The 141,961-nt window shown below is 39.9% G+C and overlaps 1 protein-coding gene, 1 long non-coding RNA gene and 1 pseudogene across 4 annotated transcripts; 1 reads left to right on the plus strand and 2 right to left on the minus strand.

Annotated features, from left to right (window-relative positions):
- Positions 1–14,183: 14,183 nt before the first annotated feature.
- LOC309871325 lies at positions 14,184–71,068 on the minus strand. The gene is made up of 3 exons (XR_014315209.1): positions 71,009–71,068; positions 14,840–15,018; positions 14,184–14,539 (listed from the first exon to the last, which is right to left on the minus strand). It is a non-coding gene; the product is annotated as an uncharacterized lncRNA (long non-coding RNA).
- On the minus strand, positions 67,929–70,024 carry LOC309870799 (rab11 family-interacting protein 2 pseudogene; annotated as a pseudogene). The gene has a single exon. The product of its transcript is annotated as a rab11 family-interacting protein 2 pseudogene (transcript).
- Positions 71,069–85,611: 14,543 nt separating the features above from the next.
- Positions 85,612–133,967, plus strand: SULT1C3 (sulfotransferase family 1C member 3). 2 transcript variants are annotated; one of them, XM_082744223.1, is made up of 9 exons: positions 85,612–85,808; positions 103,953–104,135; positions 106,369–106,497; positions 123,094–123,191; positions 128,978–129,104; positions 130,035–130,129; positions 132,082–132,262; positions 132,496–132,642; positions 133,144–133,967. In XM_082744223.1, the coding sequence occupies exons 2-8, from the start codon at positions 103,964–103,966 to the stop codon at positions 132,606–132,608; spliced, it is 915 nt and encodes a 304-aa protein (XP_082600349.1). In that variant the 5' UTR covers positions 85,612–85,808; positions 103,953–103,963; the 3' UTR covers positions 132,609–132,642; positions 133,144–133,967. The 2 variants fall into 2 exon arrangements, with proteins under 2 accessions (XP_082600349.1, XP_082600348.1); XM_082744222.1 differs by having other exon boundaries at positions 132,496–133,967.
- The last annotated feature ends 7,994 nt before the right edge of the window (positions 133,968–141,961 follow it).

Below are 141,961 nucleotides of genomic sequence, written 5' to 3' on the forward strand. Positions count from 1 at the left end.
TTTTGCAGATATGAAAAGCATGCTAACCCTTCCCTATTATGAATGCACTACCAACACTACCATCTGCAAAATAAACTGCACAGATGGAGCATGGTCAAACTAAAAATCCCTTTCATGAAATGAGGAGTAAAGAATAGCAGATCACCTTCATATAAAATGACTGCAGTGTGTCAGAAAATGAAAGGAAATAAATATGTTCATAAATAGGAAATCTTTTCTACTGATGAAAACACTTGACTGGCAAACTAAACATTACATTGAAGAAAACTATAGTAGAAAGCTTCAAACTATATCAAATATCCTCAATCAGGAAGGTGAGGATATGGCAAAATACCCTGAATCAGAAATATGAAAGCAAAGAACAAAAAATGTATATAAAGCAGAAAGAAATGAAACAGAAATGAATTTGAATTCAGGAAAGAAATAGAAGATAAAACAAAATCATCTAAAATTAAGATTAAATGTCAAGATACCCAGTGGAGACCAGAATCAAATAAAAACTTAATAGCATTAAGAAATTTTTTTGAAGAACAGAAGAAATATGAGGTAAAGAAGGGAATAAAAGTATCAGAAAGAAAGTGAATAGAAATGGAAGATAGACTTAAGAAGTATTATCAAGACAATCAAACAGAACTAATATTTAAACTATAAATTCAAGAAAATCTTCAAGAAAAAAAGAAGTGCCCCAACACAAATTCTAGTAAAACTATTACTTTAGTGGGGCACCTGGGTGGCTCAGTGGGTTAAGGCCTCTGCCTTCAGCTCAGGTCATGATCCCAGAGTCCTGGGATCGAGCTCCGCATCGGGCTCTCTGCTCAACAAGGAGCCTGCTTCCTCCTCTCTCTCTGCCTGCCTCTCTGCCTACTTGTGATCTCTCTCTGTCAAATAAATAAATAAAATCTTTAAAAAATAAAAACTATTACTTTAGAGATAAAGAAAAAGAAAATTTCCATCATCTGCAGACAAAGAAGGAGGAGGAGGAAGGAAGAAAGGAAAGAAAAAATTTAAAAGGCAAAGGAATCAGACTGAGATATTTCAAAATAACATACAAAGAAAAGCAACAGAGGACTATAATTTTCAAAAAACTTAAGGAATTTAAAAATTTTAATATTTATCCAGCAAAATTTCCTAAAAGTAGTAAGGCCATAGACAGAGTTTATCATATTCCAAAATAAGGGAATACATGAGCACTTCCATAGGAATCTAACAGAGAAAAGCTTTCATCCAGCCAAAGGATGGCCTCAAAACTACACAAAAGGACTTTCAGTGAGTATTTCACATTTTTTTTTAAAGATTCCATTTATTTATTTGACAGAGAGATATCACAAGTAGGCAGAGAGGCAGGCAGAGAGAGAGGAGGAAGCAGGCACCCTGCTGAGCAGAGACCCTGATGTGGGACTCTATCCCAGGACCCTGAGACCATGACCTGAGCCGAAGGCAGTGGCTTAACCCACTGAGCCATCCAGGCGCCCCGAGTATTTCACATTTTTAATTGAAGAACTAAGAACAATAAAAGAACATGGTCATGAATTAAAGATAATATGTAAACATTATGTTCAAGCAAAGTAAGAAAAAGCAACTAAAACCAAGAAAGAGAAAAAAGAAAAAGTAAGTTGTCGTGGAAGAGTACCATTTCAAGCTGGCAGATGGTGAAAAGTAAGAAAAAAAACTAGTCACTATAAGAAATATTAACCCAAAGGTAACCCTTACAATATTATTACCTTCTTAAAAACCAAAAGAAAATTTTTAAGAAGCAAATGACCACACCAAATACATAGAAATGGTATATATAATAAAATATGTAAATAAATGTCTGCATAAGATAATAGACAAAATTGACACCATATATATTAATCATATCAATAAATATAAACAAGATTAATGTTCTTATGAAAACAAAAGATTTTCAAAATGGGCCACAAACAAAAATACAACTTTTTACTATGTACAAGACACATTTAACATGTAGTGATTCAAGTAGGCTAAAAATAAAGAGATTAATGAATATGTACAAGGCAAATAGAAGCAATAAGAAACCAAGGGCTGCAATCCTAATTCCAGACAAAGTAGACTTCAAGGCAAAAAGCATTAAATTAGACAAAGGACACTTTATAATATTAAAAGACACATTCTACATAAAGATGTGATGTTCATGAATAACTATGCACTAAATAACACAACAAACTAAGTGATGCAAAAAGAAATACAAACACAGTAATAATAAAGATTTTAACATACCACTGTCAGTAGGAGACAAATCAAGTAGATAAAAAAAAAGTAAGGATATAAAATATTTATATAAAATAATCAATAAGACTGACTTTTTGATTATACACCAAACATAATTTACTAATAATAAAGCATATTATTTCTTTTCAAGTGCATATAGAATGTTCACAAAAATTGAAAATATACTAGCGCACTAGTGGGAACACTTAAGGAAGCCTTTTTTTTAAGATTTTATTTATTTATTTGTCAGAGATCACAAGTAGACAGAGAGGCAAGCAGAGAGAGAAGGGGAAGCAGGGTCCCCGCTGAGCAGAGAGCCAGATGCAGGGCTGGATCCCAGGACCCTGAGATCATGAACCAAGCCAAAGGCAGAGGCTTTAACCCACTGAGCCACCCAGGCTCCCCTAAGGAAGCCTTTCTAAGAAAAAAAAAAAAAAAGAAGAAAGAAAGAAAACCTTCATAACTATGACAAATATTCCAGAGTTATTATACACAAATATTCCAGGCTATTATACACAACTAATGAATCATTGAGCACTATAAAAAAAAAACTCATGATGTACTATATGCTGACTAACTGAACATAATAAAAAAAAGAAAAAGAAAACATTAATAACTTTTACTACATGAGTGAAAAAAAATTGCATAGTAAAAATACACCATAACAATATGCAAAAGACATGACACACCAAGAGATAATATTAGCAGAATATTACAAATAAGAGAATAAAGTTCCTAATTTACAAAGAAGTTTAAAAAGAATATCACTCCTAGACAATATAGAGTAGCAGAGGATGAATTTATCTTCCCCTGAAACAACTTTTAAAAAGCATAAAAAAATATGTGAGAGAAAAAATGGAGGTTTTCAAGACATGGTCATCAAGCAACAAAGTGCAGTGTTTCTTAATATATGAGGAACAAATAAGGTAAGCCATATGACAGTCCCAGTCACAGCTTGCATTAAGTTTTCAGAAATTGGCACAAGGAGGGGAAACACATATGGAGCTGGTGGACTCCCAGAATGGAGGATATGGAGCTGTGAATTAGGAACCAAGATATCAACAGTTTGTAAGACAGAGCACTGGGACCACAGAGGTGCACCAAGACAGCTACAAAGATGTGCAAAAGTTTCCCCTTAAGTGTTCAGCAATAGTGACCAATGTATGTCTGCCAGAGAACTATCTAAGGCCAAGAATCACTAAAAGGACTAGAAGGAGTAGTATCTGCATTCACAGAGGGCCAAAAATAGTCCTCCTCCCACCAGCTGGACTATATAATCTTATCATCTACAGAGCTTTGAGTAAAGTACTCAAGAAGGTCTTGCCTCAGTAGTGGGAGAATAATAAGCACTAGAATGAGCACTGCACCAGACCTACCTAATAAATCATACAAGCAAGAGCAAAAAGATCAAAGTGTTTCTAAGTAACTTCACTGTATCCCTGGATCATGAAAGAAAAAAACTCAAGATTTACTGAAAAACAAACATATCCAGTATCCTACCAGATTAAACAACCAGGTAAAATGTACAATGTTTGGAGCCCAAAGATTATCAAACATGCAAAAATCAGGAGAAGATGACCCATATGGGGAAAATAATCAATTGATTGAAATCAAGCCAGAAGTGTTATAGATGTTAGAATTAGCAAATTGGACATTAAAACAGTTTTAGTAGCTGTATCACATATGTTCAAAATGTTGAGTACAGACATGGAAGTTAGAGAAAAGACCCCCCCCTCCCCAAAACTTTCAGAGATGAAAACCCTAAATTCTAAGATGAAAACTGTTCTGGATATAATTAACAGCCACTTAGATTTCAGGGAGGTAGAGTGGAATGATCAATGATAGTAAAGAAACACTTCAAAATAATAAAGGCCACATATGACAATGCATAGCTAACATTAGCCCAACAGTGGAAGGTTGAAAGCTTTCTCTCTAAGATCAAGAATATAACAAGGGTGCCTATCTTCACCACTCCTACTCAACATGGTGCTAGAAGTCCAAGTCAGAACAATCGGGCAAGAAAAAAATCTATAAAAGGCATCCAAATCTAAAAGGAAGAAGTAAAATTGTGTCTGTTTGCCTAGAACACCCTAAAGAGGCCACCAAAAAGTGTTATAATTAATCTATAAATTTCTATTAAAGTTGCAGAATATAAAATCAACATACAAAAATCAGTTATATTTCTATATACTGACAATGAAATATCTGAAAAAGTGAAAAAGAACAAACCCATTTATAATAGTATCAAAATAATAAAATACTTAGGAATAAATTTAATCAAGGCAGTGAAAGATCTTTACACTGAAAGCTATAAGACACTAATGAAAAAAAAAATCAAAGACACAAATAAATGGAAAGATACCCATTTTCATAAATCAAAAGATTTAATATTGTTAAAATATTCATTACCCAAAGCCTTGGGTTCATGTAATTTCTACCAAAATGCCAAAATTCCAATGATATTGTTCACAAAAAATAGAAAAAGTAATCCTAAAAGGAAATGAAATCACTGTCTGGAAGAGGGATCTGCAACCCCATGTTCATTGCAGCATGATTCACACTAGTCAAGTCATGAAACAACCTAAGTGCTTGTTGACAAATGAATAGATTATGAAGATACAGCATATCTAGACAGGATATTCACCCATAAAAAAGGAAATCCTGCCATTTTCAGCAAGATAAATGAGCTCTGAGGACATTATGCAAAATGAAATAAGTCAGACAGAGAAAGAGAATTACCATATGATCTCACTATATGTGGTGGAACAAAACAGCTGGTGAAAACAGAGTAGATGGTGGTTGCCAGAGGTGAGAGGTGAGAGTAAGGAAAAGAAGTGAAGGTGGTCAAAGAGTACAAACTTCCAGTTATAAGATGAATAAGTTCAGGGATCTAATGCATGCATCAGTGACCATAGTTAACAATATTGGATTGTATACTTGAAAGTTACTAAGAGAGTAGATCTTAAAATTTCTCACCACGTAGGGTACCTGCGTGGCTCAATGGGCTAAGCCTCTGCCTTCACCTCGGGTCATGATCTCAGGGTCCTAGGATTGAGCCCCACATCGGGCTCCCTGCCCAGCAGGAAGCCTGCTTCCCTCTCTCTCTCTCTCTGCCTGCCTCTCTGACTACTTGTGATCTCTCTCTCAGTCGAATAAATAAATATATATATTTATTATATTTATTATAAAAAATATATATTTTAAAGTATATATATTTTTAAAGTATTTTTTAAAGTATATATATTTTTAAAGTATTTTTTAAAGTATATATATTTTTTAAAGTTTTCAACACACACACACGAAATGCTATGTGAGGTGGTAGATGTTTTAACTAACATTATTGTGATAATTATTAAACAATTTATATGTATATCAAATCAATACTTTGTACATCTTAGACTTGCAAAATGTTATATGTCAATTATATCTCAATAAAGCTAGGGAAAAAATAAAACACTCAAAAAACATTTTTTTAAATAAGGCCACTCATTGGTCATAGATGAGGGAGAAAAATTGAACACACCCTGAAATACAATGTCAGTCAGCAGGAACCCTGGAATTACTCATACCCAGATAGGTAGATATCTAAAATGCTTATAGTAAGTAAGAATTTCAACATCTTTTATTCAATAAAGTTTTAAATTTATAATGGGACTAATGTATGTTTTTTCCTGAGGTCTGAGAGCCAGATTCTTAAATCCAGTTAAAGTACTTTTAAGTCTCCAGAGTACGCTTACTATGCAAGCACAAATGTTTTTTTTCCCTAAGTGGTAACATCTGCTCAGAAACACAGATAAATCATCTCATGTATAAGTCCTATAAATGAGTAGAAACTGATATAAACAGTTATCATTGTAAAAACATAGGGCCTTGCCATAGTGTCACAATTTATTAAAATATCTTTTATGATTTCTTCTTGAGATGCCTAAATTATAACCATTACCGCTATTTCTGCTTCTGTACCTTCACTTGCTAACCCATGAGGAGATGGAAAAATACCAGCAGACTTTCTATAGGCACTCTTTAACCACACAACCCCCGCCCAGAATTGAACCTGGCAATGGCCGCTCCTGGACCCCCACCCGGCTCTGGGCCGAGAGATAACAGTCATCTGGTGCCAGAGAAACCCCCACCCAGAATTGGACGTGACAAAATGACTGCTCCCGGACCCCCCACCCAGCTCTGGGTGCAAGAGATAATAACCATCTGGCACCCTGTGGCTTGACAGGGAGACCCCCGGCCAATCCTGAGGTGACACATACCCTAGCGGTGCCAACCAAGCAGTTTGAAGAATGACAGCCCTTTGACCTAACCAATAATCTGTTCCCAGCCTTTTCCCTCTCTGTAGCACACCAGTCATATTATAGAGTTCCTTTTTTATTTTCCCACGGTATATGGTGATTTGTTACAAGATACTATGATGTATGCTAAGTCCCTGCCTCCCCAAAAATAGTGTATAAAAAGTGTTGCGATCCTGAGCTGGGGACCTCTTAGCGTCACCGGCAATGAGTGCGTGGAGGTCCGGGTTCGAACTCGTAATAAACGACCCTTGCTGTTTGGCTTTGACTCTGGACTCTAGTGGTCCTCTTTGGGGGGGGTCTCAGAATTTGGGCATTCTCATAAAATTAGAATTCTCATCGGAATTGGAACATTCTCATAAAAACAATTAAAAACTTAAGAAAGATGTTAAGGAACATGACAGATTTAAATACATGCTAGATACCTAGATTAGAAAAAATATGGAAATCTGAGAAACTGCTTGTGATTGAATTATTTGATTGATTTGATTAAAGTATTAGAACATGAAGTTTGCGGCAGGTGGCTTTAACCAGCAGAATCTTTCTCTCTAGGACTAATGTGTCAACAGTTCACTTACTTTTAGTCATTTTATTTTTGTTTTGATTTTTTGTTTTTCTATTTTGTTTTGACTTTATTTTTCTTTTTCAGTACCTGGAAAATCTCAGGAACACATGCATGCAACTGTGCAATGGGAACTCGAATATATAATTGACTCAAAATGTAAAGAGGAAAAAGCATAGATCTTATCTAGCTCCAAAATGTTCTCACACATTTCAAAATACTAAATCCAGCTAAGTGGAAGCCATTATCTTCCTGCTAACTATATTTTTTTAGTTAAAAACAATAAGGAAAGAAAATATGGTTAGATAACAGATCATATGGAATAGTGCCCAAGACTCTCTTTGTAGTTTATTCTAAATAACAATGGAGACAGTATCAGGAGCCTGGGAATTATTTTGCCATCACTAGTACATCATCACACCATCTGTAACTGGAAAATACTAACAATTTCAATGTGAGAACATGTGCAATTGTGCTTTGAGGCTTCTTTCTTTTTTTTTTTTTTTTTTTGTTTTATTTTTGTTTTTGTTTTTTGTAAGAATCCTTAATGTAAGATCTACTTTCTTAACAGATGTTTAAGTATACATTATTGTTATCTCTAGGCACAGTACTATATATCAAATCTCTAGAACTCGTTCATCTTTCATAACTAGATTTTACATGCAATGATTAACAAACTCATTTACTCCTTACCCAGCCCTTGGGTATCACCAAGTTCTATTCTTTGCTTTTATGAGTTTGACTATTTTAGATATATCATAAAGTAGAATCAGAAGTTGGAAGAACCCTTGTAGACTGTTGGTGGAAGTGCAAAATAGCACAGCTGCCATGGAAAACAGTATGGGTTCCTTGGAAAAACAAAAATAGAACTAACATATGACCCAAGAATCCCACTTCTAGGAATTTCTCCAAAAGAATTAAAATCAGGATCTCAAAGAGGTATTAACACTCCCATGTTCATTGCAGCATTGCTTACAACAACCAAGATGTGGGAACAACCTAAATACCCATCAGCAGATGAATGGATAAAGGAAATGTGGTATATACATAAAATGTAATATTATTCAACCTTAAAACAGAGGAAAATCCTCTACTGTATGACAACATGGGTGAACCTTCAAGATATTATGCTAAATGAAATAAGCCAGTCACAGACTTGCTTTTTTTTTACAGAACTTTCCCATCCCTTTCTCCTTCTCCCTACCTCTACTCCTTCCTTTTATCTTTCTCTCTTTATCCCCAAGTCCTTTTCTTACAGGGCAATTACGGATTTGCTTGCAGGGCAAGTCCAACAGATGTCCAAGTGTTAACACTTGAATTACCTGCCACAATTCCATTAAAGCTCTCTTAAAGGCAGCACAGTTGAGCAGAGGAGCAGTGCCTGGGAGTCAAGAGAACTTCTTTTCAGCCCATTACTACTGTTTGTTCCCTGAGTGACTTTAGTCATTTGAATACCAATGAGATTCAATAGGAGAATCTCAAGCACATCTTGGAGTTGTTAACATCTCAAAGCCTGGTGCTTCTAACATCAACAAAGACTTCACAATGCAAAAACCTAAAGTTCTATGTTGGAGCACCTAGGGCTTAGTAAGATCTGGGACTTCATCATCCTATTGAGGAAGGAAGAGCTAGAAATGGAGGCAGGGAAGGGTGGTGTGGGACCTAAGTCACAGCTAGCCTAACTACTTTGAATGAAGGAGGTGTCATGAGGGCAGGGGTAGAGAAGACCAAGAGAGAAAGCAGGCAGTTGGAGACAGCTTGTCTTCCTTCCAGTTTCAGGAACATGGCTAAGGTTCATAAAGTGTTTATAAACAAAAATATGAGATATAGAAAAAAAGAGAAGAACTGTGTGGAAAGGGTCTGACACCCAGCCTGGAGAAAATACTTGTAGTGCAAAGGGGGACAAGTGTTGAGATGTCACCAATTTAGTTCAAGTCATGGCATGGAATTTTAAGTGTCTTGAACTCGTTTATTCATTTAAAAATGATATCATTATTCAGTGGTCACTCTGTGTCCAGCATTGTACATGGTCGAGTAAAATGATGGTGGAGTCACATGCACTTACCATGAGAATGTTCCCTAATAATGTCTCCCCACTTCTGTAAGGACCTCAACAAATTGCTAAAGATTGCATAACACAGGTGGCCTTTACTGGCTAAAATCTATGCAAACAGAAGGACATTATTACAACTAATAGGAACAATGAATAGAAAGGCACTTTCTTCCCCACTTTGAGCCTTGTACTTGGTGACGCTCTGTGGGGCAGAAAGGTGAAAATTATCACTGCAGTGTAATGAGTTGTAACTAGACTGAATTCATTTGTGAGTATGCCCAGCAGGCTTTACCACAAAAAACAAGCTTCCCTAACTCCGTAAGCTTAGCTTTCTAGCATTAGAATCTTCCAGTGGCTCAAACTGCCCTTAGAGTACAATCACAGATGCTTGTGATTCTCTTATTATTTTCAGAACTCCATAAAGGCCACTTGACTAAATGTTAAAGAGAAGAAAGGAAGTGCTCATGGCCCCTTGACATCTATAAATTCAACACAGGAAATTTTAATAATTTAAGGTATTTATTTGCAGAACTCTCAAATTTGGCAACTTTAATTTCCTTTCCAAAATAAAAGGGAAACATTTTTCCTGTGGCCTACTGCAGTGAAAACAGAAAACGAAAAAACGCACTACTCCCAAATTCCCCATCCCCATTACCTATCATCCACGTTAGCTGTTGGAAGAGACACAAATGTTCAATGATTTTTGTCACCCATACCCATCTCTTGAGATGATCATGGACATAATTCTCTTAAACCAATTTCTTTTATATTTCAGGGAGTGTGTATCTTGGCACTGTACAACTATGGCAGTCTCCTAAGCAGCCTTATCACTAATCCCTCTGGCCACCTCTATCATAATATACTTACTAAACCCAATAAGTAAAAAACAACTTCTACTACATCTCTACCTTAACATATGTGCACACCGGGTAACCATATTGATTTATGGTTATGTGCTTACGCTTCAGACAAATAGTGCAGCTGTGTCTTTCCATAACAAACATCCAGGAATACAGAGGGAATTTCATTTCAGTTGGTGTTGCCTTGAAACTCTCCAAAAGAGATTGATAACTTGTAACTCTGGATGTTAAATTATTAATGGTCAACACAGGCTAAAGTAAAATAAATGTGAGATCACGGTGAAAGTCTACGGTGAAGTCAAGTTTACAGGAAGTATTACAAAATTAAGGAAAAAAGCACAGCATCAATAATTCAACACCTTGTAGATTAAATGAGCAACCCATACCTGCAAGAAAAATTATACATGGTTTCTGGCTTTTAGGATGTCACAAAAATAATTTTTTTTTTTATTGGAAAAGGCTGCAGGGATACGTCTGTCTTAATCTTTTTCCTTCTGCTCTGGAATTAAAGAGAACAAGAAGGGAGAAGTGGTGAATTTCAGAGACATCAAGGTCATTTTCTCTTTCAAGAGAGCACAAGCTTTGTTAAAAGTCAGACAGAAAGATTAAAATGTACAAAAAATTCTGACTTTGTACCCTAAAATAGAAATAATTATTTTGTTAGAAAGAGTACAATTATTTTAGATCTTTAAAGAAGAGTAAGATCTGAAAGGAAAACATGAGACTTGGTCAGCATGGACCCCAGAGGTATTAATATTAAATATAAATATTACAATATTTTTGAAGAATTCTTTCCTAGACATCTAAGTCCAGTATATACTACACCCTTCTCCCTATTCTGGTTACACTGAGGCTGGGACCTGACAATGTACAAAAATGAAGTCAGAACTGGGCAGGTTGGGCCTACTGCATGGGCTGCCCCCTTATTGAGTCTTCACAGAAGATTTTCCCCAGAAATGAAAGTCACTTTCTATATCCTTTTGTGGACAGGGCCATGACAGCAAGTGGCTTAGGGCCTTGGTGAAAGAGCTTTTTCCATTCTCCAGCCAGTAAAAACTGAAGTGTAAATACCTGAGCACCAGTTTCCTATCAACATGCAGCGTAGTTGAGCTCTGGGCCTGTCTAAGCTAACGGGTCAGTGATATGCACTGTCTTCCTTCAGCTCTGATCAGGGTCAGCAGCTTCATGCCCCTCTGGAATTAAGAATTCTGTTCCAGCCTCCTCTTGCTTTGTATTTGCCTAAGTCATGTCCCATATCACCTCCAAGACTCTAAACTCCAATATCAGAGCTGTTGAGATTATATCCTTATTAAAATAAATGCTGAATAAATGACCATATTCTTTTCAGCAAGCCTGAGACTTATATCTGCAATATTTAGCTGTCACTTGAAGGACTAAACTAAGAGAGGCTCTTGGTATCTATTTGCCCTCTCTGGATTTCAGTTTCTTTGCCTTAACAGGAAAGAGGTTGAATTAGACACTTTAATGATCTGAGCATGGCTACTTCTTTCTACTTGGTACTCTACTGATGAAGTTTTGGGATATAAGTGAGGTTCGGTGGGGTGAGGTGCAGAGCCAACAACCAAGAAAGAATTCTTGAGATATCTTTGGTGCAAAATGGTAGTTTATTAAAGCACAGGGACAGGACCCATGGGCAGGAAGAGCTACTGCTCTGGGGTTGTGAGGTGGCAGGTTATGTACCATGTGGGTGGGGGAAGGAGAAGGGAGGTTTCAATAGAACTTTTATATGCTAAAGAGGACCTACAAGATACTAGAGGACTTGAGGCCTTGCTATTGTCAAGGTCATTTTTCCCTCTAGCAAGGTATTAACATTAAGATAGTTGGGAGATTCCTAAAGAATGTCATAATATGTCCCACCCAGGAGTGGGGGTGGGGGAAGGTTGGAAGGTGTCAGCTTTTGCTTTGTCCTCAGCCAGCCTTCTGTTCTTCATCATTACCTCTAACCCTGTACACCAGGAAGCCTCACCTACTTGGAGCTCCCCAACCACATGGCAATGTCCGGTGCTTCCCAGCAAACGCTGGTGCTGCTCCCTGCCAGATGCATCTTCAGCCCACTGAAGATGCCATCCTCCACTTCTTCTAGCTCTGCCCATACTTCTGTGAATCAGCTCAGATATCAAACCCTTTCAGAAACTTCACCTCTTCCCCTCTTCCACCATTAGTGACCCCTGTCTAGATTTGGGCTTCTCTTCCAAACTCTCCTGAGCATGATATAATCATAACATTTGCCATCCTATGTATTGTCTGTTTTCTTGTCCACCTCTACTAGACCTTGATCTTCTGGGAAGCAACTTTCATGAGAGCAGGCATGGCACCCAGCAAACTTTCTGGAGGAAGTTAGTAACTAATGTTAATTGGAGGAACTTACAGGAGAGCAAAGATGAGAAAAGGTACAAGTTACATTGTGTCTATTCAAATGCTTTACTTAATGCTGGTCTCAGACTTTGAGGATGATTCTCACTTGTCAGAGCAGTGCCTGTTACATCATAGGACTTCAATAGATATTTGTTTAGTGGATGACAAAGAACTTTCTAACAGTTATCCTGGATGCTGACATTGTCCTCTTCTTAGAAGGAGGAAAAACTGGTATTTATATACACACACACACACACACATACACACATCTTCTGCATCAATGAAGACTTTACTTAAGCAAGGATCAAAACACTAAAATTTACCCTAAACAAAGTGAGGAAACCTTTACAGCCAATTGCTCTGGAAAATCACACCTGTTTCTGGAGGAACAGAAGGGGAAACACAGCCTTTAGTTACAGGTTATTGAGGAATTGAAATATTGCTCATCTAAATGCAAAACACCTATGAAAAAATATTTATGGTTATTGCATTCTGATATTTTAATATATTGTATCAATTGGGTTAAATAAAATATTTTATTAAAGTAAATTTCACTTATTTTCCTTTTTTTATTAGAAACTTCAGAAACATCTGTGACTCACATTATATTTCCATGGGATAATGCTGATCTAGGACCTGGTAAACATTCTCTAGTCTTTATTCTCTTATACTATTTCATCTTTAGTAACAAAGCTTTGGAATTCATGACAACGAAATCCTCATTTAAAGAACTGCTCTATTCCACTTTTCCAAACTCAACCAAATCCTAATCATTCAAAACAGTGCCATCTGCTGAGAGAAAATAGTAACAGCTCTGGAAGTAATTTCACTTTGTGAGCCCTGGTACAGGTAGTTTCCCTCTGGCTCATATTTACAGAGAAATAAGAATATAGTGAGCCCAGAGTAAGAGCAGGGTAGGAACTACCGCATTTTAACCTCTGATGCTCTGTATATACAACTGGCTTCTTTACCCTCTCCTTATGCAGACAGCTCTGCCCATCTGGCCAGCGGAGTGTCCCTTGAAGGTGAGGGGGCAGATGGTGGTAGCAGAGCATTTCCTGTTGGCAGCGGCATTCTTTATTGTGGGATCTTCCCTGTCCTCACAGATGCTCCTTTGGGCCATTACAGTGCTCAGAGCCTGCCATTGTGCCTGAAGACATTTTAAATGCTTCCAAGTGAAGTTTCTGAATCAATGTGTATGCTTAAACACATTTTAAACATCCTCAACTCTAACCCCACGTTTCTCAATTGCCCTATTGGAACATTTTCCACAGCTAGAGACACCTGCCCACTGCAGGATGGAGGGAACAGAGGAGAAGGAACATCAAAGATGACACAAAACAATCCTTTGATGGAGAAATGTTGACTACCTACCCATTCACCCCCCTCTCAAAATGTGAAGGAGACTATGTCACTCTATGGAAATATATTTTCAGAAAAGCCATTTTTATAAATGACACTAGCATTTCCCATTGGCTCTATCTTGAACTATAAGTTAAGAATAACCTACTTCTTTTTTCTTAAGACACCAAAAGTTAATGCTGGCCATTTGGGCTAATTGTGTATTCATACATATGTGTGTGTGTAGTTGTATGTGTCCACACATGACTCTGCATACACCCATATACCCACACTCATTTTCACTCCAAATATAAAGCATTCTTTCTATGAAATATGATTCCAGATGCTTTTGATAATATCCATCTTTATGGCTTTCTATATTTTCCAAATTTCAAGTAGAATAGGAAAAGGAAAGGAAGAAGTAGAGAGAGGATATTGGGGAGGGGGGACAGGGGAAGGGAGGGAGGAAGGGCGAGAGAACTTCTGTCTCAGAGCTACTTCTTTTAGAAAAGAAATGTCAGTCAGAATAAAAGCGCTTCTGTCAGACAGCTTGGAGGAAACATCTAGGAAAGTTCAGTAAGGCACTTATAGGATCATGCATGCCCTCTCCTATACCACTTACTAAAGACATTTTCTCCCAGAAGGAATGGGTAGTATTGCATGCGGGAAAGGTCATGTTTTCCTTTACATTCGTCCAAGATGAAAGCTGCTTAAGAGTCTTCCAAATTGCTTAAACTTAAGTCCAGCTGGAGACTCTTTTTTGGCACTGATTTTAAAGCTGATTCTTCAGGTCAGTCTTCAGATGTTCAAACGTAATAATCTAAAAAACAACAACAGAATTAATAACCGAGTTCTGCTTCATTTCTTCCTACCAGGAGGCACACAGAGATTGGTCTATGGCCATTGAAAACCAATGCTTTCAAGAACGATATTGACCTACTAATTAATGAACAGCCTTGCTAGGAAGAAACAGAATGCTCTGAAAATTCAATTTGCATACATGTATTTCAGGTTTTAAAAAACGCACTTGATGTCAGAGACCCCATTATGCATGATGACCTGCTATTTCTGGATTAACCATCTCAATGCAAAAGACAGATTTACATTCTGAGGACCTCACCAATCCAAGACCAGACCAGACCAAATGTGGGCTGAGAATCTATTTATGTTGATTGATGGCCTTTTGTCACTCTGTCTTGTAGGCTGTGACCATTTGAAACTTCAAAAGGGATGCAGTCAAACATAACAGGCTTTTCCATTCAATGAAGCAGAGAGACAGGCTTGAGAAGTCAACCACACCTGTCAAAAAAAGAAAAAGAAAATGTTCTGTCCAGACTAATCCTTCAGATTTTCAAACCTTCTGACATGATGCATGTCCAGTGCATAAAAAAGTATCCGTGATGAATGCAGAGAAAACAACCAATGACGTTTCTTTTATATCTAAAATATACAACTTAAAAAAAATAATCCAAACAATCCTTTTAACTCAGTAAATACTCAGTAATGAATTATTCCAAATACATAGAATTGTATTCTAAAATTCAGGAATTTGTTGTAATATTATTTACAATCTTAAAAAAAAAGAATTGATTAGCAAATTATAACTAATTAAAGCAATGAAGCACTATGAAATCATTAAACATCACATTTTAGATTAAGTGAACTATGTTTGGATAATAAATCAGAGAAAAAATATTTCTAATTTGTATGATATCAGTTTCATATCAAATATATGTATCAGTATAGATAAGATCTATAGATTTAATAATACTATGGATACAACACATTTTTTATGTCTGGGGCTGTCCAAAGAGCTATGGGATCAAGACCTTGTATGGATGAAGTATTAGTGGAGCGCTGCCTGGTGTTACACAGCAGAGACGGGAAGATGCCAGCAATAATTTTTATAAAGTTTAGAAGTTCCTTAGGCTTGAGGGCTTATGCACACTAGAGCTTTCAAATAAACTTAAGCTTCCAATACCATTAACAAGCAGATAATTCTTTTTTTTTTTTTATTTTATTTACTTATTTGACAGACAGAGATCACAAGCAGGCAGAGAAGCAGGCAGAGAGAGAGGGGGAAGCAGGTTCTCTGCTGAGCAGAGAGCCCGATGTGGTGCTTGATCCCAGTACCCTGAGATCATGACCTGAGCGGAAGGCAGAGGCTCAACCCACTGAGCCACCCAGGCCCCAAGCAGACAACTCTTAATCATAATTTGATGAAGGATGAAAACTGAATGAAAATCCAGAATGTGAATTTCATCAGGCATGGATTTAAAGAAGTAGAAGAAATAATGAAAGTGTGCAGGTGGAAATTATTCCCTTGATGTGTGTCTTTATTTTGCCATCCCAGTGAGATGTCAAAAACGGGAAATGGCTGAAAATGCCAGATAAACATCTTCCCAGTGTATCAGGGGGTAGATTGGAAAGTTTACAACCCCAGGATAACCTATCCTACCTTCAGTTATGGCTATTAAGCAATAAGGATCTTCCTTGGTCAGAGAACAACTTTACAAGTCTTTGACAAATTCCAAAGATTTTTCATGTTTTACCAATGAGAATTATAATTTATGAGACTCCAAAATTTAAACTCAGGATGTTTTATTTGCATTTACTTATTTATTTACTTATTTATTTATTTTAGAGAGCGAGTGTGTCCAAGCGGGGGGCAGGGAGGAAAGGGTAAGTGGAGAGGGAGAAAGAATCCCAAGCAGACTCCACACCCAGCAAGGACCCCCACGTGGGACTCCATATTACAACCCTGAGATCACGACCTGCATCAGACCCTTAAACCCTGAGGCATCCAGGCACCCCAGGACATTTTATATTGACTTTAGGGCTTTTTTTAAGAACTGCAATTTGCAATTCTTCATTCATTCTTCATTTTCCATTTGCATTGTTCCTTTCTAAATGTTCTCTAACCTTTCCTATCCTGCTCTATATCCTAGGAGTAACCCACAGAGGACATTATCAGGTCTCCCTTGCTGATTTGTTTCCAGGAGGTTTAAGACAGTGAATGACATCACCCAAGGGTCAGAAGACAAAAGAGAGAGAAATCAGGTATTTATTCCCTATCTGTCCTGTACTCTGGAAGTAGCTATACCTTTTCACAACTATAGCTGTCATGAGGTAGTCCTTCTCCCATGGCTTCAGTTCTTACAGCAATTCTCTGTGTCCCTTTGCTCTAGGTTTTCAGCAATTTTATTTTAGTGCTAATTTCTCAGGGTCTAATCACTCCTCCTGGAAGTGGAAGGTCTTGTTAATTTATATCAATAAGTATTATGTATAATAATATATATGCAATATGCTTATATATACTCTTATAATAGGAATGTCTACTATATTAAAAATATTATGTATATTATATTACCTTATATCTATATCATATAAATCTCATATAACATGTATTCTTATATACATATAAGAAGCATTATAGAATATATTCTAACAGTGTTAGATCAAAGAGTGCACTGTTGGGTTAGCATACCTAGCAGGGAATGTTTCTGTTTATTTGATTAGTTGAAGCCTGGTTCCAATAGTGACCAGCAAACGATGAATCGAGACATGTAAACTTCTCTGGTATATTGTAATTATAGGAAAATGGAAGCTAAAATAGATGGAGATGTTGGAGTGGACCTCTAATGCACAAGATTTGTAGCTACTTCCTAACCTTAACCCATGACAAATCAAAAACAGTCACATTGATAAGGGGCCTCAGCATCCCTGAACCTCTCTGTATTGCTGTCCTATGGAGCCTTGAGATAATCGTGAGAGATTTTGCTATTGACTGGGGTGTTCTAATTTCAATGGGAATAATTATAGCCCAGGTGCAGAGACCCAGTTGTAAGGCTAAACTATTGGAGACAAAGTTGGCCCAATTAACATATTATACCACAGAAAAGCCGTAGCAGTCAGGGTATATTTACACTTGGAAATGTGTCAGATTTATTATTGGTTCCTTATTAATGAAATAGATGGGTGATTTCCTAAGGTATGTCTTGGTTAATATAATCCAAAAATCACTATGTCTGATGATCAAAACAAAACAAAACAAAACACTGAAGTGTTGGTATGAATCCACACCCAGATTCTAGACGTATGTCAGTTCACATACCCTCAGGCCCTTGAGTGAGGAGATAGTCAGGGAACCATTAGGAATGGACCCAAAACATACCATAAATCTTCCCCAGTTCTTTTTCAGAGAAGCTTGCAGCCATGTAAAAGGGAGACTATGGGAGGAGAGATGCCCAGATCTTCAGGGTAACAAGTATTAACTCAGAATGGACATGACTCCCAGGGGACACAAATGCCATGGTGATCAAATGATTATAGTAGGGCTTGTAGAGTGTTCTGTGAGCTCCCAGACCCACCCTGGGCTCATTTCCCTCATTTCTGAATGTGTAAATTAGAATAATTACGCTTAGAACTGGCATAGTTCCCACACGGACCCCCTGGTCTCTAGAGTAAGGACTAGTGTGGTAGGAAGGACCAAGTGAAAGCCCCTAAAACCATCTGCTCCTTCTCTGGACAAAATGGTAAACCAAAAGTAATACTGCATTTCTGAGTAGCAGGCTTTAGTGTTACTATAAAAGATATTAAAAATGCAAGAATGGTGACACCCACTAGTACTTCTAGAGTGATGGTGAGTTTTTATAAATAATAATTTATATGTTTATGATCACAAATGTGTTTATTAAGGAAACCAAGAAAACCCCTGGCACCTGTTATACAGATATTGATTTGGTATATACTTTTTTTTTTTTTTAATCCCAGCAAGTCATAATAAATTAGAAGTAGTTTGCCTTCACCTAGTAAAGACAGCAGAAGGAAACTGTGCCACTTGGCCATACTGGTTGCCACAACTCTCCTCCGCTATCATTATATACTTGACAGAGTTCTTGATCATCTGATCCATTATATTGATAAATTACATGAATAGCAACAAGAGATAGTATTAAATAGTCTAGTTACCATGTTGTAAGAATGAGAATAAGAAAATCCATGAAATTCAACCACATTCTCAATTTCTTCACTTGACAAAGAATATCAGAAACCTGTCTGGTTCTTCAACAAATGTGAAAAGTATCACACGCTGGCACCAAAAGCAAAATACAAAAGACACAAGACACCTGACAATGTGTGGGAGGCACTGCAGAAGGCAATGTGGGAAGTGCAAATAGCACACACACACCCATCTGGCCACTGGCTGGCCCTGTGACCTTAGCAGGTTTCTTTCTCTCTCGGAGCCAAGTTATTCTCATCTGTATGGAGAAAATAATAACCCCTATAATTTAACATGTCAGGATGAAAAGCAGCATTATACAGAGGGTAAGAGGGTAGCCTCTGGATACAAATACCTGGATTTCTGTCCTCACTCAATCTCTTACGAGCTGTGTAACCCTGAGCAGATTACTCAACTTCTTACTTAAGTTCCTTCATCTGTAAAACAGGCAATGGTAGTACTTACCTTTAAGGTTCTGGTGAGGATTACAAAAGTTGGCCCATGAGAACTCATTACCATGCCGGGCCCATCCCTAATGTTCAGTAAATATCAGCTATGATAATATTGATGACCATGAGATAACCAAGAATAAAAGTAAGGACTACCAAAGTGTGAGAACATAAAAGAGGCCCCTACATGTGTAACCCTTCCCATAATTCAATGATTCACATCCTTAATCCTCCTTTAAGATTAAGACTCCAATTTAAGATAAAAATGGCATCTCATGACAACAGAATTGTAAAGACATTCACATAGAAATTATAGCCCCTTCAAGTCCAGTCAGAACCTAAGGTAATCTGACTCACTTATATTTTTTTCAAGGTTCATCAATGCCTTAAGCCTGTTCATCTCAAATTTTTCCAAAAATAATTCAACTATTTCATTCTTTTGTTTTAAGACTCTTTGAAGCCTATTCAATACTTTTACTATAAAGTTCTGTCCTAGATCATCAAAACACTCTAAGAGTTAAAATATCACCAAGCATTTATATAGGGTTTGATGACAAGTAAGAAAGATCTGTCCAGACAGACTCATGAAAAGGCATTATATTAAACTCCATATCTTTCATGTGTCCCCCTCAGACACTATGGGGGGAAGAAATTGACAGCTCCATGTAGCATGGTTTAAGTATTCCAGAGATTTTGGCTTTGCTGTGAAACATACATTTCTTGGCACTTTCATATTAGTTTTTTGTTATAATATTTTTAAAGAAAATTAACAAAATGGACCAGACATAAATATAGCATACATACACAAATACACACACAAACACACACACACACACACACACACATACACACTTCCTTCTGTCTCTAGTGTATTTATATTTACATGTTGGAAGAGCTCATAGTCCATTACTGCACCCAGATAATAATGCTGAAACTGAGGCTATACTTGTAATAAATCACAAAGGAGCAGCTTTTAAAGTAATGATTCCTCAAAATGAAAAAACAAATACATATATGTTGTGAGGAAAAAAAAATAAAAGTTCATGTGTATGTGTATATCAGTCTGTCTTGGTTAATATCAAAATACCCCTGTTTTTCTCTTCTTTTTGTACACATCCTTATCCTCAGGTTTTTCTTGCATGCTTGCCTCACTGAGCAGAAATGCACATAATCATCTTAGAAACATGATGAGCCTAACATAATAGTAGTGTTTCTCAAACTTAATCATCCATTAGAATGTCTTGGGGGAGAAGGTTGTTTTAACACAGATTTCTACACCTGACTCCAAAAGATCCTGATTCAGCAGGTCTGAGGTCAAACATAAGAATGTGCATTTCTAACCAGTTTCCACATAATGCTGATGCTGCTGGTCAAGGCACCACAATTTGAGAACCGGCAATGTAAAATGATCACTGACCTTACTGTGAGTCATGGAATCAAGGTCTTATCTCAGCTCTCCTCTATGACCTGAGACACAGTGTTTAATATCCCTGGATCACAGTTTCTAGAGAGTGAAATGATGAATTTGCATGCAAGAACCTCAAGATCTCTCCAACACCTATGGTCCATGAACCTTACGCTTTCACTGTGGCCTCTGACCCAGGGAAGTTTCCACACCCTCCTGGTGAGCTGCTCCTCCATGATACTTGGGAATTTTTTTTCTTTAGGTCAGTTGGTCAGCAGTGGTTTGCAAAGATTTTCAGAAGGAACAAGAGCAATTAAATACATTTATTTCTATTTCTTATTTCTAAAAATAGAAATTTTCTATTTCTATTTCTATTTCTAAAAGTTTTCTAAATTCTAAAAATATTTAGAAACATTTCTAAAAATGTTTTGCAACTCTCTGACTCCTCTTCATATGCTTAGCAGAAAGAGGATATACTTCAGGCTTTAGTTTCAAATGGCCAGTCCTCCTTTTTTTATTATTATTATTATTATGTTCAGTTAGCCACTGTATAGCACATAATTAGTTTTTGATATAGTGTTCAATGATTTATTAGTTAAGTATAACACCCAGTGCTCATCACAGCATGTGCCCTCTTCAATACCCATCACCCTGTTATCTCCTCCCCCACCCTCCTCCCTTCTGAAACCCCCAGATTTTTCCTGTGTCCACAAACTCTTATGGTTCATCTCTCTCTCTGATTCTTCCCCTTTGGATTTCCCTTCCTTCCCCTATGGTCCTCCATGCTCTTACTTATGTTCCACATATGAATGAAATTATATGATAATTGTCTTTCTCTGCTTGGAAAGACTTATTGAAGAGACTGTCTTTTTTTCCATTGGGTATTTTTTCCTGGTTTGTCAAAGATTAATTGACCCCAGAGCTGAGGGTCCATAGTCTCTATTCTGTTCCATTTATCTATGTGTCAGTTTTTGTGCCGATACCATACTGTCTTGGTGATCACAGCTTTGTAATATAGTTTGAAGTCAGGAATGTGATACCCCCCAGCTTTTTTTTTTTTTTTTCTTTTCCATCATTCCCTTGGCAATTCAGGGTCTTTTCTGGTTCTATACAAATTTTAAAGTTTTTTTGTCCCAGCTCTTTGAAAAATGCCAATGGTATTTTAATAGGGATGGCATCAAAAGTGCAAATTTCTCTGGGCAGGATAGATGTCTAATTAAGAATTAGAAGCTATATCGTAAAGATCCGTTTCTCTTTGTTGGGAGATATTTTGTTTGGGAGTGAGAGACAAGCACTTTCTGTGCAGTAGCAAACCAGCTCAAGGAAGGTGTTCAATTTCAGTGTCTCCAGGCTCTTATACCTCATTAAGTGTTCATCCAGAGGGCACTCATGACTCTCCTGCATTGTCCAGTACAGCTGTGCACTGTTCAGTTATAAATTACAGGTTTACCTATAATAAGCAATCTAATCAAATCAAATAGTTCTGCTAAAGCATTATTGGATAAGAATTTATCATTTGTCATTCTCCAACAGTCTCCCTGGAATTGCCCAACTAGGAAATCCCACCAATGTGTAACAGAGATTTGTTTGAGGTTAAAAAATATATATATAGGTGGAAACAAGATGGCAGGGAAGTAGGAGGAGGTGCCATTTCAACCTGTACCCTAAAGTGAGCTGATTACCTACCAAAGAACTCTGATCACCCATGAAATCAGCCTGAGATCAGAATTATACACATCTGGATCTCTACAGGGGCAGAAGACTCCAATAGGCAGGTAAAGCGGACTGATCTCGGAAGATAAACAAAAGGGAGAGGAAGCCACCAGAGGCGACTGATTGGAAAGTATTACCCGAATATGAGAGAGTGCCCTGTGATTGAGGACCAGCATTAACTTGGAGTCTGGTTGAAAGCACTCAAAAAGAGCAGAGGATCATGGGGGGAAGTTTTGGGAATTGGGGCAGATAGGGACAGGGGCTTAAGTCCCCAAACCCAGGTCAGCCTCCCTTGGTGCTGAGCCAGAGAGAGTGTGGTGGAGAAACCAGGTCTTGGTCCCTGAGCCACCAGCACACCCAAGAATGCGTGGGGTTGGCTCCTGTGAGGGGTTGGGAGACTCCCCGACAGCAAAATGTCTGGCCGCACTATCAGAGCCTGAGACACGCATGCCCCACACCCTCCCCTGAGAGAGGTGCACACAGGCCCTAGCCTGGTGCTCTTGGACGCGGAAAGACCAGGCACTCCCAGCCCAGGCCAGCAGGAAAATCTCAGTGTGCGATTGCTGCTTGGAATCTCTCTGGCGGTCTGGAGCTGCCCAGACAGCCGCCGCCGCTGTCATGGTTTTGGGTACAAGCAGGAGATCCTGCGTCCACAGGGACTGTGACTCGGAACCTGCTCTGCCAGTGGTCCCTGTGGATGCAGGATCTCCTGCGTTCCACGACTTGGAACCTGCTCTGGAAACCCAGAGGGGAACAGACTGAGGCTTCTCTCTGAGAGGGAGGTCGGGATGCAGTTTGCTTTCCTCTAAACCTCCAAAAACCATCAAAAGCTGTCAAGGCCATAGAAAACAAATGAACAAACATAAAAACCTCCAGAGAACAAAAGCCTGAAAAACCAATTTCCTCATAGCCCACCCCCTTGAGGGGGACAGGAGGACTTAACGCAGGGAACATCATTGACTGAAAACCCATATGGCAGGCCCCTCCCCCAGAAAACCAACCAGGAAAGAAAAAAAAAAAAAAGATGACAAGAGAACATGCACCACTACTTCATAGATACAACTTTTACTTTTAACTCATTCCTACTATTCTGGTTCATTTTTTGTTATATAGATAATTTTTTAAACTTATTTACCATCACAGTGAGAGGTGCAGTACATCAAATTCCATAATAACCTTATAATCTGAACTTTTTGATACATACACCCGTGTTTTTCTTTTGCTTTCCTATTTAAAAAAAATTTTTTTAAATTTTAGTTTAGTTTAGTCTAGTTTATTCTTTTTTTATTTTTATTTTCTAATATTCATATAGAGTTAAACTTCAAGGTAATCCCCTTTCCCCAATCAATGCTAACCCTATAGGTAAACCAGTTTTTAATCCCCCTTTATCTTAGGAAAATTGATTCCTTTAACAAAGATATCAAGATACATTCAGGAAGAATCAAAATAACCTTCCTCACCCACACTGAGAATTTATAACCACTCTCCGATCTTTTTCTTCCGCCAGTGTTTCTGTGTATTTCTGTTAGTCCTGATAGTATATAAATCTTATACTTGGGGTTCTTTTTGACGAGGTTCTTCCTTTTTTTGCTTTTAGATATATATATTTTTTTCTCTTGTCATATACTTGTATCAGTCTTTTTGTTTGTCTGTTTTTGTTGGTATACTTCATAAATCTTACCTTGGGGCCCATTTGGGCTGAATCTTCTCTTTTATCTTCCCTTTCCCCCCCCCTCTCTCTTTTTTTCTTTTTCTTCTCTTCTTTCTCTCATTTGGGTGGGGAATCCTGATTGCTCAGAAGCGTTCCAGGGTGCACCTTGACTGCACCATGGTCGATACATCCAGCTACATCTGTTCAGTCATCTCTCACCAAAATGACTAAGAGGAGGAATGCCCAACAGAAGAAGAATACAGAGGATGGGCCTTCTGCAACAGAGCTAATGACTATCCACATAGACAATATGAGGGAGAGGAAATTCAGGGTAATAATTATCCAGGCAATAGCTCGGTTGGAGAAAGCCATGGATGACCAAACAGAATTGGTTAGGGCAGAACTGAAAGCCACCAGGGCTGAGGTTCACAATGCTCTCAATGAGTTCCAATCTAATCTAAATTCTCTCAAAGCTAGGGTAACTGAGACAGAAGATAGAATTAGTGATCTGGAGGACAAACAAATAGAGAGAAAGGATCAGGAGGAAGCCTGGAACAGACAGCTTAGAAGCAGAATCAGGGAAATAAATGATGCCATGAAACATTCTAACATCAGAATTATTGGAATCCCTGAAGGGGAGGAGAAAGAAAGAAGTCTAGAAGATATGGTGGAACAAGTTGTCCATGAAAATTTTCCCAACCTCACAAATGGAACCAGCATTCATGTACTAGAGGCAGAATGGTTTCCCCCCAAGATTATAGATTCTTGAAAATCCTCAAGACACCTAATAGTAAGAATGAAGAATTATAATTATAGGCAGACCCTCCTGAAGGCAGCTAGGACAAAGAAACTCCTTATGTATGAGTAAAGCTCATCAGAATAACATCTGACCTGTCCACAGAGACCTGGCAAGCCAGAAAGGGTTGGCAAGATATACTCAGGGCACTAAATGAGAAGAATATGCCGCCAAGAATACTTCATCCAGCAAGACTGACATTCAAAATGGATGGAGAGATAAAGAGTTTCCAAGACTGGCAAGGCTTAAAAGACTATGCAACCACCAAGCCAACACTGCTGGAAATATTAAGGGGGGTTCTATAAAAGAGAAAAAAATCCTAAAAATATCATTGAACAGAAATATAGAGACAATCTACAGAAAGAAAGACTTCAAAGGTAGCACAATGTTCATAAAAATGTATCTATCAATAACCACCCTCAATGTGAATGGCCTAAATGTGCCCATAAAACAAAACAGGGCTGCAGATTGGATAAAACGACAGGACCCATTCATATGTTGTCTACAAGAGACCCATTTTGAACCTAAAGATACACCCAGACTGAAAGTGAAGGGATGGAGAAGCTTCTTTCATGCCAATGGGCCTCAAAAGAAGTCCAAGGTAGCGATTCTCATATCAGATAAATTAGATTTTAAACTGAAGGCTGTAGTCAGAGATACAGAAGGACACTACATCATTCTTAAAGGGACTATCCACCAAGATGATCTAACAATTGTAAATATCTACACCCCCAATATGGGAGCAGCCAATTACATAAGAACACTATTAATCAAGATAAAGCATCATATTGATATAAATACATTAATAGTAGGAGATGTTAACATGCCTCTCTCAGAAATAGACAGATCATCGAAGCAGAAAATCAATAAAGAAACAAGAGCATTGAATGACACATTGGACCAGATGGACCTCATTCCACCCTAAAACAACAAAATACTCATTCTTCTTGAGTACACATGGAATAGACCACATACTGGGTGACAAATCAGGAATCAACTGATACCAAAAGACTGAGATTATTCCCTGCACATTCTCAGATCACAATGCTTTGAACTGGGAGCTCAATCACAAGGAGGATAAATTTGGAAGGAACTCAAACACCTGGAAGCTAAAAACCACCTTGCTTAAGAATGCTTGAATCAACCAGGAGATCAAAGAAGAACTGAAACAATTCATGGAAACCAATGAGAATGAAGACATGTTGGTCCAAAATCTATGGGATAAAGCAAAGACAGTCCTAAGGGGGAAATACATAGCCATCCAAGCCTCCCTCAAAAAAAAATAAAAATAAAAATAAAAATAAAAATCCAGAATACACCAGCTGTCTCTACACCTTAAAGAACTGGAGAATCAAATAAACAAATAAATAAATAATCAAACCAGCTCCACACATAAGAAGGGAAATAATCAATATTAGAGCAGAGATCAGTGAGGTAGAAACCAGAGATACAGTAGAAAGTATCAATGAAACTAGAAGCTGGTTATTTGAAAGAATCAGTAAGATCAATAAATCATTGGCCACACTAATCCAAAAGAAAAGAGAGAAGGCCCCAATTAATAAAATTATGAATTATGAATTATTTCCTTGGTGTTAGTTGTGATCTCCCCCTTTCAAGGGAGATCCTTTCAAGGGAGAGATCACAACTAACACCAAAGAAATAGAAACAATCATCAGAAATTATTATCAACAGTTATATGCCAATAAGCTAAGCAACCTGGATGAAATGGATGCATTCCTAGAAAACTATAAACTTCCAAAATTGGACCAGGAAGAAATCAACAACCTGAACAGACAGATATCTAGTAACAAGACTGAAGCAAAGATCAAAATACCTCCCAAAAAATAAGAGCCCAGGACCTGATGGATACCCTGGGGAATTCTACCAAACTTTCAAAGAAGAAATAACACCTATTCTCCTGAAGCTGTTTCAAAAAACTGAAGCAGAAGGAAAACTTCCAGACTCTTTTTATGAGGCCAGCATTACCCTGATCCCCAAACCAGGTGAAGACCCTACCAAGAAGGAGAATTTCAGACCAATATATGGATGCTAAGATTTTCAACAAGATCCTAGCAAACAGGTTCCAACAGCACATTAAAAAGATTATCCACCATGACCAAGTGAGATTCATCCCTCGGTTACAAGGATGGTTCAACATTCACAAATCAATCAATGTGATAGAACAAATTAATATGAGAAGAGAGAAGAACCACATGGTCCCCTCAATTGATGCAGAAAAAAGCATTTGACAAAATCCAGCATCCGTTCCTGATTAAAACACTTCAAAGTATAGGGATAGAGGGAACATTCCTGAACTTCATAAAATCTATCTATGAAAGACGCACAGTAAGTATCATCCTCAATGGGGAAAAGCTCACAGCCTTCCCATTGAGATCAGGAACACGACAAGGATGCCCACTCTCACCACTCTTGTTCAACATAGTGTTAGAAGTCCTAGCAACAGCAATCAGAAAACAAAGAGAAAGAAAAGGTATCCAAATTGGCAATGAAGAAGTCAAACTCTCTCTCTTCGCAGATGACATGATTATTTATATGGAAAACTCAAAAGACTCCACCCCCAAACTACTAGAACTCATATAGCTATTCAGTAATGTAGTAGAATACAAAATCAATGTACAAAAATCAGTGGCTTTCTTATACATTAATAATGAAAATACAGAAAGGGAAATTAGAGAATCGATTCCATTTACTATAGAACCAAGAACCATAAGAAGCCTAGGAATAAACCTAACCAAAGAGGTAAAGGATCTGTACTCGAGCAACTACAGAACACTCATCAAAGAAATTGAAGAAGACACAAAAAGATGGAAGACCATTCCGTGCTCTTGGATCAGAAGAATAAACATTGTCAAAATGTTTATACTGTCTATACTTTTAATGCCATTCTGATCAAAATTCCACCAGTATTTTTCAAAGAGCTGGAGCAAATAATCCTAAAATTTGTATGGAATCAGAAGAGACCCCAAATTGCTAAGAAAATGTTGAAAAACAAAAATAAAACTGGTGGCATCACATTATCTGATTTCAAGCTTTACTACAAAGTTGTGATCACCAAGACAGCATGGTACTGGCATAAAAACAGACACATAGGGGCGCCTGGGTGGCTCAGTGGGTTAAAGCCTCTGCCTTCGGCTCAGGTCATGATCCCAAGGTCCTGGGATCGAGCCCCGCATCGGACTGTCTGCTCTGTGGAGAGCCTGCTTCCTCCTCTCTCTCTCTCTCTCTCTGCCTGCCTCTCTGCCTACTTGTGATCTCTGTCTGTCAAATAAATACATAAAATCTTTTAGAAAAAAAAAAAAAAAAACAGACACATAGACCAGTGGAACAGAGTAGAGAGCCCAGATATGGACCCTCAACTCTATGGTCAAATAATCTTCGACAAAACAGGAAAAAATATACAATGGAAAAAAGTCTTTTCAATAAATGGTGCTGGGGAAACTGGACAGCTATATGTAGAAGAATGAAATTCGACCATTCTCTTACACCATACACAAAGATAAACTCAAAATGGATAAAAGAACTCAACATGAGAAAGGAATCCATCAGAATCCTAGAGGAAAACATAGGCAGTAACCTCTTTGATATCAGCCACAGCAACTTCTTTCAAGATAGGTCTCCAAAGGCAAAGGAAACAAAAGTGAAAGTGAACTTTTGGGACTTCATCAAGATCAAAAGCTTCTGCACAGCAAAGGAAACCATCAACAAAACAAAGAGGCAACCCATGGAATGGGAGAAGATATTTGCAAGTGACAATACAGACAAAAGGTTGATATCCAGGATCTATAAAGAACTCCTCAAACTCACCACACACCAAACAGATAATCAAAATGTCAAAAAATGTCAGAAAATGGGAGAAGACATGAACAGACACTTCTCCCATGAAGACATACAAATGGTTATCAGACACATGAAAAAATGTTCATCATCCTAGCCATCAGGGTGATTCAAATTAAAACTACATTGAGATACCACCTACACCAGTTAGAATGGCCAAAATTAGCAAGACAGGAAACAATGTGTGTTGGAGAGGATGTGGAGGAAGGGGAACCCTCTTACATTGTTGGTGGGAATGCAAGTTGGTGCAGCCACTTTGGAAAACAGTGTGGAGATTCCTCAGGAAATTAAAAATAGAGCTTCCCTGTGACCCTGCAATTGCACTACTGGGTATTTACCCCAAAGATACAGATGTAGTGAAAAGAAGGGCCATCTGTACCCCAATGTTTATAGCAGCAATGGCCACAGTTGCCAAACTGTGGCAAGAACCAAGATGCCCTTCAATGGATGAATGGATAAGGAAGATGTGGTCCATATACACTATGGAGTATTATGCCTCCATCAGAAAGGATGGGTACCCAACTTTTGTAGCAACATGGATGGGACTGGAAGAGATTATGCTGAGTGAAATAAGTCAAGCAGAGAGAATCAATTATCATATGGTTTCACTTATTTGTGGAGCATAACAAACAGCATGGAAGACATGGGGAAATGGAGAGGAGAAGGGAGTTGAGGGAAATTGGAAGGGGAGGTGAACCATGAGAGACTATGGACTCTGAAAAACAATCTGAGGGTTTTTTAGGGGCAGGGGGTGGGAGGTTGGGGGAACCAGGTGGTGGGTATTAGGGAGGGCACATACTGCATGGAGCACTGGGTGTAGTACAAAAACAATGAATACTGTTACACTGAAAAGAAAAGAAAAAAATGAATGAGTTACTGTACAGTGACTAAACTAACATAACAAAAAATTATTTAAAAAATATATATGTATATAGCCTACTGAGACAGTCTAAGACCTTGGGAACAAACCCCTGTGCACTAAAGGGCAGTCCTGATGACTGCTAGAGTTATTCTTGCAGAGCAGAGCACGGACCAAGGATCAAAACCAGATCAGTTGAAACAGGTGGGAGAGGATGGCATAGAATTTGACCTTTCACAGACTTTTCTCTTCATTTTAATGCTAAAACACACACCCAGAGGTGGAGACTTAACATCCAAATGAGACATACGATGTATGCAGAAAAATGTTCTGTCTACTGTACCTGTGAACCTACTTCTCTGGGACTCCCTGGCCCTGCTTGCTTAAGCATCTCTCCTTTCCTCCCTTGGCTCCTTTAAACATTTAAAACTCCCTAGGCCCCTAAGAACTTTACAATTCCTTGGTTAGTGTCCCAGGATCCAGTCTGCTACCTTTATTGGTAGCTGTAACTGTTATTACCCCAATAAATCCTTGCCTGTGCCTTTAAATTTGGGGTCCAGCCTTGTTTTTGCCATTGCTGGGTCCAAGAACCCAAATCTAATAACACTATGAGAATGGAGAGAGTGAGTTACAGAACCACCATTTCACACCATATGCAAAAATCAATTCCAGATGAATTCTAGATCTAAATGTGAAAAATAAGACAGAGATCTTTAAAAGACCTAGGCAAAGATTTCTCACCCAGGACACAAAATACCATTAATTATAAAAGAAATAATCATAAATTAGTTTACATTAAAATTAGTAACTTTTATTCATCTGAAAAGACACTGTTAAGATAAGAAAAAAGCAAGCCATAGGGTGGGAAACAACATGGGCAATACATATCTACAACAAAAGATGTCATATCCAGAATATATATATATACATATATATATATATGTATGTATATATATACATACATATATATATATATATGGATTTTATTTATTTGAGAGAAAGAGCAGGAAAAGGGGTGAAGGGGGAGGGAGAGGGACAGGCAGACTCACAGGATAATCTCGAGATCCTGAGATCATGACCTGAGCCAAAACCAAGAGACTGAGTCACTCAGCTGTCCCCAGAATATATTTTTTTTAATGAGCTCTTATAATTCAATAAGAAAAAGATAAACCTTTTTGTAACCCAAAAGGAGGCGGGGGGAACTTAAACAGCCTCTTCTCCATAGAGAGTATCCAAATGGCCAATAAATATATGTTAAGTGGCTCAACTTCATCTGTCTTCAGGAAAATGCAAATTAAAACAGCACAAATAGCTTTTCCACCCACCAGAATAGTCAAATGTAATAGATGAAAAATACCCAGAGTTGGTGAGTCTATAGAGCAGCCAGAATCCTGGGCATTGCTGGGAGGAGTACACATAAAATGACTGTTATAAATATTTTTTAAAAATGAAAATTATAGAAAATTGAAAGTTATAGAAAATTGGCAGGAATTCATAAAATAGAAAATACATCTGCCCTATAGCCCACCAAATCCACATCTATGTATAAAGTTAACATAAATAAATACATATATATACTAAAATAAATGGACTAGATTGTTCATAAAAGTGCTATAGCACTATCTGTAGTACACATTAACTAGAACAACCCAAAAATCCAGACATGAACTGAATAATTACATTTCAATATATTCATACCATGGAATATAGTCAGAAATAAAAATGAACAAATTAGAACTAAATAGAGCATAGATGAACCTCCCAAATTGAATGAAAGAAGGTAGACACAAAATATACCATCTATTTACTCTATTTTTAATTCAAAACCACAAACAAACTAATCAATGGTGTAAAGAGTAGATAATGGTGGTTATTTGGGCAGGGGGAGGGTAGGGGCAACAGGATAGAGAGGATGTGACTTAAAGGAGCAGAGGTGGACTTTTGAAAATGATAATAGTCTGTTTCTTGATCTGTATGTCAGTTACACGGAGGCATTCACTTTGAAATCCACTGAACTATACCCTTTTCTTCTCATAATTCTATAAAAATGTACTAAAGAATACAAATACTGAATTTTAATGTATTTAGATGAGACCTGTACTGTCTAGACTACTGTGATACCCATCTCTGTTGTCTTGCCCTGGATCTGCCTCACAGTTAACTCCTCTAGTTGCTGAATAAGTTAGCTAAGGTCTCCTGGCCTTTTCTCACTCCCTCATCCTTCCATTCTGTATATTATTTTCACATTAGGTTGACTTCCTCTTAAAAACAAACAAATCTAAAGTACTTTTTTCATCTCTATGTGGACAAAGCTATGAAATGGAACATGATTATCCTTTTGGGTGAAGCTTTGATTTAAATTTCAGGAGAAGTTATTCACATAAAAAAAAAAAACAACACATTGTGCATATTCTTCTATCACATGATACTGGAGAAAGGTGCTGAAAATACAGTTCAAAATTTCTTAGGTCACCAGGTAGTTCCTGGAATCCTGGAATGTAATGTGCACATTCACTTTCATTTAATAGTTTCAAACAGACAAGATGAGAGCAGAAGCAGACATGCTCTTGTTTAAGCAAACAGCAGCATCTGAAGTACTAGCCCAGTGAGGTCCCAGAGTGAGCATCCAAATCCATATGAATGTTCTAGATATGATCTGGGACTTTATGGTTCATGCATCTCAAGCTTGCCCTCTGCAGAAGGGGTCTGGACATCTATCTATAACTGAGCATGTGTCTCTACCTGGATTGTAGTCCTGCCTTTAACATTTCAGTGTTTAGGTAAGAGTACAAATGGAGGCTCCTGTATCAAAAGACTAAATATCTCAAAATTATGCACCAAACATGCCTAGACATTTCTATACAGATTCACATAGGCTGGTTGCTGAGGACTATCCTTGTGACCTAGAGACCAAAGGAGCTATGCTTGCCTTCTGCTGCCTGAGAAGTTGGGGTAGAGGTGGGGAAGAATTAGCTGGAGTGGGATGGATGAGAAGCCACCCTGGGGCCAGGACCCAGGTGATGATTGGAACAGCCAGGCCTTGAGGCTAACAACCTGGTGAACAATCCCCAGGAACCAGCTAGTAAATTTCCTTCCAACGTGTCTCATTTTTCAGACAAGGAATTTTCAGGTGGTTCTAAGTGCCTCCCCAAATTAAATTTCAGGAGAAGTTATTCACATAAAAAAAAAAACCACATTGTGCATATTCTTCTATCACATGATACTGGAGAAAGGTGCTGAAAATACAGTTCAAAATTTCTTAGGTCACCAGGTAGTTTATTATAAAATTCAGAATACAAATACTGAATTTTAAGGTATTTAGATGAGACCTGTACTGTCTAGACTACTGTGATACCCATCTCTGTTGTCTTGCCCTGGATCTGCCTCACAGTTAACTCCTCTAGTTGCTGAATAAGTTAGCTAAGGTCTCCTGGCCTTTTCTCACTCCCTCATCCTTCCATTCTGTATATTATTTTCACATTAGGTTGACTTCCTAATGTCAACCTATGAAATGAAAATTTAATACTGTTAACAGAGTAAAGGAGAAAAATACGATCATCCCCATAGCTGCATAAAATAATGTGATGAAATTTGAAACCAATTCACAATTTAAAATAAAAGTGTTTGTTAGGAGTAAAACGGAAGGGGCACCTGAGTGGCTCAATCATTAAGCATCTACCTTTGGCTCAGATCACGATTCCGGGGTCCTGGGATCCAGCCACGCATCAGGCTCCCTGCTCAGCAGGAAGCCTTCTTCTCCCTCTCCCACTGTCCCTGCTTGTGTCCCTCTCTCACTGTCTCTCTCTGTAAACAGAATAAAAGGGAACTTGGTAACTTTATAAAAGATAACTACCAAAAATCAGTAGCAAGTAACATTCATAATAAGAAAATTTGTATTTATTTATTTTTTGAAGTTTCTATTTAAAAATTAGTAATCAAACACTTCCCAACAAAGGAAAGTCCAGGATTCACTGGTGAATTCTACCAAACATTAAAAAGGGTAATCCCAATCCTTCTCAATTTTTTTCTAAAACAAAACAACAAAACAAACAAGCAAACAAAAAAAAATAGAAGAGGAGGGAACATTTCCAAACTCATTTTACAAGGCCAGCACTACCCTCATACCAAAGCCAGAAAAGGACTATCAGAATAGAAAACAAAACAGACCAAAAGCCCTAATAAATATAAATGCAAAAATTCTCACTAAAAGACTAGCACACCAAACTCAGCAGCACACTTAGAAGACCATTCACCATGTTCAAGTGGGATTTATCCCTGGGATGCAAAGATGTTTTAATATATATAAATCAAAGTGATACCCTACAGTAATAAAATGAAAAAAAAATATCATCATCTCAGCAGGTGCACTTGACAAAATTTAACATCTGTTCATGACAAAAACTCTCAACAAATTAGCTATAGAAGGAAAGCACCTCAACATGATAAAAGTCATATATGGCAAGCCCACAGCTAATATCATAATCGATGGTGAAAGATTGAAAACTCTTCCTCTAAGAACAGGAAGAAGACAAGGATGCTCACTCTCACCACTTGTTTTTCAACATAGGACTGGAAGTCCTCCCTTAAACGATCAGGCAAGAGAAAGAAATAAAAGGCATTAGAATTGAAAAGGAAAAAGTAGTATTCACTTATAGATTATATGATTTTATATAAAGAAAATTCTAAAGATTTCACCATAAAATGGTTACTAATCAACTAATTCAGTAAAGTTGCAAGATACAAAATTAACCTACAAAAATCAGTAGTATACACTATATACCAAAAATAAATTACCTGAAAAAAAATTTTAATGATTTCCATTTACAATACCATTGAAAACAATAAAGTACTTAGGAATAAGTTGAAGGAGATGAAAGATCTCTATGCTGAAAACTACAAGACATTGGTGAAAGAAATCAAAGAAGACACAAATAAATAGAAAGGTACTCATATTCATTGCTTAGAAGAATTAATATTATTAAAATGTCCATACTATTCAACAGCATCTATAGAGTTAATGCAATCCCTATCAAGATTCCAGTGTGGGTTTTTTTTTTATAGAAACAGAATAAACAATATTAAAATTTATATGGAACCATGAACAACCCTGAATAGTCAAAGCAATCCTGAGAAAGAACAAAATGGGAAGCATCACACTCCCTGATTATAAGTTATATATAATATAAAGTAGTAGTAATTAAAACAGTATGGTACTGGCATAAAAAAAAAAAAAGACACATACTTCAATGGAACAGAAGGGAAAGCCAACAAATAAACCTGTGAAAATACAATATATAACAAGGGAGCCCAGAATATACAATTAAAAAAAAAAAAAGACAGTTTCTTCAATAAATGGTACTTGTAAATGAATGAAATTAGACCCCTATATTTTGTCACTCATAGAAATTAACTTCAAACAGTTTAAAGACCTAACTGTAAGACCATAGATGTAAAACTGTTTGAAGAAAACAAAGGAAAAATCTCCTTGACATGAGATTTATGGGATATGATACCTAAAGCACAAGCCACAAAATCAAAAATAAATAAGTGGGACTACATCAAACTTAAGTCTTCTACATAGCAAAAAGATACAATCTACAAAATGAAAAAACAAAATACAGAATGGAAAAAAAAATTCACAAACCATATGTCTACTAAGGGCTTAATATCCAAAATTTGCAAAGACCTTCTACAACCATGTAACAAGTAATAATGGCAAATCATCATCACCATCATCATCATTATTATCATCATCATCCAACTAAAATGGGCAAAGAACCTCAATAGACGTTTTTCCAAAGATTTATAGATGGTAAACAGATACATGAAATGATGGTGCTCAACATCGCTAATTATCAGGGAAATGCAAATCAAATGAGATATCACCTCATACCTATTAAAATGGCTATCACACCTATTAAAATGGCTATCATCAAAAAGGAAAAAAGACAAAAGACAAGAGAACAAATCCCAGTGTTGATGTGGAGAAAAGGGAACATTTGTTGGTAGGAATGTAAATTGATGCAAGCACTGTGGAAAATCGTATGGAGATTCCTCAAAAAATTAAAAATAGAACTACCATATGGTTCCACTTCTAGAAATATATTCAAAATTCTATCTGCACCCCCATGTTTTGCAGCATTATGACAACAGTCAAGGCACAGAAACAACTTAAGTATTCATCAAAAGATGAATGGATAAAGAATATACAGTATATATATTCACAGAATAGTATACAGTCATAAAAGAATTCTGCCATTTTGACATCATGGGTGGACTTTGAAGGCATTATGTTAAGTGAAATAAGTCAGATAGGAAACACAAAAACTATATGATCTTGCTTGTATGTGAAATCTAAACACAAATAAACAAACTCATAGAAAGAGAGATTGGGTTTGTCATTACCAGGGGGAGGGGGAAGAGAATTGGATGAGAAGTCAAAAGGTACAAATTTCCTGTTATAAAATAAACAAGTCCTGAGCATGTAATGTACAACATGATAACTATAGTTAGCACAGCTCTATGGTATAAATGAATATTGTTAGTAGAATTACTCCAAAGAGTTCTCACATGAGGAAAAAACATTTTTAAATTTTTTTTTAATTTCTTAAGTTTCTTTTGTTTATGCACCACACCCAGTGCTCCACGCAATACTTGCTCTCCATAATACCCCACCAGGCTCACCCAATCTCCTACCCTTAGCTCCTTCAAAACACTCAGGTTGTTTTTCAGAGTCCATAGTCTCTCATGGGTCATCTCCCCCTCCAATTTCCCCCTACTCCCTTCTCCTCTCCATCTCCCCATGTCCTCCATGTTATTTGTTATGCTCCACAAATAAGTGAAACCATATGATAATTGATTCTCTCTGCTTGACATATTTCACTCAGCATAATCTCTTCCAGTCCTGTCCATGTTGATATAAAAATTGGGTATTCATCCTCTGTGATGGAGGCGTAATACCCCATTGTGTATATGGACCACATCTTCCTTATTCATTCATCCATTGAAAGGCATCTTGTTTTTTTCCACAGTTTGGCAACTGTGGCCATTGCTGCTATAAACACTGAGGTACACATGGAGCTTTTTTTTTCCACTACATCTATATCTTTGGGGTAAATACCCCGTAGTGCAATTGCAGGGTCATAGGAATGCTCTATTTTTACTTTCTGAAGGAATCTCCACACTGTTTTCCAAAGTGACTGCACCAACTTGCATTTCCACCAACAGTGTAAGAGGTTTCCCCTTTCTCCACATCCTCTCCAACCACACGTTATTTTAGCCATTAATTGTTAATTAATTTTAGCCATTCTAACTGGTATAAGTTGTTTCTCAATGTGGTTTTGATTTGAATCTCCCTGATGGCTAATGGTGATGAACGTTTTTTCATGTGTTTGTTAGCCATTTGTAGGTTTTCTTTGCAGAATTGTCTGTTCATGTTTTCTGCCCATGTTTTGATGTGATTATCAGTTTTGTGTGCATTGAGTATGAGGAGTTCTTTATAGATTTTGGATATCAGCCCTTTGTCTATACTGTCATTGGTGAATATCTTCTCCCATTCTGTGGGTTGCCTCTTTGTTTTGTTGATTCTTTCCTTTGCTGTGCAGAAGCCTTTACTCTTGATGAAGTGCCAAAAGTTCATTTCCACATTTGTTTCCTTTGCTTTTGGAGACAAATCTTGAAAGAAGTTGCTGTGGCCAATGTCGAAGAGGTTACTGCCTATGTGCTCCTCCAGGATTCTGATGCATTCCTGCCTCACATTGAGGTCTTTTATCCATTTTGAGTTGATCTTTGTGTATGGTGTAAGAGAATGGTTGAGTTTCATTCTTCTACACGTGCCTGTCCAGTATTTCCAGCACCATTTATTGAAGAGACTGTCTTTTCTCCACTGGATATTTTTTCCTGCTTTGTTGAAGATTATTTGACCATAGAGATGAGGGTCCATATCTGGGCTCTCTACTCTGTTCCATTGATCTATGTATCTGTTTTTACACCAGTACCATGCTGTCTTGGTAATCACAACTTTGTAGTAAAGTTTGATATCAGGCAATGTGATGTCCCCAGTTTTGTTTTTCTTTTTCAACATTTCCTTAACATTTGGGGGGCTATTCTGATCACATACAAATTTTAAGATTGTTTGTTCCAGCTCTTTGGAAAATGCCAATAGAATTGTGATTGGAATAGCATTGAAAGTATAGATTGCTCTAGGCAGTATAGACATTTTAACAATGTTTGTTCTTCTAATCCATGAGCATGGAATGGTCTTCCATCTTTTTGTGTCTTCAACTTCTTTCATGAGTGTTCTGTAGTTCCTCGAATACAGATCCTTTACCTCTTTGGTTAGGTTTATTCCTAGGTATCTTACGGCTCTTGGTGCTATAGTAAATGGAATAGATTCTCTAATTTCCCTTTCTGTATTTTCATTGTCAGTGTATAAGAAAGCAACTGATTTCTGTACATTGATTTTGTATCCTGCCACATTACTGAATTGCTGTATGAGTTCTAGTAGTTTTGGGGTGGTGTCTTTTGGGTTTTCCATATAAACTATCATGATATCTGTGAAAGAGAGAGTTTGACTTCTTCATTGCCAATTTGAATGTCTCTTATTTCTCTTTGTTGTCTGATTGCTGTAGCTGGGACTTCTAATACTATGTTGAACAAGAGTGGTGAGAGTGGGCATCCTTGTCATGTTCCTGATATCAACGGGAAGGCTGTGAGCTTTTTCCCATTATGGATGATATTTGCTGTGGGTTTTTCATATATAGATTTTATGAAGTTGAGGCATGTTCCCTCTATCCCTATACTTTGAAGCATTTTAATCGGGAACGGATGCTGAATTTTGTCAAATGCTTTTTCTGCATCAATTGAGAGGACCATGTGGTTCTTCTCTCTTCTCTTATTGATTTGTTCTATCACCTTGGTTGTTTTGTGAATGCTGAACCATCCTTGAAACAAAACCCAGAGATGAATCCCACCTGGTCATGGTAGATAATCTTTTTAATGTGCTGTTGGAACCTGTTTGCTAGGATCTTGTAGAGAATCTTAGCATCCATATTCATCAGGGATATTGGTCTGAAATTCTCCTTTAGTTAGGGTCTTTACCTGGTTTGGGGATCAGGGTAATGCTGGCCTCATAAAAAGAGTCTGGAAGTTTTCCTTCTGCTTCAGTTTTTTGAAACAGCTTCAGGAGAATAGATGTTATTTCTTCTTTGAAAGTTTTGTAGAATTCCCCAGGGTATCCATCAGGTCCTGGGCTCTTGTTTTTTGGTTGGTGTTTTGGTCATTGCTTCAATCTCGTTACTAGATATCTGTCTATTCAGGTTGTCAATTTTTTCCTGGTCCAATTTTGGAAGTTTATAGTTTTCTAGGAATGTATCCATTTCATCCAGGTTGCTTAGCTTATTGGCATATAACTGTTGATAATAATTTCTGATGATTGTTTCTATTTCCTTGGTGTTAGTTGTGATCTCTCCCTTTTCATTCATATTTTTATTAATTTGGGCCTTCTCTCTTTTCTTTTGGATTAGAGTGGCCAGTGGTTCACCAATCTTATTGATTCTTTCAAATAACCAGCTTCTGGTTTCATTGATGCACTCTACTGTACCTCTAGTTCCTATCTCATTGATCTCTGCTCTTATATTGATTATTTCCCTTCTTGTGTGTGGAGTTGGCTTAATTTGTTGTTGATTCTCCAGTTCTTTAAAGTGTAGAGACAGCTGGTGTATTCCGGATTTTTCCATTTTTTTTGAGGGAGGCTTGGATGACTATGTATTTTCCCCTTAGGACCGCCTTTGCTGTATCCCATAGGTTTTGGACCAAAGTGTCTTCATTCTCATTGGTTTACATGAATTGTTTCAGTTCTTCTTTGATCTCCTGGTTGATCCAAGGATTCTTAAGCAAGGTGGTCTTTAGCTTCCAGGTGTTTGAGTTCCTTCCAAACTTTTCCTTGTGATTGAGCTCTAGTTTCAAAGCATTGTGATCTGAGAATATGCAGGGAATAATTTCTCAATCTTTTGGTATCAGTTGAGCCCTGATTTGTGAGACAGTATGTGGTCTATTCTGGAGAAGGTTCCATGTGCACTTGAGAAGAATGAGTATTCTGTTGTTTTAGGGTGGAATGTTCGGTATATATCTATGAGGTCCATCTGGTTCAATGTATCATTTAATGCTCTTGTTTTTTTATTGATTTTCTGCTTGGATGATCTGTCTATTACTGAGAGTGGCATGTTACAATCTCCTACTATTAATGTATTCATATCAGTATGATTCTTTATCTTGATTAACAGTTTTCTCATGTAATTGGCTGCTCCCACATTGGGGCATAAAAATTTACAATTGTTAGATCTTCTTGGAGGATACTGCCTTTAAGAATTATACAGTGTCAGGGCACCTGGGTGGCTCCGTGGGTTAAAGCCTCTGCCTTCAGCTCAGGTCATGATCCCAGGGTCCTGGGATCGAGCCCCACATTGGGCTCTCTGCTCAGCAGGGAACCTGCTTCCTCCTCCTTTCTCTCTGCCTGCCTCTCTGCCTACTTGTGATCTCTGCCTGTCAAATAAATAAATAAATCTTTTAAAAAAATATATGTAGTGTCCTTATGTATCTCTGACTATAGCCTTTAGTTTGAAATCTAATTTATCTGATATGAGAATTGCTACCCTAGCCTTCTTTTGAGGCCCATTTGCATGAAAGATGCTTCTCCATCCCTTCACTTTCAGTCTGGGTGTATCTTTAGGTTCAAAATGGGTCTCTTGTAAACAACATATGGATGGGTCCTGTCGTTTTATCCAATCTGCAACCCTGTGTCATTTTATGGGCGCATTTAGGCCATTCACATTGAGAGTGATTATTGAAAGATACGTTTTTATTGACATCATGTTCCTGTGAAGTCTTTGTTTCTATAGATTGTCTCCATATATTTCTGCTCAATGATATTCTTGGGTTTTTTTTTTCCTCTTTTATAGAACCCCCTTAATATTTCTTTCAGTGTCAACTTGGTGGTCCCATACTCTTTTAAACCTTGCCAGTCTTGGAAGCTCTTTGTCTCTCCATCCATTTTGAATGTCAGTCTTGCTGGATAAAGTATTCTTGGCTGCATGTTCTTCTCATTTAGTGCCCTGAATACATCTTTCCAGCCCTTTCTGTCTTGCCAGGTTTCTATGGCCAGGTCTGACATTATTCTGATGGGCTTTCCTCTGTATGTAAGGAATTTCTTTGTCCTAGCTGATTTCAAGAACTCCTGTCTACAATTATTATTCATCATTTTCACTATCAGATGTCTTGAGGTCTTTCTAGATTCTATTACCTTGGGGTTAGACCTTTCTGCTTCTAGTACATGAACACTGGTTCCATTCGCGAGTTTGGGAATATTTTCATGGATAATTTGTTCAACTATATCTTCTAGTCTTCTTTCTTTCTCCTCCCCATCAGGGATTCTAATAATTCTGATATTGGAATGTTTCATGGCATCATTTATTTCCCTAATTCTGTTTTCATGGCTTCTAAGCTGTTTGTTCCAGGATTCTTCCTGATCATTTCTCTCTATCTGTTTGTCCTCCAGATCACTAATTCTATCTTCTGCCTCAGTTACCCTAGCTTTTAGAAAATTTAGATTAAATTGGAACTCATTGAGATCATTGTTAACATCATCTCTGGTGGCTTTCACTTCTACCCTAATCGATTCCATTTTGTCATCAAAGGCTTTCCCCAATCTAGCTATTGCCTGGTTAATTGTTAGCCTGAATTCCCTTTCCAACATACTGTCTATGTCCTTATCCCATAGCTCTGATGGAGATGGGCTCAATCTCTGAATTTTTCTTCTGTTGGACATTCCTCCTCCTAGTCATTTTGGTGAGAGATGGCTCAATGGATGTGTAGCTGAGTGTATCAACCATGGTGCAAGAAAGGTGCACCCTGGAACGCTTCTAAGTAATTGAGAGTCCCCACCAAAAAGAAAGAAAAAAGAAAAAAAGAGAGAGAGAGACAGGAAGAATAAAAAAGGAAAGATAAAATAAAAGAGAAGGCCCAGCCCAGATGGGCCCCAAAGGAAAGATTTATGAAGTATACAAACAAACACAGACAAATAAAAAGACCAATGAAAGTAGATGACAAGAGAAATAAATAAATAAATAAAAGAACCCCATCAAAATGAACCCCAAGTATGAGATTTATATTCTACCAGAACAAAAAAAAAAAAATGCACAGAAACACTGACAGAAGAAAAAGATGGGAAGGTGGAATTCTCCATATAGGCGAGGAAAGTTACTGTGATTCTTCCTGGTTGTATCTTGGTATCTTTGTTAAAGGACTCAACTTTCCTGAGATAAATGGGGATTAAAACTGGTTTACCTATAGAGGTAGCATTGATTAGGTAAAGGGGATTACCTTGAAGCTTATTTCTATATGAATATTTAAAAAATGATAACAAAAAATAAAATCAATTAAAAATAGAAAAGCAAAAGAAAAACACAGGTATGTGTATCAAAAAAGTTCAGGTTAAAAGGTTATTATGGAATTTGGTGTACTGAACATCTCATTGTGATGGTAAATTGTTGGGCCCCAAGAGGCTAAGATGGCGCCGGGTGTCCTTCTCTTCCGGATCGGGAACCCACATGGCTGACCACAAAGGCGCCAAAGTGGCGGTTTCGGTTTCCCATCAGTTCTGTTTCCCGCGATCCTCCACCCCCTGCAGGGCGTGTCTCTCCCAACTCCCGCCAACACGGCACATCCCCATTGGCCCCCACTTTGCTGACCTCACTTCCCTTCCCTCACCCCATATAAGTCGCTGCCCTGCTCAATAAAGCGAGATCCTGCTTCGACAGATCCCCCGAGCCCGGTGTCTTCTGTGGGTGCGTTCCGGGTTCGCGACACTCGCCATCCCGCTCAGCCCCAAGGAGAGGACTCCGGCTGGCCCGGGCGCCTCCTCCCCTCGGCGGGGAGCCCAACAGTAAATAGGTTAGTTTTATTTTTTAAAAAAAATGTAAAGAACCAGAATAGTGGTGTAAGGGCCTATTTAGCCAGAGCAGCCCCACCTTGTTTGAACAGCCATTTTGTTGTTTATGCAGTAAAACTTAAACTGACCCTGCCCCCCCACCCCCGGGGAACCTTAAAGGCAAGTCCAGGAAACCAGTCCCAGGTAACAAAGCCCCCAAAAAAAGGGTGGGCCAGGTCAGTTGGAGACATCCAATCAGTGGAGAGTACATACTGTCTCCCTAGCTACCAAGGAGTGTGGGCCCCATCTTTGGGGCGCCAATTCTCACCAAGATGTTAGGCTAGTTTAAATAGCTACTATGGGGTGAATTGTAATTCAATTGGCCACCTGTGTGGGACCTAGCATGACTGTGCCGCTTTCTCTGTGTATTCTGATCTCATTGGCCCCCATGTGTGGCCAGGCTCAACCACATGGCCTTTGCTCTTTAAAAGTTAGTCTGTAAGGCCAGGAGGGGTTGCCTCTTTGCAAGAGATGGTGTTGGCCTGTCAGTTTGATTCTTGATGCTTGGTGCAATATAAAGCTTTGCTTGACCTTTGCTTTGTATCAGTCTCGCTCCTTTGACCATGGACCCAACAGTGGGAACAAATTAAAAATAAAAGTTGTATCTATGAAGTAGTGGTGGTTGTCCTCTTGTTTTTGTTTTGTTTTTGTTTTGGGGGGGCTGGCTTTCTGGGGGAGGGGCCTACTGCGTGGGTTTTCAGGGAGTTTTGCTAGAGTTAAGTCCTCCTGCCCCCATTAAGAGGCTGGGCTCTGAGGAAACCGATTTTTCAGGCTTTTGTTCTTGGGAGGGTTTTTTTGTTTGTTTGTTAGTTTGCTTTTTCTCCCCTTAGCGGCTTTTGGTGGCTTTTGGTGGTTCTTTGGAGGTTTAGAGGAAAGCAAACTGTACTCAGACCTCCCTCTCAGAGAGAAGCCTCAGTCTGTTCCCCTGTGAGTGCTCCAGAGCACATAAGTTACCCCTCTGCCACTAGCAGAACACATCCCTAGTCACAGTCTCTGGGGTCACAGGAACTCTCACTTGTACTCGAAACCATGAGAAACACTAGTCGAGGCTGTCTGGGCAGCTCCAGACCACCAGAGAGGTCCCAAGCAGAGACAGTGCACTGAGATTTTCACACTGGCCCCGGGCTGACAGGGCTCAGACTCTCCAGATCCTAGAGAGTGCTGGCTGGCACCTGCATGCACCTCTCTCAGGGGAGGGTGTGAGGCATGACTCAGACTTTAGTTGCACATGCAGAGTGCAAAAAGCTGTGGTTCTGCTGACTGGTGTCCACAGCAGGCTCCCTCACCCTCATGGGCACCACCACTCAGATGGTCCCAGGTGTACCAGCAGCTCAGGGACCAAGACCTGGCTTCTTCGCTGTGCTCTCTGGTTCCCTGACAGTGGAGGCTGTCCTGGGTTCATGGACTTAAGTCCCTGTCCTTAACCACCCAATTCCACCAATTTCCCCATAAGATCTTTTGCTCTTTTTGAGTGCTTTTAAACTGACTCCAAGCTAATGCTGGTCCCCAATCACAAGGTACTCTCGAATTGGGGTATTACATTCCAATGGGACACTTCTGATAGCTCCCTCCCCCTTTTGTTTATCTTCCAATATCAGTCTGGTGTTCCCACTCCACCTGCCCACTGGCATCTTCTGCCCCTGTAGAGATCCAGAAGTGTATAATTCTAATCTCAGGCTGATTTCATGGGTGATCAGTGTTCTTTGATAGGTAATAAGCTCACTTTAGGGGATAGGTTGTAACAACACCTCCTCCTACTTCTCCGCCATCTTGTTTCCCCAAAATCAGAAAAAAAAAAGCATTTTTTATATCTATATGAGATGATAGATGTTGACTGAATATATGGTTATTTCATAATATTTTTAAATTAAATCATCATGCTAAACTTCTTAAAATTATACAGTACTGTATGGCAATTATAGCTTAATAAAAACTAATTTTAAAAAGACCATATTAAGGGTACCTGGGTGGCTCAGTTCATTGGTCATCTTGATTTTGGCTCATGTAGTGATCTTAGAGTCACCTGTGTCAGGCTAGGCACTCATCATGGGGTCTGCTTAAAATTCTCTCTCCCTTTCCCTCTTTCCCCAGCCCCACTTGTTCACTCTCTCTCTTTCTCTCTCAAAAACAAAAACAAACTAACAACAACAAAAAAAGAACAAAAACCATAGACATTAAAATAGCTTATGAACTATTATCTTATTAAGAGTATAATCTCATGCAGCAGAAGTGATGGACAAGGACAGTGGAGCCAGGAGGTCAGGAGAGCCAACACAAAGACACATTACCCATCTAGCTCTTGCTAAATATGACTGATCACTCAGTCCATGAAAACGCCTCCAAAAAAGCTACAGAAACAGATGCCAGAATTGTCTCCCAGAAAAGGCAAAGGGGGAATAATTTATCCACTGCTTCCCCACTCTTATTGATCAGAGGTTCATCTCTTAGAACCTCTCTACTTCTGGGCTGTACATACCTGGGTATGGATAGGAAGCCCTTGAGACAGAAGGTAGTTTTGTGCAATGTGGGCAGAAGGTAAAGGACAGCTAGTTGGTGCCTGCAGAAGGACCAGCAGAGCCAGCCTGAACTAGAACCAGAGACTGGGGAAGCCACGGGGGTCTGAGGAGGACTAAGGGAATCTGACACAAGGCTGTCAGGCAGGTTTAGAAAAACACCATTGTTCCTGCAACTATTGAAGGCCAAACTGAGGAAAACTTTGTCAGTGCCACTGTGACATCTTATCTTCGGAAATATACTACCATACCACTCTGCACTCATCACAAGGTTTGAACAGATCCTCAGTTGAGCATCCTTCATCAGTGTGTGGAAAATGCTTTAATTAAAAAAAAAAAAAAAGAAAAAGAGGGGCTCCTTAGTGGCTCAGTGGGTTAAGCCTCTGCCTTCAGCTCAGGTCATGGTCTCAGGGTCCTGGGATGGAGCCCCACATGGGGCTCTCTGCTCAGCAGGGAGCCTGCTTCCTCCTCCTCTCTCTCTGCCTGCCTCTCTGCCTACTTGTGATCTCTCTGTCTGTTAAATAAATAAATAAAATCTTAAAAAAGAAAAAGAAAAAGGAAAACAGTTCAAGTCTCCCTCTAGTGTCCAAACTGAGATTTCACAGTTCTGCTGGATAGTAGATAAAAAGTATCAACCTCTGATAGTAGATGAAAAAATCAGATGGTGACATATTGTATAATCTTCTAGAGAAAAATATTTTAAGTTGCTATGTGATAATGTGTTGTTTAATGCATGGCAAGGGTCAGCAAATATTTTTAGTAAAGAACAGATGGTAAATATTTTGGGTATTACAGCGAACACAGAGTTTCTGTTAAATATCTTCTTTGGTTTGGTTTGTTTTGTTTTGGTTTGGTTTGGTTTGATTTTAACAACCATTTGAAAAAACCTTCTTGGTTTATTGACCATCCAGACAGAGATCAGACTCAGTTTGTTGGTCCCTAGGAAAGATACTACCGATTTTCAAAAGATTCATTTTTTAAATGTTTGTATCTGTTTATAATTAGTATTATTTATCTTATTCATTGTGTATATATATAGGCATATCTATATTCCTGTAACATTGATACATTTTGTCTTTAAAGGTAAATACAATGTCAAGTGCTTTTCAAATAGTAGTTTATAATGTTAATGATTAGGTTAACATTCTGATGAAGAATCATGGCATTTTAGTAGTTTCCTGAAATTAAAAGGAGCATCTTTCTCAATACTGAAATTCTTAGTACAGGGACTCCTGGGTGGCTCAGTCATTAAGCATCTGCCTTTGGCTCAGATCATGGTCTCAGGGTTCTGGGATAGAGCCCCACATCACATCACATCGGGCTCCCTGCTCAGCAGGAGGTCTACTTCTCCCTTTCTCACTCCCCCTGCTTGTGTTCCCTGTCTCACTGTATCTCTCTCTGTCAAATAAATACATAAAATCTAAAGAAAAAAAAAAAACAAAAAAAACAACAACAACAGACATCCTTAGAAAAACAGCCTTAAAGAGGGTCTGTTAGCTTCTAGTCAAAATGTTACTTTCTTTTAAGACTTCCTGCCTAATAGCCAGATAACTCTAATTGTTTAAATACATGAATTACACACAGTTTGCTGAAGTTCCTTTGAAATTTCAATCTGCTCCTTGGAGATAATCAAGCCTGTCCACTCCGTCCTCCATGTTATGGTTCTTAAAATATTTGAAGATATTATGTTCCCCCACTTGACCCTCTTCATCAGAGATTTTGAGACACCATAAGCTACCTGGTTGCAGGCCCAATCTATAAATTTGCTGTTGTTCAGGCATAGTGTCAGTTTCTACTAATTATTGGCCTTGTTACTTTGGACAAGATCCTTGAGTTCCCTGAACTAGAAAAAAACAAAATGGTACATAGGTTAAGCTCAGGCACTGCAATGATAAGATTTGGATTTAAATCCAACCTCAACTCGGGGCACCCGGGGGGCTCAGTTCGTTAAAGCCTCTGCCTTCGGCTCAGATCATGATCCCAGCGTCCTGGGATCGAACCCCACATCAGGCTCTCTGCTCTACAGGGAGCCTGCTCCCCCCACCTTCTCTCTGCCTGCCTCTCTGCCTACTTGTAATCTCTGTCTGTCAATTAAATAAATAAAGTCTTAAAAAAAAAATCCAACCTCAACTCTCATTAGTTGCAAATTACTGAACACCACTGTGCCTCTAAAGTTTCTTCACCAATAAAATACATGCAGGAATAACCTAAAAGCACCAAACTTCTTGAGAGGTTTACCAGACATAACCCATGTAAAATGTGTATTCAGTGACTGCAACATGAAAACACTCATAATGACCTCCTGTCAAACACTTTCTTCTTTTATCAATAATTATTTGTATACATAATTTTAGTAACTGATTATTCATTCAACAATTCCTCACAATGAGATCTTTCATTTTGCAGTTTTGCCATTTTAATTTAATAATGCAGTAAATACTTTGTACATAAGCCTTTGTGTCTAAGTAAATTAAAGTTTGTTTCCAGATATGTAACTATTGGTTCAACGAGCTTAAACTCATTAACTCTCAAACTGTTCAATTGTTTTAAAAAATATTACACCCATTTCCCCTCCCTTCATCAATGGGTAAGTTATGACCATTTAACTGCATCTTCAGTAGTATTCAGTTGTTAATTTTTAAGTACTTACTAACATTTAAGAGACTATCATTCTTTTCTGATAACAAATAACTTAATTGAAGCAATTTAAAGTAAATAAGAAAACTATATATGTATATTTTATAAATATATACATTTTATGCATATATGTATCTTTCACCACCTGAAATTCCATGTTTCCCATCCTTACTTAACTATGTGGCCCTATTTGCCTTTAACAAACCTTAAAGATCTGCTGAACTGCCTTTAGGAAATTCTATTCTGGAGCATTTCCTCCATATATTATCTGAATTTCTACAATTCCTGACTTCCTTGGATTAAGAAACTTTTGAAAATGCAGTGGTGTGTATATATTGATAACACTATAGGATAATTCTGAAGTAATTTTACCTCTCGTTTACTTCTCCTCCCCCCACCAAAGTGGTCTAAATTAAAGATTCTTATTTAATACATATATGTATTATTAAATATACATATTATATACACTACATAAAAATATTTAACCATGCAAGATACCAGTTAAAACATTAAAAAATCAAGCAGAAGTAATTACTAAATGTCATTATATTTGCATGTCCTTAAAAAAAGGATTAAAAGCAAAGCATATTTAAAATTTTTGATTGATTCATAATACATTCATTGACAAGGGTAATATTTGACATCATTAGTCACTAGAGAAATGCAAATAAAACCACAATGACATACTACTTCACACTCACTAGGATTACTATAATTTTTAGAATGGAAAATAACAAGTGTTGGTGAGGACGTGGGAAATTGGAACACTTGTTCATCACTGGTGGGAAAGTAAAATGTGCAGCCACTATGGAAAATGGTTTGGCAGCTCCTCAAAAAGTTAAACAAAATTATCTTATGATCTAGCAATTCCCCTCCTAAGCATATACCTAAAATAGTTGAAAACAGGAACTCAAACAAATACTTCTTCACAAACATTTATAGAAAAACCACTTCAACCAAAAGGTAGAAACAAAACAAATGGCCATCAGCAGATGAATGCATAAACAAATGTTGCATATACATACAATGGAATATTTTTCAGCCATAAAAAGGAATACAGTACTGATAGGTAGTATAATGTAGATGTGCCTCTAAAACATTATGCTAAACAAAAGAAGCCAGACACAAAAGGTCACATAAAATTGTATGATTCTATTTATATGAAATACCCCAGATAGTTCAATCTATAGAGGCAGAGAGCAAATTGGTGGTTACCGGAAGCTACTGGCAGGAGGGAATGGAGAATGACAGTTTATGCTGGGGGAGGTCATTAAAAAGACATGACCATGGATTAATTGGTGAGCTGGACCTCAGAGCTCCTCACTCCCTTCCCAGTCCTTGGAATACAGGTCCTTCTTGCTTTTCCCACTCCAGGAAGATGCTCCAAGGACACAGCCTTGAGTTAATGATGTGGGTTGAGAACACCTGCACAGTATATGTGACTGAACCTAGTGAAGGTTTCTATATAAACTTTTAAGATTTGATAGGCAGGTGAAGGGATCCATTTGTCTTGCCTCTCATGTAAATCCCATTTGCTTATTAAAACTGCCATGTACCAACCTGGAGTAAACTACCTCTTTCTTAGGTTTCTCCCTGCCAGAGTATGGGGGTCAGTTTCAGAAAGCTGCCAAAGGAGTTGGGAAAGAACACCTTAATGGATAGAGAGTTTCCTCTTGGGGTAACAAAAATGTTCTGGAACTAGATGGTTGTGATGGTTGCCCAGCATTGTGGAACATATGAAATGCTACTGAATTGTTCACCTTAAAATGGTTCATTTTATGTTATGTGAATTTTTATTTAATTTTTGTTGTTGTTTTGGGGCACCTGGGTGGCTCAGATGGCTAAGCATCTGCCTTTGGCTCAGGTTTTGATCTCAGGGTCCTGGGATCTAGCCTTGCATCAGGCTCCCTGCTGAGTGGGGAGCCTGCTTCTCCCTCTCCCTCTGCTGTTCCTCCTGCTTGTGCTCTCTCCCTCTCTGTCAAATAAATAAATAAAAACTTTAAAAAATAAAATAAAATAATTTTTTGTTTCATAAATGATGAAGTCCCAGAACCTAAGTCAGGTTCGGTGGGGCCAAAAATGACTTCTTTGGTGCAAAATGGTTGTTTATTAAAGCACGGGGACAGGACCCGTGGGCAGGAAGAGCTGCTGCTCCGGGTTGTGAGGTTTCAGTGGAGTTTTCATATGCTAAAGAGGGCCTACAAGGTGCCAGGATGTTCCAGGCCTGCCGGAGGCCTTGCCCTAGCGGCTGGATCAATGTTGTTTTTAGACCAGCCATTAACATTAAGATAGTTGGGAGACTTTTTGGTGGGGTGTCACAATCCTGCTATCAATCCTCTTTGTTAGAGAGATTTAGGACATTTGTAAACCAAGGGAGACTCCTGTCTAGCAGGATTGTGAGCTCTGCAAGTTAACTATTTGCTTATTGTTCATGGCAGTCAGGGCTGCCTGAGGGATGCTACACATATGGAGGGGAAAGGGTGAAGAGGGGGTGCAAGGCGCCAGCTTTTGCTTTGTCTTCAGCCAGCCTCCTGCTCCCTCATCATTCCCCCCTGAACAATTTTGACCCTTAAATCTTTAAGGTGGTTGAAGGTGGAAGGTCTCATCTTCTGCAACTTCTTCATGCTGAATAGGGGTGTAGAGCTGTCCCTACCTGCTCGGGTCAATATTGGTCAGGGTAGGAACGTATAAGGGAGTTACAAAAGGTGGAGGCAGCTGAATCCAGCGCTGACAGTGAAGAGGCGTCCTAGCGCGCGACAAGGATCATCTGCCATGGTGTAGTCATTGTAGCAATGGAGTCTCGGCTCCGAGTAGAGAAACATGGAACAAAGCAACATATTAAGATTAATAAGGCGATAAGAATAAGAAGCCGGAAAAGGAGATTTTTAATTGTTGAACATAGTCCTCCTTCAAACCAGGAACTTATCCAATCACTAAAAGAGAAAGAAGGATATTGTAGGGCCTTAATCTGGGTGTTCATATCCTTTATTATTCCTGTGACATTTTTGCGATAGTCTGGGATGTATACACAACATTCTGTCTTGATAATTGCGCATGTGCCACCCTGGGCTGCTGTCAGGACATCTAAGGCCATCCTATTTTGTAGGACTACCTTGCGTATTTGTGAGACTTCGGTATTAAGGAGGGAGATGCCATTTAGTGAATCATTGAGTGCCTTTGTAGTATATTGATTAAGGGCTTCTACATGTGAAAAACCCGCGGATCCCCTTACCCAAGAATCCAAGACTGCCACTGGATGCAATCAGCAAGAGGTTCTTTATTGTTACGCAGGCGCCTGCGGGTGGTCAGCGCGCGCCTGCGGGTGGTCAGCAGCTCCTGCTAGCTGAGCACACCCGGCTGGGGTGGTGCAGGATTTTTATAGACAGGTACAAACAAGTTTTGGGTGGGGCGCAACTGATTGGTTGACAGTTAGAACTTTTGAAAAAAGGCATACTTGGTGTTAGTGGATTGGCCCTGGAAGACCCCCTCGTGTAAAGAGAAAGGCGGGAAGGGGAAACAAAGAGGGGAAGTTTGACCTTATTACTGGGCAGAAAGGCATCCTGTCTACGTGACCTACATGACCATGCAGCCCCCTTGCCTACGTGACCTACGGGACCATGCCCCGGCTATTAGGAGAGGGTATCTTGTTCAAACAGGAGTCAAGTGTCATGCCCTAAAAGCCAAGCGGTTACAGAAAGGCAAAAGAGCAGTTACATTGAATTCAACCCTGGGGGAAGGGTCTTTTCATTGCAAGGGGAGGAGGGGTACTTTTACACAACAAAAGAGCAGTTAATTAGTTAACGACGGGAGGGGGGGGTCTTTCATTCCCCCCTTTTTCTTGATCATGGATAGAATCTTATATCCATTTGTCCTGTTCTTGCAGTAGGTGGGGTGCAAGGCGCCAACTTTTGCTTTCTCCTCAGCCAGCCTCCTGCTCCTTCATTTCCCCCTGAACAATTTTGACCCTGAAATCTTTAAGGGGGTTGAAGGTGGAAGGTCTCATTTTCTATAACTTCTTCGTGCTGAATAGGGGCGTAGAGCTGTCCCTACCTACTGGGGCCAATATTGATCAGGGTAGGAATGTATAAGGGAGTTACGAAAGGTGGAGGCAGCTGAATCCAGCGCTGACAGTGAAGAGGCGTCCTTGCGCGTGAGAAGGATTGTCTGCCATGGTGAAGTCATTGCAGCAATGGAGTCTCGGCACCAAGTAGAGAAACATGGAACAAAGCAACATATTAAGATTAATAAGGCAATAAGAATGAGAAGCCTGAAAAGGAGATTCGGCCATAGTCCTCCTTTAAATTAGGAACTTAACCATTTACTGAGAGAGAAGGATCTTGTAGGGCCTTAGTCTGGGTGTTCATATCTTTTATTATTCCTGTGACATTTTTGTGATAGTCTGGGATGTATACGCAACATTCTGTCTTGATAATTGTGCATGTGCCATCCTGGGCTGCTGTCAGGACATCCAAGGCCATCCTATTTTGTAGGACTGCCTTGTGTATCTGTGACACTTCAGTATTAAGCTGGGAGATGCTATTTAGTGAATCATTGAGTGCCTTTGTAGTATATTTATTAAGGGCTTCTACATGTCATATGACATCCTCTAGTCCCGCAGATGGAACAAAAATGGATGCTAAGTGATCATACCATTTAAAAACAGATCGTGTCCATCTTTGTTTCAAGTTGGGGAGATTAGCTGGAGTTGTAATGGTTTTAGTAATGCGCCCATGAATCCAGGCAAATCCTAAAGTACAGCGACCTACCCATTCTGGAGGAAGCCAGGGCCACAGGTTGGTTCCACATATCCAGTGGGTTCCGTTTGGAGCTGGCCATCTAATGCCAGGTCACCTTGCCCAGTCAGGAGCAAACCAGTCAGTAGCCTGGAGTACTATTACTTGGGAACACATTTCTAGTGATAGCCATCCCAGATTTCGTGCGTTCTTTGCCCAAGTATCACTCGTATGATTTCTTTGTTCCCAGCATAAAACTGCCTTCTGACTGAGCTGTTCAATCGTGGGTGTAAGCCACAGATATGTATCCCAGATTTGATATAGATCATCCTTAGTATAGCGATAAGGAGGGTTTCGTAACTTGGGCCCATATTTGATTGGGGAGTTATGGCTTGATACCAATCCCCTTTCCTTTCAAATAGCTCCATGGGCATGTAGTACCAAGAAAGCATAATTGGAGTCAGTGTTAATGTTTATTCTTAGGCTTTGGCAATTGCAAAGTGTTAGTGAGCACTATGGCATACATAGCTTTTCTTATTCTTTCTATGAAAACTACTGTCATCAGAAAACCAACTGTCATTCGTATTTTTAACAGGGGCATCTTAAATCTGGACAAATAGAGTAAGCAAGAAAGATCAATAACCTTTGAACATTTTTGCTCTATAGAGAAAGAAGTACAGTGGTCAGGTTCAGGCATACAAGTAACTAGGTTTAAAGTTTGACAAATTTTAAGTATTATTTCTGGCATATCTATAAGTATAGTCCAACATTTAATTAGTTGGCCTCCATCATCCATTGGTGGCCTTTGGCTTCTAAGACAAATCTGGACCTGATGTGAAGTCATTACAGTCAGGAACTGTCCCATAGTGAGCTTTGAGGCTCTTTTATGAGGGCTGTTCTAGGTTTTGCTAAAGCATCTATTTGCAATTGCACCTCAACAGAGGTGGCCTCTAAGATAAATATGACTAAGGGATGAAACAAATAAGAAGACCTTTGAGTGTTCCAACCTTAACAATATCCTGATTACATAGGATCATTGTCAAGTGAGAAGACTTGTAAAGAGATAAGGGGAGTCCCCCATGCATCATCCGATCCTATCATAAAGAAAGTGGGGTCATCCATTGTCTCCACAAGTCCATAGTTAATCCTATGGAGTGCAAAAGACTGGCTTTTAAGCAATTTCATTATCCTAGCCACACATAAGGTGTTAGTTAAGTTATACAATTGTAGGGGAATCAATCCCATTTTCCAGTTATTTAATCATGTGCCACGGGGTTCTGCTAATATCCCCACAAAATATTAAGATCGACTAAAGAAGCTATTGTGTAACTTCTCTGAAGTTTACCTCAAATTGTTTAGCTTAGGTAAACAAACATTTAAAGACAATCAAATCTAGAATTTAACACCCATAAAGGTGTGTTACTAAAACATAATTTTTCTCTCTAAAATAACCCTCATTTTCGGAGATAGCCAAATCAGGACTAATTCATTTGAGAAACAAGTCCAGTTTTAACAAACTTGGCCTAATTATTTACATAAGCTCAGCAAGAACACTGAGTGTGATCAATAAATCTTTTAGAATCTGCTTTGCTGGAACTTCTTATAAGGAATCTCTAGGTTGAACTTTTAGTAGCCTCTCTGGGCCAGAAGCCAAGCCCTGTACTTGCCATAAGGCATGCCTGCAATACCTTTGGGGGAATTCCTCTTCCTGAGACTGCACCTACCAAGGAGTGACATTCTTTACTCACCTGGTGAGGCTGCTCGGAACTCTGTAAGCAAGGTATCAGGCCAACAGTCCCAAGGGGCTTTATGGCTCCAGGTTTCATAAAGTCATCCTTAGTTCCTTTAAACTGTCTGGTCATATCTGAGTCTTTTCAAATATGACATCCCAGTCAAAGCCTTGGTAAAATAACCAATTTCCAATGGTGTCCTGTTACAAGGAGAACAGATTCTTATTGAACTTATGCAAATGACTGGTTGCCATGGAAGAAAGAATACTTACTGAGACCTTTTGGTTTCAGATAGAGAGAAAAATTGAATGCTTTGAGCACTTTTACATCTCTATAAGTTACAGATAACTAGGAGGGAGTATCCCTAGTCTGGAAGAGCAAACATTAGAGAGAACCAGCAATGTTTAAAGTGATACAAAACATTAAGAGACAACACTATAATCTTTTAGTTCATTTAGTCCCATGTTACTAATTATGGTGAATGCACCTTTAGTTAGCTTTGGAAATTCTTACCCATTTCAGTTTTAGGATTTTCAAGTATATCAAATATCGATATTTGTCCTGAAAGTCCTTTATAGGAATCTCCTTGAAGATAAAACTCATTTTACAAGAGAAAACAATTATAAATGACAAAACTTGGAATGGATATGGTTAGAGCTGATGAGAAAAGAGTTTACAATTTAGCTGGCAAGGAAATCAGGTTATTTCTGTGATACATAACATTTCCATAATTACAGTATCAAGCGGTGATCTCTCAAAACATTAAAACTTTAGGAAGTGCATAGAATCTCTAGAATAGTTATAGCATTTTCCCAAATGTAACCCAAGGTTTATCATTGGTTCAGTAGTACTTCACCAGCAACTTCACATACCAAGGAAAAGCTGGAGTTAAAAAGATTTACAATTTAAATCCTGTCAACATTTGCTAAAATTTTAGAAAGTTTTAAAGCACATGCCTAAATATAATTAGGGATGTTAAACACCTGATAAAACAAAACATAGAAACTGTTTTTTCTGGGCAGGCAAAGAGAAAACCATTTACATTTTCTTAACAGCAGATCAATTGATCTAAGAAAACATTGTCCTTTTGAACAGAGACAATTTCAGTTTTGTACCAATGTACCTTTAAAACCCATTCATTTCAATCTTAATCCATTCTTGACCATAGCTAAAATTCCTTTTCCGAAGATTTCCCTTCACAAACCTTCTACAACTTTCCTTTGCATTCAGGTTTTGTCCCAAGCCATTTCCTTCCAAACAACCATCTCATTTAGGACAAAATTACCTTCCCTTACCTTCAACAAAATGTATTCCCCTTCCTTAAATCTTTTTTACATATCTCCTACTTTCTTACATACAGAGTTTCCCTTATTTCCATCAGTCTTAGTTACACTAAGCAGAACTTTGTATTCTTAGAAACACCATTAGTTATTAACCAATTGTGAACTGTTACAACAATTCTTTAGATGACAAATTTATGAAACAGTGCAAATTTATGAAAAGTGCAAAACACGTTTACCAACAGATTTAAATATTCTTTAGTTTCTTTGCAGTTAAGAAGTCAAAAGCACAAACCTACATCCAATAATTAACGACTTAGCATTTTATCCTGTTTGGTTAAGATACAGATATCCACAATTTAATTCCATTTGTCATCCAAGCAAAACTTCAAAACTTTCAGGTTACCAAAGACTTTGAAAGTTACTTCAGCAATTACCTATTAGAATTTGAGATAGACAATTAACCATCAGTTTAGTCATTTCTTTGCTAACAAATTTTAATAAATAACATGAGCTTATCTGACCTTCAGTAAACTTCGAAGTTTCACATTTACTGCTGATAACTTAAAAGACACGTCTTATCTTAAACAAACAAACTTAACTTAGTTCCAATAGTGATTTACGTTCTACCTGGGCCCACTCCACTTTGAATGTTTACCTGAGACATGGTTGGGAAGATCTGGAGTGGGGGTGTTAGGTCCAGGGGGTGCTCTTCTTGCTCCTTGACAGTGAAGAGAGAAGGAGCTGTGGTGCATGATCTAGAGGCTAGTCATGCAGGCTGCACGCACGTTGGTGCAGAAACAGAAGGTGGAAACAGAGGAAACAAAGTGCTGCCAGGAGGCAGAGAAAGGATTCCCGGTTTTAGAGCTCATAAGCCCCAACAGAGGAGCAGATGCCATGCTTTCCCACCAGCAAGGGGGGAAGGTTTAAGCAGTCCAAGTAGAGCCAGAGAAGACAGAGGAGATCTAACTGATAGATCCCACTGAGGCCATGCAGTGTCACAAGAGCTCAGTCCTTTCCTAAGTTTTGCAATCCAAATTATTTCCAGTGGGTTAAAAGGCACCCCAAGGTAAAGTCCTTGGGAACTGAAGAAGCCTACTGAGGCCATGCTTCCAGAAAAGTAAGGAGGGTCCATTACCAAATCCCCCGACTCCTGGGTGGCATCCCACACAGGGTATGTCAGAGGTTTTAGGTGTCAAAAGCGACCTGAGGCGTCCCTCAAGATACGCTATTGATCACCATCCTGCCTTCCCCCAGAAGGTATACCTGCCGTAAGAGGCCCTGGAGGGGTGCCGGCGTCCCTCCACTTCCCCATCGCATCCTAGGCTACAGATGGGTGCCTGGTGAATGGACTAGGAAATTGTGCCATGCCAAGCCATTGTCTATCCTGAAGACTGCATACTGTTTTGCCATATTAACCCACAAAAACACTAGAGAAGTTTTGGCAAGGGGAAATTACTCAATTTCATAGCTTTAGGCGGTTTGCAGAAGACACTGACGAGAAACAGTAGACTGAAATCCACCATGGTCTATGCGACATTCCAACACATGTGGTCCTTATGATGAAGTCCCAGAACCCAAGTCAGGTTCGGTGGGGTGAGGAGGTTCGGAGCCAACGACTAAAGAAAGAATTCTTAAGACGTCATTGGTGCAAAATGGTGGTTTATTAAAGCACAGGGACAGGACCCGTGGGCAGGAAGAGCTGCTGCGCTGGGTTGTGAAGGTGGGCATGTTATATACCCCACGGTTGGGGGGAGGTGGTGAAGGAATGGGAGATTTCGACAGAGTTCTCACATGCTAGGGAGGGCCTACAAGGTGCCGGGGGTGGGGGTAGTCTTTGCCCTTATGGCTTGATCAATGTCGTCTTTAGGTCAGGCACTAACATCAAGATAATGGGGGATTCTTGGTGGGGCATTATGATCTGGCTATCATTTACATTCCCTTCTACCCTAGTCTCCTCCAGTTTATGGTTGGAGGGGGACATTAGGGCTTCAGGAACCAAGAGTTATTTGCCTCTGGAAATTTGTGCTATTGATAAGGTAACCTCCCTGTTTAGGTCTCTAGGACATCTTGTAGGGCAAGGGAGATTCCTGTTCTGCAGGATTGCGATCCCTGCAAGTTAACTATTTATCGTTTTATGGCAGTCAGGGGTGCCTGAGGAATGCTACACATATGGAGGGGAGCGGGTGAAGAGGGGGTGCAAGGTGCCAGCTTTTGCTTTGCCCTCAGCCAGCCTCCTGCTCCCTCATCACTTACAGCCAACTTCCCTAGGAAATGGTCCCTGGTTGCGTTTTAATTCAATCGGGTACTGGTTTCGGCCGGCTCCCAGTGGAGGTCTCGCGGCCAGAAGTGGCTAGGCCAGGGATGTGGAGGGGATCACATTAGATCAATCAGGAGGAAACCTCACACGGGAGTCTTAAGATTGGCAGCCGTCCTGATGACTTAGGTGGCTGTCCCGTGCCCAAGAGAGACAACTTTCTATAAGAACAGGAATAAAGAGAGGGTATCAAGTTTCTGGGTCTTATTGCCATTCCGGCCAGGGTACTAGCTTACAGCCAAAAGGCAGACGCTCTCGTCCCCGTGGAGTAGCCATGGGCTAGAGGATTACAGCCTGAGCAATTGACATGCAAGTGTTCCAATAAGACCATACTCCTTGAAAAGCCCTGGAATGAGAGTACAGGAAAAGGAGAGAAAGTACTCACCAATTTTGCACCGAAGCTCAGAGTCCAAATGTAAAGAGTCACAAATCTCCTGGCTGGCCCGCCAAAAATGATGAAGTCCCAGAACCTAAGTCAGGTTCGGTGGGGTGAGGAGGTTCAGAGCCTACGACTAAAGAAAGAATTCTTAAGACGTCGTTGGTGCAAAATGGTGGTTTATTAAAGCACAGGGACAGGACCCGTGGGCAGGAAGAGCTGCTGCTCTGGGTTGTGAGGGTAGGCATGTTATATACCCTGCGATTGGGGGAAGGTGAGGGGAAGGGAGGTTTCAGTGGAGTTTTCATATGCTAAAGAGGACCTACAAGGTGCCAGGATACCAGAGGCCTTGCCTTTGTGGCTTGATCAGTGTTGGCTTGATCAATGTCATCTTTAGGCCAGCCATTTACATCAAGATAGTTGGGAGACTTTTTGGTGGGGTATCATAATCCTGCTATCAATCCTCTTTGTTAGTGAGATTTAGGACATTTGTAAGCCAAGGGAGACTCCTGTCTAGCAGGATTGTGAGCTCTGCAAGTTAACTATTTGCTTATTGTTCATGGCAGTCAGGGCTGCCTGAGGGATGCTACACATATGGAGGGGAAAGGGTGAAGAGGGGGTGCAAGGTGCCAGCTTTTGCTTTGTCCTCAGCCAGCCTCCTGCTCCCTCATCACATTAAAAATTATTTTTTCCAGTTGCTTAAATTTATCCAAGGAGGTGAAAGACCTCCTTGGATAAATTTAAGCAAGACACTGATGAAAGAAATTGAAGATGACACAAACAAAAAGATATACCATGTTCATAATTTTTTTAATTTAATTCAAAAGTTTTTAAAAATTACAGAAAAAAGTTTATATAATATGTCCTGTTAAAATTAAACTTGATTCTCAATAAAAGAGTATGGTGTCTCTTGTGACACCAGGATCTATAGCTTTTCCCACCATAGTTTGTCCTAAATTTCTATAATCTTAAACTTATTGAAAAGTTAAAAAAGATAAACAACCCACACTTTTATTTTTCAGGGTGCTGTTATAGTAATAATTTGTTAAAAAAAAAAAATACAAAAGGAAAGGCAGCCTGAAGATTTCAGGGTGAGAAAGAGGTCAATACAAATAACAAAAATTCTTGTTTTATTGAAAATGAGCATGCTCTTTTCCCAGAAATGCATTTCGCCAGAAAAATTCACTCAAATATGTATTTTTTCCTAAAACTCAATTTCTCTAAAGTATTTCCTAATATGTAGAATAAAATGAAAGTCATGAATATGGGACAAAGATCCTACTCTTTACTTGACCAAAAAAAAAAAAAAAAAAAGAAAGAAAGAAAGAAAGAAAGAAAGAAAAATTTTTATTTGGCATGATTAAGGTACATAATGTTCTCAGTGTCAGTTAGTAAATATCTCTGGAGCTGTGTACATATTTGTATCCTGTTCTGTTTCTGTGAATTTCTAACGACTGAAAGATGCATCAGGGGACCTTCATAAGGTCAATTTTTCATATGATGTTATGCCTTTGGAACTAGAAAGAAAGCCTATTAGAAATGGTTTCTTTATCAATTATTTGCAGACTTCTGCAGATTATAATCATAAATCTATATACTTAACAAAACCATAAATTTGTACATCTTGAAGTATCAAATACATTGACAAAGACCCTAACAAAATAATATTTTTGTTAAATTAACAAAATTAATGTTGTCTATACAATTTTTTAGTTGAAAAGGATACACTGAGAGAATAATAATTTCTTATTTTATATACATATATGTAGTCTTACTATTTATTATATAACAATTAAGATGAAAGCTTTAGGAATCCATGAAAAGTAACCAAGTTTTCGATACTGTACTTGGATCAGAGATACACTAAACTAGTAGTTCTCAAAAGCTAATTAATGTAGTTAGCGTTGAAGGTACTATTTCCATTGTCTTCGGGATGAGATTCTCTCTTCCTGTCTTAAAGTCTTTCATAACTTAACCCCTTTAGTAGACCATTAACTGAGCAAATATCCATGACAAATATTCAAAAGCAAGTGTGCTAACAACCTCTCCCCAAAGAAGAAACAAAAAGCTGGCCTAACAGCAAAATTAACTGTTACATTCCATAGGGCAAAGTTTTCTTTTTTCTTTTCTTTAATGATTTATTTATTATTTTACAGAAAAAGAGTACAAGGGGGAGGGATAAAGGAAGAGACAGAATCTCAAATAGACTCCCCACTGTGTGGAGCCCAACACAGGGCTCAATCTCATGACCTAACCTGAGCCAAAATCCAGAGTCCAGCTTAACTGACTAAACCACACAGACACCCCAAGGGAAAAACTTATTTACCTCTTCAACAAACAGACCTGGGCAAAAATCAACTTTATAATAACATACACAATCAGTGTACAGATCTTAACTTTTGTTTTAACACTTGCATAACATTTTTCTTTCTCTCTAGTAAGTTAATAGCTAGGTCAGTGTTTGTAAGTCAAAGACATTTTGTCAATAGAATTAACCTGAATTAGCTTTTAACAACTTATTGGATAATACAAGAAAAAATAGAAATAGGATTTGCAGGCTTTATTGAAAACTTTGCAGTGCCCCTAAAATGTATGTCAAACAGGAGAGGGAACACAGGACAGAGCATCTGTGAGTATCCTGGGCAGGTGATTATGGATTTTATGAGTCAAATACCACTTCTCGAACTTTGGGTACTCAAAGTCATCAGTTCTGTATTCAAGGTAAAAATAATATTAATCCGCATGTGTATTATATTTTGCTTACTTTGTTCTGGACACTACTATAAGTGTTTTATATATAAGTCACTTAACCCCTAGAACCAAGTTGCCAAAAGTTAGTGTAAACCTTAACAACAGTCCATAACTTGAGAAGAAACTGAAGCCCAGAAAGACTGAGAATCCTCCCGAAGGTCTTAGTTAATAAATTGAAGCACGGTCTTTGCACCCAGGGCACTTGGCCTCACAGATGGTGCTCTGACAGGCTTTGATCTACTGCTTCTTAGTTAAGAACTAAATTTTAAAGAAAGATATAAAGAAGTCATGACTGTCTCAAAGGTACAACTGAAGCAGTTTGGGATGGTATCTAGGAGTCTCAAAATGGAGGACTGACAGATGCAATCATATGGAATTTTAATAATAAACTCTATACAAATATTTTTTTAAATATATGATGTGAGGTGGTATTGCGTATAAAGCATGAATTAGAAATTTAGTAACCGGATGAGGGACACAAGACCCGAAGCTCTGGAGACTGTGTTCTACCCTCCTCACCCCCAATGACAGCCATAAGTTTGTCTCAACAAATTCCTGCCCACTGACTCCAACATTCTTTCACTGGAAACAGACACACACATGCATGTACACATGCATGTACACATGCATGCACACATGCATGCACACGTGCACACGTGCGCGTGCGCACACACACACACACACACACACATTGGGAAATGGGGGACCATGATTTTGGTACAGGTCTTCTGATTCCCTAAAATGGACTTTCTCCTCAGCCAGTTTGGGGAAGAAAGAGATGGATGTGTCTTCCACAGGAACAAAGAGGATGAATTGCAATAGTTGCAGTTCATGTCCAGGGAGCCGGCCATTGAGGCCCTTAATACAATGTGTGAGTCTCCCATAAAACCTTGTCACTTCAATGGTTAATGGATCATAGGCTTTTATTCACCCATTTATACCTGCTCATTCACACTATTACTGATTGTTTGCAGAAGCCATGTGGGAAGCAGGGACCACAAATTTTGTGGTCGCCTAGGTCAGCAGAGCACAGCAGAGCTGGGATTAGATTTGCAGCTGGGGCAAATATCAGCATCTGGTGGAGGCAGAACAAAGCCAGTGGATGCAAAGTTCTCCTTGGCGAAGACCTACCTCAGGACTGCTAGCCATTCCAAGACATTTCCCACTCTCCGCAGCCTCCATCTTCCTTCAAAAGCTCTGGAGAATCAGGAGCATTCCTTGCCTGTTCTCTACCCACTAGCCATATAAACACATGTGTCCAAGTAGGATTCTTTGTTTCTACAGCTGAAGCTCCATCTAATGTGCCCTTGCACAGTGTCCCTAGGACTTGGTTCCAGATTCACCTGAGCTGATTTTAACTAAGACCAATGTGCTGCTGCTTCTGGTTCCTGAGTCATCAGGTAAGCCTTTCCAGCCCTCAAAATCTCTCTGCTATCTTTCTACCATGAGGGCACAGGAGTAAGTGGGGACATTCAACCCACATTAATCATCATCACACACACACACACACACACACACAATAGCTTCATGTTTGTGATAAAACAATTACTTCACAGAGTAGAAACCTGGGTGAGACATGATCTGAAACACCTTGCTGACTTTCATGAGTTCACCAATAAAATCTAACTCTGTTGAAGTCTTTGCCTAATTGCATAAAAGATGTTTAAAGAAGAATTGTATTCTACAGTACTGTTTTGCTGTGGCAGCAGACTCGGGCTACTACTAGTTATTGAGAGAGCTTGACATCAGGAGGGTGACAGACCAGGATTCAAATCTCAGCCTTGTCTCTTATTAGGTGAATGACTCAAGCTCTCTGAGTCTCAGATCCATTCTGTAAAAGAGGTACATTTTACATTAGTCACTTAATATTTAAAATAAAAATTTCTGTAAATTGTTTAGCATAGATTATGCCATTAATAAATGATACCTATTGCATTGTTAATATCAATAAGCAAAGCAGCCTGATCTGGAGAAGAAATTCCCATTGTTTAGTGAAAACTTCCAGTTACAAAGTTCCAGTGTCAGGGCAATTGGGACACCTGTTGGCAGTAAAGGGAGAGCTGATTATAGAGGCCTCTGAAAGCTCTCAGCACCCAGCAAGACTACTGGGAATCACATATTCCCTTTGCAGCAGCATTAGAAAACTCACAAAAGAAAGATTAGATGAAGTAAATGTCCACAGAGAACAGCTGCATATTAATTTTGCAGTGTAATTTTACTGAAAGGCTATTTTTTAATTCAAGAACAAGTTTCAATGTCAACATATATTGCTTATATTAAAACAAACTAACAAACCTTGGCTTCTGTTCTGTATAACATCTGCCTGAGGTCCAGCTGGAGGGGTGGTTCCTGAGCATTGACTCAGGACAAGCCAGAAGGAGTCAAGAAGGAGCCACCAAGAAGCCCTGGACAAAGACCAGACACTAATGTACCTAGCCAAGCTCTTATTCATCAGGGCTTTGCTCCTGGGAGATCAGGTTCACTCTGCTGGGTTGGCCCATCCTACTATGAAGCTCTTTGGGGCTTGGAGCATTTTGGGGGAAAAGCAACCCGGGGGAAAAGAGTTAGGGCCTGTCAACAGGTGGATCTTATCCAGGACAGGACAACGTTCCACATGTCAGAGCCCAGAGGTTCTGAGACTCTGTGGAGCTTCCCCAACTGCCACATTGTGAGTCAGTGCTTTAAGACCCCCTGAGTGCCATATTTAACCCTGACTATGAGTTTGATGGGTCATCTATCCTGACACTAACTTTATTTTAAAATCAATGAAACAGTTGTAACACTACTATCTGGGGTTTTTTTTTGTTGTTTTTGTTTTGTTTTGTTTTAAGATTAAACACTTTAATCAACTATAATAAATTGATAATTATATATTATATAAAAATTCTGATTCATGCATCAGATTACATAAATTATACAACTGTCACATTATGCAATGCTTACAGACTTTTGGGTTTGTACCTGTAAAAATGTATACAAGTTACCAGAGCATTTTACTTAATAGGATGTAATACTCTTCAGTTATAAATAATGCTTGTGTCTTTCAAGTACCTGCTAAATATATACATTTCTAGATCTGCAGCATTTTTTTATTTTTTTTTTTGTACCTCAAAATACAAACCGCCTGAAGATTCAAAGATTAATAGGTCCAACATATCGTTTTTTACGGACCTCAATTCCATTGTAAGAGTGGAAATTTTCAACACAGAATATAAATGAAATAAAACGTCAACTCTAGTTTAATGCTTGAAAGCTTCTACACTTATTAAATACATCAGAAAACCCTTCATATGCAGATTAATTAGTTAAGGTGCTACCTATTGCATATTAAATACTTCCAATGATTGCATCTGGATTATTAATGTTATAAATCTGTGAAAATGGGGGCTTTCGATGGTGCTGACAGACCCTTACATCTCTGTGAACCAGCGGCACTGTGGTCCTTTACCTCTTACTTCAAAGAGCTCGAGTGAATGAACATGCTTTATACTTCACTTACACACACACACACACACACACACACACATCTATAAGACATATGAGTACATAGACATCAAAAAGTTTTAGCTTGAATTACAAATCCAAAGTAGGTTGCTTCTCCTAAAAAGCTACAGGGGAAAATAAAAGCTCTAGTGTAACAATTACTAGATACATTAAAGACAGCAGTTTTTTAAGATTCTCCTTGCTAAAGAATAAGCACCCTTATGGGGGTGGAAGGAGGGGGGCGGAGGGGGTTCCGAGGATGGAGAAGTAGGTGAAGGTTAGGATGTGAGGAAAGCAAGTCTGTCACTAATGAGCTGAGTTTTACTTAGGTTTCCATTCATGAAATCCTTTTAAATACAAGGCAACATTTTCAAAGCTGGAAAATTACAACAAAATCTTTATTTACTGCCAAAAGCAATAGATGTAATTATGCATAATCTCTGGATACTACTACGTTCACGGGGGGGGGGGGGGTGGCAAAACGAGGTTCTATGCACAATGTAGTAGCAAAAAGCAATACTTGAACGTTTTTCATGAATGGGTGACATGTCACTTTATGTACAATTCTAAGCTATAACCCTGGGATTCGGTAAATGCAGTTTGAAGCCTAAGTGGGAAGACAGGAGGTTCAATACTGTCAAAGCCAAATTTAGAACTGGTAGGGGAATCGGTTGGAAAACAATACTGCTTTGAAAATAACAGCAGAAATACTTTAGTCAGTAATAGAAATACATTAGCTCAAGATAGGTTTAGGACAAACATCGGTTCTGTGATTTAAAAAAAAATTCTCTTATGGTGGGAATATTCTTCAGCATGCATTGTTTACGCCTAAAAGCAAAATCTGTCTGTAAGTCTACTGTGCTGTGCATTATTTAACAAGTGCGTACTTTTATTTCTATGTCTAAACTACTAACAAAATATACCATTAGAATACTTAAAAGTTACATTTTGGAGAAATTAACTGAAGGTGAACTTCTTGGCTTTTTTTCTCCACAATACTAGAAACTAAAACTACTCTGTTTGCTCTTCTGCCCAAACACAGGAAACACTGACATGTTTACTTGGGAATTCATTTTTACTTTTTTTAGTGTTTCATATTGACCAAATTATGAAAACACATAATAAGTCTGACTCCAGGTCATGAGCAGGTTCATAAACATTGGAACAGCCCATTTTCAGGCAGTGACAAGTGCGGATTCATTTTCAGCACAATTCTTGTGTCAGGTTGAAAGATAAAATGATTTGGTTATAACCAGATTATTCACGTCTGGTAAGTTTAATCCTAAACACTTCCAACCTGGCAGAGAACCTCTTCTTAGAAATGAACTTCCTCAGGGTGCCTGGGTGGCTCAGTGGGTTAAGCCGCTGCCTTCGGCTCAGGTCATGATCTCAGGGTCCTGGGATCGAGCCCCACATTGGGCTCTCTACTCAGCAGGGAGCCTGCTTCCTCCTCTCTCGGCCTGCCTCTCTGCCTGCTTGTGATCTCTCTCTGTCAAATAAATAAATAAAATCTTTAAAAAAAAAAAATGAACTTCCTCACAAAAAGAATAGTGATATTTGAACAATACTTTTTAACGAATTCTATTTACATAAAACAAATCCCCAATACAAAACTGGCATCTTGGTTCATTTTATAAAGAATAAATTTGGCCAAAGCATATTAAAATATCTGCAGATAATCTGGCATAATACTGAAAACACATGGATTTTAGCAGTTTAAAATGTGTAAGAATAGGTTCACTTATACTAACAGAAAAAAATGCTAAAAATTTTGTAATTTTGAATAAAACGCTAACTAAAAATGGCACTGTGTTAAAAAATAATAAGTACTAAGACCTCAAGGAGAAAATAGAATTCTAAACCAGATTTTGAGGTTTAGTACAGAAATTCAGAAGTGGAAAAAAAAAGTTGGTAAAAGCTACTTTTCCTTCTCCATTTAAAAAAATTATTTAATTTTTTTGTGTTTAGGAAAACTTCCTAGAATTTCAAAACATATGTTCCCATAGGAAAACTAAAGAAACTCAGAAAATACAAATGAGCAATTTTAGCTCACAAATATATACTTGGCCAAGATATCTGACTCAGAATATTAAAATGAGCAAAACTATTCTATCTGCTTTGTACCGAATTTTCAATAAAGTCTTTGTGGAGAGAAATATTCGACAACAGTTCTATCTGCTTTGTACCGAATTTTCAATAAAGTCTTTGTGGAGAGAAATATTCGACAACAGTTCATTAAAAGCCTGGAGAATACAGGTCTCCACATATAGATGAAGTTTTTTTCTTTTAAAACCAGAAACACAGATTCAGTGTTTCATAGAAAACGTATTTCAGATTTTTAAGGGAAAAAATAAGCAGATGACTAGTAATATTTTCATACCATTGTTTTCCACTTTACATTTCAGGCTTATTTTGTACAAATCTATGAAGACAATTCATGGAAGTAATTGATATTTTGGGGGAGAGACTTAAAAGAGCTGACACAGAATTTTGCAACAAACCAATTCTTAAGGGTCCATGTAGAACAGTGTGTACGGTGCCATGCTAGCGAAGGGCGGTTCCAACAACTCACTCCTCCTTTAGTGACTCTTATTTTGGTTCAAGACCCAAATGCAACCATCTGTTCTATTATTTACGTAACCTGAAACCACACCAAATTCTTCATTCCTAGAATTTGCCCATTGCTCTGGGTTATCAGGCATCAGATGATCCCCTACTTTTCCCCCCCCTCAGAATTCTTTTCAGATCTAACTTCCTAATAATGTCCTTCAAGGCATTCAGAATCTCAACAGGACAGACTACATTAGCTCCCCTTCTACTGAACGAAACGCAAATGTTAAAAGATGAACTTAAGAAATTTGTACTATTGTGATGCTAGTCAATTTTCCTTAAATATGTCATGCCTCAAAAAAGAAAACCAAAAAAAACTTGGAATCATTCTTTTTAGAAAAAGAGCAAACATCTGATGCTGGAATAATATATACGAGAGGCTCTCACTGTGAAACCAAGATTTGCAAAGTCAAGAGTGATCTGAAGCAGCTTCCCTACAACAAACTGTACTAGTAGCAATGCATTGATAGAGCACACACGGATTTCCAAATTAAGAAACAGGTATCCTAATTTTAGAGGCAATCAGCTGTTTTTTTTTTTTTTTGTTTTTTGTTTTTTTTTTTTTAACTTTTTATTTTTTATAAACATATATTTTTATCCCCAGGGGTACAGGTCTGTGAATCACCAGGTTTACACACTTCACAGCACTCACCAAAACACATACCCTCCCCAATGTCCATAATCCCACCCCCTTCTCCCAAACCCCCTCCCCCCAGCAACCCTCAGTTTGTTTTGTGAGATTAAGAGTCACTTATGGTTTGTCTCCCTCCCAATCCCATCTTGTTTCATTTATTCTTCTCCTACCCACTTAAGCCTCCATGTTGCATCACCACTTCCTCATATCAGGGAGATCATATGATAGTTGTCTTTCTCTGCTTGACTTATTTCGCTAAGCATGATACGCTCTAGTTCCATCCATGTTGTCGCAAATGGCAAGACTTCATTTCTTTTGATGGCTGCATAGTATTCCATTGTGTATATATACCACATCTTCTTGATCCATTCATCTGTGGATGGACATCTAGGTTCTTTCCATAGTTTGGCTATTGTGGACATTGCAATCAGCTGTTTTTAAATGTTCTAAAAACACATGTATATGTGAGGTATATGCATGTATTTTATATACAAAGATATATGAACATATATTCATGTATATATATATGCATATAAAATGTGAACTTTTTTTAGTGTTTATAATAAGCAGTATTCCTGCAGCTAAGTCAGTCTACAAACTGACTTCTAAGAAACCAGCCCCAGCATCAATTCTGCTTTGTGAGCTCTAGTCCTGAGGAATAAAAAGTCGCGTACTTCTGAAGTGATCCCTAGGCCTATGGCAGGTTAGGAGGCCAGCGGCGGCACCTCAATCAAAATCCTAAGGAACTGCTTATTCATTGAGAATCTGGCCCATTTTCATTTTAAATGTTTAAATTATTTAGCTCACTTCAAAGGTCACTCTTGATGGTCCCTGCTAATATTTACAGGTAAAGGAATTTTTCGCAACGGAGTAGAGTATATAATGAAGCCTGATAATGTAGTTTCTTGCAGTACCAAGATTTTCTTCTTTTTCTCTTTCTTCTTTCCTTTTTGCCCCAATCACAAATGCAGTACTCCTGGCTGATTAACTGTTGGCGAATTTGCCAGCTTTCCGGGACGGTTCGTACGGCACTCTGAGAATACTGGGGGTCTCCTCCATGGCCCTCACGAGGAGGTTGTCGATGTAGTCCTCGAGTTCCCGGATGTGGGTGTCTTTCCTCCGAAGGAGCTCTTTGTGCTTCACTAGCTCCTGGAGGACCTCCTCCTAGGTCAGACCAGGATACCCTGCCGTGGCATCAAAACGATTGCTGTCCGGGATTTTCCTGAGCTCCTCATTACTTGTCGGATTCATATGAAAACTTGAAGACGGCATTATATTTGAAGCCCTGAATTTTGTAAACGGATTAGTTGACTCATAATCAAAATAGTCCTGACGATTTTTACTAAATGCGTTAGGTGATTTCAAGTCAGATCCCCCATTGCTAAGTTTATCGGATCTTCGGCTATCTTTTTGCTAAGTTTATCGGATCTTCGGCTATCTTTTTTTCCAGTCACTCTCTCAAATAGGCTAACTTTCTCCCTTTTCTCTCTTTTATTTTCTTTTCTTACTTCAACTGATTTTGAAAATAAATTCATGCCGCTGTCCTATGATTCACTGCTTTCTTCAAATGGATTTTTCTTCCTTGGCAGTGTTGCAAATTTGGGGGGTAATGAAGCAGTCACATTTGTAAATGGGTCATTTTGTCTTCTGAAAGACGATTCACCTTCATCCACACTGCTGTCAGGTTGGTTCATGTTAGAAGTATCAAAGCTTAATGTTCTTCTGTGTGGAGATTTGAGACTTTTTCTGGAACCACTCCAAAGGCATCTATCTGCTGTCGGAGAAGATGCGTCTGACCAATGGTGCCGGACTTAAGTTTCTCAGAAGATATGTGTGTCCCAGTTAAATCAGACATTGAATGTGCCGAAGAGAGTCGCTGAGGACCCAAACGGAAAGGCTTTTTTGGTTTGGATTTCATCTGTATTTCACCACTTGAAAATTCAGTACTGGCATCGGGTATGTGAGAACTTGGAATGATTGCAGAAGACGTATCCGAAAATGTTCCATCATTTTTTCTACCTTTCATCTTATCTTTTAATTTTGCAAAAGGAGATCTTGTTTTGTCCTTCATTGATAAGTCAAACATACTTGCTGTCATATTGTTCCTCATGAATTGAATATTGACTTTAATCTCACCCCTGTTTTTGGCTCTTTTTCCTTGTTTGGATTCTAATCTAAACCATTTTGTTTTCCTTCTTTGTCCTCAAAGATGTCATTGAGATTGATTGCCACTAAAAACTTATCCAGACCCACCAGGGACCTGTGCATAACTATGAGGAAAAGAATGTATTTCTCTGGATTCCCCTGCATTAGCAATCCAGGTAGCTCAAAAGAGGCTTCCTCCTTCCACACTGGCTCAAGGGTTTTCTCAGCTACAGAGGTGGAGTACTTTTCCTTGCCCAGCTGAATTATAGTGTATGTGCCATTGGTGCCACTTTTGCCTTTTGGCTTAAGATCTTTGGCTTGGAGCACTATGACCTGCACGTGGGTAGGAAACCACTTTTGGGCTTGCTCGGACAGCATCATTCTGTCCTTTTTCTCTGCACGGAGTTCTCAAGAGCAGGCAGTGCCCCTCCCAGAGGGAGAGCCTAATTCCTTAATCACTGCATCCTAAGGGCACTTAAAGGCGGCGACAGGCAAACTCACAGCTGCCCAACTTCCCCAGGGTTCACTGTCAAGCGCCTCGCTGGGGCAGCCCGGGGGCACGGCTGTTCTGGGGGTGCCCTCTCGGCTGCAGAAGCCCAGGGGCCCAGCATCCCCCGGCCACGCCGCCCAGGCCTCCGCGCGGACCCCCGCGCCTGGCGTCCGCACCTTCATGCGCCGCCGGCCGCGGGGACGGACCCTGGGCGGCGGCGGGCGGCTCCTGGGCCTGCGGGCAGGTGAGGCCCGGCCGCCAGAGCCCGGTGGAGGGCTGCGGGGGAGGGAGGGCGCCCCCCGCCCCGCAGCCTAGAGCTCTCCCGCCCAAACCCGCAGCCCCCGGCCCCACGCCTGTCTCCTCGCGGCGGGGCGGCCCCGCCTCCTCCGCGCCTCCCTCCGCCCGCGCCTGTCGGCCGGCCGGCCCGACTCCTCCTTCCGACCCCGGTAATACGAACCGCCGCCGGCTCGCGCGGCCTGGCTCCCTCTCGCAAACCTCTCCCTCTCCCTCCTTCTCCTCCTCCCCCTCCTCCGGGCGGGGGCGGGGGTGGGTCGCCTGGCTGTGGAGCGGGACGGGGGCAGGGGACACGGCCGCCCCTGCGCCGTTGGGCCGCGGGCTGCAGGGCGGCGGGCACGGGCTCGGCCTCGCCGGCAGGTTGCTCCTAACACCTTGAGGGCGGCGGCGGCCTACTATCTGTTTTAAATTGCAAACCAAATAAGACAAAATAAGACAAGAATGCTAGAAAATATAAACTATGAAACATAATCATTAATACAACTACCAAGCACAGGAGGCCCCACACATCTCTATGTATTATTCAACAGGTTCCGCATAGTTACAGGTGCTTCCCCACACAAGAGCTCACAAATCCTCACCTCAACCCATAGAGTGTCGCAGGCAGGTCAACATCCTCAGTCTCAGCAGTTCTCTAACACTCTGGACTCTGCAGAACGTGCAGACTCCTTGTACTTCCACCTGACATGGCCTTCATGATCTTCTTTCCTCCTCTCTCTTTTTTCCGATGGTCCTGGTCAGTGTCTTCTATGGGTACCTTCTCTTCTCCTTACTTTTCTTCTTTTTTGATTCTGCAGAGACTACCACCTCCATCACTCTCCCATGTACCCCTGGGACTTATGAATCGGTGTCCCCAGAGATAGGCATCTTTCTTATATCCAGAAAAGGCCCCTTTTGTGTCCACTTGTTCTGCAGGCCCCTCTGCAGTGATAGGCCCCCAGCCAGAGCCCTCTCACGCACCTGAATGCTTCATAAAGCTTCTCCAGCTAGATCACTGTCTCCCGCTTTCTAAACTTGGCTGGCATATGCTGATTCTCTCTAGCTTGAAAATTATCACCTCCAGCAGATAACCCTGAAGTCAGCTCTAAACTGCCTTGGGATTTTCCCATCATTTCATGGATATACCTTCCCATATATGTCATTTAATACAGTATTGTCAAGTGTTCCTTCCACTTTCATCTTAAGGGACCAGGAATAGAATTCAGGGAAAATATATAAAGATATATGGGACAAAAAATTTCACTTGTGTTACTACCTCACCAAAATATACAACTTCCTTCAATTTCTTATGAATGTAGTATTAGAAGTATCTGTGACTTTGAAAAGAAAGCACAGATTTTTCTTATCCCTTTACAGTTATAAAATATTATTCATGTTCACGACTACTCCTATATTATGGTAGTTGTCATAGACCTGTGTCTCGATTGTATTTAATATGTTAAGAGAGAAGCATTTAGATTGCTATGTTCAGCCCATTTGTTTTTGAAATATTTTTCCAGTTTTACTGAGATTATAATTGACATATAGAAAAATGCTTTACTTTCATATATCATGAAATGATTACTGTAGTAAGTTTCGTTAATACCCATTATCTCATGGAGAAAGAAAGAAGGAAAGAAAAAAGAGAGAAAAAGAAAGAAAGAAAGAAAGAAAGAAAGAAAGAAAGGAGAGAAAGGGAAAAATATTTTGCCCTTGTGATGAGAACTTTTAGGATTCATTCTTTAAAAAACTTTCATAAATACCATACCACAGTGTGAACTATAATCACCATGCTATACATTACATTCTTAGTATTTATTTATCTTATAACTGGAAGTTTGTACCTTGTCACCATCTTCACCTAGTGCTAAAGGGAGTTCTTTGAGGGTAAGTAAAAGGGTGCTAATTAACATCATAAAAACATAAAAAAGTAGGGCAAAACTCTATGGTAATTGTAAATATGTAGTCAAAGTTAGATTCTGAAATATAGTAAAAGTGGTGTGTAATTCACCCCCTGTCTCTAGTAAGCACAAATCAGATGCCTTTTCCTGAGTTTGGTTGTTCTTTGAGATTCCAGGTATAGTAACATCGTAAGTAATTATATTTCCCTGTGTGACTCATATCACTTAAAATAATTCCCTCAGGCACCTTTTGTAAGGCAAGTATGATACTGATGATCTCCTCGGCTGTTGTGTGTTCAGGAAGGTCTATCTCCCCATTGTTTTAGAAGGACAGCTTGCCTAGTATAGGGTTCTTGGTTGACAGGTTGTTTCGGATTTTTAAAAATATCTTGAATGTATGTTCCCATTCTCATCTAGCTTGAAATGTTTCTGTTGAGAAAACCAACAAAAGTCTTATGGAAGTTCTCTTATATTTATTGTCCCTCTTTTCTCTTGCTGCTTCCAAAATTCATTCTTTTTTAAGTTTTGAGGATTTTTGTCTGATGTGTCCCAGGGCAGCCCTCTTTGGATTTAGCGTAATTGGAATCTTTTGCACTTCATGGATCTAGATGTCCGTTCTTCTCAGGTTTGGGAAGTTTTCAGCCAATATTGTTTTAAATATGCCTTCTATCCCTTTTTCTTCCTCTTATCCTTTTGAAATTCCCATACTGCAGATATTCCTTTCAGTCATGTCCCATAAGGCCCATAGACTTGCTTCAATATTTTTTTTTCCTCCTCTACTGAAATTTCAAATGCCCTGTCTTCAGGTCATTGATTCTTTCTTCTGCATCATTGAATCTTGATGTTAACACTCTCTATTGAATTCTTCAGTTCACTCCTCATTTTTTCAGCTTTAAGATTTCTGTAGGAGACCTAAATAGTTCTCAAACTATCCTGAATGCCTACAAACTCAATAGAAAACCAGAGAGAAGAATAGAAGCAATTCTAGGAACAGAAAAGCGACCTCTTCCTGGAAGATAGCACATGTGGAGAAGTGAATCTGAGGCGATATATGGGAAGATAGACCATGGTGGAAAGGGCCAGTTCCCAGCAAGCAGTAGAGCAGCAGAGCACAAAACCAGAACTTTTAGAAGCCCATTCCACTAAGGGACATCTCTCCAGAGGCTAAGTGGCGGGTGGAGCCCTTGCTGGGACAGTGTGGTCTCAGAACCTGCAGGGTCACAGAAAGAACGGGGCTGTCTGAGTGTGGCAGAGCCCCCTCAGGTGTCCAATACCTGAGGGTGGTATTGGAGTGGGGAAGCCAGCTGCAAGGACAGAGCCAAAGATTGAGCTCTCAGCTTGGGGTTACCTTAAACCTTAAACCATGATTCAAGGTACAGTTGGGCCTCTACTCTTCAAGCAGGGACCCCGCAGTGGCAGATCCAGGGAAACCCCCTCCATTTTCCTCCAGGAGGAGTGGAGCAGGAGCATCCTGCAGGATTCTGCTGGGTTTGGAGACCCCAAATGTTGCCATGTGCCAGAGACAGAAACACTCGGTCACAGGCTGGGTGAACACAGAGTGTGGCTGGAGACCAGGGAGACAGGAGTGACTGACAGCTTTTTTCTGAGGGTGCACTGAGGAGTGGGCCCCTAAGTTCTTGGCTTCTCTGGAGATGGAGACTGAGAAGCAACCATCTTCATTCCTGTCTTCCAAAACTGTATGGAAAGTGTTCAAGGAAAAAAAGCTACTGAAAACAAAACCGAGCAGAATACTTAGCCTGAACCCTGGCAAGGGTGGCACAACTCTGCCTTGGGCAAAGACATTTGAGAATCATTGCAACAGGCCCCTCCCCAGTTCAACAAGAACATCTGGCCAAGACAAATTCACTGATCAATGAGAGTTACAGGAATACAGCAGAGAGAGTTCTTGGCTTTTTTCCCATGATTCTTTAGTCTTAGAAAGTTAAATTTTTAAAATTTTTTTCTTATTTTATCTTTTCTAATTTTTCCTCTTTCCTATTTTAACATTTTAAAATTATTTTATCTTATCAATACATTTTTTTTGAAGATTTTATTTATTTATTTGACAGACAGAGATCACAAGTAGGCAGAGAGGCAGGCAGAGAGAGAGAGGAGGAAGCAGGCTCTCACTAAGCAGAGAGCCCGATGCGGGGCTTGATCCCAGGACCCTGAGATCATGACCTGCGCTGAAGGCAGAGGCTTAACCCTCTGAGCCACCCAGGCACCCTATCAATACATTTTTAAAAACCTTTTTAAATTTTCATTGTTATGGTCATATTCTATCCCTTCATTGTATTTAAACTTATTTTTTGAATACATATAGGTTTTTCTTTATTTAAAATTTTGGAATACAGTTTCTTCTAACACATCAAAGTATATCCTAAATCTAGTGCATGCTTTTGTTCTAGTCTCCAGCCTGATCACATTCTTTCTTCCTTTTTTTTCTTTTTCAACCAACTTCTTATCATATCAATTTCTTTTTTAGAATCATTTTTTAATCTTCATCTTTACAGTCATATTCCATCTCTTCATTGTGTTTACCCTTATTTTTGTATATATAAAGTTTTCCTTTCTTTAAAATTTTGGAACGCAATTTCTTCTAACAGACCAAAATATACCCAAAATCAAGTGTGTGGCTCTGTTCTATTCATACACACACACACACACACACACACACACACACACACATATTTTCTCCTTTTTTCTGCCCACCCCCTACCCCCAGGTTCTGGTCTCTTCTGATTTGGTTAGTGTATGTTTTTCTGGGGTCGTTGCTATCCTTTTAGTGTTTTGTTCTCTCATTCATCTAGCCGTACCTGAATGAAATGACAAGACAGAAAAACTCACCTCAAAACAAAGAAAAAGAAGTAATACCAATAGATAGGGACCTAATCAAAATGGACATTAGTAGGTTGTCAGAACTAGAGTTCAGAATGACGATTATCGATGTGTTAGCTGGACTTGAAAAAAAGCATGGAAGATACTAGAGAATCTCTTCCTGGAGAAATAAAAGAACTAAAAACTAACTAAGTTGAAATCAAAGAAGCTATTAATGAGGTGAAAAAAATGGAGCCTCTTACTGCTAGGATAAATGAGACAGAAGAGAGAATTAGTGATATATAAGACCAAATGATGGAGAATGAAGAAGCTGAGCAAAAGGGAGACAAACAACTACTGGACCACAAGGGGAGAATTTGAGAGATAAGTGATACATTAAGATGAAACAATACTACAATAATTGGGATCCCAGCAGAAGAAGAAAGAGAGAGAGGGACAGAAAGTATATTGCAGCAAATTTTGCCAGAGAATTTTCCTAACTTGGTGAAGGGAACAAGCATCAAAATCCAGGAAGCACAGAGAACCCGAGTCAAAATCAATAAAAATAGGTCAACACCCCACCATCTAATAGTAAAACTTACAATTCTCAGTGACAAAGAGAAAATCCTGAAAATAGCTCAAGACAAGAGGTCTATAACATAGAATGGCAGAAATATTAAACTGACAGCAGACCTATCCAGAGACCTGGCAGGCCAGAAAGGAATGGCATGTTATATTCGGAACACTAAACAAGAAAAATATGCAGCCAAGAATACTATATCCACCTAGGCTGTCATTGAAAATAGAGATAAAAAGCTTCCAGGACAAAGAGAAACTAAAAAAGTTTGCAAACAGCAAACCAGCTCTACAGGATATACTGAAAGTGGTCGTCTAAGCAAATAGACACCCTAAAAGTAGTAGATCAGAAAGGAACAGAGACAATATACAGTAACAGTCACCTTACAGGCAATACAATGGCACAAAATTCATATCTTTCAATAGTTACTCTGAACATAAATGGGCTAAATGCTCCAATCAAAAGAGACAGGGTATCAGAATGGTTAAAAAAATAGGACCTATCAATATGCTGTCTACAAAAAACTCATTTTAGACCCAAAGACACCCCCAGATTTAAAGTAAGGGAGTGGAAAACAGTTTACCATGCTAATGGACACAAAAGAAAGCTGGGGTGGCAATCCTTATATCAGAAAATTAGATTTTAACCCAAAGACTATAATAAGATATGAGGAAGGACACCATATGATACTTAAAAGGTCTGTCCACCAAGAAGATCTAACTACCTATGCTCCTGACATGGGAGCAGCCAATAATGTAAACTAATTAATAACAAAATCAAAGAAACACATCAATCATAATATAATAATAGTAGGGGACTTTAACTCCCTCCTCACTCAAATGGACAATTCATCCAAGCAAAAGTTTAACAAGGAAATAAAGACCTTAAATGACACATTTATGTCCACATAAATGGACATCACAAATATATTCAGAACATTCCATCCCAAAGCAACAGAATACACATTCTTCTCTAGTGTACACAGAACATGCTCCAGAATAGATCACATTCTGGATCACAAATCGGGTCTCAATTGGCACCAAAAGAATGGGATCATTCCCTGCATATTTTCAGACCACAATGTTTTGAAACTAGAACCCAACCATAAGAGGAAAGTTGGAAAGAACTCAAATACATGGAGGCTAAAGAGCATCTTACTAAAAAATGAATTGGTCAACAGCAAATTAAAGAAGAATTGAAAAATTCATGGAAACAAATGAAAATTAAAACACAACTTCTCAAAATCTTTGGGACACAGCAAAGGTGATCCTGAGAGAAAAGTATATAGCAATACAAGCCTTTCTCAGGAAACAAAAAAAGTCTCAACTACACAGCCTAACCCTCCACCTAAAAGAGCTAGGTAAAGAACAGCAAATAAAACCTAAACCTGCCAGGAGAAGAGAAATAATAAATATCAGAGCAGAGATCGATGAAATAGAAACCAAAAGAATAGTAGAACAGATCAATAAAACTAGGAGTTGGTTCTTTGAAAGAATTAATAACATTGATAATCCCCTGGCAAGACTTACCAAAAAGAAAAGAGAAAGAACCCAAATTAATAAAATCACGAATGAAAGAGGAGAGATCACAACCAACACTGAAGAAATACTAACAATTATAAGAACATATTATGAGCAACAATATGCCAGAAAATTAGAGAATTTGGAAGAAATGGATGCATTCCTAGAGATGTATAACCAATGAAAACTGAGACAGGAAGAAATAGGAAGTCTGAATAGACCCATAACCAGTAAGGAAATTCAAGAAGTCATCAAAAGTCTCCCAAAAATCTCCCAAGAGCCTAGGGCCAGAAGGCTTCCCAGGGGAATTCTACCAAACCTTTAAAGAAGAATTAATTCCTATTCTCCTGAAACTGTTCCAAAAAATAGAAATGGAAGGAAAACTGCCAAACTCATTTTATGAGGCCAGCATTACCTGATCCCAAAACCAGATCCCAAAATCAGACAAAGACCCCATCAAAAAGGAGAATTACAGACCAATATCCCTGATGAACATGGATACCAAAATTCTCACCAAAATATTAGCCAATAAGATCCAACAGTACATTAAAAGAATTATTCACCATGACCAACTGGGATTTACTCCTAGACTGCAAGGTTGGTTCAACACCTGAAAATCAACGTGATATACTACATTAATAAAAGAAAGAACAAGAACCATATGATACTCTCAATAAATGCATAAAAAGCATTTGACAAAGTACAGCCTCCCTTCCTGATCAAAACTCTTCATAGTGTAGGGATAGAGGGCACATACCTCAATATCATCAAAACCATCTATGAAAAACCCACAGAAAATATCATTCTGAATGGGGAAAAATTGAGAACTTTTCCACTAAGGTCAGGAACATGGCAGGGATATCCACTAACACCACTGCTTCTCTACACAGTACTAGAAGCCTTAGCCTCAGCAATCAGACAACAAGAAGAAATAAAAGTTATCCAAATCAGCAAAGAAGCCAAACACTCATTTTTTGCAGATGGTATGATACTTTATGTGGAAATCCCAAAAGACTCTACTCCAAAACTGCTAGAACTCATACAGGAATTCAGAAACGTGTCAGGATATAAAATCAATGCACAGAAATCAGTTACATTTCTATACACCAACACAGAACAGAAGAAAGAGAAATTAAGGAGTCAATCCCATTAATGATTGCACCCAAAACCATAAGACACCTGGGAATAAATCTAACCAAAGAGGCAAAGAATCTGTACTCAGAAAACTATAGAAAACTCATGAAAGAATTTGAGGAAGACCAGAGAAATAGAAAAACATTCCATGTTTATGGATTGGAAGAATAAATATTGTGAAAATGTCGATGGTACCTAGAGCAATCTACACATTTAATGCAATCCCTATCAAAATACCATCAACTTTTTTCAAAGAAATAGAACAAATACTAAAATTTCTATGGAACCAGAAAAGACATAGCCAGAGGGATGCTGACAAAGAAAGTCAAAGCTGGAGGCATCACAATTTCAGACTTCAAGCTCTATTACAAAGCTGTCATCATCAAAACAGTATGGTAATGGCACAAAAACGGACACATAGATCAACTGAACAGAATAGAGAGTCCAGAAATGGACCCTCAACTCTATGGTCAACTACTCTTCGACAAAACAGGAAAGAATGTCCAATGGAAAAAAAGGAAGTCTCTTCAACAAATGGTGTTGGAAAAATTAGACAGCCACATACAAAAGAATTAAACTGGACCATTTCCTTATACCACACACACAAAAATAGACTCAAAATGGAAGAAAGACCTAAATGTGAGACAGAAATTCATCAAAATCCTTGAGGAGAATACAGGCAGCAACCTCTTCAACCTCAGCTGCAGCAACTTCTTCCTAGAAACATCACCAAAGGCAAGGGAAGCAAGGGCAAACTATTAGGACTTCATCAAGGTCAAAAGCTTTTGCATAGCAAAGGAAACAGTTAATAGAACCAAAAGACAACTGACAGAAGGGGAGAAGATATTCAGAAATGACATGTCAGCTAAAGGGCTAGTATCCAAAATCTAGAAAGACCCTATCAAACTCAACACTCACAGAACAAATAATCCAATCCAGAAATGGGCAGAAGACATGAACAGATATTTCTGCAAAGAAGACATCCAAATGGACACCAGATACGTGACAAAGTGCTCCACATCACTCGGCTTCAGGGAAACACAAATCAAAACCATAGTGAGATACCACCTCACACCAGTCAGAATGGCCACCAATTAACAAGTCAGGAAATGACAGGTGTTGGTGAGGATGCAGGGAAAGGGGAACCCTCCTACACTGTTTGTGGGAATGCAAGCTGGTACAGCCACTCTGGAAAATAGTATGGAGATTCCTCAAAAAGTTGAAAATACAGCTACCCTACAACCCAGCAATTGCACTACTGGGTATTCACCCTAAAGATACAAGTGTAGTGATCCAAAGGGACACGTGAATCCCAGGGTTTTTAATAGCAATGTCCACAATAGTCAAACTATTGAAGGAGCCTAGATGTCTATCAACAGATGAATGGATAAAGAAATGTGGTACACACACACACACACACACATACACACACGTGGGAATATTATGCAGCCATCAAAACCCCTGAAATCATGCCATTTGCAATGACATGGTTGGAACTAGAGGGTATTATGCAAAGCAAAATAAATCAATCAGAGAAAGACAATTATCACATGATCTCTCTGATATGAGGAATTTGACAAATAAGACAGAGGATCATAAGGGAAGGGAGGGAATAATGAAACAAAATGAAACCAGAGAGGATACAAATACACACACACAGACACACACATACACACACACACACATGCATACATGGATTACTAGTCATTAAAAAGAATGAAATCTTGCCATTTCCAATGACATGGATGGAACTAGTGGGTATTATGCTAAGTGAAATAAGTCAGTTAGAGAAAGCCAAGTGATATATGATTTCACTCATATTGGAATTTAAGAAACAAGACTTTTGAACATAGGGGAAGGGGAAGGGAAGGAAATATAGGATAAAAATGGAGAAGGAGCCAAACCATAAGATATTCTTCCCCATAGGGAATAAACTGAAGGTTGCTGTGGGGAATGTGAGTGCAGGAGTGGGGTGGTTGGGTGAGAAGTCTTAGGGAGGATACTTGATGTAGTAAGCTCTGGGTGTTACACACATCTGATGAATTACTGAATTCTACTTGAAGCTAATAATGATATATATGTTAACTAACTTGAATTTAAATTTAAAAAAATCAGGGGCTAACACTTGAACCAAATAAATCTGACATCTTACCACAGTCTTCCTATTAAAATGAATCAATTCTTAATGATTCCTAAGGAGGCAATGGTTTGAAGGTAAAAAGAAATCAAAGAATTGGAGAGTTAAATTATTTAAAATCTCAAAATAAAAAAGCTCTTCCAAAGCAGAACACAAACCCCAGAAGCCATAAAGGAAAATATTGACACTTTAAGCATGTAAATATTTATATATAATAACTTCAGGATAGATATGCCACAAAGCTAAAAGACAAATAACAAACTGGGGGGAAAAAAAACACTGAAATATACGTGCAAGATATTTGCTTTCTTAGATGTAAATGGCTTTTACAAACAAGGTATGTTTCTCCTCAGAGACTGATAAACATCACAAAGTTGGAGAACATCAAGTACCAAAAGAGGTATGATGAAGCCGTCACATGCTCATCCTGTAGTGAGAGTGTACTCCTTTGTTTGGAGGAAATTTGGCTGTATCTATCAAAATTTTATTTGTTTTTTTAAAGATTTTATTTATTTATTTGAGAGAGAGAGAGCACAAAAGGGGAGAAGGTGAAAGGGAGAAACAGACTCCCTATGGAGCTGGAAGTCTGATGTGGGACTCGATCTCAGGCCTCCAGGATCATGACATGAGTCAAAGCAGTCGCTTAACCAACTGAGCCAGCCAGGCATCCTCAAAATTTTAAAGGTACATTTCCCTGCCCTGCAATCTGCATTGCAGACCTGATCATGAAACTTTACAAAACGCATATCAAAAAAATCCTCTACAGCATAGGCGACTGCTTAAATAAACTATGGGTGCATCTATCTAATGGAATAAAGACGACTCCTGTAAAAAAGTGGATGAGAAGGAACATCTGTAAGCACTCATATCAAAAGATACATGGACTATATTATGTTTTTAAAAAGCAAGATATAGGGGCGCCTGGAAGGCTCAGTCAGTAAAGCATCTGACTCTTGATGTTGGTTCAGGTCATCATATTAGGGTTGTGAGATTGAGCCCCAATTTGGGCTCTGTGCTCAGAGGGATGTCTGCTGGAGATTCTTTCTCCTTCTCCCTCTGCCCCTCCCCCCCAAATAAATAAATAAAATTTTTTTAAAAGCAAGGAACAGAGCAGTGTGTTTAGGATGATCTCTTCTGGATAAACGAAATAAAATAGAGGAGAGAAAGAAACAAAGGTGATTGATAAGTGATAGATGATAGATAGATAGTAGACCTACAGACATATATGTGTAACTTTTTTTTATTAACATATAATGTATTATTTGCCCCAGGGGTACAGGTCTGTGAATCATCAGGCTTACTGAGTTCACAGCACTCACCATAGCACATACCATCCCCGATGTTCATAACTCAGCCACCCTATCCTTCCCCACCTACAGCAACCCTCAGTTTGTCTCCTGAGATGAAGAGTCTTTTAGGGTTTGTCTCCCTCCATGGTCCCATCTTGTTTCATTTTTTCCCTCCTTGTCCCCCATGACCCCCACCCCCACCCTGCCTCTCAAATTCCTCAAGAGTAACTTTTTAATGGAAAGATACACTAGAAACCATGGACAATTGTTTACCTTCAGTGAGAAGAACTGAGACTAGAAATAGAAGGAAGAAAGATTACTTTCCATTCTATATTGCCTTTGCATTCTTAAATTTTTTCTTACTTTCAGTTTTCAATAAATGTTAACAAGTTTATAGCCCATGGAATTATGTCAACTTCCTTTTTTTTTTTCTACACTTTGGAGATTTTTTTAACTGAATAAATATTATTAATCTTTTAAGTCTATCAAGCTATCAAGTTTGTACATAAATGTATTCATTCATTCATTCAATAAACATGTGCTGGGTGTCTACAATGTGCCAGCCACTGTTCCAGTGACTTGGGACAAAAAGTCACCAAAGCACAACCCAGCCCTTAAGATGCTTATGGTCTTATTGGTGAGGGAGAGATGTTCAGTAAGAGATTTACTGACAACATGTTAAGTGACATCACAGATGATATCATAAAATGTCATGGAAACACAGAGAGGAGAGGGATGACCCTACATCCCCTCTTTGCCCAGGAAATAACAATCTTAAATCCACTGTCCTGTGAGAATTGCTGAAAGTATCCCCTTTCACTCCAGTAAGTGATAAATTATATGAGGAGAAGGCCACAAAACAGCTTAGATCAGGGATACAGTCAAGGAAGACTACCAAAGAAAAGGAAGCTTCAGCTGAGTCTTAAGAATGTCTATAGTAGTTTGCTAGTACTGATACAAAAAATATTGTACACTGAGTGATTCAAACAACATAATATATTTTCTTACAGTTCTAGAGGTTAGAAATCCAAGATCAAGATATTACCAGGTTTGTTTTTTCCTGAGGCCTCTCTCCTTGGCTTGTAGACAGCTGCCATCTTTCTGTGTCCTCACATGTTCTTCCCTCTGTGTGCTCTCTGCCCTACTCAACTCCCTTATAAGAACACAAGTCAGATTGGATTAGAGTCCTCCCTAATTACTTCATTTTAACTAATTAAAGACCTCATCACTAAATACACATTCTGAAGTACTAAGGGTTAGAACTTCAATGTGTGAATTTGGGGAGACACAGTTGAACCTATAATAAGATCCTGGCCAGAAACTAAGTTGGTGATGGTCCAGGCAGAGGCAATAGTATCTTGCTAAAGATCACAATGCAAATACCATTTTCTCTTGACCTTTAGCAAATGTCTCTGAATTTATTTCTAGAAATCTCTTTCAAACTGGCTAGTTCCCAGCTACACATGCCAAGGGTGGTTACAAGCTGAGGGCCAGGCACGTCCAAGCCATCCAGGAGAGACTCTTTATGTTCATTTTCCTGCTTGGTTAAGAGAGAGAGTCCTACCTATAGCATTGCTGGGAAAAGTCTCCATGTCATCATCATGGGTGTCCAACCACCCAAGGCTTATTTGGTTCTAGTTCAACTCTAGAGCAAGATCAGGTGCTTTTTCCCAACCCAGCCATCCAACTTGACAATCATGAGTCTCCCCTTGAAGGGACATGAACCCCACTAAAATCCCAAGGTCCCTAGAATAACTCCAGGATCCATCCCCACAGACTCCCTCTCTTACACACTGTCCTATAACCTCCCCTCAAAACTAGGACCAATAATAGGCACTAGAGACATGCAGATAGGAGGGCTCTTATCTCAGGAAGTTCAGTAATTACAGAAGAATCTATTAAGGAAATACACATTGGGGTAGCAAGTTCCCTGGGAGTCAGACTTCATCTCTAAGAAAAGTTTACTTTCCTCCCCTAAAAAGTTTTTTGTTTTGTTTCATTTTGGTTTCAGATACAAACATCTTAAATTATAGACCTGTCCCTTTCTGAGAAATGAGTTTCACTCAACTGCATTTTTCCTCTTCACCTGTAAAGAAGGACAAAGTCAGTGGGCAGCTCCAGCAGCCACTCCCCACAGTCCATATATGTATTCACAGGTTCCCACATGCTCTCTATTTCCTCATGATCAGGTAAAAATTTTTGCTAATCCTTTTGTTGTTGTCTACATTTGAGCTCACGTCCACCAATGATGAAATCATGTGACGTCCCGCAAATAACTGAGTAGTGAGTCTGACTCTACGCTTCTATTGTGGAAAGAAATTAAAGACCATTGCAGGTTTCCAAATGGTAAATCAATACACCCCAACAGGTGTATTCATTGAAAAGAATCCAACAGATAAGGCAGCTGGGATCTGCTACTGGTTCTTTCCCCATTGACACCACAAGTCTGTAATAGCATTAGCCAGAGTACATGTTCCCATAACTGTTGCCAAAACTTGTCCTCCAGAATGAGCCTATGTAGATTATACATAGATTACCCCAAGGCTGAACAAATTCCAATGATTAATTATTTGACTGCAGAAGAGTTTCTGAGATGCTCTTGCTCTCGCTGCTCTTGCTCCTGTCCCCTAACAACCCTTTTCCAACAGCAACCAGTGTGTTCCCTGTCTGGTGTAAATCTCCGCTCTGATTTTAAGCAAGGGACTCAAACCCTTCAAAGGAGCCATCTTAATTTAGAACTAAACCCACACTCACTTTCAGTCCCAAAGTCTACTTTATCTAATCCCCATCTACATTTCTGAGCTAGCCCCTGGTCAGTACACTGGAGACTCTAGCCCTCTATTGGCTCAGGAGCAGTTAAGCCCTGAGTCTTGGGACTTGCAGTTCTGTCGACCTGGTATTCTCTGGTCAAGGCTGTTTGCCAGCCTGGCCTCCTTCAAGCCTGAATTCCACCATCTTCAAGAGCACTTCCATGAATCTCAGCTTCTTAGCCATGACCCCATTGTTCTCCCTCTCTAGCTTTCCTTATTTCTTCATAGCACAACATCTGCTACAGTCTTATCACTTTGTTATCTGTCTCCCTGTACCAGGTGTGAAGCTTCATCCCACCACACCAATACTCAGGAGATGCCTGGGACATGGAAGGTACTCAGTAGAATAAAATCATTTTTCCACTTACAGTGGAATAAAATCCTAAGAAATGTAGCTATCCCTTTGTGAAATAAATAAAAACAAGCAGATTTTTTTAAAGGTGCAAGATAACCACTCAGTGTGTCCACAAAGACATTTTATGATAATGGAATTATGTGAGGCTCCCAGGTAGTTCAATTAAACAAGCAAAACAAAATAAAAATTCTTAGTTTGCAATTATCAATAAATAGAATTCTAAACAAAGAAAGTTGATTGCAGTTTTAACCTTTAACTTATATTCTATCAGAGCATTGTCTACATTATAAGCCAGGGATGGCAAGAAGTTTTCTTCTTTTAGCCAAATATTATCAACTGGAAGTGACTCTCTGGAAAAATTTTTAAGGAGGATTCTGAGAACACATCTGGGTTCATTGGACCCCAATCAATTATCAAAGTACACTGTGGTACACTGTGCATACCACATAATTACTCCTTGTAATTCCAAATCTGCAATTCCAAAATAGTTTGCCAGCACCAGAAAATAGGCAGCCATAAAGCCAAAACAGTTTGGAATCAAAGGTCTGTCTGTGTCATCAGTAAGATCTGCAGGAGATAATCACCCAGGCTTTCATTGGTTACTTCCTTCACCTCCTCTTTCCATTGTCAAGTGCTTATACGTAGCCTGATCCTTGACCTGCCTTAAGCAGGTCCTATATCAAGGGAACAAAGGGACAGGATCAATGTTAGTCCTTCAATGGCCCTCCTAATCTGTGGCACACATCTGAGGCTACAGGGACAAAGCATTCTGGAGGAAAAGCCTAAAGGAAACAGAGTCATCGAGTGTCAACAAACAGAAAGAAAAGATCAAGGTCTCCTAAACCCACTCACCTGGAATCTTGTAAGTACTGCCTGAACGTCCTTAGATGGAATTACTAGATTTGTTCTTCTAAGAGGAAAGAGAGAAAGGTCAGAAAGATGGGAGAAAAATAGATTATTTTCTCCAGCTCATAAAGGAAAAACATGTTTTTCAAAGATCTAAAGGGGAAAAAAATACTTTTCTGCCCCCAGTCCCAAATTTCTCAAGGCCTCTGTCCATTGGTCCTACAGTGGCTTTATTAAATTAAAGTATAACTCTTTCCTCAGAGTTAAGTTAAATCCCCCCTGAGCACACCATTACCAGGTCCTTCCCCTCCCTGCAGGTGGGAAACACTGCCGGTCCACCTCCCTGGAGAAAGGTTCCCAATCTGTGTCTGTCAGACAATGTCAGCCACCCTAAGACAGGGGTCAGACCAACCAAGGACAGTTGGATCCCAGGTTCTCTGCCAAGGGTGTCACCTGAGCCTATTCACTGAAAATTGTTTAGAAAAAATCAAAGGGCAAAGTGACAGCAGATTCAGAAGGCCAGGTAAAGCCTGCAGGGCTGACCACAGGCCTTCTTTGCTTTTCTGTGGCTGCAGAAAAATTCCCTCCCCCAATTTACCATCTTCAGAAAAGATTCCAGCTAGGTAATCATAGACACTTTGTTCTGACCTTCTGGAATCACTGAAGTTCTGGCAAAGTTCCTTATCACGGGAGTGGGAGAGCAATGAGCAGAAGAAGGGTACCAGGCATCTTGGAGGCTCAGCCCAGGTAGTTGTGACATTCCAAAGCCACAGGAGAAACCCGAGCCTGAGGCTGAGGAGACCAAGGGAGTGTATAATCTACATCTTGCATAACCAGGCTCAAAGTTTCTATAGTAGCTCACCCTTTAACTCAGTTGACCTGTTACTAAAGCCTCCCTTACGCACCCGAAGATGCCAGACTTTCGTGGTGGAGCAATCCCTGTGTGGCCAGCATGATCAAGTCATAAAACATCCCTGTCACCTTCCAGAGCTGAATCCCTCCCCTCAAGTGTGCACTGCTAGTGTTCTGGAGGGACCTGCCCCCCAGTAGCCTCCCAGTAACAGAAGGCTATTCTATAGGACAGTGTGGGTTCCTGGGCACTTCACCTTGTCTTGGAGCTCAACAAAGTTGTATGGAAATGCAATAAATAGATAGATGGGGAAGCAAGATATATCCCTGACCCAAAGGTACACATTCATATTCTACCAGGATGGGGGACCAGAACAAGGGGTCTGTGGTGGGCTCCCATGGGCTAAGTGTTCCGGGCAGGTCCTGTCTGACACATGCCTCCCCTGGCTTAGCTGTGATTGAGGTTGTACCCAGAGGACCTGAAACTCCCTTGGGACCAGGATGAAACTCCCACCTCCACAGGGTACAAGAGAGCAGGCCACATGTCATCTCCATTTTCCCCCAAGGAAATCCACAGACTAAGGCTTTGTCTCTAAGTAATAGCAGGGATGACATACATTTGGGGTCAGGATTGTGCAGACGCAAGCTGTGATTCAAGAAGAAAAATATGTGTCTTCCAATTTGGTGGGTGAATAAACAAGTTCAAATCCATTTAATGACAAAACAAAAATCAGGCTCCCACCCTGTGCCAGTCATCAGACTAGCACTAGAGGCACCAAGATGAATAGAACATTTTTCCTGTGACCAGGAAGCTGAAATGAGTTTGTTAACAGAGTTTCAGGGCAAAGTTTGCTTCAGTATCACTGTTTTCCTATGTCATGGAAAATTTTCACCAAACTTAACATGTTTAGATGATCTTTTAATTTAAGAAATAATTTTGTTTTTAAATAAATGTTATTTATTTTTTTACTCAGTGTAAGAAGCTTAAAAAGTTTAAACATGTACTCAGGGAGGTCTTTCTGCCAGTTTACAGAATAATGGTTTTTACTTAAACCAAAAATAATAGATTAAGGAACTTCCTGTTCCAATAACAGACAAGATTACTTGAAAATCCTGCCAATGCAAACACCAACAAATTCTGTTACATACAACAGACATTCTATTAAATGTGGAACTGAGCACAGAGAAAGAACAGGACATTTTAAAGTACCTGGGGAAAAAGTTTGGCATAGCAGGACACTGGCTCTGGGTGTGGTGGGTAAAATGCCCATCTCCGTCTTAAAGCTTAGGAAGGTCAGGAATGGAGACCTCAGGGAACCTGAAATACAGCTCTTTTGTGAACTTGGATTCTTCAAAGTGCTCTGGAGAAAACCGGCCTCTGTACCAGGAAATAGTGAGGAAACTTAACTACTGTCATTCTGGGTTGTGGATGAAAACGAAGTGTCCCCTTGGAATTTGTAAGCTTGGGTCTGTGCTACAGATCAAATTATACAACACACTTGGCCCAATAACTTAATATAAAAATAAATCACAGATTAGTAATACCCCTGGGCCACCTAGCAGGGGCACATCCAAAACCTGGACCAGACCACAGAAGACTCTGACACATGTCCCCACAGAAAATGAACTCACAGCCCCAAATTAAAAACTCATTAGAAAGGACCAGCAGAAAGGACAAAAGCATATGAACACTTCTTAGAACTTTAATATAGAAATATAAATATAGAAAGCCATCAATACTTTTAAGTATAGATAAGGCATAGCCAAAGGGAGAATTATATGTTTAGAGAAGTAAATACCCAGAACAAGCATATAGTGGCAGAACATCTTTTTTAAAAGCTAGACAAAATATTTTTCAAATACGAATTTTAAAATGTATTGTTGCAGCAAAACTTTAGGGAAAATCCATAACCATGAAAGCTCCCCAGGAAGATAAAAGTGCGTTGGGGGGAAGGTGTCCGAAGTTGAGCTCTGATGCTGACACCAATGGGAGTGGAGAGCTAGTAAAGAAAGCCCAGCGTCACACAAGGTGGGGAGTCTGAGAAGAGACAGAACTCCTAGAAGAGCCCACCCTGAGAAGAGGTGCAGCAAGAGAACTCCCTGGTCTTGGGTTGGGGATTGGGAAGAAGGAGAAGAAATCTCCCTGCTCATGAAAAAACCACCTGCTGGCTGTCACCTGTGTTAGAAGCCCATGCTCCTACTATCTAGGTGTCAGAAAAACAAATGAGACTTGTTTTTCTCTTATATTTTTCTTTATAAATTTTAAAACTACATAGAAATTTTTTAAATAGTTCAAAGAATACCTACAAACATTCACCCAGATTCAGCAACTAATAAGATTTTTCTGCACTCATTCCCCTCCATCTGCCCTCTACATATATGTATAGGTACACACACCCATATATACAAATAAATGTACACTATTTTAAGGAAACATCAGGCTGTAAGTTGAAGTCACTCTGACACTGCACCCCCTGCATACTTCAGCTGATATTTCCTAAAAGTAAGGATATTCTACTCTCTTATCATAACACTACTAAACATACAGTCTGGGCAAATTTCCCCAACTGTCCCAATAATGTCCTTTAATGCTGTTTTTTTTTCTTTTCCTATTCAGAATTCAGTTAAGTTCCTTGCATTGCATTTTTTCTTTTTTTTAATTAAAATTATTTATTTTTTAAATAAACATATAATATATTTTTATCCCCAGGGGTACAGGTCTGTGAATCACCAGGTTCACACATTTCACAGCACTCATCATAGCACATACCCTCCCCAATGTCCATATCCCAACCACCATCTCCCGTCCCCCCTCCCCCCAGCAACCCTCAGTCTTTTTTTGAGATTGAGTCTTTTATGGTTTGTTTCCCTCCCAAACCCACCTTCTTTCATTTTTTCTTTTCCTTCCCCCCAACCCCCCACATTGCATCTCCACTTCTTCATATCAGGGAGATCATATGATAGTTGTCTTCCTCCGATTGACTTATTTCACTAAGCATGATACCATCCAGTTCCATCCACGTCGTCACAAATGGCAAGATTTCATTTCTTTTAATGGCTGCATAGTATTCCACGGTGTATATAAACCACATATTCTTTATCCATTCATCTGTTGATGGACATCTAGGTTCTGTCCATAGTTTGGCCATGGGGACATTGCTGCTATGAACATTCGGTTGCACGTGCCCCTTGGGAGCACCACGTTTGTATCTTTAGGATATATACCCAGTAGTGCAATTGCTGGGTCATATGGTAGCTCTATTTTCAGCTTTTTGAGGAACCTCCATGCTGTTGTCCAGAGTGGTTGCACCAGCTTGCTTTCCCACCAACAGTGTAGGAGGGTTCCACTTTCTCTGCATCCTCGCCAGCATCTGTCATTTCCTGTCTTGTTAATTTTAGCCATCCTGACTGGTGTGAGGTGGTATCTCATTGCGGTTTTGATTTGTATTTTTCTGGTACTGAGTGATGTGGAGTACTTTTTCATGTGTCTGTTGGCCATCTGGATGTCTTCTTTGCAGAAATGTCTGTTCATGTCCTCTGCCCATTTCTTGATTGGATTTTTTGTTCTTTGGGTGTTGAGTTTGCTAAGCTCTTTATAGATTTTGGATAGTAGCCCTTAACCTGATATGTCGTTTGCGAATATCTTCTCGCATTCTGTCAGTTGTCTTTTAGTTTTGTTAACTGTTTCCTTTGATGTGCAAAAGCTTATTATTTTGATGAAGTCCCAATAGTTCATTTTTGCCCTTGCTTCTGTTGTCTTTGGCAATGTTCCTAGGAAGAAGTTGCTGTGGTTGAGGTCAAAGAGGTTGCTGCCTGTGTTCTCCTCAAGGATTTTGATGGATTCCTTTCTCCCATTGAGGTCCTTCATCCATTTTGAGTCTATTTTTGTGTGTGGTGTAAGGAAATAATCCAATTTCATTTTTCTGCATGTGGCTGTCCAATTTTCCCAGCACAATTTGTTGAAGAGACTGTCTATTTTCCATTAGATATTCCTTCTTGCTTTGTCAAAGATTAGTTGACTGTAGAGTTGAGGGTCTATTTCTGGGCTCTCTATTCTGTTCCATTGATCTATGTGTCTGTTTTTGTGCCAGTACCACACTGTCTTGATGATGACATCTTTGTAATAGAGCTTGAAGTCTGGAATTGTGATGCCACCAACTTTGGCTTTCTTTTTCAATATTCCTTCGGCTATTCGAGGTCTTTTCTGGTTCCATATAAATTTTAGGATTGTTTGTTCTATTTCTTTGAAAAAAATGAATGGTATTTTGATAAGGATTGCATTAAATGTATAGATTGCTTTAGGTAGCATAGACACTTTCACACTACTTATTCTTCCAATCCATGAGCATAGAACATTTTTCCATTTCTTTGTGTCTTCCTCAATTTCTTTCATGAGTACTTTATAGTTTTCTGAGTATAGATTCTGTGCCTCTTTGGTTAGGTTTATTCCTAGGTATCTTAGTTTTGGGTGCAATTGTAAATGGGCTTGACTCCTTAATTTCTCTTTCTTCTGTCTTGTTGTTGGTGTAGAGAAATACAACTGATTTCTGTGCATTTCATTTTATATCCTGATACTTTACTGAATTCCTATACAAGTTCTAGCAGTTTTGGAGTGGAGTCCTTTGGGTTTTCCATATATAGTATCATATCATCTGTGAAGAGTGATAGTTTGACTTCTTCTTTGCCTATTTGGATGCCTTTAATTTCCTTTTGTTGTCTGATTGCTGGGACTAGGACTTCTAGTACTATGTTGCATAGCAGTGGTGATAATGGACATCCCTGCCATGTTGCTGACCTCAGCGGAAAAGCTTTCAGTTTTTCTCCATTGAGAATGATATTTGCGGTGAGTTTTTCATAGATGGCTTTGATAACATTGAGGTATGTGCCCTCTATCCCTACACTTTGAAGAGTTTTAATCAGGAAGGGATGCTGCACTTTGTCAAGTGCTTTTACAGCATCTATTGAAAGTATCATATAGTTCTTATTTTTTCTTTTATTAATGCATTGTATCACATTATTGATTTGTGGATGTTGAACCAACCTTGCAGCCCTGGAATAAATCCCACTTGGTCATGGTGAATAATCCTTTTAATGTACTGTTGAATCCTATTGGTGAGTATTTTGGTGAGAATTTTTGCATCTGTGTTCATTAAGGATATGGGTCTGTAATTCTCTTTTATGATGGGATCCTTGTCTGGTTTTGGGATCAAGGTGATGCTGGCCTCATAAAATGAGTTTGAAAGTTTTCCTTCCATTTCTATTTTTTGGAACAGTTTCAGGAGAATAGGAATTAATTCTTCTTTAAATGTTTGATAGAATTCCCCTGGGAAGCCATCTGGCCCTGGGCTTTTTTGTTTGTTTGGAGATTTTTGATGACTGTTTTAATCTCCTTACTGGTTATGGGTCTGTTCAGGTTTTGTATTTCTTCCTGGTTCAGTTGTGGTAGTTTATATGTCTCTAGAAATGTATCCATTTCTTCCAGATTGTCGAATTTGTTGGCATAGAGTTGCTCATAGTATGTCCTTATAATTGTTTGTATTTCTTTGGTGTTGGTTGTGATCCCTCCTCTTTCATTCATGATTTTATTTATTTGGGTTCGTTCTCTTTTCTTTTTGATAAGTCTGGCCAGGGCTTTGTCAATCTTATCAATTCTTTCAAAGAACAAGCTTCTAGTTTTATTGATTTGTTCTATTGTTTTTTTAGTTTCTATTTCATTGGTTTCTGCTCTGATCTTTATGATTTCTCTTCTGCTGGGTTTAGGCTTTCTTTGTTGTTCTTTCTCCAGCTCCTTTAAGTGTAGGGTTATGTTGTGTATTGGAGACCTTTCTTGTTTCTTGAGAAAGGCTTGTAGCACTATATATTTTCCTCTCAAGACTGGCTTTATTGTGTCCCACAGATTTTGAACCGTTGTGTTTCCATTATCATTTGTTTCCATGAATTTTTTCAATTCTTCTTTAATTTCTTTGTTAATCCATTCATTTTTTTTAGAAGGATGCTGTTTAGTCTCCATGTATTTGGGTTCTTTCCAAATTTCCTCTTGTGATTGTGTTCTAGCTTCAGAGCATATTTCAGAGTGGTCTGAAAATATGCAGGGAATGATCCCAAACTTCTGATACCAGTTGAGACCTGATTTATGTCCCAGGATTTGATCTATTCTAGAGATTGTTCCATGTGCACTAGAGAAGAAATGTGTATTCTGTTGCTTTGGGATGGAATTTTCTGAATATATCTGTGATGTCCATCTGGTCTAGTGTGTCATTTAAGGCCTTTATTTCCTTGTTGATCTTTTGTTTAGATGATCTGTCCATTTCAGTGAGGGGAGTGTTAAAGTCCCCTACTATTATTGTATTATTGTCGATGTATTTCTTTGATTTGTTATTAATTGATTTATATAGTTGGCTGCTCCCACGTTAGGGGCATAGTTATTTAAAATTGTTAGGTCATCTTGTTGGACAGACCCTTTGAGTATGATATAGTGTCCTTCTTCACCTCTTATTATAGTCTTTGGCTTAAAATTTAATTGATCTGATATAAGGATTGCCATCTCAGCCTTCTTTTGATGTCCATTAGTATGGTACATTGTTTTCCACCCCCTCACTTTAAATCTGGGGGTGTCTTTGGGTCTGAAATGAGTTCCTTGTAGGCAGCATATTGATGGGTTTTGGTTTTTCATCCATTCTGATACCCTGTGTCTTTTGATTGGGGCATTTAGTCCATTAACATTCAGGGTAACTATTGAGAGATATGAATTTAGTGCCATTGTATTGCCTGTAAGGTGACTGTTACTGTATATGGTCTCTGTTCCTTTCTGATCTACTACTTTTAGGGTCTCTCTTTGCTTAGAGGACCTCTTTCAGTATTTCCTGTAGAGCTGGTTTGGTGTTCACAAATTATTTCAGTTTTTGTTTGTCCTGGAAGCTTTTTATCTCTCCTTCTATTTTCAATGATAGCCTAGCTGGATATAGTATTCTTGGCTGCATGGTTTTCTCTTTTAGTACTCTGAATATATCATGCCAGTTCTTTCTAACCTGCCAAGTCTCTGTGGATAGGTCCGCTGCCAATCTAATGTTTTTACCCTTGTATGTTACAGACTTCTTTTCCCGGGCTGCTTTCAGGATTTTCTCTTTGTCGCTAAGAGGTAAATTTTACTCTCAGGTGACGAGGTGAGGACCTATTTTTATTGATTTTGAGGGGCGTTCTTAACATCTCCTGGATTTTGATATTTCTTCCCTTTGCCATATTAGGGAAATTCTCTACAATAATTTGCCTCAATATACCTTCTGCTCCCCTCTCTCTTTCTTCTTTTATTTCTTTTTTTTTTTTTATTTGACAGACAGAAATCACAAGTAGGCATAGAGGCAGGCAGAGAGAGAGAGGAAGGGAAGCAGGCTCCCCGCTGAGCAGAGAGCCTGACGCAGGGCTCAATCCCAGGACCCTGAGACCATGACCTGAGCCGAAGGCAGAGGCTTAACCCACGAGCCACCCAGGCGCCCCTCTCTTTCTTCTTCTGGAATCCCAATTATTCTAATGTTGTGCCATTTTATGGTGTCACTTATCTCCCGAATTCTCTCCTCGTGGTCTAGTATTTGTTTGCCTCTCTTTTGATCAGCTGCTTTAGTCTCTGTCATTTGGTCTTCTATGTCACTAATTCTTTCTTCTGCCTTATTCATCCTACCAGTAAGAGCCTCCATTTTTTATTGCACCTCATTAATAGCTTTTTTTATTTCAACTTAGTTAGATTTTAGTTTTTATTTCTCCAGAAATGGCTTTTATCTCTCCAGATAGTGTTTCTCTAATATCTTCTATGCCTTTTTCGAGCCTGGCTAGAACCTTGAGAATCATCATTCTGAACTCTAGATCTGTTGTATTAGCAATGTCTGTATTTATTAGGTCCCCAGCCTTCGGTACTACCTCTTGTTCTTTTTTTTGTGGTGAGTTTTTCTGCCTTGTCATTTTGTCCAGATAAGATTTGCTTTCTCCTCCTCTGGAATTCCGCTGTTCTCCTAGGTGAGTGAAGTTGGTCTTGGCTGGGTTTCTTGTTGATCTTCTGGGGGAGGGGCCTGTTGTAGTGACTCTCAAGTGTCTTTGCCCCAGGTAGAATTACACCACCCTTACCAGGGGCCTGGCTAAGTAATCTGCTCAGATTTGCTTTCAGAAGCTTTTGTTCCCTGAGCGCTTTCCGTAGAGTTCCAGAGGACAGGAATGAAGATGGCGGTCTCCCAGTATCCAGCACAGAGGAGCCGAGAGCTCAGGGTCCCGCTCCTCAGTGCACCCTCTGAAAAAAAGCGCCCAACTGCCCCCATCTCCCTAGCCTCTGGTCATGCTTGTAGGAAAGCACTAAATCTGTCACACTTGGAAAAAAGCACTTGGTCGTTTCTGTCTCTGTGGCCTCTGGCCGCACTCCGACCTCACCCAGCCCATGACCAGTTCAAGGTAACCCCGAGCTGAGAGCTCACTCCTCGGCTTTGTCACTGTAGCCAGCTTCCCTGCTCTAATACCTGCAAGCTCTGCGACACTCAGACACCCCTGGTCCTTCTGTGACCCCATGGGACATGGGGTTATGCTGACCCCACGTGGGCTTCCCCCCAGTTTAGCCTCTGGAGCGATGTCCCTCCATGGAGAAGACTTTTAAAAGTCCTGATTTTGTGCTCTGTTGCTCTGCCACTTGCCGGGAGCTGGCCCCTCAACCCTGCAGTCTATCTTCCCCTCGCTTTGAATTCACTTCTCCGCATATCCTACCTTTCAGAAAGTGACTGATTTTCTGTTTCTAGAATTATTGCTCTTCTCTTCGATTTCCTGTTGGATTTGTAGGTGTTTGCAATGGTTAGATAAGCTATCTAGCTGATCTCCTGCTACCTGATGTCATCTCAGCCTGCTACTTATCCGCCATCTTGACTCCTCTCCCCCTTGTATTGCATTTTGATATGTCTCTTTTGTCTCTTATAGTCTGGCCTTAACCATTTTGGTTTCTTTTGTTGTCTATTTCCCTAATGGGGATGCTTTTGAAAATTTTGGGCCAATTGTCTCATAGAACATCTCTCATTGTGGTTGTATCCAATTGTTTCTTCATGATTAGATGAAGAATGAAAATATATGAAGAATGAAAAACATTGTTACTGGAAAATACCCCAAGTCATGCTTCTGATATTTCACTGCATTACATCTGGCAATAATACAGCTCATTCTGCTATCAGGCATGCTAATTTACACTTGGGCAGGGTGATCATCAGAAGGCACATTTCTGCCTCTGTAATCTGCTGTGAGTGGATATTTTGAAACTCTGTGAATATCGCATTTCTCTCAGCACTGTATCCAAGGGTGTTTAGCATCTACTGGTGCTGTTTTTATACCTATCATTCCTTTTACACTTACTAGCTTCATTCTTCCATGAAGAAGATCAGCTGAAATCCTTAAAAAGCAGCCACTCAGCCTAGCAGAGCAAGGAAAAATGTTTTCTGGAGGAGCCTATCTTTAAAACAGAGTGAAAGAATCCCACAAATAAAAGGTTACTGATGGTGAATTGTGCTGAGAAGTCTGAGCAAGTGTGTTGAACTCTGACCTGCTGAATAAGGAGGCACACGCCACCCACTTAGGAGCAAGAGGTATCTTCCTCGACATCTGAGCTCCCACTTCAAGGACTTGAAAACCCTGGATTCATTTTTAATTAAGATATGGTTTCAGTACACCCACACAAAGGAAATAAAGCCACAGGATTCATTATTTAGAGATCCCAGAAGGGAGGTGTTGCAATGAACTGGGGAAAGGGCATTCTTCTGGTCCCAAGTTACATGCAAGTGGTAGATCAAGAGCAGGGTAGCAAGCACCTCTTACTTACAAGGATCGAGGTCAGTGACTTTTTGTGGGCCTAACTGTAAGTAGTTATTTTAGAAATGTCCTGGGGGGAAATGAAGCAGGAACTTGTGGTGGCACCCTAAACCCAGGTCCTTATCTGAATTGCAGACCCTGGGTGTGAACAGGGTTGTCACACTATAAAATGCCTATGCACAACTCAAAATAGCTGTTTGCTCATCACAATTGACCCTGAGATGCCCAGGCATTATCTTTAGGGAAAATCATGGGCACTGTCCAGACAGCAGAGATATTAAAAGCTGCTAACAGGGACTGGTCATGCAGCATATGAAACATGTGAGCAAAGCATAAATATCAATCAATAAGATCATTAAACAAACCACAGTTTGAAATCCTGACAAACCAGTCCCTTCATTTACTGAGTCCAGCCAAGAAAATACATCAAAGCCCTTGGATAACGTGAAGGTAGGTGTTTGATAACTAGGATGAGATTGCAGAACATTTGCACCTGTTGGGTTGTCTGAATTTGTCCAGAATCACTCATATTTATGCAGCAGGTTGTGGCCTGTACAGCACACACATGTCCTTGCTGGACCTGTTAAGTAATCTAAAGCTAAATAGTTATCTAAAACCATCTGCACTAAGAAATCACAAAGGAATGCACTGACAAGCAAGTCTATTAGAAGGATTATTAATAGGGAGATTATGGAGCCCAGAGTGGTGACTGTGGGGAAGAGTCCCGTTGGGGTTAAGAAGGTAACCCTGCAGCTTTGTTCCTGAAATAGAGGTTCCATGGTGGTGGTGTCACCTGCAGCAAGGGAGGGGTCCTCTCAACAGTAAATAAATTTACTAACTCTTAGTAGGACACATAATGTGGACCAATATAACAGATGTGGTAAGAGCAAGCAACTGAGTAAAGTGTTTAAAGGGGCCCCACAAGGTTGTAAGACTGGACACATAATTTGGCTTTCCACGGCTTCAAGTCACAGCAGAAAGCAGCCTGCGTCACAGTCAAGCAACAAGCAAGGGAGCCTAGGGTAAACATGGCAAATGCAGGCGAGTGATTGTGCGGTTTCAACAACTTTCTAGAGTTGCCCTCTGGGGTCCAGGAGAATCCACACAACCCAGATGACTTGGCACATGAGGCACAGAATAAGGCCTGCAGCAGTGAATATCTGCATTTTATAGTTTTGTGCCTGCGCAGCCCCTACCCCATGTAGGTATTTACTATGGGGCCATTGTGTGTCAGCAGCCCACTGATGGTCTCCTCCAAAATGGAGTAGAGCCAATTGTTGTGACTGTTGCACCACACCATCATCTTCTAACGGTGCTGGTGTCAGCCAACCTGAGGGCCTTTTCCCCCCTTTTAGGGCTCCATGCCATTCCCTTGGGGGGATCCAAGTGCAATTGCCTCCACTTCCTATAGGGAGTTGTGGTTAGGAGATATGAGCCATCCACTAAAGCCACTGAATTTTTGAATTTCAGCTGGAATTTGCATATCCAGTGGGTAGGTGTGGTCCAGGTGTGGTCTAATGGGTCAGGACTGTCTACAACCAGGGAGTCATTGCTAACCATGCATTCCCCCATTAGATCACCAATGAGTATTGGAAGGAGTGATGATGGACATTTTACTTTGGTTTATTATTACTTTTAATTATTTATTTTGAGAGAGAGAGAGCATGCACAAGCAGGGAGAGGAGGAAAGGGAGAGAGAATCTCAAGTAGACTCCATTCTGAGCTTGGAGCTTGATGCAAGACCCTGAGATCATGACCTGAGCCTAAATCAAGAGTCAAATGCTTAACCAACTAAACCACTCAGGCGCCTCATGATTGACATTTGAAATAGGTAAGAGGACTCAAAAGTATTGGGAAACTTGTAAAGAATGTTCTCCCATAAGATGAAGGCAACAGATTCCCTTCTGATAATAGCCTGGCGAGTCCAATTGGTGTAAGGAGAATGGTGGCCATATGACCAAGAGTTTAAAGTGTCACTGCAGCAGGGAAGTCTATTTAGGAGTCCATGTACTGCCCTGCAACTTGAGAAGCGAGTATTTTATTTTTTTAATTTATTTTTTATTAATTTTCAGCATAAGAGTATTCATTGTTTTTTGCACCACACCCAGTGCTCCATGCAATCTGTGCCCTCTCTAATACCCACCACCTGGTTCCCCCAACCTCCCACCCCTCCCACCACTTAAAACCCCTCAGATTATTTTTCAGAGTCCATAGTCTCTCATGGTTCACCTCCCCTTCCAATTTCCCTCAACTCCCTTCTCATAACTCCCCATGTCCACCATGCTATTTGTTATGCTCCACTAATAAGTGAAACCATATGATAATTTTAAAAGACCACCAAGGCATTCAGTAATGCCAGAGGTCTGTGGTGGAACAGGAGGTAAAAATTCCATTGGATGTCCCAAAGGAGAGCCCAGGACCCTGTTATATGGGCAATAAGGTGAGATCCTTGATCTGAGTGAATGGTGTCAGGAAGGCTGAATGGGGACAGGACATATTTAGAAAAGCAAGATTATCTGCTCTTCAGGGAAGTTCCTTGTGGGTATAGGAAGCAGTAGGCTGGTTCCTATATACATAAGAGCATCCATACACATAATAGCAAAAAAAAAAAAAAAAAAAAAAAAAGCCAGTGGTGCCACTTACAGAGGTAGTGATCCAATGAAATCAAATTACCAGTGGCTGAACTCCCTGAACAGAAGCATGACCAGACAGTTTCTAGTTTAGGAGTTTAATTTGCAATTATTGGCTTATATTGGCAACATATGGTTTAAGAGTATAATTTGCAATTCAAAACAATGCATTTTGCAAGCACTGTCGTAAGTATAGTGCCCCACAGTGAGCCCAGACCAGTGTGGCAACAGCCCCCACATGACCTGCAGAGACATGGGAGCAATAAGGAGTGTGGGGGTGGTGACTATGACAGGCCAGAATGGTGGAGCTGAAGAGCCGTGGACTGATGGGCTGGGGTGGGGGTCATAAGCTGTAATTTTATGGTGAAGGGTGGAACCTGCAGAGTAGTTGGGCAAGTCAGAAGTTGAGAGCCCCCACAGCCAGTGACATGGACTAAGGGAAAAGTATGTACCTTGTGGTTAAGTACAGCCTCTGGTGTGGTCATTTGCATGTGCTGAAATGTGGGTAACCTTCATTGTGACTGGTTTCTGGGCAATCTCCCTCCAAATTAAGACACCCCCCAAATAGAATGGCCTTGAATGTGAAAATCGTCCAGCTGCCATTAGCCTAACCAAACTGGAGACCATTAACAGCTGCCCATGAGTCAGAAAAACCCTAGAGAAGAGGCCTGTCATGGGTAAACCACTCTGCATAACCCTTTGTACCACTACAAGCCCAGCAAGCCATCTTTGATAACTGTTGTGCTTCGGGCAGGATGGCACACTGCTGCTCTCCAGCTGAAAAGGGAATTCATCAAATGAAAGGCAGGACTAGAGAAATCACAGCCCTGTGATTTCACAATTTCATTAGCTGGGCTCACCTGGCTCGCCTATCTCCCCAGTAGACTGGAGCCAGGGAAACAAAGCAAAGGAAACTGTGAAGGAGAGATGAAGACAGAATCAACAGGTCAGACGCAAAGCCAGTTAGTTCCACAAGGTAAGAGCAAAGTGAGTGGGAGAAAGACAATATATGAAGAGCTGAAAATGTTCCAAAATCTATGAAATTTACAAATCCTTGATATCAGAAATACAAGCTCCAGCAAAGATAAATAAGAATAAATATAAGTGTAGATATTGTTCCACCAGACAATATTTTTATCTGAGAACACCAGATAAAACACGATTTTGCAAAGTAGGGAAGAAAGACATGTTAGAAAAAATATACATGGTTAAGACAGTGGATTTCCTGGTAGCAGAAAGAAACCAGAAAACAATAAAATGAGTAAGATTAAAATTAAAAGGCTAGGGAAATATATATACCTGGAAAATACTACCTAAAGAGTAGCTACTATTGTGGCCATTGGTATCGGACACAGAAAACTTTAAGCAAAAAGCAGTATCAGAGATAAAGGTGGCATTTCATAATAATAAAAAGAAAAATTGATTCAAAAGGTTAAACGTTTGAACTAGTATGCACTCATTAGCAGATTCAAAGTATAAAGAGTAAAAATTGAGAGAAATACAAGAAGAAATTGGCAAATTTTATACTCTTAGTGGCTGTTCTAGTCTATAAATGTTGAATCAGACAAAGAAGAGTAAAGCCCTATTAAAGCCATCCTGCCATACTCATAACCTGTTAATTTTATTTTTAAATAACACAAGTGCTGCAGAAAATATGTGCAGTGGGCCAGGGTGTGCCTGAAACAGACTACATACCTCTGAAGGATCAAGTTTACTTGAACATTCTGGGTGGAGAGGATTTATTTTTATATGCTTCCTCATCCAAGATTGAGTTCTGGCTCAAGGTAGCATTGTAGAAAGATCATGAACTCACCTCCTTTCATGAATTCCATGAGTCCACTGCTACAAATGGAACAATTTCCTCTATAGAAACCTAAAGTTTGGCTGAGTGACAGCGACACATCAGGCAAATGAGAAGACCATATCGAAGTGGGAGACAGGCTGGGACACAATCTCACCATAAAACCTGTCTTCGGCACCACAACCCACACCTGGAAGGGAACTCAAAACCCAGAGCTTCTCCCTGAGGAGAAAATTGTTCACACCCTACATCGGGCCACACAACTTTTAAGGCATACACCTGGGTGATGGGTCTCCAAAACATCTAACTTTGCAAACCAAGGAAGCTCGTGTCCCAAAACCCACAAGACTATATAGCAAACTGAGAAACAGCTCTTAAGTGGCTCATGTGCTCAGACTCCTGACCCTGGGTCCCAGCACAGAGACAGCAGATCAGGCCCAGACCTAAAGTGAAGGAGGCTCACATGCTCATAACAGTAACAAAGAGCAAGCGATAGCGAGGATATGGAGGAAAGAGAGCCTGCAACTGCTGACGGGAAGGCGATTTGGTGCAGTCATTGTGGAAAACAGTGTGGAAATTTCTCAAAATATTAAAATTGATCTAGCATATGATCCAGCAATTCCGTTTTCCGTATTTAATGAAGAAAATGAAAAACTAATTCGAAAAAATATATGCATCCCCATGTTCACTTCAGCATTATTTATAATACCCAAGATATGGAAACAACTTAAATGAACCTCAAAGAATAAACAGATAAGGGATTTATAATATATATCTGTGTGTATATACATATACATATATATATACATATAGTGTGTATGTACACACACACACAACGGAATATTATTCAGCCATAAAATAAGAATGAGGGGCATCTGGCTGGCTCAGTCTATAAAGCATGTGACTCTTTATCTCAGGGTTGTAAGTTCTAGCCCCACACTGGGTGTAGAGATTAAAAAAAAAAAAAAAGAATGAAATCTTGCCATTTGTAACAACATGGATGGACTTCAAGGGCATTATGTTAACTGAAATAAATTTGACAGAGAAAGAAAAATACTATAGGTTTTCTCTTATTTTTTTTTAATATAATTTTTTATTTTTTATAAACATATATTTTTATCCCCAGGGGAATGTAGAAAAAATACGTATTTTTAAAACTAGGCTCATAGATACAGAGAACAGGCTGGTGGTTGTCACAGGTGAGAAGAAGGTGTTAGAGAAATGGATGAACTACTCTGGTTACATAAAATAAAATTTTTTAAAATCCCCCCCACAAATATCTTCAAAAAGATAAGGTGTAAGCATGATAGAAGAGGTATGTAAGATAGAAAAAAAAAAAAAAACCCAGGGGCACCTGGGTGGCCTCTGCCTTCAACTCAGGTCATGGTCTCAGGGTCCTGGCAGTAAGCCCTGCATCAGGTTCTCTGCTCAGCAGGGAGCCTGCTTCCCTCTCTTTCTCTGCATGCCTCTCTGCCTGGTTGTGATCTCTCTCTCTATCAAATAAATAAATAAAATTTTATAAAAAAGAAAAAGACCCAATTTAACTCATAGAAATTAAAAAAAGAAGCAATGTCAAATATGAACAACACTCTGAACAGGATAAACAACAGACTGGTTGAAGAAAAAATTAGTAAACTTGGAGAGGTGACAATAGAAATTATTCAAAATGAAGCAAGTACAAAAAGCAAAAACCTCCTGTAAAGGGAGTGGTCACTATTTTGTTTGACTTTCAGCTAAGGAATATGAACAACTAGATATATAGTTACATCAGAGGCAATTTAGAGTTACAGACTGACCCCTCCCTTGCCATTCTACAGAGAGGAAAGCAAAACTCAGAATTCAGATTAAAACCAGAGTCTTGCACCCTACAGCAGATCACAGAGTATCAGGGGCATACGGGTAAAAGCTTTCCACTTACAAAGGCTTATTCAACCTAGTTAATAAAATTTCCTAAATATTTTCAATTGCATTTACTCTCTTTAAGGAACTCAGTTGTCTGATGATAACAAAAAGAGAAAGAAATTCTAATTACTTCACTAAACCTCACAAATCTTGTAAAATTAAGTTTATGAATTGATTCTTAAATTCTCTTAAACATTTGTAAGCTTAGTAAAATTAACTAAACTTTCAACCTAAAATTCTGAGTCTCCATATTAAAATCCTCAATAATACATTGACTTCTAATTACAAGCTCATCTGTTGGATATTCCAATATGTTAACGTTGCTCCTATATAAAAAGTACTTATTAAATGTGCCAAGATTACTCTGAAAACTAGCAATGCTGTACTTGGCTTTAGTGTGCTACATTTCTATAATAAAGAAACAGAAACAAAGCTCTCTGCGAAAGGAACCACTATGGCATGCCATGTCAGTGGGCGTTGCTTCCCCAAGCAAATTGGGGTCACCTCCTCAGCTAGCATATGTTGCTCTTCAGCCAGAGATCTGGGGCAGAGAGTGACACCTGGAGCTATTGACCCACAGAGAGACTTTGATATACTCCAGATCGGCCCCACTGAAATCTTTTGATGGCCATTGTGTGGAAAGGGAACCCTAATGTGAGTTTATTTCTGCCCCACCTGCTCTGTGACTCGTGCCAGCTCAGAGCTATCTAGATCAGATGTGGATTTCACCAACCTATCCACAGCCTGCTTCGATGTTGATCTGTAGACAGCCAGCCTAAGTGCTGATTCCATTTTGACCTTCTCTTACTGCTCAAACTTGACAAGGGCCTGTTAGCTTACCGGTCTTCTGACCTGATGTCTTCCTGTCACTCAGGCCTCAGGCCATCTCTAACAAGCCCATCAAAACCCATCTGGTCTAGCACATTTCCCAATGTGCTTTCCTCTGAAATATGTTCGTGCCTTTACCATCCTGTTACCCTGAAACGAAGCTATTGAAAATGATGCTGGCTCCCCCTCTTTTGAGTTCTTGCACCGAATTAATATTAATAAGCATAGTAATGAATGCCCATGACACCTCTCCTTTTTCAGAGAATATTTTTCTTGATAGGAATGACTGTTTTGAGCTTTAACACAAGCATTCTTTTCTTGTAAGCATCTGTTAAGATGTCCCTGGATGAAATGAAAGATCTCCAGCTGGTGGGAAAATACATACAACCAGAAACCAGGGAAGTGAATGGAGTCCTTATGACCAAGATAATGAGTGATAATTGGGACAAAATCTGGAATTTCCAAGCAAAACCTGATGATCTTCTCATTGCATCCTATGCAAAGTCAGGTAGGTTTGGGAAACTGGCGGTGGGGAAGTCAGCTGTAGAGGACTAGGGATGCTTGGAGGGGCCACCCTATTTTAAAAATGCAGGTTTTCCCCAGGGCTGGCCCCCAGGAGAAATGAAACCAGACTTGCTTCTGAGCACCAATCCCCAAGGATCCAAGGTCCTCCTGTTTACTTGGGTAGAATCTCAGATCCTGAAGGACCAAATTAATTACATGATTAGTTTAAAACAGAGTCTGAGAAATTATACAGAAGTTCTCACAGTCATCTTGCCAACCCAGCCACTCCTTGTTCCCATCAGCTAAGCAATCTGGGAAGTGACCACATTCCTTGCCCGTAAGAAGCATCTCTTAGTGGGGTGACACCAACGTGAGAAGGAAGGCTTTTACCCCAATATGAAATGTTCTAATAGCTTTGGGTCCAACACCCTTGCAAGTGCAGTGGGAAGGATCTGGGAATGGGGAGGTGACACTTCACCAGGAACTTATAAAATGAAGAGGAGGCTATGACAAAAGCGAGGGACTACAAAGGCAAGGGATTGCGAGGCTTGTGCAGGACATAAGGAACATTGGTTCCTTCTCTGGAGGAACAGAAAACCTCCCTCTTAACCAGGGAAGCCAATAGAATGACAGTCCCCCTGCACTGCCTGTATTTGTAACATCAAGGCATGCAAGCAAGTGAGGTGATGAACTTGAAGCTGTAACCAGTTTGAGAAGATCTCTCAGTGGCCATTTAACTTCACAAGAGGAACTCTTAGTATACATAACCAGAAAGATTTCAGAAAAGAGTTCATTCACCATAGTTCTTCAAAACCTCCTCAGACTGTTTCTGTTCTCTGTGGCTGGGAAGTCCCTCCTTAGCCTCACTCTGTTCTCATGACTCACATTACTTAAAACTAGGGCAGGGGCTTCCTGTCAGCAGGGCTTTATTCCTCAAGAATCTCTGTTTCTGTCTGGTTTGCACTGGACACTTCTGCCCAGAACTGAACTTGAATTTGCATTATACCTCAGAGCCGGCGCTTTTTTTCAGCTCACCCTTGAAATTATGCAGTCAATCCCAAGGCCCTCTGGACAGTCCCCACATCTCCAGTCATTCCCTCACCTCCCCGACTACCTCCTACCCTCTGTGAGCCCACTTATACTTTCCATTCTGGAAATGTGACTGTCTTTATCCTGGTTCCTGAGACCCCCCCCCAATGTCCGCACTGCCCAATCCCCCACCCCAGAAGCCTGGAATGTCCTGGCTTCTCAATGCAGATGAACATTCCAGTCATGCTTTGACTCTTCACTCCAAAGCTACCATCTGAACTGAGCCTCTCTGACCCTTTTCGCAGCAAGTTGGCCTCCTCCTCCAAACTCCTGCAACCCTTTGCACATCCTTTTTGGCTCTTACTGTATACTGTTCATCTTCTAGTTATCTGTGTATTTATCTGTGTATCTGTGTAATCGTATGTATAAGTGAGCAGCAGGTTTGGCTAAGAGTCAGAGAGACACAAAATGGTTTCGGTGGAAAAAGGACAATGGATATCCGGTGGGCAGTGAGCACAGTCTAGCTCTTTGCTGACCTGTATGCCTAGGTGCACTCTTCTTCTGTGTCCATTAGGATTCAATTTGGCTACAAGTGTCAGAAAACCCAGAAGGAAAAGCAATCTGGAGATTAGTAGTCAGGGCTGAAATGGTGTCTGTATTGATCATCCAAGACCCTGGGTCTTTCTAACTTTCTACACACATTCAAAAAGCAGCAAGAAGGTAGGAAGGGGGGAATAAGGTCGTGTTCCTTCCCTTGGGGTGGGGGGGGACTTCCAAAAATGGCATGGCCACATCATGCAAGAAAGACTGGAAAGTATTACCTTTGAGGCAAGTAGCTGTATGCCCAGCTAAAAATTAAGGATCTATTATTTGAGAAGGAAGGGAAGAATGGATATAAGCTAGGCAAGAGGTAGTCTCTGTCCTAACTTATCTCTTCCAAAAAGATCATAAACTTGTTAGGACACGGACAGGAGTTAATTCATCTTTGTATCTCCCTACATTCATTTGATTCGAGGCTCACTCATTCAGACTACATTTACTAGGTGCAAAGCCCTATGCAAAGCATTAGGAATTAAAGAGGAGGTGATAAGTGAGGTGATTTCACTTAACATTCAGCCTATGTGAATTTCACTGAATACATAAATAATCAAGGAAATGAATTAAATTGTTCAGTGAGTGGATGGAATTGACAATAACTGATGCTCTAGGCACAACCTGGACACAAGAAATTGTGGACATGATCCAAAATGATGGAGATGTGCAGAAGTGCCAGAGGGCCAACACCTTTGACCGTCATCCTTTCATTGAGTGGACTCTACCTCCGCCCCTCAACTCAGGTAAGCTCGCCCAAATAAAACCCATGAGGCTGTAACGAAGACCCACAACCACTGTGCTAGGTCAATTTGCAACTGAAAAGAGAATTGTTTCTACAATCAGCTTTCTGAAAAATATTTCCAAAGGACACTGGGAAAGCGGTAAAGGTCTATGTACTCACTTCAACTTGGAAATAAGACTTTTAAATCTCTCTTCTAAAATGAATGATTGGGTAGCATGAGACAGCAGATTCCCTACTGATGATGGGGAATTCCAGAGTGATGATGAATGTGTAACACAGAGAAGGCAGGGTGAGCACTCCTAGCATCCAGTGATTATGAACCATATTCCTCAAATGTCCATCAACAGATGAATGAATAAAGAAGATGTGGTGTGTGTGTGTGTAAATACATACACACACACACACACACACACACACACACACAATGGAATACTATGCAGCCATCAAAAGAAATGAAATCTTGCCATTTGCAATGATGTGGATAGAACTAGAGGCTATTATGCTGAGCGAAATAAGTCAGTCAGAGAAAGACAACTATCATATGATCTCCCTGCTATGAGGAAGTTGAGAGGCAGGGCAGGGGGATTATCGGGGTGGGGAGGGGAAAAATGAAATGGGATGGGATCAGGAGGGAGACAAACCATAAGAGACTCTTAATCTCATGAAACAAACTGAGGGTTGCTGGGCGATGGCTGGGTTAAGGACATTGGAGGGTATGTGCTATGGTGAGTGCTGTGAAATGTGTAAGCCGGATGATTCACAGACCTGTACCCCTGAAGCAAATAATACATTATATTTTAATAAATAATTAAAAAAAGAAGAACCACATTCCTCTGTCATTGTGCTCCCTTCCCATAGAGGATTGTCTTCAAATATATTTGATCTATAACCTGTCTACCACAGAATCGAACTAAATTATATATAATATCATTATCGTCAATAATTATCATTCACACCAAAGATACTAAGAAACATAAAATGCAGCACCCTTAAAGAACTTGAAGTCAATTAAGAATAGAGTACATGTTTTTATAAAGTAAATAGTAGCAAACAGTAGCTTTTGTAATAGGAGACAACCTCGTGGTGAAGTCCCAGACTTTGGAATGAAACAATTCAGCTTCAAATATTTTATCTGGGTAGCATTGAGCACATTATTAACTGTCAAACCTCAAGTTTTATTCATTTGTAAGTAACACCTATTGAAAACCCATTATTGATTGAGTCATCTATTTCTAGCACATTTAGTTGAAAAAAAATATCTTTTTCCCATTGAATAACTTTGGCTACTTTTCTAAAATCAATGAATTACATATGTACGTGTATATTCTGGACTTTCTATTCTGTTCCTTTCCATTGTGTGTCTATCTTTATGTCAACACCACATCTTTGGATTACTGTAGGTTTGTAAGTTTTGAAATCAGATAGTATAAGCGCTTCAATTTTTTTTTTCTTTTTCAAGTTTGTTTTATCTATTTTAGGATCTTTGTAAACTCTAGGATCAGGCTGTAAGTTTCCACAGTGGGGAAAAAAATCTTCTGCTATTTGGCTGGGATTGCACTGAATCTATTGATCCATTTGGGGAGGACTTTAAAACCTAACAAAATCAGGTTTTCTGATCTCTGAATGTGATTTATCTCTTCAACTACTTGGGCCTTGTTTAGTTTCCCTCACCAGTGATTTATATCTTCCATTACTTACGTCTGGCACAGTGTCAATTAAAATTAACTATAAATATTTTTATTTTATACTATTATAAATCATATTTTTATATTTTAATTTTTAATTATTTGTGGCTGGTATACTGAAATATGATTGATACTTGTATGACCTTGTGCCCTGTAGCCTAGCTTATTGATTCTAGTAACATTTTTGTACATTCTCTTGGGTTTTCTACATGAACCATCATATATTCTGTGAATAAAGAAAATTTTACTTCTTCCTTTCTAGTCTGGATATTTGTTATTTCTTTTTCTTGCTTTATTGTACCTCCTGGGACCTCCAATGCAATGTTGAACAGAAATCATGAGAGCAGATATCCTTGTCTTGTTCCTGCTCCTAAGGGAAAAGTATTCAGCATCAAATATGATGCTAGCTGCAGTTTTGTTTTTGTTTTCTTTTTTTGTTTTGCTTCATTTTGTTTTGTTTTGCTTTGCTTTGCTTTGCTTTGCTTTTGGTAGATGCTCATATCCTTCTATTCCTTATTTTGTCAGAGTTTTTAATCATAAATTAATGTTGAATTTTATCAATGTTATTTGAGCTGGGGATTTAATCCATTCATTTTCAGTCATTTTCTGTTTATGGCTATATATTTTTCTCTAACTGCTATTTTAAATGTTCTTGGTTTTGATATGTAGTGTTTTCCTAAAATTTCATTTTACCACATTTTTCAGAATTTCTGTAATTTTACACCAAAGATATTTAGTGAATGTTTTTAATTTCCAAATGGAATTTTTTAAATTTTATTTTACTTATTTATTTGTCAGAGGGAGAGAGCACAACCAGGGGGAGCAGTAGGCAGAGGGAGAAGCAGGCTCCCTGCTGAGCAAGGAGCCTACTGTGGGGCTCAATCTCAGGACCCTAGGAGCAACACCTGAGCCAAAAGCAGACGTTTAACTGACTGAGCCACGCAGGCATCTTTTTTTTTTTTTTGACTTTATGTTTAACTTCTAGTTTTATTTTACTTATGATCAAAGAGTATTGTTTGTATATTCCACGTTTTTTGAAACCTCTTATTTATGCCGTATTATCAACTTTTATGAATTTTTCATGTGCACTTGAATATATTCTCTATTATCTAAAGAATATATTCTCTATTATCTAAAAGATCTAACACATTCTTTATTTTATTTAAATCTTTTATCTTTTTTCTTTTTGTCCACTTGTATTATCCTGAAAATTAATTTTTAGTGTGTTTCTATTTCTCCTTATATCTACTGTGGTTTCTGTTCTATAAAAGTAGTTATTCTGTTATTTGGCATGTACATATTCATGATTTTTATATTTTATTGAAATAATGGAGTCTTTAGCAATATAAAGTTTCTTCTTTATCTAATATAATACTTTGGGATCTGAATCCTACTTTGTCTGATAGCATCATGATCTATACTTTTTTATAGTTTCCAATTTCATTTTATATCACTATCCACCACCTTACTTTTACTCCTTCTATGTTTTAGGTGTGTCTTCTATGCTGCATATGGTTGGGATTTCCCTTATGAGCCAATTTGCACAATTTTTTAAAATTCATTTAAGTCATCTCTATACACAATGTGGAGCTCAGACTCACAAACCTGAGATCAAGAGTCACATGCTCTTCCTACTAAGCCATCCAGGTGCCCCTTGAGCGATTTTAATAGTTATCTTAATCCCACTCACATTTATTGATATGATTGTTATGTTTGGTTACAATTATATCGAATCGAAACCAAACTAACATGAGTTTACTCCTTAGTGATTCACAGATAGAAATTACACCAGGTGGAGTTGCCACACAAAGAAAACTTTATTTGCAGCAAATAAGGAGATCTTGGGGAATAATTTCCAAAGCTATGACTCTTGCAGCAAGAGTAAATGGGTTTATTTTATTTAGGGTTAGGATGAATATTTAGAAAGAGAGTTTTGTCATTTATATAAAGTGGGAGGCATGGGGGAAAAGGGGACCCCTCCTACACTGTTGGTGGGAATGCAAGCTGGTACAACCACTCTGGAAAACAGTATGGAGGGTCCCAAAAAAGTTAAAAATAGAGCTACCCTACAACCCAGCAATTGCACTACTGGATATTTACCCTAAAGATACAAATGTAGTGATCTGAAGGGGCACGTGCACCAAAATGTTTATAGCAGCAATGTCCACAATAGTCAAACTATGGAAAGAGCCTAGATGTCCATCAACAGATGAATGGATAAAAAAGAAGTGGGGGATATATATAATGGAATACTATGCAGCCATCAAAAAACCCAAACAAACAAACAAAAATCTTGCCATTTGCAATGATGTGGATGGAACTAGAGGATATTACACTAAGCAAAATAAGTCAATCGGAGAAAGACAATTATCATATGATCTCTCAGATATGAGGAATTTGAGAGGCTGGGTGGGGGGTTGTGAGGGGAAGGGAGGGAAAAAGGAAACAGGATGGGACCGGGGAGGGAGACAAACCATAAGAGATTCTTAATCTCAGGAAACAAACAGAGGGATGCTGGAGGGGAGGTGGGGTGGAAGGGATGGGATAGCAGTGTGATGGAAATTGGGAGAGTATGTGTTATGGTGAGGAAAAAAAGGGGGGTTAGGTGTTGGGTCACACATGTGCCTTAAGGAAGCATGCTTATACATACATTGCATATTATGTTAATGTAGCCTGTGCTTCTCCTTGGATGAGGTTTTAATATTATGATAAATTAAAAGTAACTGTTGGTCAACCTATGAGTCACTGCATGATCCACCTGCACAAATGTGAGTTGGGGTTTAGCTCACACTGGTCAGGGTGGTTTGGGACAGCTGGAGCTCACCAACAGGATAACCATTACTGCTTGAGGGGTAGTTTTGTTTTCCATCACAGGATGCTATGCTCACCTAGGTCTTTTGTATGAGTCAAGAGATAAGCTGAAAAGAAGAGTTTAAAGAAAAATGTGGGACAGTTTGGTGGATACAAGTGAACATGGTCACGTCCTTGAGTTTGGCTGGTGAAAATATTATCATGTGCAATAAGTAATATTTACTGTGTTTCTTTCCCTATTTAGCATTTCCCTTTAGTTTATCTTTTCTAACAAAAAAAAGTGTGGGTGTTTTGGGTTTTCTTAAGTTTTTTAATTTCAATATAGTTCACATACGGTGTTATTAGTTTCAGGTATATAATATAGTGATTCAACAATTCTGCATGTTACTCTGTACTCGTTATGGTAAGTGTTATCTTAATCCCCTTTAGCTATTTAACCCAGCCCGTCATCCACCTGCCCTCTGGCAAACACCAGTTTGTTCTGTATAGTTAAGTCTGTTTCTCAATTTGTCTCTCTCTCTCTTTTTATTTTCCTTTGTTCATTTGCTTTTATTCTTAAGTTGCAGATATTAGTGAGAGGGTATGGTGCTCGTCTTTCTCTGACTAACTTACTTCATTTAGCATAATACTCTTTAGCTCCATCCATGTCATTACAATGGCCAGATTTCTTTCTTTTCTGTGGCTGAGTAATGTTCCAGTGTGTGTGTGTGTGTGTGTGTGTGTGTGTGTGTATACCACAAGTTCTTTATCCATTCATCTATTGATAGATACTTGCGCTGCTTCCATACTTTGGCTTTGTAAATAATGCTTCAAAAAATATAGGAGTGCATCTATCCTCTCAAATTAGTGTTTTTGTATTCTTTGGGTAAATAGTAGTATGATTATAGGATTGCAGGGCAGTTCTTTTCTTACTATTTTGAGGAACCTCCATACTGTTTCCCATGGTGGCTGTAACAGTTTGCATTCCTACCAGCAATGCAAGAGGGTTCCTTTCTTCCCACAACCCTACCAATTCCTGTAGTTTCTTATGCTTCTGATTTTAGCCATTCTTACAGGTATGAGGTGATATTTCATTATAGTTTTGATTTGCATTTCCCTGATGATCAGTGATATTGACCATCTTTTCATGTGTCTGTTGGCCGTCTGTATGTCTTCTTTGGAGAAATGTCCATTCATGTCCTCTGTTAATTTTAATAAGATTTTTTTGAAGTGTTCAGTTTCATATCTTCTTTATATATTTTGCATGCTAACCTTTTGTCGGAAAAATCATTTGTAAATATCTTCTCCCATCCTGTAGGAATGTCTTTTATTTTTGCTGTTGTTTCCTAGGCTGTGCAGAAGCTTTTTATTTTTATATAGTTCCAATAGTTTATATTTGCTTTTTTTTTTTTTTTTACCCTTGCCTCAGGAGACATATCTAGAAAAATGTTGATATGGCTGATGTCAGAGAGATTACTGCCTGTGCTCTCTTCTAGGATTTTTACAGTTTTAGGTCTCACATACGGGTTCCTAATCCATTTTGAATTTATTTTTGTGTGTGGTATAAGAAGTGGTCCAGTTTCATTCTTTTGCATATAGCTATCCAGTTTTCCCATCACCATTTCTTGAAAAGACAGTCCTTTTCCCATTAAATATTCTTTCCTGCTTCGTTGAAGATTAATTGATCATATAGTTGTGGGTTTGTTTCTGGGCTTTCCATGTTGTTCCATTGATTTACGTGTCTATTTTTGTGCCACCACCATACTGTTTTGATCACTACAGCTTTGTAGCATGACATGAAATCTAGAATTGTGATACCTCCAAGTTTGTTTTTCTTTTTCAAAATTGCTTTGGCTATTCTGGGTCTTTTGTGGTTCCATACCACATTTTAGGATTATTTGTTTTGTTTCTGAGAAACAAAATAGGGGCTTGCATTAAATCTGTAGATTTGGGGGGATAGTATGGACACTTTAACAATATTTGTTCTTCTAATCCATGAGCATGGAATAACTGTCTTGTGTGTGTGTGATGTCTTAAATTTCTTTCATCAGTGTTTTACAGTTTTAAGAGTACAGATCTTTCACTCCTTGGTTAAGTTTATTCCTAGGTATTTTACTATTTTTGGTGCAATTGCAAATCAGATTGCTTTCTTAAGTTCTCTTTCTATTGCTTCATTATTAGTGTATAGAAATGTAACAGATTTCTGTATGTTGATTTTGCATCCTGTGACACTACCAAATTCATCAGTTCAAGTAGTTTCTTGGTGGAATCTTTAGGGGTTTCTGTACCCAGTATCATGTCATCTCCAAATTGTGAAAGTTTTACTTCTTCCTTACCAATTTGAATGCCTTTATGTGTACTTTTTTGTTTTTATTTCAAGTTTTTGTTTTGTTTTTAAGAAATTTTTAATTTTTTTCTTAGTTGTTGTTTGCCTGTGTATTATTATCACCTTTTGTAAGTATTTAATCCTCTTTTCTCTTAAACTTTTACTACTTGATCTGCCAGTTTCAAAGGAAATTTTTTTATTCTTGTTAATATACAACCATCATTAATCTTACCCTAAATTTTAAATTTCATTCTTTCTGCTTTGTTGGAAACTTTAAGATTTACATGTTCTTCCACTCATCCCTTCACCCTTTTAAATTTTACTTCTAATGCTAAATATTGTGAAATGCTCATCATCAAGTTTTGTAATAATGATTTCCTGGTAATCTCTTGGTAGAATCAAACTCACCCTGGTAAACTGCTCAGGAACATACATATATATTGTATTCTGTGAGTTCTTGCATGTTCTAAGCTTCTTTTTATAATCCTGATACTTGAAGCACAGCTTGCCTGGGTATCTTATCTTCCATTCCCACTTTCTTTCCCTAAGTCTCTTTAAAATGTTGCTCTGCTCTTTCCTTGCTTTGTATGCTATTTTTAGAGAAACCTGATGCCAGTTTAATTTTCTTGACTATATGAATCATTTCCTCTTTTACCTGGAGGCACTAAAGATTTTTTTTTCTTTATCTTAAAGTACAATAATACATACTTTGGTATGTTTCAAAGTTGATCAACAGGGATCAACTTTTTCTGATAAGCATGGTAAAGAAGGTGTTGTGAGTTACCCCTGCTTTTGCCTCTCCTTCTCTCTTTTATTTATTTGGAGGGGAGAGAGAGAGATACTGCATGCATGCACACACACGTGAGTAAGGGGGCAGAAGGAGATAGCAGAAGCAGACTCCCAGCTGAACATGGTTATCCCAGGAACCCAGGATCATGACCTTAGCGAAAGGAGAGCACTTAACTGACTGAGCCACCTAGGTGTTCCAAATAAATAAAATCGTCTTAAAAAATTAAATTTAATTTTAAAAAGAAGATGTTGTGAGGAAGTGCCATAATATGGCTAGAATGGTTTAGAATACATTGTTTGGCTTCCCATAAAGGTGAAATGATGTCTAGTGCTACCAGGGAGTCAGCAGGAGTCTCAGTCGTGGTTTTACAATTGTTTTTGATAGAGGCAAATTTCTCCAGGTATTCTGTACCTGGAGTTCCATAAAGTGGAACTCTATGAGGTCCTCAGGTTCTATCAACTGGAGGGATTTTTGCAACTCTGCCTCTATGGTGACAGTCACCCCAGTCATTTCCTTCCTGGTGTGAAGGCAATCTAGAGGTAGGAATCCCAAGATCAAGTGAGGTTGAGGGACATTGTCTCCCTCATCTTTTCCTTGGGGTGGCATTGATGTTTATAGGGCAGTCACTTCCAATGCTGGCAAGAGCTCTGAGGCTGGGGCAGTGTTCTCTGAAGTGTTGGTATGCTTGGGGTTGGTAGGGGCCAGGAAAGGGTGGTTTCCCCGGTAGAGATTCATAAAAGGTAGGAGTGGCTGCTGGTGTTAAATTCCAAGTATGTATATTAGAGGGTTGGCTCTGGATAAGACTACTAGTGTGTGCTATCCTCCATGGTGGGCAGATCTCAGTGAGCTCCATCAGATTATCAGGGGTTACAACTCACAAAGGAACACACAATTTGTGACAAAGTTTGTTAGGACCCCATTCACAATACATATAGGTTCTGGACACACTGGCAGGCACATCGTAAGGACATTTTGTGGATGACAGCTGTACAATCCAGAGATAGTTCCATTAGAACTATGGATTAGAACTATGGTAGGATGGTTAGAGCACAAACCTTCCAGCCAGATGGGTCTGGTTAGGTTACACCAGTAGGGCCATTCAGCCTGGGATATAATTTGAGGTATGGTGTAAGGATGGAATGACTCTTTTAAGCATCACTTCCATAAGGCACCATATAATATAGAGGGAGATGAGCTCTGGGTCAGAATCCATACCTGGTGGCATGCTAAAAGAAGCCCCTCTAATAGGACCTGCAGCCCTTGGTGCTCAGCCATCCTTTGGTGCAACTGTGTGCCTGGCTGACTTTTTTTCCAGCACATTTCCTGAGATACGGCTAGGCTGGAGTGCTCTACCAACAACCCTATTATCCAGGCTAGCCACAATAAAGGAGAACATTTGCATTTGACTAGCCTGTGGGGTATCCTTCAAGGCAAGCAATCTGGATACCGACCAAAGCAAGAGTGCAGTTGGCTTGCAGCAAGAGATCATATACCTCTTCATCTGTGGCAGGGCAGGGACCTGACCTGTTTCCATTGAGAGTGACCACTGGATTCTGGGACTCCTTTGTGGACTTCATTTCCTAATGAGATTGGCATCCACCAGGCAGAACACTTCTTTTCCTCTCTCTGAGATCCACAGTTCCACTAGTTAACCCTGAAGCTATAATTCCAATCTTATACAAAACTTTTTACAAACTTGGTTTAATGAAATAGACTTTATAACCAGAATAATGAGCAAAGCCAGTGGCCTTAGCTTTGTGGCTGGTACTAGACCATGATCTGAGCCATGATTTCTAAGCAATTTGGTAAATTTGTCCCATTGGGCTATTAGAAGAGGGTCATATTGCACAATCCACCCTTGAACAGGTTGCTAGCATGTGTAAGGTGAGTGCTGTCACTTCCCTGTGACCTGGTGTGAGATGGGCTCATAGCTGCATGGCATCTCTGGAGAAATAGCTATATGGGGGCTGGGTCTGATATTCTGGGAGGTAGCTCACACAAGGCTTCGGAACAAGAATGTAATTTGGATAAGGAGTCTGCAACGTTATTATAATGTGCTTCTGGCATTTGTTGGCATCTGTGTACAGACATGAGTGACCATAATTGGCATATCACTCTCCAAAGGGAGGCACACAGAGAGGCTTTTCCTGAATCATGAAATTATCCTTTTGCCATTATCCTGACCAGACTGCAAACCCACTGGCCAACAGCCCAGGAGTCAGTAAAACATATGCCCTTGGGAGTCTCCCTTTTGTAGCCTGTTGTAGAGCCAGGCACACTGCCACCAAATATGCTATTTGGGCCAAGCCAGGAGAGCCTTCCTCAACTAGGGATATGCTGCTAGCAGGATAATTTGCTGCAGCCAGCCAATGGGTTGCACTGTGCACAGTGGTGGCACTGCCGTTGATGAAGAACACTGTGTCCCTTTCCATGTCAGTCAGTCAGTCCCCGGGAGCTTCTCAAACTACTAGAGAGGCCAACAGCGGGGGTACCACCAGCTGCACCTCCATTATCAGTGGGAAAGAAACTGAATTTGGGGGAGCCACATCCTCCTGTAATCTGAAAAGGCCCCTAACATCAGATTGAGCCCTTTTTTGAAGGTGCCATTTTCATTTTAACAGTGAAGCCTCAGGGGCCATGCTAAGCTTCCATGGGGTCGAATTCCTGACCCAATGCCAGATGGGGACTTGCTGCAAAACAGTGTGGGTTGTGAATGCCTCTGTCTCTAAAAGGGCCTAGTGGGCTGCCAAAATTTGTTGCTCATTTGGTATGTACTGCCATTGGGGCAGATTTTTGGTCCAAACCTCTTGGGCAGCCACTAAAGCTGTGCTCAGTCCAGAGACTCCAGAATGCCTAATCTGATGTCTCCACTGATTCAAATCAGAAGTCTGAGCCCAGGGAGACTAAGAACAGAGCTTGCTGTATGCTTGCTGGACCAGTTACAAGACAGTTTGGTAAGGTTCTCCCAAATGGAAAGAAACTGGTTTGCATCTAACAACACAAATTTCAGTAAAATGGTAAGTATAGAACATGTTGCCCCCAAAAGGTGAAGACACATAATATGTGCTATGCCTGCTATAATGTAATAAGAGGCTTAATTATGAGGAATTGATGTTTTATGTGAGAGGGATTTCACACTCCTCAGCTGTCACCTGATGCCAAGAAACTTGAAGGAAGTGGCTGGTCCTTGGATTATATACAGGGTAATGGCCCATCCTCTCTGCTATAAATGTGTTACTAGGTGTAAGTCTTCTGGATAGCATCCTCAAAGGGCCCTGGAGGGAGAATGCCACTTAAATAATACCAAAGATGGCAGCGGGTTGGTTTGAATGAATTTAAATCTTGTCTGCATAGGTTATATGCAATAGCAGGGGTGCTTAAATAACTCATGGCAGCTAACTAAAGGTTCAAGGTGCACTTGAAACTGGAAGCAAGTTGAAGTTCCCAGTCTTCCATTGTCAGGACCAAGTGAAACATATTGGCTAAACTTAGGAGAGCAAAGTAAGGACCCTAAGCTTTTTGGATATCGTCTATCATCCCTATAATATTGGGAATGGGAGTCTTAATGGCAGAAACTTGAACATTCAAGATTCATTAGTCAATCGTTAATCTCCATTCATTGGTGGGCAGTTTTCACACGGCCAGATTAGGCTATCAAAGTGAGACCTGGTGGGCTGAATGACCCCAGTGTCAAGCATATCTCTAATGACAGACCAAAGGCCCTGTGTACCCTGCTTGAGTCAATACTGTGGTGTATTTAGTGTTTATCCGAGTAGGGGCAATTGGAAGGCTCTCCTTTAGCAGGGCCTATACGAAATCCAGAATTTATCTTTATTCCACCAGGCATGTCATGAGGTAAGGGCATCCATACGTATAATAGAAAAAAAGAGCCAGGAAGGCCAACACCACTGGCAACTGTTTTGAAAATATGGTGCCAGTAGGCATATCCAACTTTATTTGTACTACCTTTATGGTTTTACCTGTTCTGACTCTAGGCTGTAGGAGGTTCTTTGGGGGAATTTAGAAGGATTGCCTGGAATTACTATGACTTGGTCTCTGATGTTTAAGAGAGGCAAGGATATCTGGTTACTGCCTTTGTTCCTATGGAATACCAGAGTCATGAATAGGCAGTTGTCCCCAAGTGATGACAAGCTCAGCAGTTGTTCAGTTCTAGGATAATGCTCTGGGAGGTTATCAGGCCCACAGGTCAGTGATGTTGTTTGGGGCAGAAAGAGCTTTGGGACCCCCTTCAAGGATCTGGGCCATTGAAATTGGGTTCTGTTCCAAGATGATCACTAGTTTTTGAGAGGAACTTGTGCCAGAACTGTCCAAATATGAGATCATTGGGGACTCCCAGCTGGCAGTGCTGCCAAGATAAATCTCTGTGGTATTTAGGACCATTCTGGGTGTTGCTGCCTGTTGGGACTGGAATGGGGGCTACAGGAAGGTGGTGAGAAAGGTGCTGGCACCCGCAGGCTGACCTTGAGGTTGTGGGCATGTCTATTTTGCAGGGAGGGCATGTTTTATGTGCTGTAAAATTTCAGAAATTGGGAGATGGACTCCATCCTGAGGAGCTGTCGTGTCTATTCCCAGCATGGCTCCTGAATATTATGGGAGGGTCTCATAAAATGAAGTTCGGCCCTGTCATTCGGTGAGGGGAGGCAATCCTCCATGGAAAAAGAACTCTCTGGATTCAGGGTCAATTGGGCCTCCTCAATGATTGGAAATGAAATCCAGAATGGGTTGCTATATCCAAAGAAGTGATAGACCCACTGGACCGTATCAGTCATGTGGGGAAGAGGCTGGGCCTCGTCTAATATCTTCCACTGGCTTTGAGTCTTTGTATTAATAACTATGGGGATAGAAGGGCAGACTCTCTGCCTAGCCATAAAAATCCAAGTAACCAGAGACAAGGTTGTCCCTCTATATCTTTAGGGCTTGTGTCTTCGGGTTTGGATTCTCCCTTGTGACTAGAAATCCCAATTATGACACTGAGATCATCCACAGCTGCGAGCTTTTGCTTTAACTCTGGATGAATTAGTCCTGCAACAGTCCCTATGAGGGATTGGAGGTTGGGTCACATGCGTCTCTACAGAATTTGACCTTCAGGCTTCGGGGGTTATTTATTTATTTATTTGTTTTTTTATTTTGTAACTGCTAAACTTTTCCTTTTTGAGTTTTTTTAACTTATTTTTTATTATTATGTTCAGTTAGCCAGCATAGAGTACATCATTAGTTTTTAATGTAGCGTTCAATGATTCATTAGTTCTGTGTAACATCCAGTGCTCACTGAAGGTCTTTTAAAAGGTTAAGCATGTGGGGTTCTTGTAAATACTGGCTAGTTGATTCACATCCATGGGTTGAATAGCTCAGAGCCAGTATTAAACACTCTCAACAGCCAGTCAGCCCCTTTCCTTCCTCCTGCCTACAATCTTTTAAAATATTTTTAATCTTAAGGCATGTAAAGTTTCAAATTTCAGTTTCTAATTCTTTATTATTCCCCACAGATTTGACCTTGTGAATTGTCACTGTGGCAGCCGTCCCCAGTGGTCATTGCGAGCTGCTTTCCACTCCAGGGTGTCCCAATCCACCCCATTGGGTTTGGGATTATCCTCCACTAGCCCAGTGGTGGCAGGATCATTAAGGCTCACCCCTAGAATCCAAGACTATATAGAACCAGCTCCTTGGCGTGTTGGTACACCTCGACACTGATCAGTGCCACATTTATGAGTGTTTTACATTTAGTTGGGAGCTTGCTAATTTCCTTGAACATTTTAGTTGGTGCAGGCAGCAGGTGTTCAGGTCATTTGTATTAGCCATTAGATTTTGTGCAACTACACACCAGGAGTGGGACCCACGACACCCCACAGGCTCAGGAGACAAGCTGCCACAGCAAGAAAGTATCCAGTGACAGAAGGACCACAGGCCTCAGTCACTCTTGCCTTTTTGAGGGACTGTGACTTCCCCAGTGAAGGCATCCCTATCATCCAAGTTAAAACTCAGAATCCTAGTGCCTCCCACAAGCAAAACCAGTCAGGTCAGGAGAGTCTCCCTCTCCTGGTAGGGGTAATGCACCTTTATCTTATCCCACACTTGGGCAAGATTTGCAACTCACAAGTTCACCTCTGTTAACTAAGGGCAATAGAACCTTGCCAAAATCTTAGCCAGCTGTCCCTAAAAGTCAGCCTCTGGATCTGTACTAAGAGTTGAGAATCACACTCAAAGTCTAACACCCGGTGGGGGTACCCCCTGGGCATTATTAATAAATGAGAAACACATCTATAGCCTCTCAAATTAGTTCCAATTAGCAATACTCTTGAGGTCTTGAGGTTTGAGAGAACTCTGGTTGGTTTGGGGTTTTGTTTTGTTTAGTTTTGTTTTGTTTGTTTTTTGGAGTTTCACTTTTGGGTTAGGAACTTGAGGCAGCCCTTTGAACAGAGAGCATGCAACAGCACAAGCAGTGTGACTAAATTCCAGCAGGCAATGGACTCCTCCCCAGTGGACTACTTACCTGAGAAAGCTAGTCAGTAAACCCTTTGCAGCTAAAATGCATTCTTCATTATCAAAGGAAAACTAACTCAATCCATCCTACTTGTGAAGCCAACTGTGACTTCGTTATGTGGACATTTGTTAAGTAGAGCCCCAGGTGGGCTGGTGAGCCCCAGCTTAAGAAAAGGGCAAAGAGAATTGAAATAGGTTTACTACTCCCACATCATGGAAGAAGTACAGTGCATGCCTATAGGGGCCAAACAGGAGGGTCAAGACAGTGCAGGCAGAGAGACAGGACATGAGGCACATGCCCTTATTAGTGTCCCTAAATAGAAAATTTGGGGGTTTCTGGGCTAAGTCCATATTGGTCAATTCAAACCAAAAGGAGAAGTTTTTGGTAAGCTCTGCAGAGGTCTTATCCAAGGAAGTGCTCCAAGGGAAGGCCCCGGGAGGTAAGGGAGACTGTTGATCCCAGGGCCATGGAGGTGCCTCTGCAGGCTATTGTATAGCTGGTGCTGGTGCATGAACTGCAGGAGGGACAGATTCAGTTCAACGCCTCAGCAGGCTGCTTGACCACACAGAACAGATGACAACATTGTGGAGTAGTTTAGCTAAAATCTCAATAGAGACAAATTAAAGTCTTCTTTTCAGAAAGTTTGCTCAGATTGCAGATTTAAATACTAGTTCTATTTCACTGTTTTTATTTTCTTCTCAAGAACTGCAGTATATGTTCACATTATAGCCACTGCGCCTGTCTTCCAGCTCAGACACCTTCTCTCTGACCATTTTTTTTCCCCTTTATTTCCTCACTGCCTGTTGCTTGGTTATCTCTTGCTTTTCTTCAACTCCTTTTTTATTAAATTTTCTTTCAAACCTATCCTTCATTGTCAACCTTATGATTTAATCTTCACTTCTTATATTATTGTGTCTTCTTCTATTTCTCTCCTGAGTTCCATCAAGTCTTTTTTCATTTGTCACCTTTCCTCTTTTTTTTGGGGGGGGGGGGTGGAGGGTTCTATTTTGGTTCCTAATTTTTCTGAGTTAGTTGTTCATATTTCCAAATGTTTGTTTTGGATATTTAATTAAGTTTCGAGTATCATGTTACAATTTTGTTTAGGTTTACAGTTGAGTTTGGGGGTAGAATGTTTATCAGGTTAAGGCCTTGATTTGCCTTTTCTGGTTTTTATAGCAGTTTTGTATTCATGAGACCTACTTTTTCTGTTTGTATTCATTTAATTGCCATAGTTCCTAGTTTGAAAGCATCATTTTCTGTCCAATCTGTCCTCTGCTGTGCCATTTTATTTATTGGTGATTGTGGGGAGGGGTGGAGAATTAGTGGCTATGTCTTCTGTTTCTGCAGGATTTTTAATTTTTTTCCTCTTACTTTCTTCTTTCTTATCACTGCTGGGTCTCCAGGGGATGTCTCCCCTTCTCGATATATCTGATTCTCTAACAGAAACTGTGCTTCTCCAACCAAGGCTGCCAGTTTGCCTCATTTGCAAGCCACTTCTCCTGAGTTTGGTGCTGCATGTGGCCAAATCCCAGTCTGTATTTATTATTTGTATGAAATAAATTTTATTTATTTGAGAGAGAGAGCACACACAAGCAGGGGAGGCACAAGGGCAGAGGGAGAAGGAGAAGCAGACACCCCACTGAACAGGGAGCTCGATTTGGGGCTTGATTCCAGGACCCTGGGATCATGAACTGAGCCAAAGGCAGACACTTAACTGACTGAGCCACCCATGTGCGCCTGTATTTGGTATTTTAACATTCAGCATTGGACATTCTGTTTCCAAGGAGGATTTTATCTGTGATTTACCTAATTGTTCCTTGCCTCTCTGCTGCTTTCCACAAAGTTTCTTAGGCCTCCCCCTCAATGGCTTTCCACACCCACAAGATGAATGGATTTCCAGTCCTAGCTGTCACACTAACTAATTTGGAGAAATTACTTGACCACTGTAAGGCTCAATTTTTCATCTGAAAATACATCCCAGCACAGAGCACAGTGCGGTGTTTGGCAGCTGTTGCAGTTCTTGGCCTGGAAACTAAAGTCTAAAAGAAAGCCTGAAGCTACATACATGGAACTGCTGGCCTTGTAAAGCTGACCAATAATAACCCACCTCTCTTAAGGAAGCCAGCTCTTCTCCAGCAGCCTTAACCTACTTCCCATTGTAGTAATAGAAAAACCCAAAGGACAAAATATCCAAGTGCTTGTTGGGATCATAGCTGCACCAACCTCATACCTCCCAAAACATCTTCATCTTCCCACACAAGTATAACCAATACCCAGCAAATAAGGAGAGTGCTGTTGTCTCAATGGTTTCCAGTATCTCATTAGTGCTTTCCTCTATCTGTAGATGGTAAAGTTGTCATTAGGAGGTAAGCATATAAAACCATAATTTTAGGCAGAGCCAGCTATTTCATAAACCTCATTTCAGATATTTTACAAAACCATAATATTGAACTTGTGGAGCTGATAAAAAGTATTCAGCTAAATGGTGTGGCCTTCCTTCCCAGGTCTGGATCTGGCCAGCAAAATGCCTTCTCCTAGAACTTTGAAGACTCACCTGCCTGCTCAGTTGCTACCACCTTCTTTCTGGAAAGAAAATTCAAAGGTAGGAAAAGCCAACTTTTCAAACCCAGTTTGAGTTAGTAAGGACAGAGAATATCTCCATCTAACTAGAAACAATCAAAGACATTGAAAGATAAATAACCAGTGGAGGTATAGGGCAGACGGTGGGATTACTCCCACATTCCCACATACTCCATGTTGGATCCAGCTTTCTTTCAAAATATTATTTCTGGGTACATACTAGGAAATTTTCAGACAAAATCATTCTGGTTAGCTGCTGATTAAGCTATAGCCAGAGAGGAAGAGGTGAAACAAAGCACATATTTCCTGAAGAAGGATATTATCTTAGTTCCAATCATCTATGAAGCAGAAATCAAGTCCAAAGAAGACATAAAAGGGATTTATTTAGGGAAAACCTGTGGAGAGAAAGGTAGAGAAAGACAAAGGAAGATAGTACCACAATGGCCACCCTTAGAGAAAATCTCATGGAGCAAAGCTCACAGGAACCGTTATACCACTGTGTCCTCCATTTTCAGAAATTTTCATTTATTTTGACACTTTCAAATTCCGGTTTGATGTGCAATGTACATCAAATATACTAGTGTTTCTTTTTAATCTGCTTCATCAGGGACTCTTAAAGTCAATGATATATGGAATATAAGTCAAGTATTGACTTATAAATTTGCCATGAAAAGTGTAGCCATCCAGCAGAATCAAATGCTTATATCAACTAAACCAGCATGTCTTCTCCTTGTGAACAAGCTACTTTAGAAACCCAGATTGAAACCTTACCAAGGTAACCATAAGGGTCAAGTCTGTGAGCTAAAACACTCTCTCCTCCATGCAGTGTTACGATACACAGTGCAAGTGATTGTTTTTTACTCTCTTTTTTCTGGGATTCTCTGCATCACCAGCTCTTCATCTTGCCCATCTCCAAACAAGGTACAATACAATTGAATGGGATTTGATATATCAAAGTGTTATCCCATTCCTGATCTGCTTCCCTGGGATTACACCCAGATCACCTTGACTTGTGAAAACTCTCTGCTTTATACCCATAGATCGATAATTTCACTCATATGTGCCTGTTGCTGTTCGAGAAGCAATATTGTTTCCAAATGATAGTGTAGACACAATGTCAGAAAACACAATAACATCTTGTTAGTCATCATACTAGCACCTTCTTTTTATAAAATTAGGCCTTCTAAAAATGTAAGAATCTCAATGACACCACCTCCCTTTATCTTCTCAGTGTTGTGAATTATTTGAGTAGGAAGTTACCTTAGAGAGCTTAGGCCAAGATTTTCATTTTATGATACAGTAGTAAGCTAAATATCCACCGCCTAAAGATATCCATGTCCTAATCACCAGAAACTTAATGTGACCTTATATGATATAATGAGCTTGCAGATGTGATTAAGTTTGGGATCTTGAGAAGGAAGGTTATATCCTGGGTTATCTAGGTGTACCTAAATATCATCACAAGGATCCTTATAAGAAGGACACAAGAAGATCAGAGAAAGAAGTTAGAGATGTGACAAGTGAAGCCAGGGATTGGGTCAAGAGCCAAGGAATGTAGGTTGCCTCCAGATGCTAGCAACAGCAAGGGAAGGGATTCTCCCCTAACATCACCAAAGGGACCAGCCCTACCAACAGCTTGACCTGAGCCTCCAGAACCATAAGAAAATAAATTTCTTATTGTTTTAGCCACTATATCTTTGGGAATTTGTTACTGCAACCAGAGGAGATCACACAGATGGATCAGCAAAAAATGGACATTATGTCACACCCGGTCATCCGCCTCTTACCACAAACACAATGAATATGTCCCCTGTCTAGCCCAGACTGCCCCTTTGCAATTACTCAGGCTTACAAAAAGGCAATAACTGACACAAGCATTAAGAAAATCATTTACAAACAAAAGAAAATTAAAGGCATCCAAATCGGCAAAGAAGAAGTCAAATTATCACTCTTCGCAGATGATATGATACTATATGTGGAAAACCCAAAAGACTCCACTCCAAAACTGCTAGAACTTGTACAGGAATTCAGTAAAGTGTCAGGATATAAAATGAAATGCACAGAAATCAGTTGCATTTCTCTACACCAACAACAAGACAGAAGAAAGAGAAATTAAGGAGTCAATCCGATTTACAATTGCACCCAAAACCATAAGATACCTAGGAATAAACCTAACCAAAGAGGCACAGAATCTATACTCAGAAAACTATAAAGTACTCATGAAAGAAATTGAGGAAGACACAAAGAAAGGGAAAAATATTCCATGCTCCTATATTGGAAGAATAAATATTGTGAAAATGTCTATGCTACCTAAAGCAATCTACACACTTAATGCAATTCCTATCAAAGTACCATCCATCTTTTTCAAAGAAATGGAACAAATAATTCTAAAATTTATATGGAACCAGAAAAGACCTCGAATAGCCAAAGGGATATTGAAAAAGAAAGCCAACATTGGTGACATCACAATTCCGAACTTCAAGCTCTATTACAAAGCTGTCATCATCAAGACAGCATGGTACTGGCACAAAAACAGACACATAGATCAATGGAACAGAATAGAGAGCCCAGAAATAGACCCTCAACTCTACAGTCAACTAATCTTCGACAAAGCAGGAAAGAATGTCCAATGGAAAAAAGACAACCTTTTCAATAAATGGTGTTGGGAAAATTGGAAAGCCACATGCAGAAAAATGAAATTGGACCATTTCCTTACACCACACAGAAAAATAGACTCAAAATGGATGAAGGACCTCAATGTGTGAAAGGAATCCATCAAAATCCTTGAGCAGAACACAGGCAGCAACCTCTTCCTCCTCAGCCGCAGCAACATCTTCCTAGGAACAACGCCAAAGGCAAGGGAAGCAAGGGCAAAAATGAACTATTGGGATTTCATCAAGATCAAAAGCTTTTGCACAGCAAATGAAACAGTTAACAAAATCAAAAGACAACTGACAGAATGGGAGAAGATATTTGCAAACGACATATCAGATAAAGGACTAGTGTCCAGAATCTATAAAGAACTTAGCAAACTCAACACCCAAAGAACAAATAATCCAATCAAGAAATGGACAGAGGACACGAACAGACATTTCTGCAAAGAAGACATCCAGATGGCCAACAGACACATGAAAAAGTGCTCCATATCACTCGGCATCAGGGAAATACAAATCAAAACCACAATGAGATATCACCTCACACCAGTCAGAATGGCTAGAATAAACAAGTCAGGAAATGACAGATGCTGGCAAGGATGCAGAGAAAGGGGAACCCTCCTACACTGTTGGTGGGAATGCAAGCTGGTGCAACCACTCTGGAAAACAGCATGGAGGTTCCTCAAAATGTTGAAAATAGAACTGCCCTATGACCCAGCAATTGCACTACTGGGTATTTACCCTAAAGATACAAACGTAGTGATCCAAAGGGGCATGTGCACCCGAATGTTTATAGCAGCAATGTCCACAATAGCCAAACTATGGAAAGAACCTAGATGTCCATCAACAGATGAATGGATCAAGAATATGTGGTATATATACACAATGGAATACTATGCAGCCATCAAAAGAAATGAAATCTTGCCATTTGCGACAACATGGATGGAACTAGAGCGTATCATGCTTAGCGAAATAAGTCAAGCAGAGAAAGACAACTATCATATGATCTCCCTGATATGAGGAAGTGGTGATGCAACATGGGGGCTTAAGTGGGTAGGAGAAGAATCAATGAAACAAGATGGGATTGGGAGGGAGACAAACCATAAGTGACTCTTAATCTTACAAAACAAACTGAGGGTTGCTGGGGGGAGGGGGTTTGGGAGAAGGGGGTGGGATTATGGACATTGGGGAGGGTATGTGCTTTGGTGAGTGCTGTGAAGTGTGTAAACCTGGTGATTCACAGACCTGTACCCCTGGGGATAAAAATATATGTTTATAAAAAATAAAAAATTAGGGACGCCTGGGTGGCTCAGTTGGTTAAGCAACTGCCTTCGGCTCAGGTCATGATCCCAGCGTCCTGAGATCAAGTCACACATCAGGCTCCTAGCTCAGCGGGAGCCTGCTTCTCCCTCTGCCTCTGCCTGCCATTCTGTCTGCCTGTGCTCGCTCTCTCCCCCCCTCTCTCTCTGATAAATAAATAAAATTTTAAAAAATAAAAAAATAAATAAATAAAAGTTTAAAAAAAAATAAAAAATTTTTAAAAAAAGAAAAGAAAATCACTTACAGCAACATGGACAGGACTGGAAGAGATTATGCTGAGTGAAATAAGTCAAGCAGAGAGAGTCAATTATCATATGGTTTCACTTATTTGTGGAGCATAACAAATATCATGGAGGACAAGGGGTGTTAGAGAGAAGAAGGGAGTTCGGGTAAATTGGAAGGTGAGGTGAATCATGAGAGACTATGGACTCTGAAAAACAATCTGAGTGGTTTGAAGTGGCGGGGGGCTCGGAGGTTGGAGTACCAGGTGGTGGGTATTATGGAGGGCACGGATTGCATGGAGCACTGGGTGTGGTGAAAAAATAATGAATACTGTTTTTCTGAAAATAAATTAATTAATTTTTTTAAAAAAAGCTAATATGCTAAAATATGCATTTCGTAGCCTGCATTTTTCAGAAAAGAATATTAAAATTTTCTCAAATTTTCAAAAAAAATAAAGAAAATCATTTACAGGGGCACCTGGATGGCTCAGTTGGTTAAGCGTTGGCCTTTAGGTCAGGTCATGATCTCAGGGTCCTGGGACCAAGCTCCACATCCAACTCCCTGCTCAGCAGGGAGTCTGCTTCTTCCTCTGCCTCTTTCTCCCCCTGCTCTGCTCTCTCTCTCTCTCTCTCTCTCTCTCTCAAATAAATAAAAGAAGAAAAGAAAAAGAAAGAAAGACATTTATATTATGGCAAGATGGTACAGCTGTGTCACACCTTTGGGTTCCCTACATGCTCTCATAAATATCAGAGAAAAATTGAGCAGTAGGAAAAGAGGCAGAGAAACAGACCTGGTCCATGTTCCTATACAGCAGCAATCTATGGAAAGGCAGTAGGGAAAGCAAGAGCTTGGGACACTTGCCTAAGAGGGAAATGTCAGTGGGTGAGTGGTTCTGTTAGGACACAGAAATTCTGCTCAGTGAGACATGTGGAAATGCTTGAGAAACCATTAATGTGCACCTCCATCCCAGCTCTGCTGAGAATGCACACAGCAACACAGGTGGGCAGGAAACAGCAGGACAAGAAGCCAAGAGGTCAGCTCTCCCCAGCCATACCACAACCCTGCTTTTCCAATAAGAAGAACCATCACAAGCAGTTCCAAAAACAGACTTAGCACTGCCTTCAAAGATCCTACAATCTTACCACAAATGAAAAGTATAGATCATTCATCTATAAGGCTGAAGTTCATCATGTACAGGGGAGACTAGACTAGACGGCTGACTGCTTTAGCTAACCCCTGTGCAATAACTGAATTAGAGTCCTTGCTTAGTATGAGCCAAGGAAGACCTACTTTTTACATACTGGAAAATACAACAGTGGCCTTCATAAATACTGTAATTAGGGCAACTATAGTATATCTCCTTCAAATCAGGATACTTTTGAGAGGGGGGAAGCATGCTCCTAATCATTATCTAAGACAACAGATATACAATGGAACACTGTCTATGCAAACTGGAAAATGTGGTCATCCTGCTCGCAGAAAATGCATGCAAGTTCAGTTACTCAAATAGGATTATCTAAGATTCTTCTAATGTCATGGTCCTCTGCATTAAGCAATAATTTTCTCTATTTTGTTTGCTGTCTGTCTCAATTGCCTTGCTGGTTGATTTCAGATTATCTATGTGGCTAGAAATCCAAAGGACTGTCTGGTGTCCTACTACCATTTCTCAAGAATGACTAAAATGATGCCTGACCCTGGTTCATGGGAGGAGTATATTGAGTCATTCAAAACTGGAAAAGGTAAGTTAAAGGAAATTATGGGCTCATGTTTGCTCATTCATTTGTCACATTTCCTTGTTCACTACTGACATCAGAAAGGAAGAGTTTTCACTGAATGATTGTGGTCATCAAGGTCATGGGAAGGTATCAATGACATATACAAACTGGATCATTTGGGGAGAATTTAGCTAAGAGACTCTTTAGAAAGCACAGGCAGAGTTTAAAGAAACCAACAGGTTTTAAGGTGAACACCAGCAGGGAGCCATTGCCCCCTGGAGAAAGGACAAGGCCCCTTAATAGGAGCGGAGGCCTCCAGTAGGAGAAAGAGTCCACCACAGTGAGTCAGAAGGAAGGGCATCAGGGAAATAAACACATCCTTCTCACTCTCCTCCTGCCTCCAAAGCCTTTCAGGGCCATTTGTTGGCAAATCCCAGGTGGAAGCCTGAGCACAAAGGAGCCCAGTGACACAGTCCTTCGAGGTCAACCTTGCAGGGTGGAGGAGGGTGCAGAATGGATTTGGCAGGGCCAACAAAAGACACCCAGTGCACCTCTCTTCCTCCAAGTCACTATTACAGAGAGTAAATGTGCCCAAATATCTAGTAAGTACAGATTTTTCAGAATGAAAACCAGCCCGCTAGGAGACACTGTTTACTGTGTATGCTAATCTAGGCACCATGCAGTGATGATGCCGGGGAAAGAAAGATTATGATTCCTGGCCACTACACAGTATCTCACGTGGCAGTAAATTCAAGAGTCGAAATATAAACCAAGGAATTCAGAATACTTGTCATTGCCTCCCTAAATATTAAAAAGTCCTTATATTCTGCAAATAAGAATTCTAGCCAGGGTCTTTGTCTTCTGCCTTTGTCCCTTTTATTTGATATATCCATGCTCATTTTGTAAGTTTCAAGTAAATATTGATGAACCCTCCTTCTCTCTTTTTCCCTCCAGTGCTGTGGGGCTCCTGGTATAACCATGTGAAGGGATGGTGGGATGCGAAAGACAAGCATCGTATTCTCTACCTCTTCTATGAGGACATGAAGGAGGTGAAAGGCAGTACAATCTCCATTAGACCCACCATGTTCTCCAGTGCAGCAAACCACATTTGGGACCCTGGCATGTGGGCTTGTCATAGAAGAGCCTTCAGTGCAAGTCCTTTCTCTCCATGACACTCTTCCCAACTCAATTTTATCCTCAAAAGTTCTAGCTACTTTTCTGCTCTTCTCAATTTTTTTTGCTTCAGTTCACAGTTTCCAGAAGATCCTTCCCCCTAAGGAAATATCACATGTCTTTATAGTTGAATTAATCCTGACACTCATGAATCACATGTCTTCAGCTACAAATGGGTATCATCTCATTTTGATCTCATGAAATTATTATAAGGATTTATGAGATTACATTTGTAAAGTGCCTAGTTGTGTTCAGTGAATGCTCAGGGAAAGTTTACTTCTCCCTGTTCCACACCCCAGTCCCACATCAGAAATGAAGTCTAGTCCATATAAACATAGGCAGGATTGGTCCCACATACTGTGGCAGAGGACAGATTTCTGCTTTTCAAGTCACTGTGTATGAGAAGCATGACAGATTCACTCTCACTGCTCTGAGGGTTAGTATCCTAGAATTGCAAACTACTGATCATGCCAATGTTGAGAAATACACTTAAAGACTATAGCTCCCTGGAGCAACTAAGAGGCTCAGTCAGTTGAGTGTCTGACTCTTGGTTCAGCTCAGGTTGTGATCTCATGGGTCGTGGGAATGATCCCTGTGTCCAGCTCCATGCTCAGTAGGTCATCTGCTTGAGGATTCACCCTCTTCGCCCTTCCCCCTGTCCTTTCTCTATCAAGTGAATAAATAAATCTTTTTTTTTTAGAAGAAGTGTATTTCATGCTCATTGCAAAAATCTATAAATAAAACATTGCAATGAGGCAAAAAATAAATGTTCTCCTATAATCCCATTTCCCAGCGTAAGAACCCCCTTTTTTTTTAATTTTTTATTTTTTATAAACATATATATATTTTTTTAATTTTTTATTTTTTATAAACATATATTTTTATCCCCAGGGGTACAGGTCTGTGAATCACCAGGTTTACACACTTCACAGCACTCACCAAAGCACATACCCTCCCCAATGTCCATAATCCCACCCCCTTCTCCCAAACCCCCTCCCCCCAGCAACCCTCAGTTTGTTTTGTGAGATTAAGAGTCACTTATGGTTTGTCTCCCTCCCAATCCCATCTTGTTTCATTGATTCTTCTCCTACCCACTTAAGCCCCCATGTTGCATCACCACTTCCTCATATCAGGGAGATCATATGATAGTTGTCTTTCTCTGCTTGACTTATTTCGCTAAGCATGATACGCTCTAGTTCCATCCATGTTGTCGCAAATGGCAAGATTTCATTTCTTTTGATGGCTGCATAGTATAATAAATCTTTTTTTTTTTAAGTGTTTTAGCTCCTTTTCTGCAACTCTTTGATCAGAAAGAACCAGTGCACAATAATTTGCATTTCTGGGTCAACTTGAGATCTCTTGTATCTATCCCCTTACTGAGCTTCTGTTAAACTCAAAGATATTTTTGCCATCTTTTATAGCTCAGATACAAGAGTATATCATACTGTGCTTCACCTGCAACTTTTCCCCTCCTTTATACAACCTTTCCTGATCTCTGCCAAGACACACAATTACTCCCTTCAACAAATCTCATGACACTCTCTGTGTGCATGTTTTCTGGGTGAGGTTTTGCAGTTAGTTATGTCTTCATTCATCCCTCTATTGCGGGGTGAACTCCTGAGGGCAGGAACAGCTCTCATCTTTGTGTCATGGCAGCAACTGAGATGGTACAGTGCCTTGCGCATAGTTATCACCTAAGGGGTAGTTGTTGAATATATTTGAACTGATCCCTTAACTTATTCCTCCCAAATATTGTTTGTTCAAACAGAATGTCATCTGTAATAGAAAACCCAAATTTATTTGCTTTGTATAATTGCTCTACATATAGGACCCAAAGAGGGAAATTCAGAAGATATTGAAGTTCCTAGAGAAAGAAATGCCAGAAGAAGTCCTGAATAAAATCCTCTATCACACCTCCTTCGACGTAATGAAGCAAAACCCAATGGCCAACTATACCACTTTTCCCACCATCCTCATGGACCAATCTATCTCCCCTTTTATGAGGAAAGGTATGTAAGATTTATATTCTCAAGTGCCAGATTGGACTCTGTGATATCCATCATCTGCTTAGATTTCCCAGTCATGTTTTATGCCCCATTATTCATTCCTGTCAATGACACTACTGCATAATTTTTCAGAGGCAAACCTCCTTCTTTCCCCCATTCTTGTGCTGGTTCCAAGGATGCATGCTCCCTCCTCCCTGTACTCCTACGGCAACCTCTGAGATTTTGCCTTATTTCAGGGATGCCTGGGGATTGGAAGAACTATTTCACTGTGGCCCAGAATGAAGAATTTGACAAGGACTACCAGAAGAAGATGGCAGGGAGTACCCTGACCTTCCGCACAGAGATCTGAGGGCAAGAGGATCTCCTTCCTAGATTTTAGACATGTGAGCCTCATAATCAAGGATACTTAAAACTACCACACACCCATCCTCTCATCCTGACCTTTCCTACACTACCCACAGATTCTATGCCACTATGATATACTTCATCCCAGTATAATCAAATCCTGGGTAGAAGTTTGATGAAATAAAGTCTTGAGTAGAAGTTTAAAATTAAATAACATGAACATTCACATAGACAATTATCTTTTGTGTAACACTAATCTAGGCACCATGCAGTGATGCAGGGGAAAGAAAGATTATGATTCCTGGCCACTACACAATATTTCATGTGGCCATAAATCAAAGAGCTGAAATATAAACCAAGAAATTCAGAATACTTTTTATTCTCTCCCTAAATATTAAAAAGTCCTGTCTTCTGCAAATAAGAATTCTGGCCAGGGTCTTTGTCTTCTGCCTTTGTCCCTTTTATTTGAGATATCCATGCTCATTTTGTAAGTTTCAAGTAGATATTGATGCCCCCCCCTTCTCTCTTTTTCCCTCCAGTGCTGTGGGGCTCCTGGTATGACCATGTGAAGGGATGGTGGGATGCGAAAGACACATGACATAACCCCATCACTAGCTCTCAATAGCCTGGCTGTACAGACGCAGAATTCATGAAAGCAGAGAAATAAATAATAAAACTTCAACACAAGAGAAAGTGAACAAGAAGCAGAGGAGAAGTGAATGCTATGGAGAATGCATAAGGGGAACCAGGGTTTATCCTTAACCAATAAGAATGAAACACAGAAGATGGTCCAGCTCTTGGAGGTATTAGGTTATGAGACACAGATAGTGCTAGTGAGCTGTGCCTGATTCAGGCAGTCTCAAGCTGGATATGGTCTCAAGACCAAAGAGAAGGGCCAGAGTGGGAATGACTGATGAGCAGCACATGACAAACAATAAACAGTTCACTTCTGAGGCCAACACAAAGCTGGAAGGCAGAAAATATTTATATTTCAGATGGGCTAGAAAGGCGGGGGGGAAATCCTTAAATTAGTCTTCCCTCCCCCAAATAAAATAAAATACCAGCACCACATGCACTTCAAGAAAATCTTAACTATGAAGATCACATTTCATGCTTCTTAAAAAGAGGCTCTTAGGGGGCACCTGGGTGACTCAGTGGGTTAAAGCCTCTGCCTTCAACTCAGGTCATGATCCCAGCATCCTGGAATCGAACCCCGCATCGAGCCCTGCAATGAGCCCCGCATCGGGCTCTCTGCTCAGCAGGGAGCCTGCTTCCCTTCCTCTCTCTCTGCCTGGCTCTATGCGTACTTGTGATCGCTGTCTGTCAAATAAATAAATAAAACAATCTTAAAAAAAAAAAAAAAGAGGCTCTTTTCAAAATTATCAGGATTGCCAAATTATTCAACTACACATGTAATCATGTTCTGTCTTTTTTTTTTTTTTTCAAGAAAACCTGTCTCAAGAAAGTGCCAGCATTATTTACATAAGTAGTGTGAAGATCAGTGTATTATTTTAAAAGAATGCCAGGAAGGTGCAGCCTGTGGGAGTGGTGCTTTCCAATGCCACTAAATCTTAAGATACAGGAAAATAACAACCCCACCCAGGAACAAAGCCCTGTTTGCATTCTATCATGTTCTCCTTTCTAAAGTAAGTATGAAAATCATTAACCTCAGTGACAAATAATCCGATACAGGATTTCTGCACATTGCTGAGCTGCTCTGAGGAAAGACGTGATGAAGTGAACCCCATGGGTACATTTTAAATAACTTTTATTCTAATCACATGTTACACATTTACACACACACACACACACACACAATCCTCTATATACTACAGGCATCCAAGATCACATCATAAATGTCCACGGTTAAGGGAATTTGAAGGCAAGCTTTCAGAAGGAGAAAAATACAAAGCAGTGGGAAATGGCACTGACCTTGGAATCCTGAAACTTCAGAACGAGAAACTGGAGAATCAGATCACACCATCCAGTGACCTCACTTGGGATGAGACTAAGAATCCACAGGCTGGCACCAGCAGAGCTGAGGACTTGGGTCCCCACCCCAGGAAGCCCCCTCACGGAACCCTGCCCATGGCCCACCTCCCCCTGGGCTCCACTGGGCCCTTATGCTGTTCCTCTGGACACTCATATTGGTGTCATCACAACCTGGGATTCAAGGAATCCTGTTGGGTTTTTTAACAAATCTCAAAATCTTCTTAATTGGCACGTTTAGAAAAAGAAAAATAACAAGCCTTGGTGGAAATTCTTTAGAAAGGCAGTTCTTCCCTGGGAGGGCCCTGGATTAGAACGTCGTTGTCATGGAAAAGTCTGTGAGCAGGAGGTAGCCCTGGGCACAAAATGACCCTTTCCAAATTTGAGTGTAGCCTGCCAGGCCCATGTACCCTTCAGAGCCACCTGTTGTCATGGGCTCCTGGGCCCTTCTTTTCTCCTAGGTATTCTACAGTTTCCCTAACCCAATGAGCACAAGCCCATTGCCTGCCCTCAGGAGAGAGGACTTCATTCCCTACTCTGCATCTATGTACCGTCTGTCCTCTCCCATCTCATTCATAATAAACAAGTGTGGGGTTTGCTGGTAATGGAACTTCAAAACATCTGTGGCAAATTTAGTCTGTCTCAGCTGGAATATTCTGAATTCAAATATGTTAATTGCTAATGACAAATGATGGAGAAAGGAAGTCAGGTCATAGGAGTAAAAACTCAAATCTTTCTAGGTACCTACGCTTTTTTTTTTCCTTTGGCTTGGAGGAATTCAAGTTTATACTAGTAAAGTCTAATGACCAGCTTTCTTACGAGAGGTTTACTCTTAAGTGGACAAGCACCCATCCCCTCTTTGTCAGTGCCTTTCCCTTCTCTCTTCCTTCTCGGTTGTCAGTATAGGGTCATGGAGGGGTTGGAAAACTATAGTTCCTGAGCCAAATTGATATTCATTTGGTATGCCCAGGAGCTAAGAGGGTTTTCCTATTTTAAAAAGATTGCAAAAACATCAACAAAAAGGAAGGGACCCACAAAGCCTGAAATATCATCTACTATCCAGTCTCTAAGCTGAGTTTCTGGGCCTGCTTTAGCTGGGCCAGGACTGTATGTGAATGAGTCTGGAGGCATCCTGAAGATCCATATTTGTGAAGACTCAGGCTTCCACATTGGAACCTGAGAGCCAAGGTCCTGAGTGGGATCACACTGAAGCCCCAGAAATCTAGATATTGCCAGAGCTTCTGCCTTTGCTGCCCAAAGATCAGCAAGTGGCACCTCCATCAATAGGTGTATGTGCATTTGGGGTGGAAGGCCACCTTCACCTGAGACTTGGGCAGGTAGTACTTCCATCCATATAGGCCCAGGGAGGGCCCAGGTCAGTAGGGATGTCCAGGCCCTGAGGTGGGGTCTTCTCTGCCAACCTCATCTGAATGTACCTCCAAGAAGCAGTACACATGTTGCAGATTCTAGGAGTAAGCCAGTGGGCATAGCAGGGACCCATGGTGGATTTGGACCAGGCTAGGAGGGATTCTGAAGCAAGTACAGGGAAGAGATTTCAGGCAGTAGGGGGAGCAGTGTCCCTAACCACAAGAAGTCAAGGATCAGGAAGGGAGGCAAGTTGCTAATGGATAGTTCTCCATGTATTAGGTCACCCCGGTGAACCCCTGCATTGCCAGGGTCTTATGGGCAACCAGTCCCCCAGGAGAAGTCGTTGTTGGGGTCATGCTCAGGTCCAAAGTTTGGTAGGAAAAGTTGGACGGACTGGCTAGGGCTTGGTCCACACTGTGCTTAAAACTTCACAATCCATCATGGCCTCAACCAGAAGGTCACTGGCTCCTCCCTGACCATCACCAAGATCAGCAATGTGTAGCAGGGAAGAGAGGAGGTGTGCAGAAAGGTGGGCTGGACAAGCTTCCCACATGAAGCTCTGTCCACAGGATTGGCTGTGACACCCAAATAGAAGTTCAAGGGTCCTCCCCAGCACCCTGTGTTCTGAGCCAAGGATGCTAGCACAAAACATGTCCCAGCACTGCCCCCTCAGGTCCTAAGGAGATGGGATTTGGTGGAATGTCAAGTTACCACCCTGCTTCCAGAAGAAGTAGGAAGATGCAGTTTCCTGCTGGAATTGAGCACAGGCTGCCTTGCAAAGCAGGACATTCTCGGGGCTCTCCTGAATCCCATGGCATCTTCTATTTATGGTTGGTTTCCAGAAGCAGACCCTGGATGGGGATTCCTGTGCAAGCAACATTTCAAAAAAGTGTTTCCAGAAGAAACCATTGGAGAGTGAAGAAGGAAGGTGGAGAGGTATTCTGCACAGTCCCAGCCTCAGCCTCATTCTCAGGGACTCCTGGGAGAGTCCCTCCTAGGGGCAGGGCAGGGAGCTGGGCTCTCACTTCCTGCCCTCATCCCATCTCGGGGATATATCAACTCCCAGACTCCTGTGCTCCCAGAGCCTCTGGGCAAAGCTGCCCCAGTGCCCAAGGGCAGACTTCCTTCTGTGAAGAAGCAGGCCCAGGCCTGTAGGAAGGAAGCATACAGCTGTAACACGAGGCAGAGGCTGGTGGGGCCAATCTAAAGGAATCTGGGCACAGCACCAGAATTACTGCTCCATTTCCAGAGAACTTTAGTGAGGAGGAACCCACCTCTGAGTCCCATATGAAAAGCACACCATGGGGTATCACCAAGAACCTTGAGCTCTACACCACTGGAATGCTTCATTCTGAAGAACTGGGTAGTCAGGTGAACACAGTCTAGGATGGGCATTCAGTGAGAGGAATGGCAGTAGGGGCACACAAGGGATTGGTCTGCCAGTTCAGCATCATGAGCCCTGCCTTGGCCTTTGCCACACAAGCTGGAAGGGTTTCAGCTGCAGGTGCAAGTCCCCATTCTTTCCCACCACACCCTACTCCTTAACACCTGGTGTGTGGCCACGCAGGTGGAAACCACCTGGAACTTGAGACACACACTCTAATCCCCTTCCATGGAGCAGAGGGTAAGGGGTCCCACCCAGTGAGGGTCCGTGGAAAACGTGGTTCTACTGTGATCAAGAGAACAGAGTCAAGAGTTAAGTCTGAAATGAGGGACTGAGACAAGATGTCCAGAGAAGATGGCCTGGAGAGGGCCCCAGTGTGGGTCACTACTGAGACACAAAGCTGATGGAGCACAGAAGCAGGGAAAGGGGACAGAGGGGTGGGGAAAGGGAGCATCAGGAAGGATTTGGGGGGAAAATACCAGAACCTTAAAGTACAGTGATGGCAAAATTCCCAAAGAGATGAACACCACTTAAACTAAAGGGACAAAATGCTGCTTTATTTTCTGGATATATTAAATACCTCTTAAATGCTTAACTTCTGAGAAAAAGCTGAAAATTTTCTTTTTTGCTTGAGAAAAGAGCTAGAGGCAACAACTTATTCTTCACCTTAGAAGGAATTCTCAACATGCCCTGCACCACTGGGCCCTTAGAAATTTCACGGCTGTAGAAAGCCACTGGATTTTCATTGGTTTATTTCCTACCATCTGACATGCAAATGTTTTACCAGTGTGTCTAGAGGGGTTGCTATTTTTGCTCAATAATTCCAATCAACATAATATCATCAATGTAATTGATCACTGTGTTATCTTGAGAAAGAGAAAGGTGATCAAGGTCCCTAAGGACTAAAGTATGACATACAGCTAGAGAACTGTTGTTATACCCCAGAAGTAGGACAGTGCAGGTATATTGACAGCCTTCCCAGCTGAAAGCAAATGTTCTAGTCGTTTTTATGAAGATAAAGGATGGAGATAAAAGCATTTTCATGGTCACTAGCCATATATCAGGTGCCAGGCAGTGTGTTAATTTGCTCAAGCAAGGAGACCACATCTGGTACTGCAGCTGCAATTAGAATTAGTACCTGGTTGAACTTAAAGAAATCCACTGGCATGCTCCAAGCTCAGCTGTCTTCAGCATAGGCCAAATATGACAGTTTAATGGGGATATGGTGGGAATCTCATCCCTGCATCCTTTCTTTCCTTAATGATAGCATTAATTTCTGCAATGTCTCCAACAATGTAATAATGCTTTAGGTTTACTATTTTCATGAGTGCCGGCAGTTCTAGTGGCTTCCACTTGGCCTTTCCCACCACACTAGCCCTCACTCCACAGATCAGGGAATGAACATGAGGATAAATTCTGCCAGCTGCTGATTATGCCTATTGTACATTATGCCTATTGTCCAGAGTTTAGGAAAATAACTACAGGATGGGTATGAAGACCCAGGGAACTGATATGAGACAGACTCCATCAAACACCTGACTTCCATAAGCCCCTACTCTGACTGGGGGAACCATGGTGATATTCGGGGTCTCTTGGGGTCAGTGTCAGTTCAGGGACAGTGTACAATATTCCCTGAAAGGTCTGATTTTTTTCCTTTTTCCAGATGCATGGTTACCCCAATAAATAAATGGCTGTAGGTCCCTTTGGGGAAGGCTGGGAGAAAATTAAAGATATATTTTTGATAGTTTACCAGAGTCCCTCTTCAAGGGGACCTGGCCTTCCTTCATTCCATGGGATTCTAGGTCTGCAAACAGATGCACATCTCAAAATTGGCTGAGAAACCTTGACTTTCTGTTCTGACAAATGAGGTTAGACTTTGTTCACTTGACCTAGAACTTTTCTGCTTATACAGATCAGCTGAGAATTTAGCAGGCTTCTTATGTGTTTCACTTCTAGGGACACTACAATCAACTAGCCAATGCCATCAAGTCTTTACACGTCAGAGTATTCTGAGTGCTGCTTTGACTCAGCTGTCTTTTGTGGTAACTTTGTCAATGAGTCATCTTGCTCAACAATAGCCCCCAACAGCTAAAAGTGGAAAGAGAGAAGACCATTTAACTCATCTATAACTGAAACCCATTGTGTTTATTTCTTATCACCCTTTCTTCAGACATGGACAAAGGCAGACCAGAAAAGCCCTGATGGAAACAGAATGCCTAGAAGACCACATCTAACATGTCCCCTTCCCAGCCCATGATCATGTGTTGAACACATACCAACTCCCACTGGTGATCATGCAATCTCTGCATGATCTCTAGGTGTCCATCCTGCTGCTAAAGACATTGGTTGTTCAGGCTTGAGCCTGCCACCTCCCCCAACTGCTGGCACCCAAAGTAAATTTCTTCCTGTCTCTTTTCCAAACTCTTATCTCTTGAGTTATTGGCTTCTCTTGGTTCGAGCGTATCTGAGTTTGTTCAGCAACCGTGTTGGCAAACCCAGCCAGGTGCTCTGCTTTCCATTTCTCCAGCCCCCTTGGATACCCTAGGTCAGAGCAGTTGGCTGTAGCAGTGCACCAGGGCTCCCCCATTTGTTTCCCGAGTTAGTGACTGTGATAGTTTGATTGGTGACAACCACACCCACTTTGTCTCTGTTGGTTGAGTACCACCACTTGGTCCCACTACCCCAGAATCCAACTATTCCCCAATGCAAGTCCAGAATTTCCCATTTTCTCATGCCTTGGGCCATGCTTCAGGCAACCACTGAGACAGCTGCTTATCTGCTTAGTGGGTCCTCATGCATGAATTTGGCTTAATTAAACTTTATGTTCCTTCCACCATTACTCCTCACCTTTACATCTATCCCTACAGATATTCCCCCATACTTCTGTTCTTATAAGTTAAAAAATTCCAGTACTTCTTTGAGAGTGTAATCATCTCCTCATGGGTCACACTATGCCTCCTCTTAAAGGCCCTGCTGAGACTTGAATCTAATTATAGCTCTAGAAGCACAGAGGGAGCTAGAGTGGGTCCTGAGGAGAAACGGCAGTATCTTGCAGGAGGACTGCCTCAGGGAAAGCCAACGCAGTTTTCCTTAAGCAATGCAGAGTCAATCCCCTCAAAGGGATATAGAGAGACCATTCAGCTGGTAAAGAAGTTTCATCAGAATTTAGAGATTCGATGTCTCCCGCCCCACCAAGGTCTCCCCACACATCCTCTTCCCAACTTTCAGAGTCCCATTCCTTCCCATCAATACTCTCACTTTAACAATAGATACTTCATGAAGCTGGGTATTCCATTTGTATTGTAATAATTACATCAGGTTGCATTGTAATCCAGCAATGTGCTGGATGAGATTCTGGGTCTGGTTTTCAGCATCTTAGCCCTGCACCTAAAGGAGATGAAATTCTTCTTAAAGGAAGACATAGAAGCTTTCAGGTCAGGTATGCAGCTCTTGAGCTGGAAATTCAAGCTCCTAAGATTTTCATTTTCATTCCCCACTTCATCCAGCAACATCTTTGTCCAGTGACATGCAAGCAACCAGCCAGTCTCATTATACTTACCAGTTTATAATGACAACTGTTTGAGTATATCACATGCATGATTGCTCAGATCTTTGTTCCTTCCAAGTGTTTGATTAGGTGTGTCCAATGGTGATATTTTGTATATCTCTACAGCTAAATATTGCCATGGGCTGCCAATCTTCTCTTTACTACTTTAAATAGAATCATTATTGTCTTTAAATCTTATCAAATTATAAAGCCAATTCCAGAAACTCCCAGAGCCAATTTGGAAAATTCATTGTTAAGATTCTATTCCTCCATGAGCACATGGGTGGCTCGTTGGTTAAGCATCTGCCTTTGGCTCAGGTCATGATCCCAGGTTCCTGGTATAGAGCCCCATGTCAGGCTTCCTGACCAGCAGGGAGTCTGCTTCTCCCTCTCTCTCTCTCTGCCCTTCCCTCTGCTCATGCTCTCTCTCTCCCTCACTAACTCTCTCAAATAAATAAATAAAATTTTAAAAATTTTCTATTCCTCCAGAACTATTCTTTGTACCAAAATTTTATTAGTCAGAATTCTCCAGAGAAACAAAACCAGTATATGTATTAAAGAATTGGTACGTATAATCACAGAACCTTGCAGAGCCAGTGTCCCAGTTCAAATCCCACCAGGTAGGAGAATTCTTTCTTAATCAGGGGAAGTCCGCCTTTATTCCATTCAGGCCTTGAACTGATTAGATGTGGCCCACTCACATGATGGAAGGCAATTTACTTTACTCAGTTTATCAACTTAAATGTTAATCTCATCCAAAACACCCTACAGAATCACTCAGAATATTTGACCAAATATCTGGGCACTTTATGGTTCAATCAAATTGACACATAAAATTAACCATCATAAGCATTTGAAGTCATGCATTCTTCATATCTCACTCTAACAATCCCCATGTTAGTCACATGCTGGGTCCGGTAATGTCCACCTCTGCTGGTCTTCTGTTTCCCACTCTCATTCTTGCTTCAGTAGCACATAACCTCTTGCCTGGACTCCTAGAGCAGCCTTAAAATTCCAGCCTTTACTCTGGTTTCTCCAACTCATTTTATAGTCTATTTCTTATTACTCT

The sequence above is a fragment of the Mustela nivalis genome (genome assembly GCF_964662115.1).
Source record: "Mustela nivalis genome assembly, chromosome: 8".
Classification (NCBI taxonomy): Eukaryota; Metazoa; Chordata; class Mammalia; order Carnivora; family Mustelidae; genus Mustela; species Mustela nivalis.

What these genes read in the sequence shown, in the direction of transcription:
- SULT1C3 (XM_082744222.1), top strand. Translation starts at nt 103,964, where the DNA reads ATGTCCCTGGATGAAATGAAAGATCTCCAGCTGGTGGGAAAATACATA. An exon ending in TCTATGAGGACATGAAGGAG is followed by an intron (nt 130,130 to 132,081) that starts GTGAAAGGCAGT and finishes CTCTACATATAG; the next exon opens with GACCCAAAGAGGGAAATTCA. An exon ending in CTCCCCTTTTATGAGGAAAG is followed by an intron (nt 132,263 to 132,495) that starts GTATGTAAGATT and finishes GCCTTATTTCAG; the next exon opens with GGATGCCTGGGGATTGGAAG.